General features: G+C 39.9%; 3 protein-coding genes, 1 non-coding gene and 1 pseudogene across 4 annotated transcripts; 4 read left to right on the top strand and 1 right to left on the bottom strand.

Moving 5' to 3' along the window:
* The first annotated feature begins 984 nt into the window (after positions 1-984).
* On the top strand, positions 985-42607 carry SCYL3 (SCY1 like pseudokinase 3). Its single transcript, XM_068985650.1, has 14 exons — positions 985-1099; positions 5570-5787; positions 13218-13403; positions 15228-15341; positions 17446-17502; positions 18590-18692; positions 19893-20004; positions 22064-22141; positions 24351-24490; positions 25139-25323; positions 37407-37578; positions 39893-40051; positions 40842-41515; positions 41964-42607. The coding sequence occupies exons 2-14, from the start codon at positions 5623-5625 to the stop codon at positions 42021-42023; spliced, it is 2205 nt and encodes a 734-aa protein (XP_068841751.1). The 5' UTR covers positions 985-1099; positions 5570-5622; the 3' UTR covers positions 42024-42607.
* Positions 36923-37040, top strand: LOC138090921 (5S ribosomal RNA; annotated as a pseudogene).
* FIRRM (FIGNL1 interacting regulator of recombination and mitosis) lies at positions 41655-91993 on the bottom strand. Its single transcript, XM_068985649.1, has 25 exons — positions 91883-91993; positions 86340-86379; positions 85060-85148; positions 83569-83673; positions 82931-83071; positions 82003-82168; positions 79088-79172; positions 76599-76737; positions 70959-71039; positions 66112-66176; positions 63056-63204; positions 62688-62817; positions 61441-61627; positions 59223-59305; positions 58823-58874; positions 57264-57353; positions 52638-52823; positions 50718-50840; positions 49538-49633; positions 48073-48186; positions 46367-46471; positions 45676-45756; positions 44717-44836; positions 42817-42996; positions 41655-42332 (listed from the first exon to the last, which is right to left on the bottom strand). Exons 1-25 carry the CDS (start codon positions 91991-91993, stop codon positions 42309-42311), a joined length of 2742 nt encoding a protein of 913 aa, XP_068841750.1. The 3' UTR covers positions 41655-42308.
* On the top strand, positions 78093-78199 carry LOC138090925 (U6 spliceosomal RNA). The gene has a single exon (XR_011145897.1). It is a non-coding gene; the product is annotated as a U6 spliceosomal RNA (small nuclear RNA).
* A 224-nt stretch (positions 91994-92217) lies between the features above and the next one.
* METTL18 (methyltransferase 18, RPL3 N3(tau)-histidine) lies at positions 92218-97145 on the top strand. The gene is made up of 2 exons (XM_068986500.1): positions 92218-92306; positions 95815-97145. The coding sequence occupies exon 2, from the start codon at positions 96027-96029 to the stop codon at positions 97143-97145; it is 1119 nt and encodes a 372-aa protein (XP_068842601.1). The 5' UTR covers positions 92218-92306; positions 95815-96026.
* Positions 97146-104125: the final 6980 nt, after the last annotated feature.

The raw sequence follows: 104125 nt of genomic DNA, 5'->3' as shown, positions 1-104125 counted from the left end.
GCTTTCACTCACTTAATCTGGTGAAGTAACTGTAGGGTCCTTATCCAAACTGTAATAAGCCAGAAAGAATTTAAAACTTTTAGGTGATTGAATGATTTATGTCAACTGTGAGGTTGTAAAAGTATTACATAGAAGCGATGACTAAGATCATGTGTAAGATAATAGAGAAAATATACTGGGTTTGAGTCAACTAGTTCCAAAAATATTACGTTTACTCACTTTATTTTCACAAGATCCTATTAAGTAGAAACTATCAGTATTAATAATGTGTGTATGCGCGCAAGCCCAGTAGTGTCCGATTCCATCTGATCCCATTGGCCACGGATTTTCCAAGCAAGAATACTGGAGTGGGTTGCTGTTTCCTTCTCCTAGGGATCTTCCTGACCCAGGGACCCACAAACACTATTAATAATCCCAATTTCACTCCCCGCTGATTTAAGCGTAACTTCAGATTCTCTATCTGAAAGGGCTTCAACTAGAACCACTTCCACCTCTGCCAGCTTTAACCAGGGATTGTTAGGACTTCGGCCCACGCAGCACAGCCAATCAGAGCTGCGGGGTTAGCCACGTCACTCTCCTAAAAGTCCTCACCAATTTCCAGAGTATGCCTCTTCTCCGTCCCGCCCCTTTTCTAATTGTTAGAGGCCACCAGCGGCCATTTTTGATTCGGGCGGAAATCCAGTTAAGACGTGCAGATAAAAGGCTGAAAATTAAAATCAAGGCTGACTTTCACGTTTAAGTCAGAGTACAAGAGAAGAGACATCGTCACAGACCAGCTAGGAGACTAGGGGCAGAGAGTGAGCCGTGGGCCCGCACTGGCGCCCACACTCAAGATGGCACTGGCCTGAGAAACACCTGCGCGGCCGCTCTATCTCGGTTCCGGGTACTCTCGCCCTCGTGGTGGCGTTGGAGGCTGAAGGCCGGCATTCTTTCCGGCTTCCGGACCCGTCTCTATGGTGCCGGAGAGACCAGACTCAGAAGATTGTGGGTGTAGTGGCCAGAGCGTCACGGGGGAGGCGAGGGTGGTTGGTGTCAACACGGGGCGAAGAGGGGACTGGAGCTAAGACCCTTGGCCGCCTCCCCCACCGCCCATCCGCAGGTAACAGGGAGCCGCCGGCTGCGTCCTGCGTCAGTGCGGGCCTGGGCCGCCGGAGAGGGGGCCGGCCCGGGCCGGGAGCGAGGCGGGGGGCGCGCGCCCCGCTCGCGGGTCCGCGCTTGGGGCCCGCGCGGGGGCGAGCTCGGCGCGGCACCGCTGTCGGTTGATCGCTGCTTGCCGCCTCCGCGCAGCCTCTCTGTGCTCAATGCCGGGGCCCCTGCCAATCTGGGCGTCGCGGACGACCCCCGCCTGGTGGGGCGCTGGAAGGGAGCCGCTGAGCCTGGCCTCGCGGGCGGGTGTGGAAGGTGAGCGGCCAGCGAAGCGGAATCGCCGCCCCGGCCTCTAAGCGACCCCGAGGAGTCGCGGTCAGATCCCCGCCGACCTCCAGCCTCCGCTCCCAGGCTGGCCCCCGGAAGGGCGAATGTGCACGGCGGGGCGGGAAGGTGCCGGGCGCTTGGGGCTGAGCCGCGGGAGCCTGGGTTCGCGCCCGCCCTGGGATGCTGCCTTCATTCTCGATCGGAAACCGGTGCGGGGCCCCAGAGGCCCCGCTGGCTCCTGTCTCTGGGTAGTGCATTTTGTTTAGAATAAAGATGAAACATACATAGGAAACCGTACGAATACTCAGTTGGGTCCTGAATTTTGGAATCCCTGTTACTGTTGTTTTTAAGGACCTGTGCGCATACCCCCAAAACATCCCGTGCCTTAGCTGAAATCACACTTAGTTCTTGAGGTACGCAAAGGCTTCATTATATATTGCTGGACTGAGTTCGTTATAGGGAATGTATACGTGAAACAGATCAAAGCGAAGGGCCTCAAGTAATATTATCACCTGATAACAAAATACCCTTCAATACCGGATGTCCTTTGAACTCTTAGTGTAAAACCTTATCGTTGGAACTTCCAATCTGAGGGAGCTAAGATCACGATCATCCCAATTACCTGAGAAGGAGAGCGAGTTCCCTAAAGAACACTCATTTCTTAGTTTAGTGTATGAGTTGCCCAGTAACATAGACAAGGACTTTTAATCCCACAGGTGGCCTAGAAACCTGATGTGCTGCCCAAGGAAGTAAAAGGATGAAGGAAGATAGGTGAACAGCATTTTAAAGAGAAGACGATGATACCTATACAAGTCAGAAACTACCCAATATTTTATTTTAGTGTCTGTGTGCGCGCGCAGGAGATCAAACGTGTCCAAGTCTGCGACCCCATCGACTAGCCCACCAGGCTCCTTTGACCATGGAATTTTCCAGAGAAGAATACTGGAGCTTGGAAATGGGTTGACATCTCCTTCTCCAGGGGATCTTGCCGACCCAGAGATGGAGTCTGTGTCTCTTGGTCTCCTGCTTTGGCAAGCGAGTTCTTTACCAGCGGAGCCACCAGGTGGTAAATTCTGAAAAATACCTATGCTAATAGAATATCTTTTTCTGCCTTTTTGTGACTTTATCATTTCAAAGTTAAATGATTTGGTGCTTTCCCCTTTACTCTTCAAAACAAAAAAGAGCATTTTGGAAGTCCAGGTGTTCTTGTTTACCAGTATTACATTTCAGTAACTCCTTTTTAGCTGAATTGTCATTTTTAAAGCATTTTTTATAGCAAGTTTTTGTGCCTCTTAGGATACAGAATTGTGAAGCTACAAATTAAGAATTACTGCTTATAAGACATATACAAATTGCAGTCAACAGCACATCTTTTTATTTCCCTCCTGATATTTATTTCTCAATAGGGCCTACCTGGTAGCTCAGACCGTATTGAATCTTCCTGCAATGCAGGAGACCGGGTTCTATTCCTGTGTTGGGAAGATCCCCTGGAGAAGGAAATGGCAACCCACTCCAGTATTCTGCCTGGAGAATTCTATGGACAAAGGAACTTGGTGGGCTAAGTCCATGGGCTGGCAAAGAGACACCACTGAGCGATCAACACTAACTAACTTATGAAGTTTTTATTGAAAGTAGGCTGTAATCCAGCTACTGTAAGCACTGCAGAGTGGTATCAGTAGACTGCTGTCAACATTAATCATGCTTTCAAACTAAGAAAATGTCATCCTTTTGAGTTCTCACAAGGAAGGGGTTCATTCCTTTAAATTTTCAGGTGGTTTTTCTTTAGGTCATGGACCCAAATAAAACCCAGTTTTAACATCTTCCTAGAGCGGTACTTCATGACCTGTGGTTGGTTGGGTCCCCTTTGTTTGTTGAATGCACAGATGTGTGACTGCAGATACGGAGGGTCAGCTGTAAAGTTATTCTCAGGTTTTTGACCAAGAGGGTATGGGTACCCCTAATTTCCTGTTATTTTAAAGGGTCAGCTCTTGTTGAGATACTTTTTAATACTATTTCTTGTTGTCATTTGGGGTATTTGTTTGTTTGTTTGGGGTTTGTTTTTTTTTTGCCTCTATCGTTCTTCAGTTCAGTTCAGTTGCTCAGTCGTGTCTGACTCTTTGCGACCCCATGAATCACAGCACGCCAGGCCTCCCTGTCCATCACCAACTCCCGGAGTTCACTCAAACTCATGTCCATCAAGTCGGTGATGCCATCCAGCCATCTCATCCTCTGTCATCCCCTTCTCCTCCTGCCCCTAGTCCCTCCCAGCATCAGGGTCTTTTCCAATGAGTCAACTCTTCACATGAGGTGGCCAAAGTATTGGAGTTTCATTGGTAGGTAGGAGCTCAGTGGATTTGTTACAAAGCCAGCTTAGTTCTTATCCTCAGAAACATTCTTGAGTTTTAAAAAAACATCAATTTTAGATAACTTTAGCCCTTATACATGTTATAATCCTTATTCAGGTTTATATGTAGGTCTGTAGCCCTTTGAAATTCTTTGGTTTTAAACAGTATTACATACTCTGATAACCTAGTAAGTGTTGAATGGAACTTTACCAAAGTGGGGAAAAAAAATCCCAAGTAGAGGGTCTATGTATAATGATTATTGGGTTTATATTTACCCAAAGGATGACGATTTTAAAGTAAATTTTTTAAAGATCCACCTAGAATTTTTGGCTGTTACTTAGAGCTCACAACTTGCTTCCCACGCTGCCAGAGTTAGTAAGAACTCTTTTTATCTTGTATTTTTCAAGTTATGGTAAAGCCAGAACTAAAAACTGACTGCTGTAAACTTTTCAGACATGTGTTGTTTGGCCTATACAGGTTTAAAAATGTTGGAACCAATGTTGAAAAAATATGGAAATTTCCACATAAATATTCAGGCTTTGGGCTCTTTATTGGTAAATCTTGTGACCTGGCAGTTCTGAAGTGGCAGTTCTGGTTGGAACCTTCTGATGGTGGCTCCCTTCATAGTGTAAACCCAGTCACAGTAGGTGCCTGTGTGCACAGTAAGCCCTTTGCTACTCCACCAATACTACTGAACCTCTGTGTATTGCCTGTTGTAACCATATGAGTGGTTATAACATTTGTATCCTGGAAAGATATGCTCTTATTGTGGAACAATTGGGAGGTGCAGGCAAATGTATGTCTGTGTTTGTGACATAGAATGTGAATTCACATACACTCACATTCATGTATGTGAATCATCCATGATCTGACATCCACAACAAACCTGTTAATACTTAACACATCTTTCAAGTGTGTGTGTGTGTGTGTGTGTGTGTGTGTGTGTGTGTGTAGCTATAGCAGTAGAGCACTCATCGCTATAATCATAATCAAGGTATACTGAATAGATCCATTCCCCCCTAAGTTTCCTTGTACCCTGTCGTATTCCTGTCCTCTCCCATGGTTCCTCTAACTCATCTCACCCCAGGCAACCACTTACCTGTTTTCTGTCCTTAAAGAAAAGTTTGCATTTCCTAGAATCTCACGTCTTTTTAATGTCTGGGATTATACAGTTTTGCTTTTCCCCCCTTTTTAGCATACTTTGGAGAGCAGTCATGGGATTGTATTTTTTCTTTTATTTGTTGTCATTTGTGTTCAGTGAGTTATCTGTTTCTCTTCCCATTATTCTGCTGGTGTTGTATGTTTTCTTCATTTATACAAGCTTTCCATTTGTTAACATGTTTTTCAACATTTTTAGAAACATTTTCCAGTTTGTAGTGTTCTCCATATAATTGTGAGTTGTTTTAGACATCCAGAAGTTTATCATTTTTGAATGATCAAGTTTTGCAGCACTGTATTCTGTGAGACTGGATCTAAGTGGGTTAGGGAGCCAGAGAGCCCTTGTTCTATATTGGATCGCTCTTCCTCTGTGGAAGTTGTGTGTGTGCATTGGGGGTTGGGAACGACAGTAACTGCATGTGTCTGTTTGGTAAAGTGCGTTTTTTTCTAGAGCTATTACTTGTTTTTTTTGTCAAGCCTTGCAGGTAACTTGCTGAACTTTGACTGTTATTGTTGTCAAATGGCCTAGTTGATGAGGATTGTAGGCCGTGGTAGGAGTTTCTACAGCGGAGTGCCTGGGTCTGGTTACTTGGCTGTCTCTGGCTCACAGCTCAGATACTCAGCGTTTGGAAATGTTCTCTGTTTGCTTTCAGGTCTGCTTGGCTTTGAGAAGGAGCTGCAACACCCCTGTCTCACCAAATAAGGGATGGGCTCAGAGAATAGCGCTTTGAAGAGCTATGCCCTGAAGGAGCCGCCGTTCGCCTTACCCTCCGGACTTGCTGTTTACCCCGCTGTATTGCAAGATGGCAAACTCGCGTCAGTTTTTGTGTATAAGAGAGAAAACGAAGATAAGGTTAATAAAGCTGCCAAGGTACCTTCATAGGTGACAACCTAATAGCTAGTACTTTTTACTGTCTTCTTGTTTTCTATTTAAAAAAATCATGAAATTAATAAAGTTCCAAGGAGGTAGGTCATAGTAATATTTTCATTCATGGCCTTTGAAAATACAGTTGTCCTTACTTCATGGGAACGTCACCATCTTGCATCACGAGGTCAAATACCATAGATAAGCCAAAAGCTTTATGCAACTCAGCGTAATACCTCTTCTCATCATATTGTATTTTTTTAGTGAGAGAGTTTGGGAGGGGATTTTACATGGCTCACAGAAGATAAAGGGACTTAATTCTAGCTCAGCAAAAATGCTGTAAGTACGGACATTTTAATTGATGTGTTGATGATGGGATGGACCTGGAAATTATATATTTTAGGAACTGTAACTGCTGTTTTTTCCTTTCCTGAGGCATTGTGGTGCTCCCGGAAAGAATGTGAAACTGGAATGTGGGATGGGATGCCCCAGAAAGACTGACCTGGGCCCTACTTCTTGCTGAGGGACGCTAGAGCATTAACCTCTAGCAGCTTCAGTTTTATTATTATGAAGAAGTTCCTCCCACTTCAGGCCTCCTACCTAACTGCTGCTCCTGTGAAGGGCGCCAGTGAGCTAGCGAGCTGGCTGACCTGCTGTCAGGGGATCCTGGGCTGTCATTAGAAAAAATGACTATCTGGGAATATAATTCAAGAAAATAGCCCTAAGTATCTTTTCAGATTAGAGAAAAGGAAAGTATTAGCTGATATTTCTTTGGCTAGTTAGCCATTTCCTTGGGTGTTCAGGCATTGAGATTATCTTCAGGAAGATTCTAAAAAGGAAAGCCCTTTCAGGTTGATTCATTATTTTGTTAGACGTTATGATCTGTATTACCTTGAGTCTCTTTGTACTAACAATAAGAATGAAACATTGATATATATTTCATTAGTGTTAGTTGCTCAGTGTTTGACTCTTTGTGACCCGATGGACTGTAGCCCATCAGGTTCCTCTGTCCATGGAATTATTCTGGCAAGAATACTGGAGTGGGTTGCCATTTCTCCAGGGGATCTTCCTGACTCAGGGATCAAACGTGGGTGTCCAGAACTGCAGGGAGATTCTTTATTGTCTGAGCCACAAGGGAAGCCCTGTATTTCATGCTGCTGCTGCTAAGTTGCTTCAGTCGTGTCCGACTCTGTGCGACCCCATAGATGGCAGCCCACCAGGCTCCCCCATCCCTAGGATTCTCCAGGCAAGAACACTGGAGTGGGTTGCCATTTCCTTCTCCAATGCATGAAAGTGAAAAGTCAAAGTGAAGTCGCTCAGTCGTGTCCGACTCTTCACGACCCCATGGACTGGCACCTACCAGGCTCCTCTGCCCATGGGATTTTCCAGGCAAGAGTACTAGAGTGGGGTGCCGTTGCCTTCTCCCCTGCAGTGGCAACCCACTCCTGTATTTCATAGATCTGTTTAAATGGTTTATACTTTGATCATGATTATAAAGGGCTATATTATAATACGTAGTGTTAGGAATATAATTTAGGCATTTTGTCTGTCAAACCAGTTCATTATTTGATGTCCCTGATCAGCCTTGAGATGAACAGTTGTAAGATGGTTCCTAAGGAAAATGTTTTACTCAGAATGCATTTTCCATTAATGTGCTCTGATAAAGAGTGTGGCTGGCTGTTGTATCACTAAGTAATTGTGCTTTTTGGTAAGACCACACATTTGTCTCTTCTCCAGCCCACCTGGGAATTGATAATAATTTTTTATTGTGATTTTACAAAAGATACAATGCCTTGCCTCCCTGTCTTTTGCTTAGGTGCAGTTAATATCTGACATACTTCCTGCTATTTTCATCTAATAAGATTGCACATTTTTAAAAAATAACAATTGACTATTACTAGTGAAGTACTAGAAATTTATAATCATTTGTAAGACCATAAGATTTTTTAAATTATGTTAATCTTTATGGTGTATGTAGCATGGAAGTTGAACAACCCAAGTCATAAAAGTTTTAAAGGAAAGAAGCAAAGCTCATGCAGTGTTTGACGACTTCCACACTGTAGGAATTGCAAAACTTGAGAAGGAAGATTTTTTTCTGCCCTTGGTATCTACACATACTCTCCTGAGCCATGACTCTTCTCAAGTAGCTCATACTTGTCCCTTAGGTTCCTCGGGCTATCATGTGGCTTTGAATACCTGAACCATGAATCTGAGAAATTTGAAATGGCAGAAAAATGATAAAGGAGTTTAGATGAAGGTCACAGTACTTGAGAAACGAATGGCATTGCAATGGGTTTTAGAAACTTGGTTTCCTAGATACCTGAAATATTGAAGTAGCATCGTTAGCTTGCTTCCTTTCTCTAGAGATCAGGTTCCTAATCCTACCACTGACATTTCTAATAGCTGTCAATGGTAGGATTATTACCATTTCAAGCAGATATACAGTGTTTCTTTAGCCAAACATTGTTAGGTAATGATTATACTCTTCTAACCATGTTGTAAATAAAAAACAGCAGTCTCAGCACACTGTTTAACCTCTGAAGCAAGATGAAATGCAGGTATAACCTTTGGCCACAAAACAGTATCAGAAATACTTCAAGTCCATCATAGCTTCTCATTTTATCCTGAACTCATTAGCTGTTGATACAGCAGTATAATTTTCTCACTGGGATTATGATTCATTTCTAACCAGTAGTCTGCAAGGGGTGGTAAATCCTAAGTCCTAACTAAGTAACTTGGTTACTCTATGGTTTGCTATAATATGATGTAAGTGCTTAGTTAGGGCCTCATGGTGAGTGCAGGCTCAAAGAATGGTTCCTGAGTGTCTTTCTGTCAAGCAGCCACATCAGAATAGGTATTTAGATGCTGTGTAGGTGCTCTGTGTAGTGCCTTAGGAGACATGCTCTAATTCCAGGGTAGGTTCACGCTGCTGTTGGTCAACATACTTGAGAACCCACATTGTGTGGGCATGAGAAAGAAATAGAAGGGCTGATTGCTGTGCTTAAAGGAGCTTGAATTCTGTTGGGGAAATGCTTTATTGCTCTTCCTCATACTTTTTCTTTTTGTTCCACTCCCTCTCAGCCTTTTTTATGCTATTTACAACCCCCATTCTGGTAAATCAACTTCCCTGTATCTTTTCAGTTTTGAAAAAAAAATGATTTCCTTCCCCTCATGATCAAAGTCTGGTTCTCTCACAAGGCTCCCAAGCACCACCCGCTCAGAAGAACTTGGGAAGTGTTACCGCTCCCTCAGGTGTTAGGGTCAGCAGGGGGCACTGGCCCTTGGCCAGTTCACATTCTCACCCTTTTGTCTCTAAATAGCTGTCAAAACCTCTTGTCTGAGCTCCAGATCTATTATTTCCCCCTGCCTATTCAGTATCTCCTGAACCCAAAAGCATGCTTTCCAGCATAGAATTCTTTATCCCTTTACCTTCCTACATTTTATTCTTGGTTTATGATCCTGCCTCCAGGCAGTGAACATTTAAAGAGAACGCTCTTCTGCCTTTTTCTCCAATTTGCATTTTAGGGGTAGGAGGAAGAATCTGTCTCCCTGAAGATTCTTGCTCACTGGTTTAGGCATCTTGTTATATTGTTGTATTTAGCAGAGTGACAGTAAAGCTTTCTCCCTGTCTAAAAACTTAACAAGTGAATTTAAGCTACAGTTGAGAACTACTTTGTGTTGTTTTCAAAGTGAAGTAGCAAGTTCAAGGTAGAATGATAAGGAAAAGTCAAGCCCCTGAGGCTTGAATTAATTCTCTGAATGGCTGAGTCATAACTGATTGCTGAATAGTAGGAATACCACACACTTAACATCTGTGTGTGGGCATAGATCGGCAAAATATCTTCTACTACTGAAATTTAATAATATAAAGGTCCTTACTCAGAATTCTCTTACCTAGTGGAGTGAATGAGACGTGATCGATACTTGGTAACTTTGCAACAGATGGTTTCAAATCACTCTCATTGGACAGCAGTCACTTTTCTCCACCAGAACAAAACCATTTTTCTCTGTAATTGATGTTCATTGAGAAAATATCCTAGTTACACTTAGCAAGTACATCTTGTCATTCCGTCTGTTCTTTGGAACAGCAAAAGTTTAAATCAAGAAGTATTTCTATTTCGTTCTTAACTGCTAACCTTTCCTGTGAATTTATGCATAATTTTATGCATAACTACATATGCCAAAGAGGAGTGACAAGGTTTTTGCTAAGTTAAGTGCCTTATTCAGAATCATGCAAGATTTATTCCATTCTTTCTTCCTTCATTTAAACAAATAAGAAGCCACTTGGGACACCTAATTAGTTAATGAAAAGAGAAAAGTTTTAAAGATGGTTGAATAATGCGCTGGATCATAAAACAGTTTTGAATGGATTAGTACTCTGATCCACGATAAACTGTTTAATTTTGTTGATCTTGCTTCCTTATTTTTTGCCTTTTTACTTATCAAACATTTAATCCCCTTAATCATATTCAGTTTAGTTGCTCAGTCGTGTCCGACTCTGCGACCCCATGAATCGCAGCACTCTACCTTTAAAGCTTTTCTCTTTTCATTAACTCGAAAACTGATCATCAAATAAAGAATTTGTATTCTGCAATTGGATAAAGTGTTTTCTAAATCTCAGTTTGATTCAGGTAGTTGACATTATTCAGGTTTTCTAAGTTTTTATTTATTTAGTTTATTTTCTGCTAGTTCTATTGATTTTTTTTTCTGTCGATGGTTGAGACAGAAGCTTTAAAATCTCCAACTCTGATACTATGATTTTGAAATTGTCTGTTTTTCCCTTTCACTTTCCCAGTTTTTACTTCATGTGTATCGAGTTTCTGCTCTTATACATATATATATTTATAATTAGTTATGTCTTTTTAATGAATTATCCCTTTTATTCTTTAAGTAATTGTCCCATTTTATCTCTGGCCATACTCTTTGTCTTGAAGTATATTTTGTCTGATAGGAATATATCCATGTCAGCCTTCTTTTGCTTATTGATATCCTTTTCCATCAAATTCATTTATTTTCTGTTCATTTACCTATCTCTGTCTTTTGTCTAAAGTATGTCTTCTATAGGCAGCATATAGTTGGATCTTCCTTTTTTATCCACTCTTAATTGGAGTGTTTAGTTTTTTAACATTTAATGTAATTATCATTTGTTTTCTTTTCATCCCCTGCTGATTTTTGTTCTTCTGTTCCCCCTTCTTGTGAATTATTTTAATATTTTTAGTATTCTGTTTTAATGTATTTTGAATGGGGGCTATATATTTCTTTATTTTTTAAAAATAGTTACACTGAGGACTTCAGTATACATGACTAACTTTTAATTAGTTCTGGTTATTAACTGTGGTTAGTTAGTACTGACCACTCATTGTGGTTAGCATTATACCACAGTCACATAAAATGTGGAAGCCTTGGAATCACATAGATGTCTGCAGCCTCCAACCCTGCTGTCCGTTTGTTACATGTATATTAACTGTGTGCACACAGGCACACAGGCATGCATGTACATCGCACACATGGAAAACCTTACCAGGCAAGTGTTACAGTGGTTACTCTGCATAGTCATACATATTTTAAATAAGAGGGAAAAAATGTAACCTTCAGCTTTAACCTGATATTTACTATTTCGGATGCTCTTCTTGCAATCCTAAGATCCAGGTTTCCCTTTGATGTTTCCTTTTCAGCTTGAACTTTCTTTAGCATTTTTGTAGAGCAGATCATCTAGCAACAACTTTTCCATTTTCTTGATCAAAAATGCTTTTAATTTGCCTTCTTTCCTGAAGGGTACTTTTGCTAGGTACAGAATTCAGGTTTGATGATTTTTTTTGTTTCATTGCTTTAAACATAGTTTCCCTTTATCTTTCGGATTTTGTTTTCTTATGAGAAATTAGTATCATTTAGTTTCTTATCTCTCCATCTGTGTTGTTTTTCTTTAGCTACTTCTAAGATTTTTAAATTGATGTTTGATTTTCAGCAGTTTGATCATAATGTGTTTAGGTGTAGTTTTCTCTGGTTTATCTTATTTAGTGTTCACTGACATTCTTAAATCTGTAAACTTAAGTATTTGGCCAAATTTGGGGAGTTTTCAACCATTATATTTTTTTATGTCCCAATTTTCTCTTTTTTTTTTTAGAACTCCAGTTATGTGCATTAAACTTTTTGTTTTTGTTACCCAGGTTTCTGAAGCCCTGACCTTTTCTTTTATATTGTCTTCTTTGTTCTTTAAATCGGTTAACAACTTTAAGTTCACTGAGTCTTGTCTCTGTCATTATCATTCTGTTATTAAGTTCATCCATTGTATTTTTTTATTTGTAGTATTTTTAATTTATAAAATTTCCATTTAGTTCTTTTATGTAACATTCATTTCTCTTCCAAGAGCTTCTGTTTTTCTACTTATTTTATAACTCTTTTCCTTCTCTCTCCAGGCGGGAATGGTGGTGATAGCTGCTTCAGATTCCTTCTGATAATTTCTAGTATCTGGTGTCTGCTCAGTCTTGGGGTTGGTATTTGTTGGCTGCTTTTTCACATTTCATGATTCTTTGTCTTCTGAGTGATTCTGGATCGCATCCTGGACATTTTGAATGCCCTGTTGCATAGATTCTCGGTTCTGTTATAATTCTCTGAAGAATGTTGATGTTTTTCGTTTGCAGATGGTCAATTCCCTTGGGTTCAAGCTTCCCCCCGCCTTTTTTTTTTTTAACTACTCTCCTCTCACCCTTCCTGTGCATGGTAGTTCAAACCGTAGTTCATTTTCAAAACTTCGCTGTGCTGATTTGGGTCTGTCCTGTGCGTGTTTGGTTCTGGGGTTGGTCTGAGACCTGTGTAGGTATACAGATAACTGGGGCCTCTTCTTCTCCCTGCCTTGGCTCTTTCTCCTCTGGGACAGCTTTCTCATACTCAAACCTGCTTTGGTTATCCTGGCCACAAAGATGGCAGAGTTTCCATTTGAGTTTCAGCCACCTTTGCTGCACTGCTCTGCACCTGGGGCCTCCCCTCAGTGCACAGCTGTGAGAAGGGACATCCCCCGAACCAGGAAACTCACCCCCTGGGTGACTGCCGTCCATAGTCTGCATGCTCTTGTTTACTTTTCAGAGTTCTCAGGTGGTGTTTTTGGTGCTTTGTTCAGAGTTTATAGCAATAATCATTGGAAATCTGGGCTCTTGGGGGCTTACACTCATGGAAATGAAAGTCTCTATAGAGTAATATAAATGCTGGTAAAATAAACACTGTCAGAACAAGTCATGGATTTTTCTTTGCCTTCTTTGAAACTTGGGAGTTAGGTGGGGGAGGTAAGAAACTGGAGAAGACCTTGAATTTAAGTATACATTTTCTGAATTGATTACAATATATTTGAGACTATAATTAATCTTGGGCTTCCCTGGTGGCTCAGACGGTAAAGCGTGGAGTCATTAACTTTACCGACTTTTCTGTTTGCGTTTTTAAAGCACCTGAAGACTCTCCGTCACCCGTGCTTGCTGAGGTTTTTATCTTGCACTGTGGAAACAGACGGCATTCATCTCGTCACTGAGCGAGTGCAGCCTCTGGAAGTGGTTTTGGAAACATTGTCTTCTGCAGAGGTCTGTGCTGGGATCTATGACATATTGCTGGCTCTTATCTTCCTTCATGACCGAGTAAGTAACCTGGACAGTCTGCCTCACAGCCGTTCATTTAGACCAGGAGTGGGAGATGGAGGCTGATGTATGGGGTAGTGCTTGTGAATTTTGGTATCTATAGAAATCATAAGTTACTATTCTCATCAGAAAGCTTCCTGAGGGAAAAGAGCACATGAGATGCTATAGACAGACAAGTGGTTTGTGGAGCAGGCAACAAGTTCTTTGTCCCTGGGTAGTTATTTATAGAACTTTATTTCAGTTTACTATATAGTCTGTCTCTAGTTTTGGATAAGTCTTTACCTAAAAATATCTACAGCTGCTATTTGTTATTAGGATGAGATAAAAGTTTAATAACATTAGTGCTGGTGTGGACCATGTTTCTATTTGTTTTCAGGAATTTTTTTTTTTTAATGAAAGAAATGATCATTTCTTAGAAAGAGGCAGAGTTTTACACACCCTTTCTCATTCAAGTAGGTGGTGCCAAAGATAGGCAGCCCCTTAATACCACGGCAGTATTTACTATTATGGGGATAAAGTGGTATTGTTTACTTGTGGTCTGTTTCTTAACAGTATTATTGAACTACTAGTTTCTTAATGGGATTTACATTCTGAAGTATAAAGGCCTATGGCAGCCTCCCAAGATTAAGAAACACCAGTTACAGGTTAGAAGCCCTTGCATTTGACTCATCTTAATGTGTTTTTAAAAAATTTTTGCTATTAATGGGAGATAGACTCTCCAAATATCACTTTGAATTTATTGTCTCTTAAAAGTATTTCTAAGATACACATAAGTAGAATTATTAATGCTGCACTGTGGTGGAATATTTTCTCTGTTGGAAAAATGTTTGAATGCAGTAAAAAGTTTGAATAGTATGAGAGTGCAGACAAGGAAACCAGTCCCTGTCCTTGAAGCCGGGGCCCTGCTTCTTGCCATAGACAACCTCAGCGATCAGTGTGTTAGGCCACAGGTGCTCTTTGTGTGTCTTAAGCAAATATCTAAGTGTTTATTCGCCTTTATTTTTCTCAAGCGGAAACACACCCTGATACTATTCTAAGCTTTCCTTTAAAAATATGTATATATACGTTGGAGTGTTTTATATAAAAAATGTGTACGTATTGGATCTGATTGGTAGAGTATTTAAAGTGCACTTATCTACTGGAATAATTTCTGGTTTGAGAAAACAACATACTTCATCCCCCTTCTTGTTTTCTTCTTCCCTCATTTATTTGACTGTTCTATTTTTTTACATAGTTTTAAATTTGGCGCTTCTGTGGTCTGTGGGATATTTCTGGTAGTCCTTATCATTCCATTTTCCTCTTCTTCAGACAGAATTTTTTTAATGCCTACTGACAAGATTTTAGGTGAAGTGGATCTGGGTTCGTGATAGAATGTAGGTGAGAAAGAATTTAGAAGAGAAAATTAATCCAGTAACCTTATGGGAGCAAAGATAAATTTTTCCTTTAAAGGCGTTTGAAGCACACGATGTAGGCTGAAGAGACTTGTAAATTTACCTATAAGGACACCTGTATCTCCCAACTCCGATGGAGATGGGGATGTACAGTGTCTGTGCGGTGGCTTTCATGTCTTTACTAACCTGCCACACTGGGCAGGGGGAGATAAGCCTTTCCACTGTGTTTTTCATTTTTTCCTAACCTCATAATGCTTAAGCTGGATCATTGAATTTGTCATTTCTTAAAGTTGTAGTTCTGTTTATTATGCCACAAGTAGAAAGACTTGCCTTTTTTTTTTTTTTTTTTTTTTGGGTGATGAGTTCTTAGTTTTATAAAACTTCTACTTAGAAAATGGGAATGGCAATCTTCTTCCTGTTCTTTTTTTCCCAGGGACACCTCACACACAACAATGTCTGCGTATCGTCTGTGTTTGTGAGCGAGGATGGGCACTGGAAGCTGGGAGGAATGGAAACAGTCTGCAAAGTTGCTCAGGCCACGCCAGAGGTAAGCCAGGTGCTAGGCCCTATGTGTCACTCAGAGTCTGATAGCATTTTGGTGTGTGGTTCTCCCGTAGAGACTTTGCTCCAGCAATAGTGTGAGCTGAGGTTTGGAGACTTGGCTTTTTTGTCAATACTCACATTCACGGGGTTGTTGGCTTTTACTGTCCAGAGGGGCTAGGCATCATCTATTCTTTTCTCATTTTAGAGCGAAGGTATCTTGAGACTGGAAGAGGCTTGATCAATTTTCCATTAAATACCTACCCTCTGTGCTCCTGTAGTAACCTGCACTTAGTTTTACCACTGAGTGTTTAATGTTGAATTGCCTCCATGTGTCTACCTTCTTTACCAGTGGCTGAGCTTCTTGAGGGTGATAGTGTTGTATACGTATCTTTATCCATGCACCTGGAATAGGGCCTGGCACATGTTAGGCACATTAGACATGCTCATTGAGCACTTGTTCGTGTTTTCCAGAGTCATACATTACGTCCTAAGAGCTGGCGTCAGGGACTGTGCATCCTAACTCCTCGTGGGCCACGGTACTGCTGCCTGTGCTCCGTCTTATAATTTTGTCTGACAGAGGTCTACAAATTCCCCTCCGGAGTTGAGCAGTCTTACTGTTCTCTGTTTTGTTTCTTATTTCCATAATTTTGCATGTTGCCACTAGACTTAGCCTTTTAAAACACACACGCACACACACACACATCATGATTTCCTTACTGACGAGGGGGCTCCCTGACTTCTGGCTCCGCCTCACTCCCCCTGTTCCCCTGTATGCAGGTTTCACAGGGGCCTTGTTGCGTGTGTACCTCCAGGGGCTCTGGCTCAGCACAAGTGCTCCGTCCACCATGAAGACGTTCCTCTGTTATTTCTGTCCCCATTGATCCCTTTCTTCTCAGAAGTCAGCTTCCAGCTACTCAGTATAACAGTGTAATTCCCTCTGTGGGGTGTATCCCAGATTCTGGACCACGGGGTCCCAGGCCCTTCTCCAGCTCCTCCCCAGCCTGCCGTCAGCTCCAGGTGCCACTTGGTTATTGAGCTCCACTCTGGTTGCATCCTGTTCCGTGCAGTCCAGCAGGGCTCTCCTCCTTCACCCCCATTTTCCCTTGTGTGCCGTTCTGTCGCCTTTCTTCCCCTGGACTCTGCAGGATGTAAGATGAGGCTGACATCTCGCTGAAGTCTAGATCAGGCTAAGTCTCGTCTTTGTGAAGCCCTCCCCGAGGTGTCCCCTGCCCAACAAGAGTAGTCTTCCTCCTGGGCTTCCCAGGGGCTCAACCAGCGCAGGTTGTCAAAGTGCTTAGTTTACATTTTAGGTCGTGAGCTCCTGGCCGGGGACAGGGATTTCTTGCATTCAATATGTATTCCTGGTGCCCTAGATGGCGTTTGGAACATACAAGCTCTTGAGAAATGATCTTTCATGAATCAGTAGATGAATGTTGTTCTGTGGATGCTGGCTCTGTCTCTCTAGTTTATAAGGTCCTCACATAAAAATGTGGCAACCAACTTATGACTGACTTGATTCAGAGAGCAGATTAATGATAGATTTGTCCTATGCTAAAGAAGTTTTTTATTTGTTAATATCTCCAAAGGATGAGGGTCTTCCCTGGTGGCTCAGCTGGTAAAGAATCTACCTGCAATGTGGAAGACCTGAATTCGATTCCTGGGTTGGGAAGATCCCCTGAAGAAGGGAACAGCTACCCATTCCAGTATTCTGGCCTGGAGAATTCCATGGACTATATGGTCCATGGGGTCACAACAGTTGGACATGACTGAGCGACTTTCACTTTCATGTAGGATGAGAAAGAAGTATTTCTAATTGCCTTATAAATTAATCAGATAGAGATGCATCTGAACACCAGAGGGTGTCTGTTAAACCAGCTGAAAGGAAAAGGAAAGGGAACTGATATTTATTTTCCACTAAGTCTTGTGCCATACCAGGCACTATATCTCCATTTTTCAGTGATGAAGATTTTTAATTTATGTATTTAGCCTGTAACATTGGTTTGAAGGTTTCATTGGTGTTGATTGTTCTTTGCTTTTGTAACTTGATGTAAGAGATTGGTTCACCAAACATATGCTTGAATTTACTTTCCTTAATTTATTTCTCTTAGTTTCTGAGGAGTATTCGGTCAGTAAGAGACCCGGCATCTATCCCTCCTGAAGAGATGGTAAGATGATACACTTCAGATGTCACGAAGACTTCTTTCTGTAACTGAGTACGAAACTTGAAACAAACAAACAAACAAACCTTTCCTCTGCCCACCTCTTTGCTAAGTCATAGACACTTCCTAATTCCTCTGGCCTTGAAGGCTTCTGAGACTGATCATGTCATCACAGCAGAGAGCCTTTTTTCTTGAAACTCAACTTACATTTTGGTCATGTAGACCCCAGTGATGGTACTGAAAGAGAAGAGGCACCTCGGTGTGAGCAGAGTGGGGCACCATACCATTCCATGGTGAGCCTTTGTGGAAGCCATGAGAGTTGAGGAAACAAGAGCCCAGCCCTTTCCTGTGCTTCACCCAAGCTGGTCGTCTGCCTATCTGCCGTTAGTTGGGATTCCAAGATGTGAGGAAGAGTGATTATTAATATTATGGTGCTGGTAAAGAAAGATAATATTTAACAATAAATTCAAAAGCACTTGTTCTTTCTAAGTTTGTCCTTAACCACTATAGACTTTGATCCCAAAAGACGTATTTAGTGTGCTTTGCAAGAAACACAAACTCAACAATAAACTTAAGTATAAACCTAGGACTTGAAATAACTCAGGTTTATTCAAAGCAGTGCTATGTATATATACTAGTGTCTTTCAAACCAATGATTTGTAGGTTTGAATCAAGTTAGGGGTCCTGACTGGCATTTTAAGGGAGAAAAATAAGGGAGTAAATAGAAAGTATCACAGGACATCTTGAGGAGCAAGACTAAGAACTATTTTTTGAAACTTCTGTTTTTGTTATGTACTTACACATATATGTGCATATAATGCTGCTGATAATTTTTTTTACTCCAGTTTGTAGTCAGAAATATTTCTGAAAGCCACAAACATATATTATGGCCTTTCCCCCCTCCTTATTTAATATTAATATCTTTGATAAATTCTATTCACTAATCATTTTAAGAGCTTAGAAATTTGTGTGTGATACTGCGTAGTTAACTTTGGATACACTAAACACAAAAATGGGAGAAAGTGCTTCAGAGAAGATCAGGAATGGTTTCTGAAGCAGATCCTCTGGTTGTAATGGTCTTTACTGCTTTTAGTCTCCAGAATTCACGACTCTGCCAGCGTCCCACGGACACGCCCGGGATGCCTATTCTTTTGGGACACTGGTGGAAAGTTTGCTCACAGTCTTAAGTGAACAGGGTGAGTTGGACTTGTGCTATCTGCATCCGCAGAATTAGTGGGACAGCCATCCACGGTGGATGCTGTGGCGTTTGATTGTAGTATGGAACTGTTGCTTACCAAGAAACTTTGTGCAGGGCAGATCGTAATAGCAGTGAGGGCAGAAGCTTTGGGCTTCTTCACTTTGAACAGTTAAAAGAGTTTTAAGTAGGAAGCACTTGGAACTATGGCTTTGGGTATCTTATATTATGATCTTATTGATTGGTACTGTATTTATGGTCTAAAGACTATTCCTTATCAAACCAGCCTTTAAATAAATGAATGGTACTGTTGATGTGTATGTAATGATCTGAGGATAAGATTCAGAGTGTTTTACAATTAATTTCTAAATTAAGATGAACATTTCTTTATCTTGATTCTTTCAAAGTCCTTTTGATTCTTTTTTTTTTTTTTGGCCATGATTTCATGTACTCATTACTGTTTTCTTTGGTTGGCCCTTAAAGGCCAGGCTACTGAGCACACAGTTCTCCTCTGCGTTCTCTGGTGGCATGCTTGACAGCCCTCTTCCTCTCCACCTGCTGCGGGCCTTCAGATATCCATCCTTTACATGTACTGGGGTCTGTACACATTAAGCCCCTTTACCAGCCTGTATCTCATTTGCTGCAGCTTTGTGCAGTTCCAACGCAGTTTCTTCTGCCTGGTTCATTCCATCCTCTGAAGTTACAAGCACCATTCAGCCATCAGCTCTGACCTGTCCCAGCCTAAACATTTGAGAATTAAGCTCTAGGACATCCTTTGTGGGTGATGAACTCACTGCTCTTCACTGTTTCTAGCATGGTGGCAATTATGTACCATCCTTGAGAGGAAATACAGTCCTTCAAATAACTTCCTGTGTTTTGAGGGTTAGGAGACTTGATCGAAAAGGCCCTCAAACCTGCCATTTACTCAGCTTCCTCCTCTAGGCCTGAGCTGAGTTAAGCTGACAGTCAGGAAAGGTGGGGGCCTCCAAGGGGAGCAGGGGGGTAGATGTGTTGGCAGGATGGTTTTCTCCACCTGCCCAGGAGTTTGACTTCAGGCAGGCAGGGAGCTGTTGAGCACCAGCCAGGGCTCTCTTTGTTTGGGCTTTTTCCAGGTTGGTTTTTGCTCCCGTCAGCCTGCAGCTGTAGAGGTCCTAACAGGAGGGAGGAGACAGTGGGAACTAACTGTCGCTCTGGGTTTCAGTTGCAGCGGATATTCTCTCCAGCTTTCAACAGACCTTGCACTCAGCCCTGCTGAGTCCCAGCCCGCAGTGCCGGCCAGCGCTCTGCAGCCTCCTGTGCCACGACTTATTCAGGTGAGGCGCCCGGTGCGGCGCGCTGCCTGCCCCCGCCGGCCCTCCTGCGGGCCGCACTCCCGCGGTGGGGTTCGGAGGACCGGGCGGTGCGGGCCCTCGTGCTGCTGCTGCTGTTGCCCCTCAGTGTTAGGGGGGAGTGAGTCATGTCCACGTGGGAAGTAGAGGGAGACGTGGTCATTGCCTCTCACGTTCCTCTCACAGATAGGAAGTTCTAGAACCCCTTCACCGTGGACACCTGGGTCTAGACATTATAGCTGGATTCCTTAGGACTTCTGTGAACGTAGAGAAGCTAGGCTGTGTCCAGTGGTGTAGAGTTGGAGAAGTTAGTTGAGGAACTTAATGTTAACACAGCCTCTCTGTTTTGCTGACGTTGTATTATTTATACGAGTTTGTTATTGTTGAATTTTACTTGTTGGTGGGGGATGGGCATGGAAATGAGCTTATTTTTCTTCAGGCAGGCAGAAGATTGTTTTCTTTGTTTAGTAATTCGTGATGGAACAGCAAAGAAGTCAATTTAGAGGGAGGGCACAGTATAGCTGTCAGTACTGTCGCTGGATTCAGAGAGATTTTTGAACCTCTCTCTTCAAGGTTAGTTTTAATTATGTGTCCTTCATTTTTTAAATTTCCGTGTCTGCAGAACTTCTGCACAGGTTAACTCCTCATTCATAACTTTTATTAGCAAAATCAAACTCATGTCAGTTGTGAAACTAAAAATCCTTATGGGTTTGCAGTCAGAAAGCCTGAGAGAAATCAGAGTGAAGGGAGAGTTGATATTATCCCTGGAGGGGGTTCTAAGGTAGGATGAGGTATATCATTAAACACAGCAGAGCGGGTATTTTCCTTGTGGTCACATGGGCTTTGTTACTTATGTTCCAAAAGAGCTATTCAAACATTTCCCATTATGAGTCCTTTAACCAAGGTATCTCCATGTGTTTTTGAGGGGGATGTTTCAGACTCTCTGCGGAGAAGAATCCTTTACAGTAAATAGAGTCTCTCATCACTGTGTGTGGTAGGAGTTCTTTAGTATGACTTGTGGATGAAACAAGGGAGAGGAAGGGGGCGTAGGTATACCTCTGGCTGATTCATGGTGATGTTTGGCAGAAGCCAACACAACATTGTAAAGCTGAATTGAATTATCCTTCAGTAAAAACAGGAGAGGGAAGGCAGAACCACACACCGGCCCCCTCTTTCATAAACTGTTACATGTGAGGGGATTGTTGCCCATGGGGGGATTGTTGCCCGTGAGGGGAAAGCCCAGCCAGGGGCAGCGGGAGGAGGCAGGGCCGAAGCTCCTACCAAGGCAGCTGAGCCATCTGATTTTCCTCTCTGGTCAAGGCATTTGCACTCTTTCTGCCATGCCATAGGGAAACAGGTGCAAAGGTGAGGTGTGGAGACCCAGGAGAGGAGGTCAGCCCTGCTGGTGGGGGCTGCTGGCTGCTGCTAAAGCCTCCCTCCCAGGGGCCGCGTTTGCTTGGAGCTGAGCTGGCTTTGGGACTGTCTGCAGGCCCTGCAGGAAACCACCCACTCTTGTCACCCTCTTCCCTGCCTGGCTGGAAAAGTGACCAGACAAAACAGGCGACATGGGAAGATCCCTGTGACTTGTACCAGAAATCCCTCTTTCTGCAACCCTCTTTAATAGTTATTACTTCCCCAGAGGAGACTTGAGAATGAGCAACTGTTCTGTAACGGTAAAAGCATTTCTCTGAGGACATTTCATGTAACCACATCCTATTACAACAAAATGTTTGGATGACTATGATGATTTTATTAAAACCACAGCATTTGTTTGCGTGTGTATATGCACACATGTGTGTGGTTAAGCATGTATCCTCTTCACAGATCTCTTTGATATTAATATTAAATTCCCTATGGGCTTGTCCTATAGCACTTGTCTTCTAAACTACTTAGTTACAGTAGAATCTTCCACGTGGTCAGGGAGATGTGTCTTTGTTGAGTAGTATTATCGTGTGGTCTGCGATTATGGCTTTGATATTTAATGTGCCTTCTTTAATCTGTTGTCCTGCATGTTTGTTTGTTTTTTTTTCTTTTTGGCATTTAGGAATGATTTTCTAGAAGTTGTAAATTTCTTGAAAAGTTTAACATTGAAGAGCGAAGAGGAAAAAACTGAATTTTTCAAGTAAGTTCAGAAAATTCAGGCCTTAAAATTTAGTAACTTGGATTAAGTCCATGTAATCACGTCAGGTGTCCTAGAGAAGATGAGTCTGTCATTGGGTTTCTTAGAGTTCAGTGACATTTCCTCTATGTCAGGCTCTCTGCTAGACCCTGGGAAGTATAGTTCTGAGAAGGAAACAGATACAGACTGATAATCCGTAGACAGTAGTGGAGCTTGAGGGGGATGTCCTGAGAACACAGAGGACGGGGCAGGGAGGAGGTTAGAGAAAAGCTATCCTAGAGAGGCAGTGTGAACCAGTGCACAAAGGTGAAACACAGTAGGTCTTGTGTGTGGAGGGATGACCGCTTGAGTCCTGCTGGAGGGGTTAGGGCAGGCACCCTCGGATCTAGCCGAGAGGGCGCTATTGGTAAGCAGTGGGCTTCAGGCCTTGAAACTGTCAAAGGAGTGAAAACAGGCTGTGAGACAGATGCCTCTCACCTTGGGTGGATTACTCTGTTTTCTACGGAGGGGCCACAGCTTTACTTCATGTAAGATTTGGGTTGGTTGGCAGACCATGGCAGGCCAGCAATAGATGGGATGCCTCATGTAACGGCAGCGATGGTAGGGTGAAGACACAGATAAGAAATATGAAAACATAAAAACTGGCAAGCCTTAGTGATTATCACTAAACGAGCTGGAAAATACTGGAGGGAAGACGTAGGATCTGGTGTCCGTGTTGGTTGGAAGTGGCTGTGGGCCTCCAGGTAGAGATGGACATGGGCCTTTGGGCAGATGGGTCTGCATCTCAGGAGAGGAGTCTGATGAGGATGAGCTGGAGGTGAATATTAAGGTTCATTAGCCTGTAGTCACTGACATTTTCCCGGAGAAAGTGGGTAGCATGAAAAGGACTTGGGGCACCCAGCTTGTCAGGGGGCTGGTGGGGAGGGAGTGGCTGACAAGTGAGGCTGAAGCAGTGGTTAGGGGAGATTCAGAAACAGGAGGGCTGGTATTCCCAACGGCAGAGAATTCCAGAAAGATAGTAATGACTTTGCCATCAAGAGAGCTTTTGTAACTCTTAGAAAAACCCATTTCAGCAGAGAGAATTAAACTGCTGTGAATTGAAATGTGAGCAGAAGGTGAGAACACGGACTTTGGGTAAAACCTCCTGAAAAGCTTGGAGGAGAGGAACATGGAATTGCTACTGAATTGCTAAGCGAGTCAAGTAAGGCTGTTTTTAAGGCTGGAAAAGATGGGAGCATGTCTTTGGACTCACAGAATGGAGCTGGTGGGAGTGAGGGAGGAACTGAAGCCCCCCTTGTGCTGGGGGGCTGTTGGCCTGTGGCCCTGGGGTAGAAGGGCATGTTGGAGCGATGGCCCTGTGGCGATGGCCTTAAATAAGAGGAATCCCTCACATCCTTGGTACCTGGAAAAGAGGTGGGAATTTTTCTGGCCCGTGGACCTGTTTGTGGATAGTGGCTGAGGGGTTTGAAGGAGGTAATGCTTGGTGTGGTCCATTTCCTCATTAGGTAGGAGGCAAGATACTTGCTCAGGATGATTGTATGGTGGCATGTTATTACTGTTAATACCTGATGTCTGTGTATTTCTTAACAAAGTGCTTGTACTTAGCTTCTTCTAACAAAAGCCAGTATTTTGTTTACCATAGAAACTTTAAGTAATGTAATATCCTATGTGTTTTAAAATGGGCTTCCCTGGTGGCTCAGACTGTAAAGAATCTGCCTGCAATGCTGGAGATCCAGGTTCGATCCCTGGGTCAGGAAGATCCCCTGGAGAAGGAAATGGCAACCCACTCCAGTATTCTTGCCTGGAGAATTCCATGAACTGAGGAGCCTGGTGGGCTTCAGTCCATGGGGGTCACAAAGAGTCGGACGCAACTGAGCGACTAAGCACACGTGTGTTTTATATTTGAGAAAGTACCTTTTATTGACTAAAAAGACTGGGTTATTAGGGGGGAAAGAGGACACTCTTGCTATTATTAATGAAGGGCAATTTGTTGAAAAAAATTTCCTAGCTTGGATTGGAGGTTGTATATGTACTGACTAGCTGGCATTGTCTCACACCTTCTGTGTTTTTCTTTAATATCTGGGGACCCACCTGTTTAGTTTCCCTAGCCACATTTCAGATGCATCACTTCGATGATGTGGGCTAAGGCTCCATGTGTCTCAACTGCAAGTAAGCTGCTGCAGTGTCCCAGGCTTTCCTTCTTTGCCCCCAGATTCCTGCTGGACAGAGTCAGCTGCCTGTCAGAGGAATTAATAGCCTCACGGTTGGTGCCTCTTCTGCTTAACCAGCTGGTGTTTGCAGAGCCAGTAGCTGTTAAGAGTTTTCTTCCTTACCTCCTCGGCCCTAAAAAAGGTGAATTTTTTTCCAAAATATTCTTGGTAATTATGGAGTTTGGGAATTATTCGTCCCCATTTAGACAGTGCACGCTTACTGTGTGGTGATCTGAATGACCTGGGGAGCTTTTTCTAAATTTGCCTGTGCCTGGCCCCCTAGGTCTGGAACAGAAGGAAGACAGGTGAATACATATTTTCAAAGGTCCCCAAATGGTTCTGATGCCTGTTTCTGTTGAAGGACCTTCCTTAACTGCTCGGAAGAGAGGACCAGCTCCTGTTGTAGCATTTAACACTTCCTGGCTTTGCAGGAACAATTGCAACAATAATATCAGTTGAATCTAGTATATGAAATTTCTCCTTGATTAGACATGAATGTATTAATACAGAGAGCTATCCACTCAGAATTATGTTAAAACATAAGGTTTCTTTGCAGTACGTTAAGTATGATAAGAGTGTATCAGAAATGCTCCTACAAGGTGGAGTGTTCTTAAGACAGTTAAGCCTTGAGTAATATGGGGTCAGTGAAGAGCGTGCCTTTGGTTTGGGACACAAGAATTTGGAAGAGTACTTAGGATTGTGTGTGAAGTTCTGGGCTCAGTTTATGCACTAGGCTTCGTGCTCCTTTCGCTGAAGTGATGATTTTTTTCCCCGTCTGATCCGGGGGAAGACAACACGCAGGGAGAAGCCCCCCGCCTCCTCTCACCAGCCCTGTTCCAGGCGCGGGTGATCCCTGAGCTGCTGCGGCTGTTCGAGGTGCACGAGGAGCATGTGCGCATGGTGCTGCTGTCCCACCTGGAGGCCTACGTGGAGCACTTCACGCAGGAGCAGCTGAAGAAGGTCATCCTGCCCCAGGTAGGGGTGCTCGGGTCAGCGGCGGGCGCTCCCTGAGTCACCCGGGGAGTGGGCTGGAAGGAAAAGGGGGCTTGGGGGCATTTGGATAAGAGCTGAGAAGGCCTGAGACAGCTTTTCAGTGTGGAAGCCTCCTGGAACCCGAAGGGTGGACACGAAAACTGCACTTCCAGGCCAGTCACCCAGGCGAAGCAGTTAAACCACCATAGTCAGTCTTCGCTTCTTTATAACCGGAAACCTGTAATTCTGCTTGCTAATTCTTTGGAGGAAAACTAACAAGATTCGTTTGTGGGATGCTTTGTGAAGAGAAGCTGCACGTGTCATAATTAACTCACTATAAAATAATTAGGCTGTAGCTGAGAGGAGAGGAGATGGTCCCTGTCCGTGGGTTTAGCCATTGATCAGCATCGGTCCAGCTCTGGTTGCCTTTGTCCACCCTGGGCCTCTGGGTTTGTACTGGTTTCCTGTGACTGATGGAACAAATTACCACAAACTGCGTGGCTTAAACAATAGAAATCTATTCTCTTATGATTCTGGAGGCCAGAAATCCGCAGTCAGGGTGTCCGCCAGGCCCCCTCTGAAGGCGCTGGGGGAGAGTCCTTCCGTGCCTCCTCCCAGCTTCTGGTAGCCCTTTGGCGTTTCTTGGCTTGTCACTGTGTTGTCTCAGTTTCTGCTTTTGTTGGCACATGGCCTTTTTATAAGGACACTGGTCACTGGATTTAAGGTCCACTCTAACCCAGTATGACCTCATTTAAGGTCACATTCTGGGTGGGCATGAATTTTGGGGAGACACTGTTCAACTCAGTATGAGATTTGGAAAGATTTTGTCTGTTCTGCTATGAGATTAATTTATTTAAAGATGATAAGGCCTGGTTTTAGGCCAGTTCTTATGCCTAAGTACTGGGGCCATAGAGGTGTGTAACATACTCCCTGCTTTCAAGAAGTGAGAAGATGGGAGATAATGAATATTTGTTATCTGTGTAGCAAACCGCCCCAAAACTACTTAGTAAGCAACAGTCATTTTATTTATTTACCTTTTGATTTATTTGGCTGCGTTGGGTCTCAGTTGCAGCATCAGGGCTCTGTAGCTGTGGTGCACACTCTTGGTTGCCCCACGGCATGTGGGATCTTAGTTTTCTAACCAGAGATCAAACCTGTGCCCCCACCTTGCAAAGTGGATTCTTAATCACTGGACCACCGGGGAAGTCCCACAATACTTTATTAATTCTCATAATTCTTTGGATTGCTTGAGCTCAGCTTGTGGGTTCTGTTGTTCCACATGATGTCAGTGGAGGCAGCAGTCATCTGGGGCCCACATCCACACAGCTCCTTGGCCCCTCAGAGGGGAGGGCGGAAAAGCCAGGCTTCTCTGGGGCTCTCTCTCCACAGTCTCTGGACATCTCAGGGCCCTTGTTCCCCCATGTGACATCTCCACATGCTTTCCCTAGCAAGGTTGGTGGACTTCTTACATGGCTGCCCAAGGTGACCACAAGAGCCCAAGCAGCCTTCCTAAGGCATAGATTGGGAACTGACCACATCATTTCAGTGACATTCTCTTGATTGAAGTGAGTCACAGAAGTCAGGCCAGGTTCACTGTGGGGTGGGTTTATTCAAGGCTGTGGGTACTGGGGTGTGGCTCACTGGGGGCTGGCTTTACAGCCTCGTCACTCTAGCATAGCACTTTGTTTACGTCTGCAGCAGTAGCTGTCACTCTACCTGTAGTTGTTTTGTGTCTGAGAATGTAGAAGGGGAACCAGGCACTCTAACTCTGAAACAGAGGTCCCGTCATAGGTCCTGAGCTGAGATCAGTATTAGGTTTTTGAAAAAGTAATGGTGATTTCAGACTCTGAATTTTAAATCATTATAACTAGCCTCAAACACATGTATATTAATAAAAAACAGGAACCATTACAGTCAACACATTTTTACCAGTAAGAAATAAGTTTGTTAATTCCTGTAGCAAAAAAATCTGTGCTTCAGGATTCAATGAACGCTTGGAAAGCGATTTTTGTGTCCTGATGGTTGAAACATTTTCTGTGCAAAAAAGTTGCCAAGGTGCTTGAAGAAGTGGTAGTTGGTTGGTGAGAGGTCAGGTAAGGCAAAACTTTGTGGCTCAATTCATTCAGCTTTTGAAGCGTTGATTGTGTGCTGTGTGGTTGAGCGTTGTTACAGAGAATTGGGCCCAGTCTATTGACCAGTGCCAGCTGCAGGTATTGAAGTTTTCATTGCATCTCATCAGTTTGCTGAGTATACTTCTTAGATATAATGATTTTGCTGGGATTCAGAAAGCTGTAGTGGGTCAGACTAGCAGCAGACCACCAAACAGTAACCATGACCCCTTTCTGGTGTAAGTTTGACTTTAGGAAGTATTTTGGCGCTTCTGCTCAGTCCAGCCACTGAGCTGGTCTTCGCTGGTTGTCATATAAAATCCACTTTATGTTGTACATCACAGTCCAATTGAGAAATGAGTCATTATTGTTGGATAGGATAAGAGAAGACGACACTTCAAAATGACAGTTTTTTTGATGTTCGGTCAGCTCATGAGGCACCCACTTATCAAGCTCTTTCACCTTTCCACTTTGTTTCAAATGCTGAAGGACTGTAGAATGATTGACATTGAGTTTTGGGGCAACTTCTTGTGTAGTTATAAGAGGATCAGTCAGTGGTGCTCTCAGTTCATTGTTGTCAGCTTCCTATGGCTGGCCACCATGCTCCTCATCGTCAAGACTCGTCTCCTGTGCACAACTTCTTGAACCACCACTGCACTGGACATTCGTTAGCAGTTCCTGGGCCAAATGCATTTGTTGATGTTGCGAGTTGTCTCTTGCTTCTTGACCCATTTTGAACTTGAATAAGAAAATCGCTCAAATTTGCTTTTGGGTCTAACATCATTTCCATAGTCTAAAATACATATAAACAACAAGTAATAACAATTAGTAAAAAACATAAAGCAATAAATGTGCATCAAAATGATGTGTGACATAACCACATTTAAGAATATATTCCAGTATCAAATGGAAAAGTTCAACAGTGCAAACCAGTGATTACTTCTGCAACAACCTATTAACAAGTAGATATTCAGCACATGAAAAGCAATGAAAATTCTCAGTGGAGTTACTTCCCCTGCAGAGGAATAACTTAGCTGATTTCTAATGTTCACTTGGGTGGCAGTGTAGAAGATGGACTATAGCAAGGAGGTTCAGTGAGGACAGTATAGAATGGTCCTGCTAAGAGATGGCAAGGACTGGGGGAACATGGTGGCAGTGGTTAAGGTAGAAGCGGGAGGACTCCGTTTTCCACTAGATGGGCGAGTTTTGAGGATGACTGTTGGGTTTTTGGCTTGGGTGGTTTCTTATGATTACCATAATTAGCTGACAGAATTCTAACCATGATTTAGTTTACTTGTATGGCTGTGTTTTGAGACAGTGCCTGGTTTGTTAGCACTGGAACTGATACTTCTTTATTGAGTCCTGTTGGAAACCTTTATCTTAGGTAAATGAGGAAATTGGATCAGAAAAATGAAACTATTAATTGGCTAAGTCATATTGCGAATTCCCAGCAAAGATTGGACCAGAACCCAGGATTCCTGAACCCGTGATGCCCCCTCCACCAGGCAGTCCAGTCATCCTGGCCTTGTGTCTGACTGGTGCAGACGCTTTGCCTCTGTCTTTCTTCTATACATGCTTGCCAATTCAGAACAAAACCTCTCCTGATAGCTCCTTGAAATGTCTTAATCAAGGTTCTTCTGGTTGCAAGTAACTGAAACCCACTTAAATGGGCTAAAGCCCAAAAGAGAGACTTTAATCAAAGGATGTCAGTCTACCTAAGAGGGAAATCAAGAGCAGCTGGGACTCAGCCATATGGTCTTTATTCCTTTTCTTTCTCTTTACATCTATTCACATTTGACTTTTGAAGACCAGCTTTTGTTATTTGGTATACACATGGCCAAGCGTAGTTGACCATAGTAGAGGTGGCAAGAATACATGGAAGAACTGTACAAAAAAGATCTTCACGACCCAGATAATCATGATGATGTGATCACTAATCTAGAGCCAGACATCTTGGAATGTGAAGTCAAGTGGGCCTTAGAAAGCATCACTACGAACAAAGCTAGTGGAGGTGATGGAATTCCAGTTGAGCCGTTTCAAATCCTGAAAGGTGATGCTGTGAAAGTGCTGCACTCAATATGCCAGCACATTTGGAAAACTCAGCAGTGGCCACAGGACTGGAAAAGGGCAGTTTTTATTCCAATTCCAAAGAAAGGCAGTGCCAAAGAATGCTCAAACTACCGCACAATTGCACTTATCTCACATGCTAGTAAAGTAATGCTCAAAATTCTCCAAGCCAGGCTTCAGCAATACGTGAACTGTGAACTCCCTGATGTTCAAGCTGGTTTTAGAAAAGGCAGAGGAACCAGAGATCAAATTGCCAACATCTGCTGGATCATGGAAAAAGCAAGAGTTCCAGAAAAACATCTATTTCTGCTTTATTGACTTGACTGTGTGGATCACAATAAACTGTGGAAAATTCTTGAAGAGATAGATGGAAATACCAGACCACCTAACCTGCCTCTTGAGAAATCTGTATGCAGGTCAGGAAGCAACAGTTAGAACTGGACATGGAACAACAGACTGGTTGCAAATAGGAAAAGGAGTGTGTCAAGGCTGTATATTGTCACCCTGCTTATTTAACCTATATGCAGAGTACATCATGAGAAATGCTGGACTGGAAGAAACACAAGCTGGAATCAAGATTGCCAGGAGAAATACCAAGAACCTCAGATATGCAGATGACACCACCCTTATGGCAGAAAGTGAAGAGGAGCTAAAAAGCCTCTTGATGAAAGTGAAAGAGGAGAGTGAAAAAGTTGGCTTAAAGCTCAACATTCAGAAAACGAAGATCATGGCATCCGGTCCCATCACTTCATGGGAAATAGATGGGGAAACAGTGGAAACAGTGTCAGACTTTATTTTTGGGGGGCTCCAAAATCACTGCAGATGGTGACTGCAGCCATGAAATTAAAAGACGCTTACTCCTTGGAAGAAAAGTTATGACCAACCTAGATAGCATATTCAAAAGCAGAGACATTACTTTGCCGACTAAGGTCCATCTAGTCAAGGCTATGGTTTTTCCTGTGGTCATGTATGGATGTGAGAGTTGGACTGTGAAGAAGGCTGAGCGCTGAAGAATTGATGCTTTTGAACTGTGGTGTTGGAGAAGACTCTTGAGAGTCCGTTGGACTGCAAGGAGATCCAACCAGTCCATTCTGAAGGAGATCAACCCTGGGATTTCTTTGGAAGGAATGATGCTAAAGCTGAAACTCCAGTACTTTGGCCACCTCATGCGAAGAGTTGACTCATTGGAAAAGACTTTGATGCTGGGAGGGATTGAGGGCAGGAGGAGAAGGGGACGACCGAGGATGAGGTGGCTGGATGGCATCACGGACTTGATGGACGTGAGTCTGAGTGAACTCCAGGAGATGGTGATGGACAGGGAGACCTGGCGTGCTGCGATTCATGGGGTCGCAAAGAGTCAGACACGACGGATGACTGAACTGAACTGAACTGAAGCGTAGTTGCCCCATAGTTTCTGAGTTTACTGTCCTGCCTTTAAGCAAACCAGAGATAACTAGTTTCTCTAAATTCCAGTTTTTATTACTGGAAAAGAGATCATAATTGGCTCAGTTAGGGACAGGTATTATATGCATCAGATATCAAAAAAGTTTTCACAGTCCTGTTCTTGTGTGTTAAGCTACAAGGTGAAGGACACAGCTCTTAGTGACCTAGATGAGTGTTTCAAGTGTGCTCTGCAGAACATTGCCTGTCCATGAACTGTTTGTTATGGTCCTGCTACATTGAGCTGAGTACAGATATGGAAAATTAACATTTAAAATCTTTTTTTTTAATTGAGGTATATTATGGACATGTAGTTTCAGGTACACAGAATGATTTGATATGTGTATATATTGCAGATGATCACAATAAGCTTAGTTACCATGTGTCACCATAGTTATGAAATTTCTCATGAAACTTCAAAAAATATTCTTTGTGACTTTGAAATATGCAATACAGTATTATAACCTATAGTCACTATGCTGTACATTATATCTGCATGACCTTTTTATTTTATAATGTAGTATATGCCTCTTGACCCATTTTATTTCCTCTCTACCTCCTCACTTCTGCCTGGCAGCCACTAATATGTTCTCTGTATGTGTTGTTTTTTTTTGCTTGTCCTCTACCCCACCTCCCCCACCACACACACACATGTAAGTGAGCGTTTGTCTTTCTGTGTCTGAGTTATTTCCCTTAGCAGAGCATAATGCCCTCCAGGTCCGTCCATGTTGTTGCAAATGGCAAGATTCCATGCTTTTTGTATGGCTGAATAATCTTCCTGTGTGCATACTGCATTTTCTTTATCCGTTCATCAATAGATACTTTGATGTAAATAATCCTGCAGTGAATATGGGAGGCATGTCCCTTTTTGAGTTAGTAAGGTTTTTCCTTAAATAAACACCCAGAAGTAGAGTCCCTGGATGGTATGGTCATCCCATTGTTAATTTCTTGATGAACATCTATACTGTTTTCCATAGTGGCTGTACCCATTATGAAAATTCCCACCAGCAGCACACAAGGGTTCCCTTTGCTCCACATCCTCACCATCCCTTGATTCTTGTCTTCTTGATAATAGCCATTCTAACAGGTATGCAGTGCTATCTCCTTGTGGTTTTGATTTGTATTTCCCTGATGTTTAGTGATCTTGAGCATCTTTTCGTGTACCTCATGACCAGCTTTATGTCATCTTTGGGAAAACATCTCTTCGTATCTTCAACTTAGTTTTTAGTCAAATTGTCTTTCCCTTTGAGCTGTATGAGCTTTTTGTATATTTTGAACGTTAGCCCCTTATTAGATATATTATTTGCACATAGTTTCTCCCATTCAGTAGATTACCTTTTTACTTTCTGATGGTTTTCTTTGCCTTGCAGAAGCTATTTAGTTTGATGTAATCCCATTTCTTAGTTTTGGATTTTGTAACCTTTGCTTTTGGTGTCAGATCCAAAAATTCATCACCAAGGCTGTTGTCAAAAAGCTTACTGCCTGTGTTTTTTTCTAGAAGTTCTATCATTTCAGGTCTTATGTTTACATCCTTAATCCGTTTTAAGTTAATGTGTTATAAGACAGTTGTCCAATTTTCTCAACACTTTACTGAATAGACTGTCCTTTCTGCATTGTGTATTCTTGGCTATTTCTGTCATAAATTAATCGACCATATATGTATAGGTTTATTTCCTGGCTATTTTGTTCCATTGACCTATGTGTCTGTTTTATGCCAATACTATACTATTTTGCTGTAGCTTTGTAATATGGTTTGAAATCAAGGAGTGTGAGATTTCCAGCTTTGTTCTTCTTTCTGAAAGTTGCTTTGGCTATTCAGAGTCTTTTGTGGTTTCATACAAATTTTAGGATTGTTTATGGGACATAGATGGGGAAACAGAGGAAACAGTGTCAAACTTTATTTTTGGGGACTCCAAAATCACTGCAGATGGTGACTGCAGCCATGAAATTAAAAGATGCTTGTTCCTTGCAAAAAAAAACTATGACCAACCTAGACAGCATATTCAAAAGCAGAGACATTACTTTGCCGACTAAGGTCCGTCTAGTCAAGGCTATGGATTTTCCAGTAGTCATGTATGGATGTGAAAGTTGGACTGTAAGAAGGCTGAGCGCTGAAGAACTGATGCTTTTGAACTGTGGTGTTGGAGAAGACTCTTTGAGAGTCCCTTGGACTGCAAGGAGATCCAACCAGTCCATTCTGAAGGAGATCAACCCTGGGATTTCTTTGGAAGGAATGATGCTAAAGCTGAAACTCCAGTACTTTGGCCACCTCATGCGAAGAGTTGACTCATTGGAAAAGACTTTGATGCTGGGAGGGATTGGGGGCAGGAGGGGAAGGGGACGACAGAGGATGAGATGGCTGGATGGCATCACTGATTCGATGGACATGAGTCCGAGTGAACTCCAGGAGATGGTGATGGACAGGGAGGCCTGGTGTGCTGCGATTCATGGGGTCACAAAGAGTCGGACACGACTGAGCGACTGAACTGAACTGATTCTAGTTCTGTGAATAATGTCATTGGAATTTTGATAGGGATTGCACTGGGTCTGTAGATTGCTTAGGGAACTATGGGCAGTTTATTAACAATATTAATTCTTCCAATCCATGACACAGAATATCTTTCCACTTATTTGTTTTCTTCTGTTTCTTTCATCAGTGTCCTATAGTTTTCAGTGTAGAGGTCTTCCACTTCTTTGGGTAAATTTATTTCTGTGTATTTTATTCTTTGATGCAATTACAAATGGGGTTATTTTTTCTTTTTCTGACAATCCATTATTAGTGTATAGAAATGCTACAAATTTCTGTATATTGTGTAGTTTTACAGTACTTCTTATTTTCTGATTTAAATGTCTTTGCCCTCCCTCCCTCCCTCCTTGCTTAATTGCTATGGCTAGGGTTTCCAACACTGTGTTGGCAACAGTGGGCATCCTTGGCTTGTTCCTCATCTCAGAGAGAAGGCTTTCGGCTTTTCGATGTAATGTTAAGTGTAGGCTTGTTGTATATGGCCTTTATTATATTGAGGTATGCTTCTTCTGTATCCAGTTTGTTGAGAGTTTTTATCATAAATAGATGTTGAATTTTGTCAGATACTTTTTCTGTGTTCATTGAGATGATCATATGATTTTTACCCTTTGTTTTGTTAATGTAGTGTATTACATTGATTTGTGGATGTTCCACCATCCTGGCATCACTAGAAAAAAATTCCACTTGATCATGGTATATGATCCTTTTAATATATTGTTGAATTTGTTTTCTAATTTTGTTGAGGAATTTGGCATCTTACATTCCTCAGTGCAGTTCAGTCGCTCAGTCATGTCCGACTCTTTGTGACCCCATGGATTGCGGCACGCCAGGCTTCCTTTCCTATCACCAACTCCCAGAGCTTGCTCAAACTCATGTCCATCAAGTTGGTGATGCCATCCAGCTATCTCATCCTCTGTCTTCCCCTTCTCCCACCTTCAATCTTTCCTAGCGTCAGTCCTTCCAATATTCAGGATTGATTTTCCTTATGGACTGGTTGGATCTCCTTGCAGTCCAAGGGACTCTCAAGAGTCTTCTCCAACACCACAGTTCAAAAGCATCAATTCTTTGGTGCTCAGCTTTCTTTATAGTCCAACACTCACATCCATACATGACCACTGGAAAAACCATAGCTTTGACTAGACAGACCTTTGTTGGTAAAGTAATGTCTCTGGTTTTGAATATGATGTCTAGGTTGGTCATAGCTTTTCTTCCAAGGAGCAAGCACCTTTTAATTTCATGGCTGTAGTCACCATCTGCAGTGATTCTGGAGCCCTAAAAAATAAAGTCTGTCACTGTTTCCATTGTTTGCCCATCTATTTGCCATGAAGTGATGGGACTGGATGCCATGAAATTCGTTTTCTGAATGTTTAGTTTTAAGCCAACTTTTTCACTCTCCTCTTTCATTTTCATCAAGAATTTCTTTAGTTCTTCACTTCTGCCATAAGGGTGGTGTCATCTGCATATTTGAGGTTATTGATATTTCTCCCAGCAATCTTGATTCCATCTTGTGCTTCATCCAGCCCGGCATTTCGCATGAAGTACTCTGTATATAAGTTAAATAAGCAGGGTGACAATACACAACCTTGACTGTAGTCCTTTCCCGATTTGGAACCAGTCTGTTGTTCCATGTGCAGTTCTAACTGTTGCTTCCTGACCTGTATACAGATTTCTCAAGAGGCAGGTCAGGTGGTTTGGTATTCCCAATTCTTGAAGAATTTTCCACAGTTTGTTGTGATCCATATAGTCAAAGGCTTTGGCATGGTCAATAAAGCAGAAATAGATGTTTTTTCTGAAACTCTTGCTTTTTCTATCATCCAACAGATGTTGGCAATTTGATATCCGGTTCCTCTGCCTTTTCTAAATACAGCTCGAACATCTGGAAGTTCACGGTTCACGTACTGTCGAAACCTGGCTTGCAGAATTTTGAGCATTACTTTGCTAGTGTGTGAGATGAGTGCAATTGTGCGGTAGTTTGAGCATTCTTTGGCATTGCCTTTCTTTGGGATTGGCATGAAAACTGACCAGTCCTGTGGCCACTGCTGAGTTTCCCAAATTTGCTGGCATATTGAGTGCAGCACTTTCACAGCATCATCTTTTAGGATTTGAAATAGCTCAACTGGAATTCCATCACCTCCACTAGTTTTGTTCATAGTTATGCTTCCTAAGGCCTACTTGACTTTGCATTCCAAAATGTCTGGCTCTAGGTGAGTGATCACACCATCATGGTTATTTGGGTCATGAAGATCTATTTTGTATGGTTCTTCTGTGTATTCTTGTCACCTCTTCTTAATATCTTCAGCTTCTGTTAGGTCCATAACTTTCAGTCCTTTATTGTGCCCATCTTTGCATGAAATGTTCCCTTGGTTTCTCTAATTTTCTTAAAGGGATTTTGGCCTGTAATTTTTTTGTGGTGTCCTTCTCTGGTTTTGTGTCAGGGTGATGTCAACCTTTTAAAAGGAGTTTTAAAGAAGAAGAAATTTCCCTTCTCTTCTGTTTTTTTGGAAGAATTTTAGAAGTTGGTATTCATTCTTCAGATGTTTGGTAGAATTCACCAGAGCAGCTGTCTGTCCTAGACTTCTGTTTGTTGGTAGGTTTTTGGTTACTGATTCAGTCTCCTTACTTGACTGTCCAGATTTTCTACTTTTTTATGACTCAGTCTTAATAGGTTGTATGTTTCTAGGACTTATCCATTTCTTCTAGTTTGTCAAATTTATTGGTACATTAATTGTTCATAGTGGGGCTTCCCAGGTGGCCGGCTCAGTGGTAGGTAATCCGCCTGACAATGTACAAGACGTGGGTTTGATCCCTAGATTTGGAAGATCCCCTGGAGAAGGAAATGGCAACCCACTCCAGTATTGACTGGAGAATCCCATCGACAGCGGAGCTTGCCTGGCTACAGTCAGACACAACTGAGTGACTACCAGTGTTTGCTTTAATTTAGCTGCTCCTATGTTTGGTGCATGTGAAGTCGTTCAGTCATGTCTGACTCTTTGTGACCCCATGGACTGTAGCCTACCAGGCTCCTCCCTCCATGGGATTCTCCAGGCAAGAATACTGGAGTGGGTTGCCATTTCCTTCTCCTGGGGATCTTCCCGACCCAGGGATCAAACTCAGGTCTCCAGCATTCTAGGCAGACGCTTTAACCTCTGAGCCACCAGGGAGGCCATAAAGTATGTATAAATGTTATAAATGTTGGATTTATGTATCATTATGTCATGCCTTCTTTTATTACTCTTTGTTTTAAAGTTTGTCTTGTCTGATTTAAGTATAGCTTCCCTAGATTTCTTTTGGTTTTCATTTGCATGGAACATCTTTTTCTGTTCCTTCACTTTTGATCTATATATGTCCTTATATGAGAAGCCTCTTGTGGTGTCATACAGATGAGTCTTTTTTTTTTTTTAATCCATACAGCAACTCTGTCTTTTGGATGGGGTATTCACATTCGCCAACAATTTGGGGAACTGCTTACAGCCTTACCACTCTGAATGCATCCATCTCATCTGAGCTCAGATGCTAAGCAGGGTCAGGCCTAGTTAGTACCTGAATGGAAGACCACCTGGGAATACTTGGTGCTGTAGACTTAAAAGGGTTGAGCCCTTGGGAGGACTCTGTGGCGGTGGCTTGGAGGCAAGAGCTGACAGGCATCATAATCTAAAAACTTTTATAGCAACTTAACAGAGTAGTCTTATTTCTAATATATTTCTCATGCACTTATTTGACTTCATTTTTATTGTCTTCAAAAAAGTATCAGGGTGTGCTGGATTGGGAAGGGAAAACATGGTCCTTGACCACAAATAGAGAGCCACTGACCTAGAACACATCTAAGAAATGAAGTTCACTTGAACAAACACAGTCTGATTGCAGCCCAACTACTCGTTGGGGTTGGGGGAAAGGGAGAAGAGACAGGCAATATGGTTGTGTACATTTACTACCCAATTTACTCCTAGGTTTTACTGGGCCTGCGTGATACCAGCAACTCCATCGTGGCCATTACTCTTCACAGCCTAGCAGTGTTGGTCTCGCTACTTGGACCAGAGGTGGTTGTGGGAGGAGAGAGAACCAAGATCTTCAAACGCACTGCCCCAAGCTTTACTAAAACTGTGGACCTTTCCCCAGAAGGTAAGTGATTAAAAGGTCCAGTGTTATTGTCTTATTAGATTTTAAACATTGTACAAGTAACACAGATAGATTATATTCAAATGATAGAGAATTAAAAGGAAAAAGTTCATTTCCCTTTTTTACCTCCTTCTGGGGCATCTAAGGTAACCAATAAAATTGGTTTAATGGAAATTCTTTCATCCTTTTTGTAAGCCCACAAAGACACAAATGTATTTTAACACACACACAGTATTTTTTTAAGAAAATACTACGCAGTTCCACAACTTTTTTCATGTAACAGCTTATCAGGGACCTGTCTCCAGGTCAATACATAACTACCTAATAATGTTTTATTGATAGCTGCCTAATATTTCATTGACTATAATTCATTCAATTACCTCCCTCCCTGTTGATGGCTGTTGCACTCCTTTCTAAATTTCTTACTGAGTCAAAGAATATACAGAATATTTACATCTTAATAGTGTCAGTTTCCAAAAAAGCTGTAGCAGCTCTTAGTGACACCTTAGTGTTTTACGTTCTTTTGATTTTGATGGCCTGTTAGGTGACAAGCTATTGATTTTTATGTACTTAAATCAAGAGAAAAAAATCCTTAATTCTGATGTTCCCATTGAAATATTACCTGGGAAGCAGCAGTAATTTCTGGTCTTTATAGGCTATGAAAGAATAATTTTGTATTGACAGCGCCATTGCTTTTTTGCTCCTTTGTACCCTGAAGGATGATGGCCATGTTATGAAGCTCTGAATCTCTGATTCAGTTCTCAATGATAGTGAGTAGACAGCATGGAAGCAGTTATTAGCAAAAAAGAACTGCCAGACTTTTCTCTAATTTTGCTGCCAAGAGAATTTTTAAAGTAACACTGACTTCCTCAAATTTTGAGGAGTCAGTGCTTCCTTGGTGCTACGGAGTCAGTGTTAGTGCGACTCTGAGGAGCTTCAAGAGGGTGATGTAGAAACTGTCACCGCCTCTTCAGCCATGAAACATCACACCAAACTGAGTGAGGTCTATTGTTACCAGTTTTTCTTTTAGCAGAGCACACAAAGAGCCGATGAAGGGTTTATATTTCATACTAGAAGAATTTCTGGCCAGAGGAGAGGATATGCATAGTTTTGCGATAAGGTTTAGGGGTCAGTCTCTAGGGACAGCTTTACATATTGAATTAACAAAAGTCCCCACTCCCAACAACTTTGTTTATTGGATGGGGTTTTCTGGTTCTAGATATTTTACATACTCTCTATCTGGATCACTCTGTAATCTGAATAGGAAACGGAAAAGGGCACCAAAGCATCAACAGTGGATAAGTTTTTATTGAAATAGATTTTCCTGAAAACTTGAATCCCACTGACTTGCCATGTTAGACTCTTCATCCAGGATGGCTGAGACCCTGGTGGCAGCTTGTATTCCAGATTTATGGTAAAGAGAGGCCCTTGTCCTATAGGGCAGAGGGGCTGCTGGGAGAGGGGCGTGTGTAAAGGAGGTACTCTAAGATTTTTTTTCCTTCTGTTCTTATAGTTTACCTGCATGATCAGACTTAAGAATGAAGGCTGATACTAAGGTTTATGAAAAATGTACGTGAGGGAAATAAGTCTGCATGAACAAGAGTTAGGGAAGACAATGTAGAGAAGGGGACAATTTGTAAGAAAAATTAGTAGGGTTTCAGCAGGGAGGATGGTGGTAGAAATATGCAAGAGGGTGGTGGGCTTGCAAAGATCAGACTGGGGTGAGGAGGGGAGGTGCGGCCTGTGATGACTTGACTCAGCCCAGGCCACCCCCTCATTTTCCTAAGGCAGATGAAGTAGTCAAAAATTTTGCCAGGATCCTTTTGACCAGTACTCATTCTTAAAAGTATCAACTTTCTAAAAGGTGCTAAAGACTACATTTTCTTAAAACATTTTTCTTTTTCCAGTTGGGAGTTAAATGTCCATAACATAAAATGTACTGTCTTCAACATTTTAAAGTGTACAGTTTTGTGGCATGTGCTTGTACTCTTTATTCTTAAAAGGAAAGTAGAATCAAGTACAGTTTTAAGTCACCACTGAGATGTTTTTAAAGGCTGTTAACTTTTATAACTAGGTATCCTAAAGGTTTTATCTATTCCAAATGCTTACCTAATGCTTGAATCCTTTGTTTACCACCATGTGGACACTTCCGTAGTAGGTATGATTCTCCAAATATTTGGAGATGTCCTCTCCCAGCAGGTTATTTTTTATCTGTGTTAAATATACCCCTCCTCTTAACTGTTGCTCACCTAACATGTGATAGGAAAAGAAGCAATTTACTACTCTTTCATTTTTTGGAGTTTTTATTTATCTTCAGATTCTCCTGTGCATGTCACCTGCAGCGAGCACAGTCAGAGCTTGCCAATCATGAAGAACCCCTCCCCTGGCATATTCCCTAAATGTTTTTCTGGCAACATGCCCATCAACAGCAAGAAGCACATACCACGAGATTACTACAGTACTTTTCTACAGACAGGTAGATTTATTAAATTTATACAGCTGTTCCACTGCTTGGTGAATGTTTTGCTGAGTAACTAAAATTCTGAAACTAAAGGGCACTTTGGGACTATTGAGATTTAATTCTCTTTTTACAGTTATGTAGTCAGCTTGGGTGCATCTTTTTTCCCTGGACTACAGGGTAAATACTTTTCTTCGTAACTGGTGGAGACATTGCTTGCATTCTTTTTTGCACCAGATACTTCACTTTGGGGACTTTCCCCAAATTATATCAAAGTATGATAATTCTGGAAGATGTTATCAGGTATACCATGAAAGAGGAGTTCAGAGGAGTTCTGTGGTTAAGTAAGTTTGTGGGATTAAGCACACAGTCAGACCATACTAAAAAGGACTTCATGACTTGACTATGCTAATGAAAATATATTTAAAATGAGGATATGTTAAAGTGAGGCAGCCTACTTGAGCTTACAACACTTCCTCAAGGTGTATACATAATTAACGTCTTAAGGTATATCAGTGCCTGGCTAGAACATTTTTGTATTTGTTATATAGTATGCTTGAGTATTTAGTAAAGGATTAGGTGCTCCAGTTAATTGTTGCTTGGTATGTGCCCATCAAATCACATTTGTTTAACTTGTGTCTTTGTTGGTTTATGTTCTACTGGGCTATATCACAGTTCAGTGCACATGGGTTATTTCCAAGGAATTGGGTCTATACATTTCTTCAGTGTTAACTTTCTCCTAAATATATTGCATGTCTTAACCAACATTTTATGAGAATAACTCTTGTACATATATATCCCCCCACAGATGATCAATTTTCTCAGCCTATCAAATTTCCCATCAATGGCATCTCTGAAGTGAAAATTACCTCAGGAGACAGTGAAAATTTCCCATCAAGTTCTAAAAAGTCTGAGGAGTGGCCTGACTGGAGTGAGCCTGAGGAGCCCGAGAACAAAACTGTCAACATAGAGGTTTGTCCTGCAGATCCCCACGCAGTGGCCCAGTCCCCGCTCACTAACCTGAATGCAGAGGAGGAGCCTTGGGATGACTTTGAGCCTGGCAGCTTAGATACTGAAGTAAACCTGGACGGTGGAATGATGGCCACAAGACCTGTTACCTCAGGGGAGCAAAAGGCCACTCCTGCTTTGCCTTCGAAATCGAGCCTACCCCAAAAGACCAGTCTTGCACAAAGCAGGGATGACCCAGGCCAAACCAAGCCACCAAAAGTGTTGTCACAAGAAAGGCGCCTTAAAGTTCCATCAGAACTGGGTTTAGGAGAGGAGTTTACCATTCAGGTAAAAAAGAAGCCAGTGAAAGACCCAGAGTTGGACTGGTTTGCTGATATGATCCCAGAAATTAAGCCTTCAGCTGCTATTCTTATTTTGCCTGAACTGAGGACAGAAACAGTGGTTCCCAACAAGGATAATGTCTCATCAGTGATGCACTTTTCCTCAAAATTTGCTGCAGCAGAAATTACTGAGGTGAGGATCATTAAATTCTTATTAGTTTACATTATTTCCCTCTCACAGGCAGCAGTTACATTGTCCCATTTATAAAGAAAAAAAAATACACTCTTTCCCAGTGAGAGAAGACTGATGTCCACAACTGGTTTATTAACGTGATCAGAAAATGAACAAAATCAATTCCTGTCAATGGCATCTTTTTTTCTTCCCCAGGAAAATGTATTAATAGAAGTGCTTGGGCTAAGTGTTAAATAGTCCTTGTGAAAGTTTTTTTTTAATGCTGTGATTTTGTAATAGCGGAACCAAAGTGACCCTACTTTTCACGTTTCTGTTACAGTAAATTATGTATGAAGAAATGTATTCTGGCATCGAAAGACGTGTTGGGCCCGTTTTAAATTCCCAATCTTTCAAATCTGAATGTGACTTGTTTCAGCAGGTTGCCCCTGTTTGCTCTCTTTCGTTGCAGGGAGAGTCTGCAGGCTGGGGGGAAGATGGCGATCTGAACTGGGACGATAACAGCTGGTGACAGTGGCTGCAAGTCACTTTTCAGGAAAAAGGATTTCTTTAAAACAAAGAAAAAATATCAAACTAATACCTCAGGAGCAGGCACTGCAGATGAGAAAGCCCCAGCATCCTGTTTTTCTCATGTCAGGAGCTCTTTATCCAGTCTGCCAATGGAAGTGAGAGACCTGGCTTGCTGGCGGAGGGCCCTGGGCAGTGCAGAGGTTCACAGCCCTTCTCAGAGGAAGAGCCTGTGTGTCTGACGGAGGCCAGTTTCTGTGAAGAGCAAGTGGCTGTGGAAAGGTGGAACTTACTGCTTTCTTCCAGAGCAATTCTGGAAGTAAAGAAAATAAATACAAAAATTCAAGCTGATTAGCTTAATTCTGTGCCATTTCTTTGTCAGAAGAGTAAACTCTATTATGGAATACAACTTACTGAAAAACTTTTAGCTATAAAATATATAAATGATTTTAAATTGCTAAGGTTTCCTTAGGCAGCTTATTTATTTGTTTACAGAGGTACTATCTGAGTGAGTGGCCCTGTGGAGACCTGGGCAGTTACCGACTGTTCCACTTGTTACCTTGTACCAAAGTCCTTAATGAGAAATATCCCTCACAATCCTGCTCTTTAAATGTCCATAAATAAAGACTTATTTTCACTAGATTCAACTTCAGAAAAGTTTTATGTGTTAGACCATGTACAGATATGTCAATATTTTCATTTATAAAATGTACTATAGGGTAACAAAAAAATCATATTCAACTCATTTACCTAGTTGACAAAATGGTCTAGTCCACTAACTCTTCACCTTAGAGTACCTGCCGTTTTAGCTTATCAATCCTTTCCTGAAGTGTCTCCATTTCCATCAGGAGCCAGTCTGGAGGAGGAGACTTCTGGAGTAGTAACTCGATCGCCTCCAAGGCTGCTATTGCTGCTTGCAGTGTTGACCTGTACTCATCTTCTGAGGGGAGCTCGTGACGGGCTCTTTTCACACAAGGCTGATAAATGAGAACAACATGTAATGCCATGATCCCCATTTCAAATAGGACTTTCCTTTTGGACTAAAGCTTACAAGGACAAATTCTAAAATTATAAAGTTTTATACGGAGATTTTATTCTAGTCTTTGGCTCACAGGGGCAGGAGACCCCTACCCCCACCTTCATCTGGAGAAAGACATGAAGGCAGTGTCGATTTGCGACAGAGATTCAGGGTGCTACCACAACTGATGCTCAGGGTCCGAGGAAACGAAGAGGTACTGCCTTGTCCAGTGACTCCAGGTGAGTGTTCTTTAGCCATATAATCTGTCCTTACAAAAAAGCCCCAAGTATGAATTTTTTTTAATGTCCTTTTCTTTTTAATGCTAAGTTTATAATGATGCTTTCACTGCACCAGAAGGAGGACAAAGGGTTAGAGCCATACAGTTTTTAAAATCATTGTCTTCCTAAAGATGGTCGTAATATATAAATTCTTTAGGGCTTATTTACACTACTGATATATTTAACTTCGTAGATTTAAGGCATAAAAGTTGACATGTCTTCAGTCCAGTTCAGTTGCTCAGTCGTGTCTGACTCTTTGGGACCCCATGAATCGCATCACGCCAGGCCTCCCTGTCTATCACCAACTCCCGGAGTTCACTAAAACTCACATTCATCAAGTCAGTGATGCCATCCAGCCATCTCAACTTCTGTTGTCCCCTTCTCCTCCTGCCCCCAACCCCTCCCAGCATCAGAGTCTTTTCCAATGAGTCAGCTCTTGCATGAGGTGGCCAAAGTACTGGAGTTTCAGCTTTAGCATCAGTCCTTCCAAAGAACATCCAGGACTGATCTCCTTTAGAATGGACTGGCTGGATCTCCTTACAGTCCAAGGGACTCTCAAGAGTCTTCTCCAACACCACAGTTCAAAACCATCAATTCTTCGGCACTCAGCTTTCTTCACAGTCCAACTCTCACATCCATACATGACCACTAGAAAAACCATAGCCTGGACTAGACAGACCTTTGCTGGCAAAGTAATGTTTCTGATTTTTAATATGCTATCTAGGTTAGTCATAACTTTCCTTCCAAGGAGTAAGCGTCTTTTAATTTCATGGCTGCAGTCACCATCTGCAATCATTTTGGAACCCTCAAAAACAAAGTCTGACACTGTTTCCACTGTTTCCCCATCTATTTCCCATTAAGTGATATGTCTTGAAAACCAATTATTAGGTTTTTAAGAGTTGTAACATATTTACCATTATGGACTGCCATTCTAAATATACTATTAGTCCTCAAACAATTTTGAATATCCTTAGAAATGTCAGATTTCTGCCTTTTGATAGATGTAATTTCTGGTGTGATGAATGCGGCCAAGGAGCAAACTAAACATTTAAGAAGGTATGTGAATCAGTTTTCTTCGGTGGTTCAAAAACTACTGCATTTCTAGCATCACTGGTACAAAGACATAACTTTTCCAAAGGTTACTGCAAATAATTTAAAGTTATATTAAAAGTATATTCAGTATGATGTTTAAAACTTTTTTTGGAGTCCAACCTCTGTTCTCTGTGCTGTTAGCCTTCCAGAAAGAAGAAATGTGATCTTTAAGAGAGCAGCTACCATAAAACAATTTCCCATGTCTATTCTGTGTGAGGCAAAGAACCACGCTAGTTCCTGTTTTACTTTTGTAAGTGATGAAGCAAATTTTTTATTAAAGCTTGATCCACAGTGAAGAGCAGTCCATACCTGTAAAGATGACATCTTTGTTTCTTCTTGAATAACTTTAGCAAAAGGCTCCCAGAAAGTACCTTTTTCCTGTTTGATACGTTCCACTCTTGCAGCTGTAGTTTCATCTACAAACCCTGTCTGCCAGAGATATGAAGAACCAAGTAAATACCAACATTAGCACTCTCAACTTGTTATCAAAATGGTGTGATACGCAGTGAAAAGACCTGTGTGTATTAAATGCTGAATGTTTAACTACAAGGCTCAGCTTGTGAACTAGGCAAATTCTGGAAGTAAGTTGGACTCATCTGTAAAAATTATCCTCAGTGTGATTTGGGTAAAAATATTTTAGAGTGTACGTCTTCCCTACAGAAAAAAAAAAAAAAAGATCATCTGCCAGCCTTTACTGAATAGGGTGAGAAATTTTTAAAAGAACCATGTACACACACACACTTATATCCAGCTTATATGTAATATATGCATATATACAAAAAAGAGACATAGTCCACTTCAATGAGATATTCTTAAAATTAAGTACTTAAGCATAATTCACTTTATCCTAGTATTCTAAATCTGTGGTTTAACTGTTCTATTAGTGTTTCAGTTAAGCTTTAACTTACATCCTACCATTGTCCCCAAGTAAGTTTCAAAGCTCACACAAAATATGGGAGCCACTATTTGGAAAAGCCCTGATTGGATTATGGTGGTGAATATGACCCTCTTGGGCCTACAGTTCCACGTGTGAGTCTAATGATGGTGAGTTACTGGTTAGGGATCTGCTTTCTTTTTCTCTGGGCCTGGATGATCAAAGCTGCAGTATCCCAGACTACAGCCAGAGTGACCCAAGTATTTCACTTCTGACCTGCAGTGAGGTCCCAACTGTTTAATAAGCTAACAGGATATTCAACCTGGCAATAATTTTTTAAAAAGTAACATAACAAAATATGTTCTGCTACTTGGATGCTATACAAATAAAATACCTTCTCCAAAAAGGATACAACTTTTTCCTTTGTTTCTTCAGAACTGAGACATTGTGGAACTATCTCTTCCTGAGTTGTTCCCTATTAAAAGATTGATAAAACTTATTTCAGTTCATTTTAAAAACCTGCAAAAAGAAGTACACAAGTTTTAAGAGCTACTTTAATTAAAAATGCAACTTTAAAAGAAAAATCGCTCAAAAGGTAATAAGCTCATAGTTATTTGAGGGTGCACAAATATAAAGTTGTGAGCTGTAACGATTTCTGCCCAATCATCCCAACATTTTTGGGTCCCATTATGGGCAGGACTGTACAACGGCGGCTAAGAGTAAAAGCAGCCCAGGGCAGGGTCGCCCTCTCTACAGAGCTGAGCTAACAGGTCTGTGTTCATCAACTTAGCTCCTATGAAAGGTGGAGATTAAATATATTATCATTCAACCCCAAACAGCATCTGAATTAGGACACCTAGTCTGAATGCTTGTTCTGATCATTACTACTGAGGACCTTAGGAAAATCACTTCCCTTCTCTGGCCTTCATTTTTAGATCCTATAAAACAGAAGGCTAGTAATATCTCTTCCAGAAATTTTATGGCTAAGATACAAAAAGCAGCTCTATACATGTTTTTGGAATATTCTGCAATATCAGAAAATGTTTTAGACATCATTGTGACAGACTGGCCTTCTAATTAATTACCTCAGCAAACTGAGTAAATGCCTCCAAGGAATGTTGTTCTAATAGCCAGTTCCTGTCAGCTAGCAGTGAAGCAAAAACAGAAGACAGGCTGGGCAGAATTCTGTCCTACAAAGAAAACCAAACCTTATTAGAGGAGAACCTCAGCAGAGTACATTCGTTATCAGTTTTCCATAATTCTGTCCCAGGGAACACAATAAAACGTGTTACATTGTGTCCCTCCTTTGCTCTAAGCCCCACTGCCTTTGTGTTAGCTCTCCTATCAAATGTGCTTCCAGCTGGGGGGTGTTCGCTTCCCATTTCCCCTGTTCTGGAGATGCCTCCTCAGGTACCTGCGTGGTTTGCTCCCTCAGCGTCAGGTGTTACCCACATCACTACGGTGAGGACTCCAGTGACCAAGTCTGATTTCAGACTCTACTCCCACGTATTTCTTCCCCTTCTCTTGCTTTATTTCTCTCCATAGCACTCACCACCAATTTAGTCCTTTTCCTATATCCCCACTTTAGTAGTCTGTTGCTTCTCAACAGGCTGAGGGTATTTATTAGTTTGATTTACTGAATACTGAATCCCCAGTATTAAAATAGGGATTAAAATAGCACCTGACATATAGCAAGAACTTAACTTTTTCTTGAATGAATAAATGAATCAATATCACATGGGTTAAATGCCTCTCATGCTGATGAATTCCCCCAAATTTCTTTAGATCTTAACTTCACTCTGGGAATATGTAAGGTAATTTCTGCTTTTATTAAACATTTGTTCCGTAGGTTCTGGGCCCATCAGGGTCACGGCTATGGCACTGATGAAGTAGAATTTCAGAATATATTTATATTCACTTTATGCTAAAAAGATAGCTCAAATGCAAGTATCTTTGAATACTTCTATCCAGAGAGTTGAAAAGAAGCTGTCAAGTCTACACTTACCTCAAGACACACAACTTTACATGATGAAAACCGAGAGTATGGGATTGTCTCCCTTTGAACAAGAGAGTCCTTTACAAACTAACCAGTTCAAGTTTTGGTTTCAAGGTTTTAATTATTTAACATGTACTGAGAAAACATTCATCATATTTTTGCCCCACTTACATAAAAAGTTCTCAGCACTGAAATCTTCATAGTATGATCTAGAAGTAGAGGGAAAATGTCAAGTGTCTAGAATTGTCTTACCCACAGTAATAAGGAAGGAAAAACTCTACTTAGGAGGAAGACTTCTTTTTGCTGTGAAGTGTGTCTTAAGATTCAGTAGAAGTGTATCACCAGGCCTTTACAGTTTTATAAATAGTTATTTGTCAACTATATATACTTCGCAAAATTTTCAAAAATATCTTCTAAAAAAACAAATAGGCTCCCTTTAGTGGATATAGAAACCAAGAGAATAACTGATAAATCACCCAATACATTGTTCCCTCTCACTATACATTGTTGCCTAGAAGACATATTTTCCTTCCTTAGGAACTTTGTATGCTAGAACCCAACTATCATAAATCTTATTGTAGCCAGTTCTATAAATTATTTGTATGTCAACATATATTTTTCTAAAAGTAAATGACTCGAGTTCTACTAAGACAGTCACCCTCTCTTCACAAGAGTTTTTCTCCAATTTTCATTTGTCAGCAATCCACAGAATTGCAGAAATTAAAGCCTGAAAATCCCTCAGTAATTATTAGAGATTTTGTTAACATGGGAACAACAGGATTAAGAGAGTATTACCTGGATAGTTTGAGGTATAAAAAGTTTTCCCAGAGAAGAGAGAAAATCCAGAAATGCCAATCGAACATGGTCAGGAGGCTCTAATTTAAGCAGTGAGGTCTGCAAAGTTATGACCTGAAGGTGCAAAGACCAAAGAATAGTTACAAGCAGTTATAAAACAAGTGCTTTGTAGAGACACAACTAAGATTTTGATGGGTATGCAGGACGGGAAACAAAACCAAACCCAGGACAGTCAAAGATTCTACAAAGCCTATACTTCACAGGTGGAATCTGAATAAAACAATAAAATCACTCATTCAGTTACTACCACAATATTAGTCTTACCAACCACTGAAATAAAAAGTTAAAAATTCATGTGTTTCTGAAAAACAATACACCAGCATTCTTCCTTTAAATATTATTTTTTATTTTAATTTCTAGAGGGAGAAGTTCATTCTTTAAACATGGATTGGCAAACTTTCTGTAAAGGGCCAGATGGTAAATATTCTGGGCTTGTTCTTTGTTGCATGCATATATATATATATATATATATTTTTTTTAATAAACCTTTAAAAATGTAAAAAATTTTCCTTAGCTATGCTGAAAACAGAAGAACAGAACCTAGTCAGGAGGCCACAGTTTGCCTGGTGTAAAGCACACTGAGATAGTCTCTATGGCAGCAATGTCTCAATGAATAATTTACTTATGTTGAAATTTTAAAATGTTAGTTATTTACGATTTTTTTTTTAAAAGTAGGTACAATTACATCAGAACTATCAGTATTTTTCAAAAAAGATTAGAATCTTCAGAATCAACATATTTGAGTCAATTATTTTACTATATTCTCTGTAAATACATATATACTAACTAAAAATATACCTCATTAGTAAACAATTTTTTTAAATTGAAATTTATTTATTTTAATTGGAGGCTAGTTACTTTACAATATTGGACTGGTTTTGCCGTCCATCAATGCTAAGTTCTTCATGTACACAACCAAAACCAGAGCTACTAAATACAAGGTGTTGCTAGTCTCACTCTCTGCAATATGCTGTAACTTCCTAAATAGGAAAGACTAGCTTTACCTCGGAATAGTTTTTTTCTTAAGTGACAGTAAGCTTAAACCAACTGAATTAGGGGATCAGGTCTGTCTATTATGAACTCATTCCAAATCCTTAAATCACTTCAGGTAAGATGAAGGCCTTCTCCCCTTTTCCCTCTTTCCATCACTTAGAACCACCCAAAGCGAGGCATACCTGAGGCCTACAGTCCATGGGGTCCCAAAGAATTGGACAGGACTGAGCGACTAACATAACTTCAACAACAGCTTCTGGCATACCTTTGAAAATGCTATGAAGGCAGGGTTCCCAGGTGAACTGACTCCTAACCTCAGGGTTTCCTAAGCAGTTACCAGCAACAGCAAAACAGGTCTGACTATTCAGTATCAAAGAGATAAGAGAGTAGATAGCTTGCCCACTATTCTTACCTGACTTATCAGCTGAGGATCTAAAGCTTGAATGAAAAATCCCAGCAGTGGAAGTAAAAGGCTGAGTGTCTGCTGAACATAAGGTTGACCTATTACCTTAAATAAGCAGCACAAAATAATTTTGGTGAAAATTTTCCATTACATAAGACTAGCCACATTCACATTTATTATATTCCAGGAAATATGCTAAGCACTTTATATTACTTCACTTATTCCTTATAACTCTATGAAGCAGGTATTATTACCCTCACTTTACTACTAAGAAAAAGGGGTAGAGAGGTTAAATAATTTCCTCTAGACACAGTTAGGAAAAAGTATAGCCATGTTCTAAACCCAGATTTAATTCAGATCGGCATCTCATTATTTTTATCTGTCTCAGAAAAAGCTTGCTTATTCCTTAGTCGTCTTAAAATTCTCCTCTCCAGAACTCTTGCTTCTATTATAAGCTTTATCACCAGGAAAGATCCTCAGTGAATATTTATTCAATGATTTAATGAGGATCAGGGGAAATAACTTGTTGAAGCTAAAATGCTACAACAGTGAAATCTAACCATATACATAAACTTTAATGATAAAATATCATCTGCAAAACCATTTCTGTTATTTCACAAATGTGAATGGTGCTTTCAACTTCCACTGACTGGGACACCCAGAGGCCAGTATTTCAACTTATCAATAGTTAGATATTTAACTAAATATGATTTTTAAATTACAATGATCTGTGGGACATATATCATTCTACTTCTAGCCTGATTTTGGCTTTTCTGGAGAAGAGGAATACAAGTTAGCCACATCCATTTACTTGCCCCTTCTACTATTAAGCCAGACCACTCTCGCACTGCTCAAAAGATTTTATAAAAGAACTCCAGAATCACAGAAACAGGCCATAGCAAACAAAGAAGAAAAAACAGTAGGAGAAGAAATTTTTAAAAAAAGAGGGTCCAACTGGTCTTGAAAATAGTAGCTAGACTGTCACTGTCACTTCACTAGTTTCTAGTTTTATTAATATAATTCTATCACACTTAAATAGAACTGGCTGAAAGAGTAAAAGTAGGCGTTTTCACAAGTGCTACCAAGAACCTAAAGTAATTACATACATTTTACTCTGTATGGAAATTTCATTCTCTTTTTCAATATTTTATTTGTTCTTCAGCAAAATTATTACAGTTGCTTTCCTTACCAGTTTAACATTTAAAAGAATTGAAAGCTGACTTCCAACTTCCTTAATTGCCATTTGCTGCCCCATATCCAGAGCGTCACCAGAAGAACTACATACAGCAAGCAGAGCAGAGAGCACTGTGTTCTAAAGGTGAGAGACAGGGAAAGGACCTGAGTGTAGACATCAGTCTAAAGGAGCTGGAACCCAATCACCTGCAGGTTTTGAGTTACCTCTAACTCTTAATAAAAATACTAGAAGTGTATCTATCTCTAAGACCCAAAGCCATCTTTTCAGCGATGTCTTAATACATGTATTATGTTGGCCAAATAAGATGTAAGATGTTATAGAAACACTCAAATTTTTGGCCAACCAATATATTTTGTTAAAACAACTTTTCCTTATACACAGAAACATTTGCTTCATTTTCCTAAAAAATTTTTTTTTCCTTTTAGGTTGAAAATTTAACAAAATGGAAACTGTATCATATTTTAATAAATAGATTTGATACAAATGACCAATATGGTCAAGCTAATTCATACTATTTATCAACTAAATTTTTTTCACATTATGTACTTAGCAACCTTTTAAAGTTTACTAAATTATTGTTGTTGTTGTTGTATAATTAATCTTCAAAAATTTTAGCAACATTGCATTCAATAAACAAATATAGTACCTAAGTACACTATTTAGAATTTGAAACAAAAGACAATTTTTCCTGGATTCACTCTTAATGATATATCAAATGTCTGTCTCTCTGACTGGCCAGGAATGGGGTTGGTTGGCGTGTGGTAATAATCAGTAATTTTGCCCTTCATCCATTATACTTCAACAACCACACTTAATTTTATGTAATCACCACACAGCTTTTAACTTATTATTTACTTATTTCCTTTTACAATAAACATTAAATAACTTGCTGATCTAGTTTTGGTCATACAGTAAAGATCTGTTGAATTTTAGAAAATAGGTGCTTTTATTTTATCTAATACAGAAGTTTTTGTCTTTACAAAATTTGTGTATGAATACAAAACCTGAACAATCTCACCATCTCCTAACTAGGTATTTAATAGGTTTCTTAAAGGCACATAGAAATATTTCCTTTCAATATATGTAAATGCTTTAAATTATCTTGATGATTACAGTCAAATGTAATAGAGTATCAGAACATTTACACTCAGTTTAGAAATGTAAGTCTCAAGAAAACCCTGAACTCAATTTAAAATTGCAAATAAGCCCTCACCCCTTCAAATGCTCTGTGCCCAACCTTGCTTGATTTGTCTCTTATCACAAACTGATATATAGTATGTATCTAAGTTTTACATATATATATATATATATATATATATATGTGTGTGTGTGTTACTTCTTTGTCTACAGCTAAAGAATGTAAGTCCATGAGAGCAGGAATTTTTGTTGGTTTTGTTCTTTGATATATTTTTTATCTCCAATGCCTAAAACAGAGCTTGGCACATATAAGCATTCAAAATATGCTGAATGAATGAATGAATCAAAGAATGTGCAAATAAACACCAAACAACATGTACTATATCCAGTTTTTAAAATTGTATTTTGACTTACAGATCAACTTCTTTTTTATTCCGTTATTTTAAGAGGGAGCATTCTAAATAGAAAGGTATATAAAGACTCAGAAGAGATTTGCATAAAATGAGGGTTGTACAAAAAGAATCTTCTCTACCAAATCTAGAAATATGTCAGCAAATATACTACAAATAAGTATTTCACAATGTGTTCCACCCTCCCCTCTCATATTTACATCAATCAAAATAACAGCACATTTCTCACAGACTCTTACAGTGTAAAAATATGAAACTCTTGCTAGATTCTGAGGGCACAAACTGTGTCTTTTTAACACATCCCCAGTAACTAAAGCAGCTTCATAAACAGCTACAGAATGAATCAAGGCCATCATAATGCACTTACCAGAGATTCAAGTTCTTCCAGCGTGCGGTTACTGCCTAGCCACTTCATACACCATGCAATACCTGCTCTGCTGACCTCAAGTGCAGTTTGTTTCCTAAGCTCAGCAGGTAATGCCTGAAAGGAAATATACTGCCACAGAAGCAGATTTTCTGTTTCTTTTGGGGGAAATTTCTGGATAAATTCCACCTGAAATTAATTGTTAAAAAAACAAAAGTAACATAAGACAGTCTAGTGAACTGATACACCAAAGTGAAGTATTAGCTTCGATATTTAATATTTTTTTTAAAGTTCTTGGGATTTCCCCCAGTGGTCCAATGGTTAAGTCTCGGATTCTGCACTTCCAGTGCAAGGGGAGCAGGTTGGATCCCTGGTAGGAGAACCAAGATCCCACATGTTGTGTGGGTGGTATGACAAAAAATAATAGTTCTTAACTGCGTAACAGTATCACAAGGTACCAGATCAATGTAGCCTAAATGAACAAGCATTTTAGTTATTTTTTGTTTTTGCATTTGTTTCCAAATTGAAAAACACAGGTTAAGTGGAACACTATATAAATGCATTAGTGAGTGAGTGAGTGAAGTCGCTCAGTTGTGTCCGACTCTTTGCGACCCTGTGGACTGTAGCCCACCAGGCTCCTCAGTCCATGGGATTCTCCAGGCAAGAGTACTGGAGTGGGTTGCCATTTCCTTCTCCAAGGGATCTTCCCGACCCAGGGATCGAACCCAGGTCTCCTGCATTCCAGGCAGACGTTTTAACCTCTGAGCCACCAGGGAAGCCCTAATAAATGCATTAAGAAATGTTAAATTATTAGTCACATCAGCTATTTTAAATGCTTCTACCCAATAAGTCTATTTTTTTCCTAAGAATCGGTGTACTCAACAACTTGTACAGTAATATTACAAAATACACCAACAAGATTGATTTAGCCAACCTTTGTGGCTTACTACTTAGCTATCAGAGAGAAGCAAAGGTCACAGGTTCAGTTTTCCAATGGGCTAGCCAGCTCTGCTCTACTTTAGACAACATATGAAACTCATTCGCAAGTGTTCATAACAGTATGGCTGGCAAAACAATTCTACCACTGAAATAATTCAAAGGGTTTGCCAGGTTAACAGAAAAACAGTACTGTTCTAAAATGCCATGTTAATGGGCTAGATAAAAATGGCAAACAAAAGTTATTTTAAGAAAGCACTAAACTGTTTAAATCAGTTTCTGGTAGAAAAACTGCAAAAGCAATAGTGTACTTAATTACCAATTAAGGTATACTCTAGGAATATTGATGTAATTTTTAAGAAGAATAATTCAATTTACAAATATCCAAAGTCTACTTAATGAAAGAAAAAAAAATTTTCTTACATCAAAAATGAGAAAAGAAAAAACACACTACTATATTCAATCTGACAGAGAAACTCTTCTACATTATATATCATATTTATATTTGAATTTTATTTGTTTGGAGAAAATACTTAGCTGTCAAAACAAGGGAGAAATTACATGGCTATTTTCTGGGACAGCTGATAAAGCCAGAAAAATGGATCCCTTCATGAGCTATACATCAATTACAACAGGCAGCTTTATTCATGAAACCAAACTGCATCAGGAAAGCCAAGAGAATTGTGCCAACTAACATCAATTCAAACAAGACCTTTCTTTATAATAAAGTCCAGCGAGTGAATGAGTTCCCTTTCCAAAACAGAACTATAAATAATAACACCCTGGACAACATAGGTAGTTGTTGCCAAGATCTGTTACATATAAAGACTGATTTATTTATTTACTATTCTGGGCTTGAAAACCTTGGCCTCAACACAGTTTTCAAGATTTAAAACTGCTTGTGCTGACAGTTCACAAGGAATGAAACATAAGGGGATCTAATGTGCAGAGCTCATGACTTCCCTCCTTAACACTGAGAAAAATACACCAGTGGGCTTAAAATGCAAATATATAATCTTTCCTTTACATGAAAATGGTAGCACAGCTGCCAATGTGCTTCAACCAGACCATACTAATATCCTTTCCCCCCAGGTAACCTCAGGAAATAAAAAAGCATATTTCCTAGGGTAAAAGAGAGTAAGGAGGCAGAGGCAACATCCCAGAGGAGGCCCCTGAAGCAGCTGCATGAAAACCAGCTAAAAACAATACGGGAGCCATGGAAAGAGGACAGACTTGGGAGCAAAACAGATCTTATCTGAATCCTAGCTCAGTCATTTATTATGTGTGAGCTTGGAGAAGGTCTTTAATTATCCTGAGTTACTGAATCTTCATCTGTAAAATGGACATGATAACATATCATCTATCCCACAAGGCTGAGGTAAGGATTAAAAGAATTAAAGTGCCTATTACAAAACCTGGTCCATAGTATAGTCTGAAAAAATACAGGTTTCCCTGCTGCTTCCTTTAAGATGGTGGATCATGTCTTAAGAGAAAAGGAAAAAGCTGACATGACATGACATGACATGACAGAACAACTAACACTTGTTAAATGCTCACCTGATGCATATATACACTATCTCCTTGAGTCTCACAACTGCCATCTAAGTAATAATATTTCAATTTTAGGATTAACTAACTCTCCCAAGGACTCTCAGAACAGGAATTCAAATTCAGGTTTCTCCCTTACTGTTAAGTGTTATACAGTAACTTGAACACAGCAGGAAAAATCAGTATTTGATAAATGAAGTAAATGAAGGAAAATATTACAAGTAACCCCTCATTTATCTATAACTTCATATCTGATAGTTGCAATTATTTGGAAATCTCAAAATAAACTGAGAAGTATGTAAGAGATCTCTAAAACATACACTAGAGTTTGTTATAACAAACCTTCTAGAACTCACTTGGGGCTAATTCATTCTGAGTTGTATTATCCTAAAAGTTAAAATTTCTCAACTCTGGGAAAAGAATTTTATTCCTATAAAGTGAGAAAATGGAGGATCTCTTCCAAATCCCACTTCTTCAGGAAGGGCCTGCCAGTGAAACAGGGCTTCTAGGAAGAACCATATACCAGGAACCAAGAGTATGACCTTTAAAGACAGGGGAGTGGAAGGTCGTAAAATTGCATTAGGAGCAGACAACTCTTCAGGAGTTTGAGAGGCATGAACAGCAACCCTAATATGTTTTCTAGAGGGCGATGAGGTGGGCCTGCTGTGCTTTTCTGCCTTGGAGACACCTAAGGAAGAGGGCCAGAAGGTCAGTGTGGCTCCTCACTGCCCTGCCATCCTCTCTTGGCAGGAAAGCAGGCATGGACTTGGGGTAAACACTCTGGTCAGAAATAACTCAGCCTTTACTGAGTACCCTCTAAACTCGGCACTATGCTAAGTATTTCATATATATTATCTCTAAATCCTTATGAAATTTTTCAAAACAGTTACACATTTCTGTCACTTTGTAGGCAGGGAAACAGTTTCAGAAACAATGACTTGCCCAAGGTCATATTAAGCCAGGATTCACACCAAGGCCTTTAACCCACTTCACTAACCTACTGTTTCCTCAGCTTGTATCCATGTCAGAATCATGTAGGAATTTAATAATAACAAAAACAAGTTACTGAGACTCACCCAACAGCCACCACTCCATACCCATTCTATTCACAGGCTTAGGTCCTGGAACCTGTATTTTATAAAAAGCTCATAAGAGCTCCAAAGTGACTAATCCAAGGGACTACACCAGGCTACCAAGGTTCCTGTAACTGGAGAATCTCCTCTGTCACACAGAGCTTGTCTTCCTCACAATGGCAAACAACTAGGGCTCATCATACTTACAATTTTCCCCAGAAAGTTCAACTCGTTTACTTTGAAAAAGATAAAGATATCATTTTCATTTACAGCATAAGCAATATTCTAGCTCTTCAAAATAAGTTAAAGGGACAGGGGATACAGAACCATTTCATTCCAAGTATCTTAAATGTATGAGAAAGAAGAAGAAAGAAGACAGAGTTAGATGTACTCAACGTCCACCCACTCCTCCACCATCTTGTTCTCTCTGAAGACAGAGTTAGAATGATTCTCTGTAACTTGCAGTAAAGATACTGACAAGGACTCTCTCTGACCAATCTTGAGTCAAGCTCTTCTTAGCTCTCTTCTTGAGAAGCCTTTGACCCTGGGCTTGTATCCATCTTTTCTGGGTCTTGCATTATCCAGTTTTAGCAAGAATCATAACTAAATTTAGAAAGAATCCCTTACCCTTAGTATCTGATCATCCTGGTCTGTGTTCAGCAAGAATCTGGTCAAGCCAGAATGACCCCCTTACCTCTGATGTTTCCTTTTAGGAATTTTTATCCACAAGACTCCTACCCTGCTTCTTGACCCTAGATTCACACTAGTCTATGCTGTATTCAGAACTGAGCCCAGTTCTATACGGAAATCTCTTCTCTCCTATTGCGACAGCTCTGAATAAGATCTATTTTTATCACTTTAACTTAATGTTAAAGTATAGCTCTGGCTTTTCTTTAACATCAAAATCTAAATCCACCTAAAACCAATAAGCAAAGCAATCAATATATTAAAAATTTACATTCAGATGTTAACATTTACATGTAGAATAGATGGGGGTGAAAAAGCCCTCAAAAGTATCTGAATCCAATTCTCAGCAGCTGCTCAAAGACAGTGACAAAGATGATATCCTTGCCTGTTGGGGTGGGGCCATGAAGAAGAAGAGACGCCTCAATAGTATTGATAGGTTGGTGAGCTGATAACATTCTCCAGGGCAGGATTTTATCTGAGAAAAGACAGGAGAGAAAGCAGAGATCAAGACTTAAAATCATAGCTTTTACAAGCTTTTATATGCCAAAATATTAACAACAGCTCTTTCTGGGAAATAACATGGAATTTTAATTTCTGATTTGGCACTTTGCTCTAATTTTTTCTCTTCTGTGAACCTACTTTTGTAATATGGAAACAATTTTGATATATTTAAAAACAACACTTTGGAATTTCTATTTCTAATTACCATTTTGATTATAACTTGATATGTTAATCCCCCTACTGAAAGATAACTTGTGACATTTTTTTAAGTCTAAGCACAAAAGTGCAGGTGAATATAAACTGTAAGATGGAAGCGTCATTAAAAGAATTTAAAATTCCCATCATAATGTGCTAGGAGAGCTTTTATTTAAAGTAGTTATGAGATAAATAACATAAAAGTCACTGTTTTGTGTAAGATGTGATGAGGATTTAGATAATAATTGGGTAAGCACTCCAGACCATTGGCCATGGAGACACAGATGTCAGCTGCCTGGTTATCATGCATCTCTGAATTTAGTCCACAATATCCTTTCAGGGTAAACCAAGAAATACATGAAACAAAAAACAAAAGACACATGGCCCACATAAAATCTTATCAAAATCCAGAGACTAAAAATAAAACAAACCAGTCATACCCATCTTATAGATCTTGAGATTTAAAAGCAAAAGATCAACACTGAAAAGATTAACATAAGTCATCATTAACTTTCTCTTTGTATTCACATTACTTCTTTACCCAAAAGGCATCAATTACTATCACATTTAGTCCCTCTCAGAAAGAGATACATCAAAATCAAGAGTCAGGATGTCTAACTCATATTAGAGAGGGGCCTGGGGCAGGAGAGAGGGGCCCGGGAAAGGGAGGAAGGAGGCGAGAGTAAGAACTCTGGGTCATCCACATTAAGGCTAACTCCTATTCTCTACTTTGTATTCAATATTAAATTTATCCTAAAACAACCTAATTTTTCTTCCCCAGATCAATGAAACTTCAAAAAATTTTGAAAAAATGAGACAATTTCCCCAGTGTTACAATCTTTCTAATATATCTTTCTCAATAGCATCAACACTGAAAGTGAAAGTGTTAAGTCACTCGGTCGTCTCCGACTCTTTACAACCCCATGGACTGAACCCTGCCAGGTTCCTCTGTCCATGAATTCTCCAAGCAAGAATACTGGAGTGGGTCGCCATTCTCTTCTCCAGAAGATCTTCCCAACCCAGGGACTGAAACTGGGTCTCCTGCATTGCAGGCAGATTCTCTACCGTCTGAGCTACCACGGAAGCTCAGCATCAGCACTAATGCAGAGCAAAAAAACTAATTTACTGTCAAAATCATGTAGCTAACATGCTATTTCTCCTTTTGATATTCACATTCTTTAAGATTATCAGATCCCCAAAGGAAATGCATGGGAAGTTGAATGTTTTAGGCTTTACAATTCTACTTACCAGATGGGCCATTATGGTCACATGATGAGCACAGAGTTCAGCAGTCCCGTATCTGTGATAGAAAGAGAAGCCAATCTTCATACAATTATTTATACAATTATTCAGAAAAGCAAGATGAACTACCATAAAGCACTAAATATTCAAAACTGCAGTTATTTCCATGGCAAAGGAATATCACAACATACAAAACGACCTAAGCTATAGGTTCTGTTGATCTGAGCCAAAGAAAGGAAGAGGGAACTCAGTCCCTAATTCAGTGCTGTGATGTGAAATCAAACCATTTTGGGGGGCTGTTAAAGGATTATCAAGATTTAATTTTCTATAAACTTACAACTATAAAGTCATTTACTATCAATCACTACAGTAAATCAACCCCCAGATTTTAAAAAGTATGTTGTACCGAGCAAGGAAGCACCATGCGTCCATAGCCAGCAAAGAGGTGATCATATTAGCACTAAGAACAGCATTCAACAGAGCAGCGTCCTAATGAAAAACAAATGGTTATGATAAATTATCATTAACATAACATTTCTCAAAACAACAAAATACTATCACAATCCAAAAAAACCCAACATATCCTCAATAGGAAAGCTCTACTTTCTAGTGTCTGAAAGAAAATATGTTGCCATCCCCTCAACATTTATTATGTTCAGCACTGGACTGGGCTATAGAGATGCAAAGTGATTGTCAATGTGGTAACTCAGTCACTAGGCTCCACAAAAATCCTCTATGTAGGCTGAAGTCTCTAGAACAATATATATAATACACATGCCTATACTTCTGTTTCTGTCTTAACCTATTCAAAGACAATATTTAATATGTGTTGAATATTACCCATTTATAATATCATAAATGATACTCATTTTTAAATAAATTTTAAGAATTTTTTCCCTAGAATTTTATCAGAATCTTTTCTAATCTAATTTCAGTAAAAAGGGACTTCCCTGGTGGTCCAGTGGTTAAAAATCCATGCTTCCACTGCAGGGGTTACAGGTTCGATCTCTGGTTGGGGAATTAAGGTCCTGTGTGCTGCACGGTACAGCCAAAAATTTTTAAAAAACCAAAACAAACAATTCCAGTTTAAAAAAAAGAACAAACACATTAAGCCTAGGATCTGTAGGAGACTTGGTACTACATTCTGCTATTCTGTTTCTTTTTAAGAAACTGAATTAGGTGAAATCATAGACCCATTTTTCTTCTTCTCACACTGTCTTTCCATACCTTTCCACCCCAAATGTTTTCTGAAGTATTTTAGCTAAATATTACATCTGAATACTACAGGACTCTTAAAATTACCATTTCCTAAGACCCAACTGAATTAAAGCATAAAATGTGCAAGCTGAGAGAAGGACAGTTAAAAATAAATACACATTTCTGAGTCATATGGTAGTTCTATTTTTAGTTTTTAAGGAACCTCTATAGTGGCTATATCAATTTACATCTCCATCAACAGTGCAAGAGAGTTCCCTTTCCTCCACACCCTCTGCAGCATTTATTGTTTGTAGATTTTTTTGATTACTGCCATTCTGACTGGTGTGAGGTGATACCTCACTGTAGTTTTGATCTGCATTTCTCTAATAATTAGTGATGCTGAGCATGTTTGTTGCCCGTGTGTGTGTCTTCTTTGGAGAATTGTCTCTTTAGGTCTTCTATCTATTTTCTGAAGACACATGCACCCCAACATTTATTACAGCACTATTTACAACAGCAAGGACAATGGAAGCAACCTAAATATCCATCAACAGATGAATGGACAAAGATGACAAGGATATAGATACATATGGATAAGATAATACGAGTCATCTGTGGAGACATGGGTGGGCCTAGAGTCTGCCATATAGAGTGAAGTAAGTCAGAAAAAATATATATATCACATAAATGTGGAATCTAGAAAAATAGTAAGATGAATCTATTTGCAGGGAAGGAACAGAGATGCAGATGTACAGAACTATACTCAAGGAGGGCAGTCGGGGTGGAGGTGGGTGGATGAATTGGGAGACTGGGATTAGCGTATGTGCACTGCCATGTAAAACTGCTAGTGGGAACCTGTTGTATAGTGATGGGAACTCAGTTCAGTGATCTGTGGTGACCTAGAAGGGTAGGATGGGGTGGCGGCAGAGTTAATAGAGGGAGGGGATATATGCATACATATAGCTGATTCACTTCACTGTACAGCAGAAACTAACCAAATGTTGTAAAGCAAGTATTAGTGCTCAGTCATGTTCAGCTCTTTGCGATCCCATGGACAGTAGCCCACCAGGCTCCTCTGTCCACAGAATTTTCCAGGCAAGAATACTGGAGCGGGTTGCCATTTCTGTCTCCAGGGGATCTTCCTGACCCAGAGATTGAACCTGCATCTCTTGCATCTCCTGCAGTGGCAGGCAGATTCTTTACCGCTGCACCACCCGGGAAGCCTGTAAACAACTATGTGCAGTCATGTCCGATTCTATATGACCCTACGGACTACAGCCTGCCAGGCTTCTAAAGCAACAATACCCCAATGTAAATAAATGCATACACATTTATTATCCCCACACTTTCTTCTATATCTGATTCACAGTTTCAGTGAAAAGAAAGCAAAAGTAATCTCAGCTTAGCCCTGAAAGTGACAAACTTACCAGTTCAGGGAACAGTGAGGGATGAAGGGAAGCAATAAATGTACACAGATGAATGCAAACATGCTGATACAAGGTGATGGCAACCTCGGCTTGCCCTTTACTCTTTACTCCCTGTAAATGAACAGGTAGAGAGAGTTCACCAGAACACTGCTCAAAACTGGAGAAAATGGCTTTGAGTAGAGACACCCTGCAGGGAAATTGAGAACATTGAACCAAACGTTATTAACATTTAATAATTAGTGGGTGTAACAACACTACAGAGGGTTATTTTACCAAAGCCAAATGTCTCAAGATGTATATATCAGTAAGAGTTTCCAATATATGTGACTATGTATCCATGTATCCATAAAAATAAAATACATTTCCTATATATCTTTTATCATTTACTAAGTGATTAACAAAATACAGAACTATACAAAGTCTGAGACAAAATTCATCAAGAACCTGAAACTTAAATAGCTAAACTAGGTATCATATTAAATAAAAAATAGGCCCTATTATACAGACAGAGAGGGGTCATTTTAAGATTGAAATGGTTTAAGAATTCTTCATAGAGGATTTAAAAATAAATTAAAAATAAGCAAAATATAATAGGTAAAGATGACAAAGTCTGAGTAAAAGGCAGACAGGAATCACCAGTCTGACAGAAGCAAGTTATATGTGTAGAAAAAGAGGGTAAGGAACAAAAGTTAATGATGACAATAGCAGGTTTTAAATGCAAAGCTGAGGACATGGGACATTATGCTTCAGTTACTGAGCAGGAGAACTGCAAGCTCAAAAAGCTGGGGTTTAGGAAGACTAACCTGACAGTGGTACATAGGATGCCACTAAAGGAAAGGATAAAAAACTAGAACACAGCAATAGCCAAGGTGTAGGAACTAGAGCCTGATATTGGCAAGAAGAATGAATACAAGGGAGATTTCCCAGAGGATACCTTATAGTGTCTAAGCATTCTATTTATCAGAGCTCATCTTTAAATGTTATCAACTACATCTCTACTCAATGTTTATAACACTATTAGGCAATATCTTTAAAAAGAGTGAACAAAATTAAAATATTTTCAGCACCTGTCATAGATTTGTGTATTTTATATTTTTATTAAGTAGCAATATGTATGAGGTCTACATAGTAACTATTAATTAGAATATGTGATATAACAAAGAATTTAATTTCAGGGTCACTGCAAACAACAGTGCATTCTAAACCATTGTAATGTGATCGGAGATAAACAACATCGTGTCTGTTACCTGGCCGTAGCTTCTGAGACTTGGTTCTCTGTGCACCACAGGGCCTGCACATCCTCAGACCGAGAGGACAGCTCATCCATAATGACAACCAGCAGTAGACACTGGGGAAACTGTAGTTCACAAGGCAGCTCTTCACGTGGTAAAAACACATTAAGTTATAGCAAATTGGTAAAAACATACTCTATTTTTATATAACTCTGATTGCTATATTAAAAAATTATAATTTTTTTAAGTTAGAAATATACTCCAAGAAAAGCAAGTAGAAGAAACTTTAAAGAAAATTTTTAAAACTGAAAAAAAAGATTACTATGTAAGGGAAAATTACCATGTGTCTAACACACTGTAATTAAATGTGTTTTGAAGCTTACCTAATTTACTGTCCAAAACCACATCCGCAAAAGGCTGGAATGTGAGAAGCTGACTGATGAGTGGACTCAGTGTAACCAGGAAAGTACCAGCTATTTCCTCCTGCTGTGCTTTAGAAATCCCAGCAGCATACAGGCTTGGAGGAAACTTACTGGAAAGAAAGGGAAAAAACTCATTCACTTAATAGCTACCTTCTAATTTTGGCCAGAGGCTAAGTACTGCAAAATGATGTTCTCCTAGAAGTCAAAATATATTTAAAAATTAAGTAGCATGTGTTTTATAAAACAAAACTCAAAGTACTGAATTGATACCAAAATTGTACGAAGAACCTCTGAACTACATGGCTATAATTCTACAACTAAAATTTTATAATCTTAAAGAAAATGTTAGTATTATTTTAATGCATTTTAATACATTGTTGACAATGATACTCTCAAAAAAAGTTATAAAAATATGAACCAAATAATTAGTAAAAATATATATAAGAAAGATACTTCTGATAAATTCTGGATTAATTACTTATATTGAAAGTTGTTTTCAAATAGGTAGAAGGCTAAACTGACAATGAATTAATGCCTGGAAGCAAGAGCTTTACAAGAACAAACTATACTAACACTGTAGGAAGATTCAAAGACTTTCAGAGAAAATGTCTCAGGAACTGCAGTTTAAACTAAACTTCATCAAAACTTATGTGAAATGAGATACATATTCAGTATATTTTGCAGTGTTAATTTTAACTATGGCAAATTTGACAGAAAATGAGAATATCCTAGGGATGACAGCATTTAAAAGGAAGTCCTTAAGATAAATACTTGATATTTGGAGAAGGAAATGGCAACCCACTCCAGTACTCTTGCCTGGAAAATCCTATGGATGGAGGAGCCTGGTAGGCTACAGTCCATGGGGTCGCAAAGAGTCAGACATGACTGAGCAACTTCACTTTCATGTATTTTATTGAAGTACAGTCAACTTATAATGTTTCAGGTACACAGCAAGGTGTTTCAGTTATACACATATATATACACATATATTATTTTTCAGGCTATTTTCCATTATAGGTTATTACAAGATATTGACTATAGTTCCCTGTGCTATACAGTAAGCCTTTGTTACTTGTTGCATATCCATTTTTTAAAATTAGAAATCTAGCATTCTATTCATACTAAATCAAACAAGTGGAATCAAAATGTTATAAATTTTTTAGCTAGGCAAAACTTCATAAGTTTTCTAAAATATATATATTATATAAACTATTTATATATATGTTTTACAAAAATTTTTTTACTACACTTGATAAAGGCTTGAATAAGAACATCAAAAAAGAAAAATGGAGACAGAGAAATTGGAAAATATAAACTAAATGGGAACACTAACTATGATACAGAAAACCCTAGTTTGATTCACTTTATCTATATACTGCATATATACATATTTATTCTGAAGGTTATACGGACAGAATTTGCTAATGGACTAGATGAGGCATAAGAGAGCAGAGAAACATCAAAGATGACAGCAAGGTTTTTTGGCCTGGTCAATTTGCAAATCCAAGTTACTTACTTAAACTGAAATGAGCAAGCTTGGTGGGGGGTGGTGAGGAGGGTCAGAAGACAGGGATTGGAATTAGTCCTGACCGATGGTTAGACATGAAAGGGAAGAGATATACATTTAAAGTCTTGAGACTAAATGACTACAGAGAAGAGAGAAGAGCCTGAAGACTGAGTGCTGGGGCACATCCAACTTGAAGTAGCTGGAGAGACGAGGAGGAACCTGCTGAGAAGGGGGGTGGCATGGGAGCCAACAGAGTAGAGTCTGAACGACAGTGTTACACACTGCTGACAGATTACATAAGATGAGGCCTAAAACTGTCCATTAGACGTAGCAACGGGGAGGTCACTGATGACCTGGACAAGAGCTGTTCTGGTGAAGAGTTAGAATGGAAAGTGACTGGAATAGCTTCAAAAAAGACAGTGGTATAGACAACTGTTTTTAGGAGTCTTATCGTAACAAATGTAGAATAAGGGGAAGGTGCTTATTTGCAGGAGGATGCAGAGCTGAGACTGCTTTATGTTATTCTTAAGATGGGAAGAACAGCATGCTGTATACTCGTGAGAATGATCCAGAAGGCAGGGAGGACTGGTGATCCAAGAAGGAAAAGGAGCAACTGTGATAGTGAGGTCCCTGAGCATGTGAGAGGGTGAAATCCAATGCAGAAATAGTGGCTGGCCTCAGATAGGCGCACAGTCAGTTCACTCCTGGGAACAAGGAAATATGTGGGCCGAGACACAGGCAGAATAGATATGTCAGAAGAAGAATGTGGAAGTTCTCTTTATATTGCTTCCATCTTTCTAAGTGACACAGAGGGAGGACACTGACAACCAGACATGGGGAGGTGGTACTGGACATTTAAGATGTTTGAAGAAGAGATTATGAAAAGCTGTCTAGGAGACTAAATGGATTAAGGAAATATAAGAGGATTGCTGATGAATGAGCTGAGAGTCCTTTAGTGTCAAATCAAGGGTTCTTCTGAGGTTACCATCCATTTTAGATGTCATTCAGCCCTTATCTAAACTATGATACACTTTCTGTAACTCATCATTTTTTTCTAAGGTGGAGTCAAGTACTACTTGACTTAAATCTCACAGAAGTAAAATAAAAATTAAGATAAAAACAGTATGCTGATACAAAATATATACATGTAAACATAACCTCTTTTTTTGCCTCTGGTTATTTATCATCAGACCAATTATTCATCACTTGGGTATAAAATTACTAGTTAGAATATAAACATAACTCGTATGAAATCTATTTTTGAAAAGCTTCCATCTCCATTAATTACTTTAAGCAAGCATATAAAAATACACTGAAACTTGCTTTTAATCAGTAAGAAAAATTACTGATACTTGCTTTTAATTTTAATTGAAGGCTAATTACTTTACAACATTGTAGTGGTTTTTGCCATACATTGACATGTGATACTTGATTTCTAAATGACATACACTAAAGGGCTGCATTGCTCAAATGGCTCTATTACATGTTAATGATCATATAGCATTCTTACCTGTATATCTGAAGATAAAGCTGGTGCAACGTACAGCAAGAATCAGAGAGCAAAGGAAGAAACTCCTGAAAATAAAGCAACTCTCTTCACTTCCTTGTACACAATATGCTTTGCTAATATATATATTTTTTCATCAAAGGCATGCAAAATAAAATAAAATCCTACATGTGCCACATAGGGAAAACAAGTTTTCTTACATGAAAATAAAAAGGAGAATGAGGGTAAGCACCTAAAATTCTTTACTGTTAACTATCAACACAACCACAATTAGTAACTCTCATTTAATGAACATGTCCAAGTGCTCAGTAGACATGAAATGACTTTACAAACATTACTTTAGTTCTCTAAGACAGTAAAGAATCTGCCTGCAATAAAAGAGACCCAAATTCAATTCCTAGGTCAGGAAGATCCCCTAGAAAAGGGAATGGCTACCCACTCCAGTATTTTTGCCTGGAGAATTCCATGGACAGAGGAGCCTGGTGGGCTATAGTCCCTGGGGCACAAACTGTCGGACATGACTGAGCGACTAACACTTTGGAGGTTCTCTGGTGGCACAGACAATAAAGAATCTGCCTGCAATGTAGGAGACCTGGGTTCAATCCCTGGGTCAGGAAGATGCCCTGGAGAGGAAAATGGCAACCCACTCCAGTACTCTTGCTTGGGAAATTCCATGGATAGAGGAGCCTGGTGGGTTACAGCCCATGGGGTCACAAAGAGTCAGACACAACTGAGCAACTTTCACTTTTCAAAAACTATAACGACATATTATTGTCCCAATTTTATAGACTAGAAAGGCTGAGGCTAACGTATCAAATAAGCTGAGTCACATGGCAAAAAACCAGTAAGGTTGGGATTCAAGTACAGTTGTGACAGCTTTATCCACTATGGCTATGCTATACCTTAGAATGTCAAAGAAATAAATTGTTATCATAGGGTATAGAAAATAAACTGATAATTATTTTAAAAATTCCCCTGTAAGAAAAGAACTAATTTTAAAAGGGTATGTTGTTATTGTTCAGTTCCCAAGTCATGTCCAACTCTTCGTGACCCCATCAACTGCAGCACACCAGGCTTCCCTATCCCACACCACTTCCCAAAGTTTACCAAAGATCATGTCCATTGAATTGGTGATGCCACCAATCTCATCCTCTGTTGCCCTCTTCTTCTGCCTTTAATCCTTCCCAGCATCAATGTCTTTTCCAATGAGTCAGCTGTTCTCATCAGGTGGCCAAAGTATTGGAGCCCAGCTTTACCATCAGTACTTCCAATGAATATTCAGGGTTGATTTTCTTTAAGACTGGCAAGTTTGGTCTCCTTGCTTTCCAAGGATCTTCTCCAGCACCACAATTCGAAAGCATCAATTCTTTGGCATTCTGCCTTCTTTATTGTCCAGCTCTCACATCTGTACATGACTACTGGAAAGACCATCAGTTCAGTTCAGTTTAGTCGCTCAGTCATGTCCAACTCTTTGCGACCCCAGGGACTGCAGCACGCCAGGCCTCCCTGTCTATCACCAACTCCCAGAGTTTACCCAAACTCATGTTCATTGAGTCAGTGATGCCATCCAACCAATCTCATCCTCTGTCATCCCCTTCTTCTCTCACCTTCAATCTTTCCCAGCATCAGGGTGTTTTCAAATGAGTCAGCTCTTCGCATCAGGTGGCCAAAGAATTGGAGTTTCAGCTTTAGCATCAGTCCTTCCAATGAACACTCAGGACTGATTTCCTTTAGGATGGACTGGTTGGATCTCCTTGAAGTCCAAGGGACTCTCAAGAGTCTTCTCCAACACCACAGTTCAAAAGCATCCATTCTTTGGCACTCAGCTTTCTTTATAGTCCAACTCTCACATCCATACAAGACTACTGGAAAAACCATAGCCTTGACTAGATGGACCTTTGTTGGCAAAGTAACTGGGTGTCATTTTTGGTTTAGCTCTCTTTGGAAAGACCATAGGTCTGACTATATGGACCTTTGTCAGCAAAATGTTATCTTTGCTTTTAACACACAAAAAAGTTTGTCATAGCTTTTCTGCCAAGAAGCCATCTTCTAATTTCATGCCTGCAGTCACCATCCACAGTGATTTTAGAGCCCAAGAAGAGGAAATATGTCACTGCTTCCACCTTTTCCCCTTCTATTTGCCATGAAGTGATGGGGCCAGATGACATATTAGTTTTTTTACTATTCAGTTTTAAGCTGGCTTTTTCACTCTCCTCCTTCACCAGCATCAAGAGGCTCTAGTTCCTCTTCGCTTTCTGCCATTAAAATGATACCATCTGCAAAGCTGAGGATGTTGATATCTCTACCGGCAAGCTTGATCCCAGCTTGTAACTCATCTCACTCAGCATTTCACATGATCTGCTCTGCACATAAGTTAAACAAACAGGGTGACAATAAACAGAACTGTCGTACTCCTTTCTCAATACTGAACCAGTCAGTTGTTCCATACAAGGTTCTAACTGTTGCTTTTTTGACCCACATACAGGTTTCTCAGGAGACAGGTAAAATGGTCTGGTATTCCCATTTCTTTAAGAGTTTTCCAGTTTGTTATGATCCACAGTTAATGTAGTCAATGAAACAGAGGTAGATGTTTCTCTGGAATTCCCCTGCTTTCTCTATGATCCAGCAAATGTTAGCAATTTGATCTCTGGTTCCTCTGCCTTTTCTAAACCCAGCTTGAACATCTGGAAGTTCTCGGTTCACATAATATTGAAGCCTAGCTTGGAGGATTTTGGGCATAACCTTACTAGCATGGGAGATGAGTGCAATTGTCCAGTGGTTTGAACATTCTTTACTTCTGCCCTTCTTGGGAATTGGGATGAGAACTGACCTTTTCCAGTCCTGTAGCCACTGCTGGGTTTTTCAAATCTGCTGACATACTGAGTGCAGCACTTTAATAGCATCATCTTTAAGGATTTTAAATAGCTCTGCTGGAATTCCATCTTTCCACTAGCTTTAATGGCAGCAGTGCTTCCTAAGGCCCACTTGACTTCACACTCCAGAATGTCTGGCTCTGAGTAAGAGACTACACCATCATGGTTATCCAGGTGATTAAGATCTTTTTTGTACAGCTCTACTGTGTATTATTTCAATCTCTTGTTGATTTCTTCTGCTTCTAATAGGTCTTTACTGTTTCTGTCCTTTATTGTGCCCATCTTTGGACAACATGTTCCTTTGATATTTCGAGTTTTCTTGAAGAGATCTCCAGTCTTACCCTTTCTGCTGTTTTCCTCTACTTCTTTGCCTTGTCCATTGACCGGAAGGCCTTCAGGTCTCCCCTTGCTACTGTCCAGAATTCTACAGTTAGTTGGGTGTGCCTTTCCCTTTCACCTTTGCTTTTTGCTTCTCTTCTTTCCTCAGCTATTTGTAAAGCATCCTTAGACAAACATATTGCCTTCTTACATTGCTTTTTCTTTGGGATGGTTTTGTTTGCTATCTCCTATATAATATTATGGATCTCTGTCCATAGTTCTTCAGGCACTCTGTTTACCAGATCTGATCCCCTGAATCTATTTGTCACCTCCACTGTATATTTATAGGGGATTTAAGTCATACCTGACTGGCCTAGTGATTTCCCCCACTTTCTTTAGTTTAAGCCTGAATTTTGCTTGAGGAGCTGGTTATCTGAGCCACAGGCAGCTCCAGGTCTTGTTTTTGCTGACTGTACACAGCTTCTCCATCTTTGGCTACAAAGAATGTTATCAATCGGATTTTGGTATTGGTCATTTGGTGATATCCGTGTGTAAAGTTGCCTCTTGTGTTATTGAAAAAGAGTGTTTGCTATGACCAGTGCATTCTCTTGGCAGAATTCTGTTAGCCTTTGCCCTGCTTCATTTGCACTCCAAGGCCAAACGTGCCTGTTACCCCAAGTACCTCTTAACTTCATACTTTAGCATTCCAATCCCTTACAATGAAGAGGACATCTTTTTTTCGTGTTAGTTCTAGGACGTCTTCTAGGTCTTCATAGAACTGATCAACTTTTAGTCTCTTCAGTATAATTAGGCACATTTTACCTCCTACATATCAGTAAATATCAGATGGGTAACTACCCAAAAGTACCACTGGAGCTAGGACCTCCCCATCATGTACCTCTGCCACTGAAATACATACCCTGCAAACTGCAGGGAACCCAGTGTCAGAGCAGCCAATTACGGTAAGTGGTTGTGGCCCAGAGGACAAACTCAGCACACTAACCAGGATGGCAAGTGTGTCAGAAGTCAGTGTACCTGTCATGGAATTTTGACTAATAAACAGTCACTGAAGATCCTTCTCTTTTTGTCAAAAAAGGAAGAAGACAAGGGCAAAACCAAATTCAACATGAACAATAGTTTTTTAATTACTAACATTTATTATTAATGCTATTTCTTTCACTGGCTGCTAAGTATCCCCTGCTCTTCTCTCTAAATAATCTTCCTTTACAACTTACCTATTCTGTTCATATATCTTCAACTGTCACTATGCTACCCTGATGACTCCCAAATACACAGGTCTTAAAATTATTATAAGCTTGAACATTTAAACTTTAACAACCTACTTTAGAAATAATTTATCAACAGTAAAGATAAACTGAATTATCTTTTTAAAAAACTGATCTGTGCTTCTAGAAATAATTTATACTTACAAAATAAATTTTTCAGAAAATTGAATAAAACTAGTAACAATATGATGGTAGCAACCTAAACAATATAACAGATGCTCAATAAATAACAATATTAAACCAAAAACCCTACAAAATATACTCTTGGTAAAATAACTTCAAGAGATTGTTTCTGGCAGGAATTAAAAAACAGGATAACTTACAATGTATTGTAGATTTCACATTCATGCATTATTAAAAAAATAAGCTTTACCTTAGTATAGTGCAAAAGGGAGTTGGCAAAGAAACGACACAATTTGAGTGTTTTCTGAAATAATCTGTAGTCTGCATTATCCTGTTTCAAAAAAAAGAAAGTAAGAAAGCATAATATGAAAAGAACATGAAATTAGCTAAAACTGTAAATGAGACAGGATTTTCTAAAAATATCTCTTAATAAACAGAGAGGAAACATTTTCCATGAGAAAATAATTGTTCTCTGAATTACTGTTAGAAGCAATACCAAACACACCCAATGATGATAAAGATATTTCAAAAAATTAGTCTGTATTACTGAAAATTATCTAAAACAGCAAAAGAGGTGATATTTGATTGACCTGACAGTGAAACTAACTTTAATATCTTAATTGTCTCTTGCTATATGGGGATCAGTAAATGGTCGAAAGAAAAAGGTCTCTGTTGTTGTTCAGTCACTAAGTCATGTCTGACTTTTTGTGACTCCATGGACTGCAAGAAAAAGATCTTACAAACCCATAAAAGAATGAGATATAAAAGAAAACAGATAAAAGACATAAGAAGGCAGTTTGTAGAAAAGAAACTACAAAATTTCCAATAAATATTGAAAACCTCCAAATTACAACCTAATTACATATCTTTTGAAGCTGGAGGAAAGGTGACTATTTGATTAGCAAAGATTTAAAAGACTGATAATATTCCAGTGTTGATATGGAAGTGTAGTAATAAGCACTTTAACATTTATGGGAGCATAAAATAACACCCTCTTTGCATTACTATTATTATTATTAAAAGCTTGAGCATTGAAACTCCTTGACCCAGTAGCAATTCCACTTCTGGAAATATATTCTACTGAAATACCAGCATAGATATGCAATGTAACCTTTCTTATGTTGGGAAAATTGAAATTCTCCAGTTAATGGAGAATGGTTAGTAAATCCAAGGTAAATTCATAAATGGTAGTGGCATAGAGCTATTAAAAGGAATTGGGTAGATATACCCTCAGGGATACAGAAAGCCTCAAGAGAGATTCAGTAAAAAATCAAGCTGCAAAACAATTTGTATATTATTATTTTTAAATGTGTGCTATGTGTTTAATCTTTCAAAATATTGAGCCATTCTTCCTTTCTTTAAAGTACTGATAAAAGAAAAATACTGATAAAGTCTAAATGTAGTGAGCAATAAATCCAACTATAGGCAACAGATTTAAAATGAGTTTTTCTGAATATAACTTTCTATAAGCACTACATTAGAAAAAGTAGGAATTATAGTACAAATTTATATCTAAGAGCCTTACAAATAAATTTTCCCTGTCTAAATTACTGGTGATGAAAAGCTTGTTACAAAGTCTATATATAATAGTTCATTTTGAAACCATGTTCAAGACTTAGGAGAGAAAACATCCCTTATAGGAGCTGTCATGGGTTGAACTGTGTCTCCTAAAAAGACAGGTTGAAGTCCTAATGCCCAAAACCCCAGGATGTGACTTTATTTGGAAGTAGGGACGTTGCAGATGTAATCAGTTAAGATGAGGTCATACTGGAGTAGGATGTGCATTCAATCTAACATGACTGGTGTCCTTACTATAAAGATAATGTGAAGAGACTAGGAGAGAATACCTTGTGATGACAGCAGCAGAGACTGAAGCTGTACAGACGCAAATCCAGGAATGCCAGTGACGCCAGAAAAAGAGAGAGGATGCAGCGGACTCTTTCAGAGTCTGCAAGTGAACAAGGTCCTGCTGATATGTTTCAGAGATGTATCCTCTAGAACTGCGAGTGAATAAATCTGCCACCTGATTTGCAGTCAGTTGTGATCATTTGTTATATAGCAGCCTCAACTACATAATTCAGGGACTCATACATCTATATGCTTCCATAAACAGCATATTACCTATGAAATCCAGTGGTTTCTTTCTGATATTTTTAAAAACAAGGTGAAAAAACTGCTTGGAAGAGTTTAATGAACAGTTTGATTCCTCAATAAATATCAATAGTAAACAGCAGAGGGCATTGCTATTTAAAATTTAGACTTAAGAATGGAGAAACTACAGAGATTTTTTTCAAAGCTCCATTTCAGGCAATGGACAGCAGTAAGTAGAGCTAGTTACTCTTATGAATCCTAAATAAATAAAGAAAAACAAGTAAGGAAAAACATGAAAATCTACTTGGACAGTTAGGAAAGTTTACAATTCTCTGATTTTCATATACAAGGAGTTTATACGCACTGAACTTATATACTTTATGTACAAACAGCCATCCTGATCAGGTACCCTCAGGACTTCTCTTTCCTCTTCCACTATAGACTGTACAGTGGCTTCAGTTTTCTCCATTTCACTCCTCTCCAAGGAATCTGTCTAATCTTACTCTCTGAATAAGTACTAACTGGGGGATCTGTGGTGTCAAGATAAGCAAGATAGAAACTAGGAAAAGAGGAGGCTGCGGTGGAGGATATAAATGTACAAGATAAAGGAGGAAAAGGGAGCATCCTTTCTGCCACTGACACAGGTTAAGGAAATACCTTCTCCTTTCAGCAAGGTAAGGGGAATCAGAAAGGATAAATGAAGGAAGTAGGGACAGAAAAGGAAAAAAGGGATGGAAGGGGAGGATAGATAAAAAGAAGAGAAGCAAGAAGGAAAGGGTTTGCTTCTTCCTAAAGCTACTCCTCACGCCTCACCAATTTCAGAAGCCATTTTCAAACTTCCCATCCTCCTCTAGGTCTCTCTTTCCAGATCATCCCGGCCCTAGAAGCTGTGACCAATTTTAGGAACTGAATAAATCCTCACATGCCCACCCCCACAGTTGCTGGGCAAAGAACAATGGACAAAGGAATTTCCTGTATCCATTCACAGGTCTACGACAGGAAGAGATGTTACTGTTATCCTATGGAAAAATATTTAACTCATTTACCAATGAAAATTTAACTTCTATGCAGAGTACATCATGTGAAATTCCAAACTGGATGAATCACAAGTTGGAGTCAAGATTGCCAGGAGAGATATCAACCTCATAGAACTCTAATGGCAGAAGGCAAAGAGGAACTAAAGAGCCTCGTGATGAAAGTGAAAAAGGAAAGTGAAAAAGCAGGCTTAAAACTCAACATTCAAAAAACTAAGATAATGGCATCTAGTCCCATCAGTTCAATTGCTCAGTTGTGTCCAACTCTTTGCGACCCCATGAACTGCAGCACACCAGGCCTCCCTGTCCATCACCAACTCCCAGAGTTTACCCAAACTCATGTTCACTGAGTCGGTGATGCCATCCAACTATCTCATCCTCTGTCGGCCCCTTCTCCTCCTGCCCTCAATCTTTCCCAGCATCAGGGTCTTTTCAAAGTCAGCTCTTCGCATCAGGTGGCCAAAGTATTAGAGTTTCAGTTTCAACATCAGTCCTTCCAATGAACACCCAGGACTGATCTCCTTTAGGATGGACTGGATGGATCTCCTTACAGTCCAAGGGACTCTCAAGAGTCTTCTCCAACACCACAGTTCAAAAGCATCAATTCTTTGGTGCTCAGCTTTCTTTACAGTCCAACTCTCACATCCATACATGACTACTGGAAAAACCATAGCCTTGACTGGACAGACCTTTGTTGACAAAGTAATGTCCCTGCTTTTCAATATGCTGTCTAGGTTGGTCATAACTTTCCTTCCAAGGAGTAAGTGTCTTTTAGTTTCATGGCTGCAATCACCATCTGCAGTGATTTTGGAGCCCCCCAAAATAAAGTCTGACACTGTTTCCACTGTTTCCCCATCTATTTCCCACGAAGTGATGGGACCGGATGCCATGATCGTTTTCTCAACGTTGAGCTTTAAGCCAACGTTTTCACTCTCCTTTCACCTTCATCAGAAGGCTCTTTAGTTCCTCTTCACTTTCTGCCATAAGGGTGGTGTTATCTGCATATCTGAGGTTATTGATATTTCTCCTGGCAACCTTGATTCTAGCTTGTGCTTCTTCCAGCCCAGCATTTCTCATATACTCTGCATATAAGTTAAATAAGTAGGGTGACAGTATACAGCCTTGACGTACTCCTTTTCTTATTTGGAACCAGTCTGTTGTTCCATGTCCAGTTTTAACTGTTGCCTCCTGACCTGCATATAGGTTTCTCAAGAGCCAGGTCAGGTGCTCTGGTATTCCCATCTCTTTCAGAATTTTCCAGTTGATTGTGATCCACGTAGTCAAAGGCTTTGGCACAGTCAATAAAGCAGAAATAGATGTTTTTCTGGAACTCTCTTGCTTTTGCAATGATCCACTGCATGTTGGCAATTTGATCTCTGGTTCCTCTGCCTTTTCTAAAACCAGCTTGAACATCTGGAAGTTCACAGTTCACGTATTGCTGAAGCCTGGCTAGTTCCATCACTTCATGGCAAATAGATAGGGAAACAGTGATAGATTTTATTTTATTATGCTCCTAAATCACTGTGGACGGTGACTGCAGCCATGAAACTAAAAGATGCTTGCTCTCTGGAAGGAAAGCTATGACAAACCTAGACAGTATATCAAAAAACAAAGACATCACTTTGCTGACAAAGGTCCATATGGTCAAAGCTATGGTTTCTCCTGTAGTTATGTATGGATGTGAGAGTAGGACAATAAAGAAGCATGAGGACTGAAGAAGTGATGCTTTTGAACTGTGGTGTTGGAGAAGACACTTGAGAATCCATTGGACAACAAGGAGATCAAACTAGTCAACCCTAAAGGAAATCAACCCTGAATATTCATTGGAAGGACTGATGCTGAAGCTCCAATACTTTGGCCACATGATACAAAGAGTCAGTTCTTTGGACAAGACCCTGATACTGGGAAAGATTGAGGGCAGGAGGAAAAGAGGACGACAGAGGATGAGATGGTTGAATGGCATCACCGACTCAGTGGACATGAAGTTGAGCAAACTCCAGGAGACAGTGAAGGACAGGGGAGCCCGGCGCGCTACAGTCCATGATATCACAAAGCGTTGGATATGACTTAGCAACTTAAAAATAACAACACATTGAAATTATTAGTTATAACTGTTAAGTCATGAGTACGCTTAGTCCTTTAATTTAGGACTATTATGAGTTAAACTTTAAAGAGCTAGTCTGAGAACAGACTATGCATAACAGTTATAGAAAAATAAACTGTAATTCCCAATAAGCATATTACAAATTTTTAGAATACAATCTGTTTTATAAAACTGATGTGAATTCAACACTGTAATTTTTTGAAATCAATATAAATATATATAAGTATAAACCAAGTTTAGAAGACTGACAGATACACACACATACACACATGTGTATACTGCTTCTCCACAAGTTGCAATGGATTGGTGAAGAAAAGGTTCACTGTGGCTATTTCAAGACAACCTTAAATAAAAATAGCACTAAGGAATTAGACTTCTGCATAAGAGTAGAAAAGACTGAAAGGATTCTGAGGAGAATGCCTTGACCAACCAGCGAGTATTTAAAAGGCAGGGACAGACTGACTGTAGAGAGAAAGTAGAGGAGTTACAGGAGTCTAATGTAACGTCTGGGTGAAAAGTAATATTGGGCTACAAATAATCTCACAGGTTGAAAACAAAAAAGAAATTAAAACCCATTTTGGTAAACTGACCCATAGATTTAGTAATAACTGTCAAAGGAAAAGGAGCTACTGCTCACAGTGCTGTCAGCCCACATTTTTACCTGCGCATCTGACTGTATCATCTGCTCAGCCAACCGTAAACAAGAATGGAAGGAGAAAAGAATGTCTTCACACAAGCTAGTAATTATATCTTTGTGTTTCAGCTGACTCTTTATAACCGACTGGTGCTTAAGGCTCTGCCTAAATGAAAAAAAAGAAAATATAATCACCACAAGTAACACATTAAATAACTTTAAGACCATAAAAATGATTTGATAGAACACATAAAAAAATCAAAATGCATCATTTATAATAGACATGGCATAATTAAGACATGCTGACTTTACCTCTGAAGTTGTCATATTAGCTTGAGTTGCTAATTTTTTATTTCTCCTTATAAAATATTAATTGAACTCTTACTATATACTGGAGTCTGTGAGGGCCTGGAGTTAGAGGAGTGAATGAAAAGACACAATCCCTGTCCTGTCTGTATGGAATTTCTGGTCCAACACAAGACTGATTGCAGCTGTGACAAATGCTAAGGTGGAGAAGTTCAGGGTGCTACAACAGAGATATCTATTCTAACTTGGATGGACTTTAAACAGTAGAGTGACATGATTTGATTGAACTTTTTAGAAGCAAATCAGTCTGAATGCAGAATAGAAAATGAATCAGAAGTGTGCAAGAGTAGATGATATTTGATGGTGATGGCATGTGTGCTCAGTTGCTCAATTGTGTCTGACTCTTCGCGACTCTATGGACTGTAGCCCACCAGACTCTATGGACTGTAGCCCACCAGCTTCCTCTATCCATGGGATTCTCCAAGCAAGAATACTTAGGTGGGTTGCCATTTCCTTCTCCAGGGGATCTTCCTGGACCAGGGATCAAACCTGCATCTCGTGCATTGGCAGGCAGATTCTTTACTACTGTACCACCTGGGAAGCCCTGATGGTGATGGTAGTATGACTAACTCACTGAGTACTTCACTGGCCTTGCAGAGTTCTAAGCACTTCACACTGATAAACTCAATTAATTCTCACTCAGTTCAGTCCCTCAGTTGTGTCCAACTCTTTGTGACCCCATGAATCGCAGCACGCCAGGCCTCCCTGTCCATCACCAACTCCCGGAGTTCACTCAGACTCACGTCCATCGAGTCCATCACATCAATATACAGCCTTGACGTACTCCTTTTCCTATTTGGAATCAGTCTGTTGTTCCATGTCCAGTTCTAACTGTTGCTTCCTGACCTGCATACAGATTTCTCAAGAGGCAGGTTAGGTGGTCTGGTATTCCCATCTCTTTGAGAATTTTCCACAGTTTATTGTGATCCACACAGTATACCCCCATAAAGAAGGTACTTTTGTTATAACTTCCATTTTCAGATGAGCAAACTAAGGCTCAGAGAAGTTAACTAACTTGCCTAGGACTTCCAAAGGATAAGTGCTTTCAGAAAGGATTCAAGTATATGCAGCATGGCTGTGAGTTGACACTTTTAACCACTGCACTATTTATTACTTATCGGCAATGTAATGACCTGGTGCCAGAAAAGCACCCAAGTGCTCGCTTCGGCAGCACATATACTAAAATTGGAACGAAACAGAGAAGATTAGCATGGCCCCTGCGCAAGGATGACATGCAAATTCGTGAAGCGTTCCATATTTTTCAATGTATGGCAAAACCAATACAGTATTGTAAAGTAAAATAAAAAAAAGAAAAGAAAAGCACTCAAGACCTGAAAGTATTACACTGATCTTTAATGTTTTATGCATATGTAAGTAGAGGTTCTTAACCATTTTTACATCTCAAATATACTCCCTCCACCCTCAAGAATCTGATGAATGCTATGGACATTCTCCCTAGTAATCTCACACAATATTCTAGTTAAAATTATAAATGGAATTAAACTCAACTCAAAAGCATATAATGAGGGGACTGTATTCAGCTCTAATTATTAACTTTCCTAAGCCTGGAAAAAGGATAGTTGATAGTTAAACACTAGTAGCAGTAGGCATGGAGAAGGCAATGGCACCCCACTCCAGTATTCTTGCCTGGAAAATCCCACGGACGGAGGAGCCTGGTAGGCTTAAGTCCATGGGGCTGCTGAGGGTCGGACACGACTGAGCGACTTCAGTTTCACTTTTCACTTTCATGCATTGGAGAAGGAAATGGCAACCCACTCCAGTGTTCTTGCCTGGAGAATCCCAGCCTGGTGGGCTGCAGTCTATGGGGTTGCACAGAGTCTGACACGACTGAAGTGACTTAGCAGCAGCAGCAGCAGTAGGCAAGTGGTTAAGACCCATGCCCTATTATTTCAGATGTACTAGCTAACTGAGTAGAACTTTTTTTTAATTTTAGAGATGGCAGGATAAAGAAGTAACATTTAGTTTGGGAGTTACATGTACAATATCTGGATTATCAGAGAGTAGTGTCAGTAAATATTACACAAACCCATACAAAATGTTTTAAATGCAATCTAAGAAAACTTACAAATAATTAAGACTTTGGATATGGAAAATATATTACAAAAAGTAAAAACAAAACAAAAACTTACTTAATTATAAATTTCCAAGTATTGGCATGAAATGCATGGTCCATACTGGAAATAACAGAGCAAATATCCAACAATGAATGAATAACTACAAGGAAAGAGAAAAGAACTCTTAGGACATTGAAATATTATATGGAGTTTAAAAATATCTAATGAATGATCTTAACATTTGTTAAAGTAAGTAATACAGTTTTAAAAAATTACATCAAAATAATTAGTGAAAGTGTCACACTTTTGATTTAGAGTTTTTATAAAATATGGAAAATTAAGTTTGATGCTTATAGCTACTCTATGACCTAAATAAAATGAAAAATGTTCAGTGGAATAAAATTTGTGCCCTATTATAACTGAAATATTCTGCAGATATTCTAATAAAAAATGATATATTACTAAGCAAAGAAAACCTAACAAAGAATCAAAACAAATTTGTACAGTACTTATTAAGGTTTCTACTCTGCCTGTAGTAAATAATTTGTAAAAGTAAGCACAATAAACCCCCTTTCTATGTCCATGAGCTTAGGCAGTTCCCTTCCACAGACCCCAGACATGGCCACATAACTTACTTTGGTCAAAAGGACAAAAATAAACGTTTAAGGCAAGCAAAGACTTTAAAGTGCCTGACTACAGGGGCCTACCCTCTCTTGCTGCTCTGACAACACCTGAGGCTATCAGCAGGTAGCTGATCCCAGGCTAACCTGCTGGATGATGGGGTACACATGGCTGACTCAGCACATTATTCCTCCCTCTACTCACAACCACTCATGAGTAAAGTCAATGGCCACAAACACGCAGGTGAGCCAGTTACACCCTGTGAAGCAGAGAAATCTTGTCCCACCTCAGCCCAGCCTAAAAATACTAACTCAGAAAAGTGAATAAATGAAACAGTAATTGCTTTATTTTTTTCATTTTTTGGGGGCTGTGCCACTCAGCTTGCAGGATTTTCAGTCCCTCACCAGGGACTGAACACAGGCCCTGACAATGAGAACCCCAAGTCCTAACCACTGGACCCTCAAGGAACTCCCTAGTAGTTGCTTCAATACAATGGATTTTGGGTGGTTTTTCAGAGCAAGAGGTACCTTATAATACTGCACAAAACCAACTTACTCTCCTTATGCTGAAGTTATGAATGCAACCTTTGCCCTTATGGAGTATTGTTTCTTAAACTCTGGGACACGATGTATTTGGCAAGTGGTGAAATTAATGAAGGAGCAATCAGCACTTTCTAAAAATGAAATAGACTATAACAGAGTATATTATTTCATGTACAATAAATAAATGTAGTATATACATACACATGCACAAACATACATATACATGTGTATTTATGTGTGTTTCAGCAAGGAATGAAAACTTTCTTACTATGAATTTATGGCTTAAAAATTCTGAAAGCTACTGCTTTAGAAGGTACAAGGTTGCACAGCTTTCTTTGCTAATCATTGTGGAGAAACAACCTACTCTGAACATTGACTAAATGTATCAGTTCAGTTGAGTTGCTCAGCTGTCTCTGACTCTTTGCGACCCCATGGACTGCAGCACAGTCCATCACCAACTCCTGGAGCTTACTCAAACTCACGTCCATCGAGTCGGTGATGCCATCCAGCCATCTCATCCTCTGTCGTCATCCTCTGTCTTCTCCTCCCGCCTTCAATCTTTCCCAGCATCAGGGTCTTTTCAGATGAGTCAGCTCTTTGCATCAGGTGGAGTTTCAGCTTCAGCATCAGTCCTTCCAATGAATATTCAGGACTGATTTCCTTTAGGATGGACTGCTTGGACCTCCTTGAAGTCCAAGAGACTCTCAAAAGTCTTCTCCAACACCACAGTTCAAAAGCATAAATTCTTCAGTGCTCAGCTTTCTTTACAGTCCAACTCTCACATCCATACATGACTACTGGAAAAACCATAGCTTTCACTAGACGGACCTTTGTTGGGAAAGTAATGTCTCTGCTTTTTAATATGCTGTCTAGGTTGATCATAGCTTTCTTTCCAAGGAGTAAGCGTCTTTTAATTTCATGGCTGCAATCACCTTCTGCAGTGATTTTGGAGCCCAAGAAAATAAAGTCTCTCACTGTTTCCACTGTTTCCCCATCTATTTGCCATAAAGTGATGGGACCAGATGCCATGATCTTCGTTTTCTGAATGTTGAGCTTTAAGCCAAGTTTCATAAAGAGGCTCTTTAGTTCTTCTTCACTTTCTGCCATAAGGGTGGTGTCATCTGCATGTCTGAGGTTATTGATATTTCTCCCAGCAATCTTGATTCCAGCTTGTGCTTCATCCAGCCCAGCATTTCATATGATGTACTCTGCATATAAGTTAAATAAGTAGGGTAACAACATACAGCCTTGATGTACTCCTTTTCCTATCTGGAACGAGTCTGTTATTCCATGTCCATTTCTAACTGTTGCTTCTTGACCTGCATACAGATTTCTCAGGAGGCAGGTAAGGTTGTCTGGTATTCCCATCTCTTGAAGAATTTTCCAGTTTGTTGTGATCCACACAGTCAAAGGCTTTGGTGTAGTCGAATAAAGCAGTGGACATCACCAGATGGTCAATACCAAAATCAGATTGATTATATTCTTTGCAACCAAAGATGGAAAACCTCTATACAATCAGCAAAAACAAGACCAGGAGCTGACTGTGGCCCAGATCATGAACTCCTTATTGCCAAATTCAGACTTAATTGAAGAAAGTAGGGAAAATCACTAGCCTAAATATATAAATCTGTGAATGCATCAAACATCAACACTACAAAATCTAAAAACTGAAAAGATTAGAAGTTTATTGGGTAGGATTTAAATTTTTTATACATTTAATATCATGAATCATTAATTAGAAACAATGATTGGGTTCAATAATTTAGTTGATGCATGATTTATAGTCAATATACATCACATACTAAGTAGTAAGTTTTCCTCACTCACCTACTACCATATTCAAAATATCATCATGCTCATCTATTAAAGGGTTCATGCACACCATATCCAGCAGTTCCATGAGCTGCTTCTGAAGAGAATAGGCTTCCTTAAAAAGAGCCTGCAGAAGGTCTGCGACTAGGTGTAGACGCCCAGAATAGACAGATTCACTATTCTGATCACAAAAAAATAACGAGAGGAAAAAAGCAAATCAGAGAATTCTCAGGAGCCAAATTTATTTTAACTCATTCTATCAGAGCTTATAAATTTAATATTTTTACTGAATGACATATTCATTAAAGAAATGCTTAATGAAATTTCATCGTATATAGTATACTTTGAGAGATGCAAGCATGTATAAAATACAATCTCTGACTTCTAAGATCTTACAAATATAGAACAAAAAAGGAGATTAATAACATTAGGTCCATGGCATGACATTTTAGTACTCTATCACCAAAGAGAAGGATTAGGTAACTAGAGAGGTACATTCACCCAACAAATAGCATTATCAAAATTGCCTGTGACCCACAAATCTTAAGCCAGCTTTTCTGCTTTAAAGCTGCCACAGGACTAAATAAAGGTCAAGGTCCATTTATAGGCACCTAATTGTTAAGGAATTCACCTGAGTCACCAGTGCCACAACAGAACTATTTCAGGATCCCTGTGACTCAACATGAATCCATATCACTTCTTTCCTTACCAAGAGGAAACAGAATAAGACAAAAACAAGGAAACTGCAAGAGCCCCCTTTGTAAGATTTCTCTATAACTACTTATTTCGAAACATTTACATACATGCTGTTCGCTCTGTGGAAAAATCCATTGCAATAATACAGGATAAATGTAAGCTTATGAACAAACATAAACACTACCAACTCAGGCCCTTTGCTCATGGATTCTAGGCCATTTAAAGTGTACTTAGACCCATTACTCACCTTACAATGTACAAATGTACTTTTGATTACATGTAGGATAGAGGAGGGAAGACTATGAATATTTTCTAGAATGACGGATTCCTGAGTGGCACAGACATGCTGAACACATCCAGTAAGAGCTCCTAATAGCTGTACCATTGTCTGGAAATAAGGAAAGAAGTTTCACTCAGAACATATTTTCTGTGCATCTGAACAGTATACTAGGGATATAGCAATGAACAAAATGGACCCTCTGTTCTTCCTTACACATAACTTTAGTCTATCAGAATTACAAATATTAAAACTGGCTAGACATTTGGTTAAAAAAGGAAGTTGGCATACTAACCCACACATCAAAGTATACAGCAGGTGTTGTACACATATGCCTTGGAATTATAGATAGGGCATGATATCTTGATATTTGTCTTATACTAGTTTATTACTTGTCTAAACTTATACAAGTTTATTAAGATGTTTATTAAGCACAAAATTGTATAAAAATTCATTTATGCCTTCTGCAGTATCTTCATATCTTCAATTCTATAAATTTAATTCTAGCATTGGGCTATTGTATAAAGAGTATACAGCTAATATTAGTATAAAAATTCTCACACTCTTGAAGTTCTGCCCCACCCCCCTTCCTAATATATTTGACATACTTGTAAAATATTTCTTAGAGTGCTCTGGATTTCTAAATTTTGGCTTGACAGTTCTCTGGCTTGACTGGTTAACTCATACATCATGTCATCAAATAATCTCACAGTCTGTGAAAACAAAGCAGGTCATAAACAGCAGTAATAGAAGTCACTAGAAAAGGAAAGACACACCATTCAAAAAAAAATTGACTTGATTTTGCATTATTAATAGCCACAGGATATTGTCCAGTATAACAACTGTACCTAATAAAGTTAATAATGTGTGTGAGTGTGTATAGTATTTTTTGTATAGTGTTTCCACAATATAATCTCTTTGAAAAATACAAAGTCTTCAACAAAAATTGATGTCTTCTATTTCTGTAATAACATCCATAAAGAGATCACTCAAAGTTCACTTTTTGGTATTGTAACAAAAGTGCTACTGTTACACTTATATAAATAAAAGATGATGATCTTAACCAATCAACATCCATGTGAACATTAATCAGATATTTTCTGGTCATGGTAATGAATCTGTGTTGAATTACCTATTTACTTGTTTTCTATCCAGTTTCCATTTTTGACCAACTCAAAACACCATTCCTAGATTAGAGACAGTACGTGACCTCAGAACTAAGTGTTTTTGTCTGAAAAGTTAGCCAAATTAAGATCTAAACAAGTTAAGTGGCCTAAACACTGCACTACAAGAACAATCATAGTTGACAACACACTGTAATTAAAGAGGGTACTCTTTCCCTTAGGCCTGTTAACATTCAATATCTCCTTTTCATCCACAGATTAGCTAGACTTTTTTTGGTATCAAGAACAAATTTTAAGAGTCTTTTTAGAGAACTGAGTGAATGAGTAAAAGGAGTTTTGATAACTATTTGCTTCAAAACTACACAAAGTCCATTCTAATAAGAGAGAAGTTATTACAAAAAAAGTCTCATTTTGTCAGCAGAGTACCTTTAGTTCTCATAATAAAAAAAAAAGTAATGACACTGCTTTTCAGAGAAAAGGTATACCACATATATCTAAAAGGTAGCTATGCAGTGGTGAATTTGATGCTTCCTCTTAATCTACCTGACTTTACCAATATTCTAGACATTTTTATTCAAAACCTGCTTTGATAAATTCTGGCTTCATTTTTCCAGACAATGAAATTTAACAATTATTAATAAACTGTACAGAGAAGATAAAAAAAGAGACTTAAATAACTTCATCATCCATCCTAATTTTCAATGAATAGCTTTAAAAATTATGAGTATTTAAAATTAACTACAAATAATAAAAATGCAATTAGTAAAAAATCCATACTCTCTGAAAACATAAGTTGCTTATTCACATAACAGTCACACTAACACCATTATATTCTCACATGAAATCATTTTTAACTGTTTTATTTGTATTTCAAGCATGTGATACATTAAGAAATTAAGAATAAATGGCCTAAAACTGAGGCTAGATTTTACTAGCCTTGAAAACATGTATATTAAGATAATAATAGTACTATACCTTTGGCAGCACTTGTGAAAAGAAAGTCTGTTCCAATGTCAGATGGTTCATATGAGGTAAAAACATTTCCACAATAATTTTCAGAATCTCTATAAAAGAAAACAGTAATATATTTTGTAACAATATTAAGTCACATCAGCCAACAAAGATTACTATCCGTTCCCAATGCAATCATATGTAAGTACTACCAACCAAAAGCTTTGAACAGTTTCAAAATGCCATAGTCTATGTAGAGAAACTATTAACAATTAAATAACCTGAAATAATACCAAAATTAGAAAAAAAAAACACCAACGTATATCTCCAGTAATTGAGGATCAGTTAATGGATGAGGTCCATCTACTGAATAGGATCTACGATCATTAAAACATTTGTTAGAGATTATGTAAAACCATGATAAAATGTCCACAATACTTTAAGCTAAAATGAAAAGAGTTTCAAATGGTATAATTCTGATTTTAATATATATATAAACATGTATATACAAAAAATAATACACAGATAAGCTAGCAGGAATATACAGAATCAAGATGAGGATGTCTTATGCCAAAATTGAAATAATTCAGATTCATAATTGTTTTATTATTCTGTTTTTCTGCATGTTAACAAATTTTCTATACTGAATGTGCATAACTCTTAACCTCAGGATAAAAAAATAACTGTGACTTAAAAAAAATTAGACTCCATATGCCCATACACAGCACATAGGTTCAAGATGGTAAGCAAATATTCCACAATCAAGTGAAACGTAAATAGAAAAGACCTCAAAATATATTGGTAAACTAGAAAGGATAGTCTTAATTCTCTACTTCTAAGTAAATAAGTAAATTACATCAAGTAAGAATAATGAAGACAGATGAAGATAAAGTCAACTTTTCCAAATAACAAATTAGTCATGCCCAAACAATCAGCTTTTTGTAACTTAGAAAGTTATTTTCTAACTGACACTACACGAACAAACAGGTTGAGGGTTATTCAGTAGACTGCAAATTATGTTTTTTATAGGTCTAAGCGGCTTAACAACTAATATTTAAAATGTACATTGTGCTTATCACACGTTATCAAATAGAATACTTTTGGTATCTATACAGACTGAAATTTAAAACTTTTTAAGTACTATAATTTGAGGTAATTGGTCATTTTAACTAACTGAAGATTACAAAGTTGTAACCCTACAATAGGAAGAATAAATTTAAAAGGAATATGAAACTGTATTGAGACGTGGGACTCAAGTTTTAATGACATCAAAGCTATCATACAATTAAGACAATTTTACTTACGAATATGCTCGATCCAACTGTCAGAATGCTGATACATAGAGTAAAAAAATTAAGGGAGATACTAGTATTATAGTATTAAGATGTTAAATATCATGGTAATCCAACTCTACGCCTCGACCAGTAACGCTGAAGAAGCTGAAGTTGAACGGTTCTATGAGGACGTCTACAAGACCTTCCAGAATTAACACTCAAAAAAGATGTCCTTTTCATTACAGGGGACTGGAATGCAAAAGTAGGAAGTCAAGAAACACCTGGAGTAACAGGGAAATTTGGCCTTGGAGTACAGAATGAAGCAGGGCAAAGGCTATTAGAGTTCTGCCGAGAGAATGCACTGGTCATAGCAAACACCCTCTTCAACAAAACAAGAGAAGCCTCTACACATGGACATCACCAGATGGTCAACACCAAAATCAGACTGAATATATTCTTTGCAGCCAAAGATGGAGAAGCTCTATACAGTTAGCAAAAACAAGACCGGGAGCTGATTGTGGCTCAGATCATGAACTCCTTATTGCCAAATTCAGACTGAAATTGAAGAAAGTATGGAAAACCACTAGACCATTCAGGTGACCTAATCAAATCCCTAACGATTATACAGTGGAAGTGAGAAATAGATTTAAGGGACTAGATTTGATAGACAGAGTGCCTGATGAACTATGGACGGAGGTTCACGATACTGCACAGGAGACAGGGGTCAAGACCATCACCAAGAAAAAGAAATGCAAAAAAGCAAAATGGCTGTCTGAGGAGGCCTTACAAATAGCTATGAAGAGAAGAGAAGAGAAGCAAAAAGCAAAGGAAAAAAGGAAAGGTATATCCATTTGAATGCGGCATTCCAAACAGCAAGGAGCAATAAGATAACCTTCCCCAGTGATCAGTGTAAAGAAATATAGGAAAACAATAGAATGGGAAAGACTAGAGATCTCAAGAAAATTAAAGATACCAAGGGAACATCTCATGCAAAGATAGGCTCAATAAAGGACAGAAATGGTAATGGACCTAACAGAAGCAGAAGATATTAAGAAGAGGTGGCAAGAATACACAGAAGAACTGTACAAAAAAGATCTTCACGACCCAGATGATCGCGATGGTGTGATCACTCACCTAGAGCCAGACATCCTGGAATGGGAAGTCAAGTGGGCCTTAGGAAGCATCACTACGAACAAAGCTAGTGGAGGTGATAGCATTCCAGTTGAGCTATTTCAAATCCTAAAAGATGATGCTGTGAAAGTGCTGCACTCAATATGCCAGCACATTTGGAAAACTCAGCAATGGCCACAGGACTAGAAAAGGTTAGTTTTTATCCCAATCCCAAAGAAAGGCAAAGTCAAAGAATGCTCAAACTACTGCACAATTGCACTCATCTCACATGCCAATAAAGTAATGCTCAAAATTCTCCAAGCCAGGCTTCAACAATATGTGAACCGTGAACTTCCAGATGTTCAAGCTGGTTTTAGAAAAGGAACCAGAGATCAAATTGCCAACATCCGCTGGATCATTGAAAATGCAAGAGAGTTCCAGAAAACCAACTATTTCTGCTTTATTGACTATGCCAAAGCCTTTGACTGTGTGGATCACAATAAACTGTGGAAAATTCTCCAAGAGATGGGAATACCAGACCACCTGACCTGCCTCTTGAGAAATCTGTATGCAGGTGAGGAAGCAACAGTTAGAACTGGACATGGAACAACAGACTGATTCCAAATGGGAAAAGGAGTAAGTCAAGGCTGTAGATTGTCACCCTGCTTATTTACCTTTTATGCAGAGTACATCATGAGAAATGCTGGGCTGGAAGAAGCACAAGCTGGAATCAAGATTGCCGGGAGAAATATCAATAACCTCAGATGTGCAGATGACACCACCCTTATGGCAGAAAGTGAAGAACTAAAGAGCCTCTTGATGAAAGTGAAAGAGGAGAATGAAAAAGCTGGCTTAACTCAACATTAAGAAAACTAAGATCATGGCATCTGGTCCCATCACTTCACGGCAAACAGATGGAGAAACAGTATAAATGGTGACAGACTTTATTTTGGGGGGCTCCAAAATCACTGCAGATGGTGACTGCAGCCATGAATTTAAAAGACGCTTACTCCTTGAAAGGAAAAGTAATGACCAACCTAGATAGCACATTAAAAAGCAGAGACATTATTTTCCAACAAGGTCTGTCTAGTCAAGGCTATGGTTTTTCCAGCAGTCATGTATGGATGTGAAAGCTGGACTATAAAGAGAGCTGAACACCAAAGAATTGATGTTTTTGAACTGTGGTGTTGGAGAAGACTCTTGAGAGTCCCTTGGACTGCAAGGAGATCCAACCAGTCCCTCCTAAAGGAAATCAGTCCAATGAATGTTCATTGGAAGGACAGATGTTGAAGCTGAAACTCCAAAGTCTGGCCACCTGATGTGAAGAGCTAACTCATTTGAAAAGACCCTGATGCTGGGAAAGATTCAAGGCAGGAGGAGAAGGGGACGACAGAGAATGAGATGGTTAGATAGCATCACTGACTCAATGGATATGAGTTTGAGTAAACTCCAGTTGTTGTTGATGGACAGGGAGGCCTGGCATACTGCAGTCCATGGGGTCACAGAGTTGGACACGACTGAGTGAGTGACTGAACTGAACTGAACTGAGTAAGATATTCACTACTGGGAACAGATTTTCAAAGACCTTTCTTGAAGTTTAAGCAATGATAGTAAGAGACTAAAATTAGACTCAAATTACTGGCTTAATTTTGCTTTTAAAAAAGTAATGCTAATTAGGCTAACAAACAATAGGATGAAAATACTTTAAGTATTTTCAAAACACTCAAGGATAAACTTATCTCTTCGAACTATATGTAATTATGACATATTTCTGACAGATGAGAAAACAATCCATAACAATCCATGGTTTCTGCAACAAATTTATTTCTCCTTAGCACTTCTATAGTACTGTATCTACATCTGTCACCGATCATTTTCTACTTTCTTTTCATGTTATTAGCATATCTATCTTACCACCTTATCAGACTGAAACTCTTCTGCACATAGGAGCTTACAAATACGTGATAATAAACTATCCTATGTACACTGTAAAAGTTAACAGTAATCACATTATTAACTACACACTTTCAAACCATTAAGAATAACTGTTAGAAAGTTTTTACTGTAAAAATAATATAAGAATTATTAAAGCATGTGTCAATCAGAAAAATTTAAAAAACACAACCCCATCACAGTAATATAAGAAGTCATTCTTCTTCTGAAATTTTACTTTGCAACTACATATCTTACAGCAGCAATCAAAATGAGGCATGGTCATTAACTCATTTTAGTTCAGTAGAACTAATTTAGTTCAGGGCGGAATCTGCCTCATGTATAAATTTCAGAAAAGGTAACAAAAAAAAAAATTTTACCTCTTCCAAAATTTAAACTTCGTTAAAGAGTATGCAGACATGCAGGCAAAGACTGAAAAATAACATGTAAAATGCAAGAGATAAAAATAATGTTTGGGTGACAGAACTGTGGATTTATAGAAAATTTCTTTCATTTGTTGAAAAGTGCTGTAGTAAAATCAAAAGCTGAAAAACTAAATTATATAATGAGACTTCAGGCCATTTTAAAACATGACAAAATTTTTTAGCCCTTCACTGAATGCTTACTATGAGCCAGGAACTATTCTAAGTGCTGGAGACAATGCAGTGAAAACAAAATTCCTGCCTTTATGAACTTCACAGTATAGTGAGGAAAAGCAAAAAGGAAACGAAGTCAACAACATAATTTCTATTAACGATCTGACTGCTCTTTAGAAAACTGAACAGAGCAATGCGTTAAGTATTACTGACTGGGTTTGGGGAAACCACCTAAAACTGAAGACTCTGAAAAGGGCTTACCTGAGCAGGTGACATTTGAGCTGAAACCTGAATAATGAGACCTACCAAAGGCTGGGAGAAGAGCTACATGGAACATCAACAAACATGAAGACCCTAAGGTAGGTGAGCTTCATGTATCTCTGGTTAGAATGTAGTGCGCTAAGTAGAAGAGGACAAGGCTTAGAACATGAGGAGACTTGAAAGTAAAAGTTTAGATTTTATTCCTAATTTGTTAAGAAGCCCTTGTGGTAAGGGGTGCCTTAAAAAGGAAATGACATGTTTTTCAATATGAACTGTTTTCGGAGAGATTGTAAAAGGACATGAGTAGAAGCAAGAGAACTATTAACTACAGCCCAGATGAGAGGTTATGGGGGTTTGGAGCAGTAACAGGAAACGGGGATGATGGATTCAAAATATAGTCTAAGGGCAGAAATGAAAGAACTTGATTAAAGGTTTTGGCTTGTGAAACCGTTTAAGAAGCCTAGGGGTTTCGGTTCTTTCGAATTTTGAGATGAAACTTAAAATTTCATCAAAAGAACAGGATTTGGTTCTTTTGAATTTTGAGATGAAAACCAGGAGGGAATGTTGACTTTTTGGGGGGGGGGGGGGCAGGAATAAAAATTTTTGCTTTCAATTAATGAAATCCCCTATAAGCTTGAGGGGGGAAAGAGGAACCATGTTCTTTGTTCCCCCTAAGCCTAACACCCTGCCTGCTATGAAGTTTTTGAGAAAGATGGCTATTTGCTGCAGAAATCAAAAATCTTTTAGGACAGAAATTCCATATCTGCACAACAATTAAGAAAGGGTTTTGGCACTGAAGTGGGATTTTGCACGCAGTGTCCAGGTGAATGATTTCTTTGTGACAGTAATATCTACATTTGGCTTTATCTGTAAAAAATTATTTGTGCAGTGCTCAGAATTTCTCAAGTGAAGGTCTTGTTTTTGAGTGCAGTTTTATGTTTAAGTTTTCTGTGCTCAAAGCTGTTTAAAAACAAAAAAAAGTTACCCTTTAACATGAAGGGCTAGGCCTCCACATACATTTACAACCAAAAAGGGATTCAACTACTAAACGGCCTGCACCTGAACAAAGGAGTCATTAAGTACCTCAAACGCAGCACATGAAACCCAATTAGTAAACGAAGCAACTCCTCACCAGCAATAAAACAAGAGGTTTGAAAACCGGACGAGAATAACATTTGAATTTGCTTAACATCTTTTACACACAAGGCACCATGGCAGAACTACGTCCTTTAATTCGATTCTACCACCCATTTTAGAGATGAGCGCTCGGAGTATCTCGGTCTCCACTTCTTCACCCAGAGTTGGCTCACCTTACAGCTCAAGGCTAAGTTCCTGTCTCCCCCGCTCTCCACCAGGCAAAAGTCACCACACTTAACTGCACGTACAGAGCAACTTGAAGGCCCAGAGGAGTGGAAGAAAACGGCATATCCACTGCCGAAAACCATTGTAAGAACACCCGAGAGCCCTCCCAATGCCAAAGCCAAGCGTGACTTTGGCCTCAGCACCCACGGCTCTCGCTCGCCCTTCATTTCCTCGCTTACTCATCTCACTGTCAACAAAGAGAGAAGGTTGAAGTCGCATGGACCCAACAAGGCCCGAAACGCGTTAGATGAGACAGAAGGTTGGAGACCGGCCCCACAGCCCTCTCCAGGTGGAAATGACAATAAAGGATATAAGGAGCCGAGGCAGGACAGACGGCAATTCCCGGCGGCATAGCTCCTCTGGCCAGCTACTTATTTCTTCCAGTGGAACCGCGCTCGCCGGGACAGCGCGTTCCTGAGACATGCTTCCGTCCAGCAACAAGGCTTCAAAACACTCCCGCCAGAGCCAAGACCGGAAACCCCCAACGTCCCGGCAGGCCTTGCGAACAAAGACCATAGAGAGGAAGGACGCCGCTTTCCTTGGTGAGCCCGGGCCCACACGACTGGGAAGAAAGCCGGGCTTGTCTGGCCTGCGGAGGACTCGATTCACTGGTGCACGTTTCCGGTCTGGCGAATCTGGCCAGAGTTCTCCGCGAGGTGAATTGGGAGTCCGCCGGGCGACGAGCATCTCCAAGTTTGGATCGCTGTCAACGTTGCTTTGAGACGCTGTGGGGAAGGTGAGGGCCGAGAGTCCCCAGATTTACAACCTTCCATCCCATGGGGCTTTTTGGTTGCACATTTGGGGTTGGGTTTGACCTGGGCACGCGGCCAGGAATGACTGCAAGTCCCGCGGTGAAGTGGGATAGAAACAGACGCCTTCCTACCCACTGAATGTGTTGACCCTACTCTGTACATCTTGTGTAATGGGGCTAGAGACCCACCTGTCAGAGTTGGTGTGCAGATTGAACTCATGGTATATATTAAGTGTCTAACACAGTAGATATAGAGAAGACCCTCTTGATTAAGTTGCTTCCGTTTTCTACGGGCCTCTCCACACGGTTCAGTACCGTTATTTTGTGTCAAGCTAATCTTTACTAATTACTCCAGAGTTACCTCACTCCCAGTACACTTAGGGCTGCTGATCTCGGCTAAATGTTTGTAGTTAGGTCATTTGGATGCATTTACACACATCAGCATACCTGTGCATGTTTTTAAAGGGATGCTCATTCAGCAAAATACAGTCCTGAAGTCCTGTTACTTGAAATGGTAACAGACGTGAAAGGTTGTTGCTGAATCACAATGCCGGATTCTTGGCCCCCGGAGGAGAAGAATTCAATCCGGGGCCAGAGACAGGCTTGATTGCTCAGAGCTTTGTGTAATAAAGTTTTATTAAAGCATAAAGGAGATAGAGAAAGCTTCTGACATGGGCATCAGAAGGCGGCAGAAAGAGTACCCCCCTGCTAGTCTTCAGCTGGATGTTATATAGTCACTGAAAGTGAAGTCGCTCAGTTGTGTCTGACTCTGCGACCCCGTGGACTGTAACCTACCAGGCTCCTCCATCCATGGGATTCTCCAGGCAAGAATACTGGAGTGGGTTGCTATTTCCTTCTCCAGGGGATCTTCCTGACCCAGGGATTGAACCCGGGTCTCCCACCTTGCAGGCAGACGCTTTAACCTCTGAGCCACCAGGGAAAAGAAATATCTCAAAACTCAGAATGGCACCAGGCTCCTCACCCATAAGATGCATTTTGGGATAAGCTTAGCACCAAATGGTTTATCTTGGGCCATAAAATGATTAACTTGAATCTTGAACGGCAGATCATCATACAAATAATTTCATTTACATAGATTAGAGGAACAATATCTGAGTATAACATACTGGTTTATCAAGTAGGTTCTGAGCCAAAAGGCAGAACTGACTTGAAGACAGAGTTTGGGATAAATGCATAGTACATTAGCATAGTTTAAGATAAACATTTCCATAAGAAAAAGGCATTGGTTATCTCTAGGTTTGAGAGTAGTTAATTTCAGGTGAAACCAGGTGTCATGGCAACACAGAATTTTAAGAGAAACCTCCATTTAAATTTGTATAGAGAAGGAAAAACTATTCCTAGTTTGTTTCCTCCTGCCGCTTAAGAGAGAGAAAAATGTCTGACACTTGCAAACTATTTCCTCTGTTTGGAGACCCCTGGCCTTCCTGCCTCTTACCCTCTCAGACTGAAGAGATTCTCGCAGTTTAAGAGTTTAAATATTATATGTTTGGGCAGGGCTGTGACAATCGCTAAGCTGAATCATTTTCTGCCCAAGAATTTTGGACTGTATTGTTTTTAATTGTTGCTGCTGCTGCTGTTCTTTTATTTGTTTTTAGAGTTTATTATCTTCAGCTTTTGAACCCTGAAGGCTGTGTGTGTTTCCAAATCTGTCTCCCTCTCTCTCCACAGCTTTCATAGAAAAGCTGTTGGTGGGGGAGGGTGGAATGTTTCAGTTCAGTTTAGTTCAGTCGCTCAGTCGTGTCCGACTCTTTGCAACCCCATGAATTGCAGCACGCCAGGCCTCTCTGTCCATCACCAATTCCCGGAGTTCACTCAAACTCACGTCCATCGAGTCCGTGATGCCATCCAGCCATCTCATCCTCTGTCGTCCCCTTCTCCTCCTGCCCCCAATCCCTCCCAGCATCAGAGTCTTTTCCAATGAGTAAACTCTTCACGTGAGGTGGCCGGAGTACTGGAGTTTCAGCTTTAGCATCTTTCCTTCCAAAGAACACCCAGGACTGATCTCCTTTAGAATGGACTGGATGGATCTTCTTGCAGTCCCAGGGACTCTCAAGAGTCTTCTCTGACATCACAGTTCAAAAGCATCAATTCTTCGGCACTCAGCTTTCTTCACAGTCCAACTCTCACATCCATACATGACCACTGGAAGAACCATAGCCTTGACTAGATGGACCTTTGTTGGCAAAGTAATGTCTCTGCTTTTCAATATGCTATCTAGGTTGATCATAACTTTCCTTTCCAACGAGTAAGCATCTTTTAATTTCATGGCTGCAATCACCATCTGCAGTGATTTTGGAGCCCAAAAAAATAAAGTCTGACACTGTTTTCCACTGTTTCCCCATCTATTTCCCATGAAGTGATGGGACCAGATGCCATGATCTTTGTTTTCTGAATGTTGAGCTTTAAGCCAACTTTTTCACTCTCCTCTTTCACTTTCATCAAGAGGCTTTTTAGTTCCTCTTCACTTTCTGCCATAAGGGTGGTGTCATCTGCATATCTGAGGTTATTGATATTTCTCCCGGCAATCTTGATTCCAGCTTGTGCTTCTTCCAGCCCAGCGTTTCTCATGATTTGCATAGAAGTTAAATAAGCAGGGTGACAATATACAGCCTTGACGTACTTCTCTTCCTATTTGGAATCAGTCTGTTGTTCCATGTCCAGTTTTAACTGTTGCTTCCTGACCTGCATACAAGTTTCTCAAGAGGCAGGTCAGGTGCTCTGGTATTCCCATCTCTCAGAATTTTCCACAGTTAATTGTGATCCACACAGTCAAAGGTGTTGGCATAGTCAATAAAGCAGAAATAGATGTTTTTCTGGAACTCTTGCTTTTGTGATGATCCACTGCATGTTGGCAATTTGATCTCTGGTTCCTCTGCCTTTTCTAAAACCAGCTTGAACATCTTTAAGTTCATGGTTCACATATTGCTGAAGCCTGGCTTGCAGAATTTTGAGCATTACTTTACTAGTGTGTGAGATGAGTGCAATTGTGCAGTAATTTGAACATTCTTTGGCATTGCTTTTCTTTGGGATTGGAATGAAAACTGACATTTTGAAAACTAGTCAATCTAATCACATGGACCACAGCCTTGTCTAACTCAATGAAACTAAACCATGCCGTGTGAGGCCACCCAAGATGGACAGGTCATGGTGGAGAGGTCTGACAGACTGTGGTCCACCGGAGCAGGGAATGGCAAACCACTTCAGTATTCTTGCCTTGAAAACCCCATGTACAGTATGAAAAGGGAAAATGATAGGACACTGAAAGAGGAACTCCCCAGGTCGATAGGTGCCCAATATGCTACTGGAGATCAGTGGAGAAATAACTCCAGAAAGAATGAAGGGATGGAGCCAAAGCAAAAACAATACCCAGTTGTGGATGTGACTAGTGATAGAAGCAAGGTCCGATGCTGTAAAGAACAATTTAAATGAAATGTGTCACTTTACTTCTTAATAACATTTTTTTTTTCTCTAGAGCTGCACTGAAAGAAGAGCAAAGACCTCTTAAAAGTCATTTGGAAATAGCTCTGAATATTTGTAACTGTATAAGCAGCTAAAGAGAAATAGACCTTCAGCAGAACTAACAGAATAATTAATTGAGGCAGGTTTACATGTGAGTCATCAGTTCTCTCCAGAAGTTCAAGAAGCTTCCTTAGAGTTTAACGGTTGTGTGCATTTTATGAGAGAATGACTTTTCAATTTAATTTCACTATAGAAGACCATCTGGAAGATGAATTAACATCTCTTGGAGATGGAGCTCTGGTCCTACATTCCTCACAAGAGTCTTCAGTCTCAGAAAGACAAAAAGGTACACACAGAGACAAAAAATGTTCCACAGAACAATCTGACTTGCAGGACCATTTGTGGGAACATAAGTCAGAGAGAAATGAGGCTCCCTCTCAAGACCCAGACAGCTCATTCGGTGCAGCTAACAGTTCAAGTAACTTGGAACCACACAAGGAAAAGCCCTGCTTGAGAGTTGCCAAAGAGCATGCTATGCCTAAAGATTTAAAGAAAGTGTTAGAAAATAAAGTCACAGAAACATTACCAGGTCTCCAACACGTTAACATATCAATAATGAAAACCACCTTGTTGAAAGAGAACTTCCCTGGAGAAAACATCATTTCAAAAAGCTTTCCTTCTCACTCTGACCTGATTTCAGGTGTTTATGAAGGAGGCTTGAAAATCTGGGAGTGTACCTTTGACCTCCTGGCATACTTGACAAAGACCAAAGTGAAATTTGCTGGGAAAAAAGTGTTGGATCTTGGTTGTGGATCAGGGTTGCTGGGTATAATGGCACTCAAGGGAGGTGCCAAAGAAATTCATTTTCAAGATTATAACAGTGTGGTGATTGATGAAGTAACCTTACCTAATGTAGTGGCCAACTCCACTTTGGAAGATGAAGAAAATGATGTAAATAAACCAGATGTGAAAAGACTCAGGAGATCAACAGTAGCACAAGAGCTATGTAAATGCCGCTTCTTTTCAGGGGAGTGGTCTGAGTTTTGTAAGCTTGTACTGAGCAGTGAAAAACTCTTTGAAAAATATGATCTCATTCTTACCTCAGAAACTATTTACAATCCCGATTATTATGGTCCTTTGCACCAGACTTTCCTTAGATTGTTAGATAAAAATGGACGGGTGCTTTTGGCCAGCAAAGTACATTATTTTGGTGTGGGTGGAGGTACTCATCTCTTTCAGAAGTTTGTAGAAGAAAGGAATGTATTTGAGGCTAGAACACTTGAAATAATCGATGAAGGACTAAAGAGGTGCCTAATTGAAATGACTTTTAAGTACCCCAGTTAATGTCCACTGAGTGTCCTAAGTGAAATAAACAGAATAACCAAAACCTTAATTTGAATTATTTCTGATTTCTATTATTTTATTTCTGAAATTATTATGTTTGTTTAATTTTGTTTAGCCAAATAAGAGACCAGCTATATACAACACTTTACTTGCTAGGTGAGACAGAGAGTGTTTCTGAAGAGATTTGAAGAGATTTCCTAGGAAGTCATTTTGTGAGAAAGTTTTATATTCTCCACTTTCATTCTATTTAACCTCTCTACCACCTTTGGCATATAAATTTGCCATTTCTTACTTCACATTTGAATTAGTATTTCTGAGCATTTGAAGAGATTTCCTAGGAAGTCATTTTGTGAGAAAGTTTTCTATTCTCCACTTTCATTCTATTTAACCTTTCTACCACCTTTGGCATATAAATTTGCCATTTCTTACTTCATGTTTGAATTTCTTCCTAGTCTTTGTCTGTTTCTTTTCCCATGGAGTGCCTGATCAATCACCATGCTGTTCACTTTAAAGGCATGCATGCGTGTGTGCATGCATGCTAAGTTGCTTCAGTCATGTCCAACTCTTTGTGACCCCATGAACTGTAGCCTGCAAGACTCCTCTGTCCATGAGGTTCTCCAGGCAAGAATCCCGGAGTGCGTTGCCATGCCCTCCTTCAGGGGATCTTCCTGACCCAGGGATCGAACTCCCATCTCTTACCTTTCCTGCGTTGGCAGGTGAGTTCTTTACAACTAGAGCCATCTGGGAAGCCCAAAGGTGTACATATGCATTAATAAATGGTTCTGAACCTAAATATTAGATCGGAGGTGTTAAGTAACTAGGAAGAGGTTTTGGGCTTTTAAAATATTGATTTATCTTATATAACAATCAGAATGCTGAGCAGTTGAATTCACACTGAAATGGAAGAAATAAAGGGGAATCGTGATAGTATAAAAGTGATACATAAAGCTTACAGTGCTTGTAGCCCTTTTGTAGCCAAGTAAGTAGGAGATCCTAGGGTCTTGGTAGGAAAAAGAATAGAAGAAAAGAATTTTGAAAACAAAATTTCAGACTCTAAGAAATAAACATTTTTCATTCTTTAAGTAATAGGGAAGAGAAGAAGAGATAAAGTATTTTTTATTTTAATGCAAAATTTTTTACACTTAACGTACCTGAAATTGGAATTTACCTTACTGTTTATAACTGCAATGCTAGAGATCCAGGTTCAATCTCTGGGTTGGGAAGATCCCCCGGAAAAGGGAATGGCAATCCACTTCAATGTTCTTACCTGGAGAATTCGGTGGGTAGAGGAGCCTGGCAGGCTACACTCCTTGGGGTAACAAAGGGTCATACATGACTCAGCGACTAACATTTCATTTTTCAACCTTACTATCTATTGTGCAACTGGCAGCATTTTTTGTCTTTCTTGGAGGTAACTAAAATAATGGTACAACCCGGATTCAATGAAATGTGATAAATTAGGCAGCTTGTCTACTTCTTGCTGAATATTTATAATCTTACAAGGTATATATCATCCGTATTTTAATGATCATAATAGCTAACAGTTTTCAGCATTTACTATATGCAGGGTAGAAGGGATTTACATACACTGACGTTTAATATTCATAACAGCCCTGAATTACAATTACTGTCTCCATTTTATAGATAAGTTGAGACTCAAGAAGGTAATTTGATCCTTATCACAGTCCTCATATTCAGAACCTGAATCTGAACTAAAGTCTTTTTTAAAAGGTGGTGAAGATTTACTCTTCACCACCCCAGTGCTCTTAACAGTGGCTTACAATGCCAAATATTTTAGGACCCTTTTACTATTCTGAAATGAAAGCTACATTACATGCATGTTTAGTCACTTCAGTCATGTCCAACTCTTTGCAACCCCCTGGACTGTAGCCTACTAGGGTCCTCTGTCCATGTGATTTGCGAGAACACACATGGGCTGTGTTTTTATTTTATTCTCCAGAAGATCTTCCCAACCCAGGGATAGAATCTGCATCTCTTAATGTCTTTACCACTAGTGCCACCTGGGAAGCCCCAACTTATTTACATACATCACTAGAAGAATTTTTTTGTAGTCATAATTTTTCCAGTAGTCACGTATGGATGTGAGAGTTGGACTATAAAGAAAGCGGAGCGCCAAAGAATTGATGCTTTTGAACTGTGGTGGTGGAGAAGACTCTTGAGGGTCCCTTGGACTGCAAGGAGATATAACCAGTCCATCCTAAAGGAGATCAGTCCTGAATATTCACTGGAAGGACTGATGCTGAAGCTGAAGCTCCCATACTTCAGCCACCTGATGCAAAGAACTGACTCATTGGTAAACACCCTGATGCTGGGAAAGACTGAAGGCAGGAGGAGAGGGGACAACAGAGGATGAGATGGTTGGATGGCATCACTGACTCAATGGACATGAATCTGAGGAAGCTCCAGGAGTTGGTGATGGACAGGGTAGCCTGGTGTGCTGCAGTCCATGGGGTCGCAAAGAGTCAGAGACAACTGAGCAACTCAACTGAACTGAAACATAAACCCTTAATGCATTTATCATATGTATATATATGTGTGCATATATACATGTATAAACCTACAGTATGAAGAAAGTCATTTATAAACACATAATTTGTGTTCCTGCAGGTAAATGCACAGGTGCTGCTGCTGCTAAGTCACATCAGTCGTGTCCGACTCTGTGCAACCCCATAGACAGCAGCCCATCAGGCTCCGCCGCCCCTGGGCTTCTCCAGGCAAGGACACTGGAGTGGGCTGCCATTTCCTTCTCCAATGCATGAAAGTGAAAAGTGAAACTGAAGTCACTCAGTCGTGTCCGACCCTCAGCGACCCCATGGACTGCAGCCTTCCAGGCTCCTCCTTCCATGGGATTTTCCAGGCAAGAGTGCTGGAGTGGGGTGCCATTGTCTTCTCCAAATGCACAGGTAGAGCTGCTGAGAAAATATGTAGTAGTAAGATGGTTGTATTTAAGATATGATTACTGTCAGTGTCACAGCTACAATTCCAGACCCACCTACTGGATAAGGCAGGATAGCCCTGACAGCAGGTTTGGCTATTTGAGGAGGTACAAAACATTAGATAGAGTCCCATGACAATGGTCAGCATCAGTGATTTTGAGACAAACAGATATCTCTCAGTTCTGTGTGATGAATTAGACACCCAAAGAGGTGTCATCCAGGAGGCTTCTCCAGAAGTAGAAGAGACACAGCCCTGAACAGGGGCTCAGGGAACAATTTCAGCCCCAAGGGAGGCAGACCTAGTGAAAAAACAGCAGGAGTCAAAACAGAAGCCCAATCCTGGGAACTAGATAATCCTGGGCATTAAAGATAATTCTGGAGGTGACCGCTGATCAGGAGCACATCTACCTAAGATAGCTAGCAGCAAAAGAGACTGGAGATAAAATTATGGATATAAATCCAAGAGAAGGATGCATAGCATAGTACACTTTGTCATGTAAATAGTTGAATCATTTAAAGAAGCATCTATTAATATGTCAAGACAATGAGCTTTGGAGTTCAATACTTGGGTTAAAATTCAGTTTCCCCAACTAGAGAGCAGGGTTTGTAGTAGTATCTCTCTAAGAGAAATCTTTTTAAAAATCATAGTGAATATTGGGAAACTTTCAGGGAGTTTGGAGTTTTAGAGCATGAACCACCCATTCTTGTATTGGTGCCTTACAATAAATGCTGCACTTAACCACATGCACACAAATCAACATGATTACTATGGATAAATGGAAATTATTATGGTCATGAATTCTCATAGTATTTAGTCACCCTGTTTCCTCAATCAAGTAGGAAGCCTTATTCACTTTTGTTAAAAATTGGGTTTGAGACTTTACAGTTTACAAATCCCAGTTCAGAACCTGGAGAAATGAATAGCTTTAAGAACTTTCACTGTCCAAGGCCAACCCTCATTCTCTCCCTCCACAACCCTGCCCCCTACTTTACCTTCAGTTTCTAAGTTGTCTTTTTATTTTGAATGCTTTGGCATTACAGAGCATTAAGGATAAAGAAGAATGGATCTTGGAAATCTGTTTCTAAAAACTCAGTCACATGCAAGTTGTGTTCCGGCTTCAGTTCAGTTCAGTGGCTCAGTCATGTCAGACTCTTTGCGACCCCATGAACTGCAGCACCCCAGGCCTCCCTGTCCATCACCAACTCCCAGAGTCCACCCAAACCCATGTCCATTGAGTCAGTGATGCCATCCAACCATCTCATCCTCTGTCATCCCCTTCTCTAGCTGCCCTCAATCTTTCCCAGCATCAGGGTCTTTTCAAATGAGTCAACTCTTTGCATCAGGTGGCCAAAGTATTGGAGTTTCAGCTTCAACATCAGTCCTGCCAATGAACACCCAGGACTAATCTCCTTTAGGATGGATTGGTTGGATGTCCTTGCAGTCCAAGGGACTCTCAAGAGTCTTCTCCAACACCACAGTTCAAAAGCATCAGTTCTTCGGCACTCAGCTTTCTTTATAGTCCAACTCTCACATCCATACATGACCACTGAAAAAACCATAGCCTTGACTAGAAGGACCTTTGTTGACAAAGTAAATTTCCCATTTGTCAGATTGCCTGTGCCCTTAGCTCCCTTTCTACTGCCCCACAGAGGCTCCCTGCCAGTAGCTCAGAAATTGGGGAGGGTTGTGGAGGAGGCTGTCTCCCTGCAGACCCGGAGCTGACACACTGCCTTTGTCAAATGCAGTCGCCAATGACATGTGTGCTGTTCTGTCCTCAGGGGAGGTGGGTCAGATAGGGTCAGCCGCTCAGCTAGCGGGTACTTCTTAGTACCATCCATAGTGTTTTATTCAGGTTTTATTAGAGCTTCAGTTCAATTCAGTCGCTCAGTCGTGTCTGACTATGCGACCCCATGAATTGCAACATGCCAGGCCTCCCTGTCTATCACCAACTCCCAGAGTGCACTCAAACTCACATCCATCAAGTCGGTGATGCCATCCAGCCACCTCATCCTCTGTCGTCCTCTTCTCCTCCTGCCCCCAATCCCTCCCAGCATCAGAGTCTTTTCCAATGGGTCAACTCTTCACATGAGGTGGCCAAAATATTGAGGTTTCAGCTTCAGCATCATTCCTTCCAATGAACACCCAGGACTGATCTCCTTTAGAATGGACTGGTTGGATCTCCTTGCAATCCAAGAGACTCTCAAGAGTCTTCTCCAACAAGACAGTTCAAAAATATCAATTCTTCGGTGCTCAGCTTTCTTCACAGTCCAACTCTCACATCCATACATGACTACTGGAAAAACCATAGCCTTGACTAGACGGACCTTCGTTGTCAAAGTAATGTCTCTGCTTTTCAATATGCTATCTAGGTTGGTCATAACTTTCCTTCCAAGGAGGAAGTGTCTTTTAATTTCATGGCTGCAGTCACCATCTGCAGTGATTTTGGAGCCCCCCAAAATAAAGTCTGACACTGTTTCCACTGTTTCCCCATCTATTTCCCATGAAGTGATGGGACCAGATGCCATGATCTTCATTTTCTGAATGTTGAGCTTTAAGCCAACATTTTCACTCTCCTCTTTCACTTTCATCAAGAGGCTTTTTAGTTCCTCTTCACTTTCTGCCATGAGTGGTGCCATCTGCATATCTGAGGTTACTGATATTTCTCCTGGCAATCTTGATTCCAGCTTGTGCTTCTTCCAGCCCAGCATTTCTCATGATGTACTCTGCATATAAGTTACATAGGAGTTTAATGAATAGCTATTTGAATAAAAAGAAATAACAAGAAACCTGTGTGACAACATAACCTTGATTCTTTGCTTACACCCTAGCCAGAATTTCCTGAACTTCTCATCCTATGTTATGGTTGCACTGAATTTGCTGATATTAAATTTTTTCTTTGGTTAAGTGCAATTCAAAATTACCATCATAACTTGTGTGCAGCCCAGCAGAGAAAGTTCTCTGTACTATAAAAGACTCCATTTTTGCAGGTCTGGGATGTAGCTTCTAGTCATCCAGGATGTTTGGGGGAAGCCACAGTACGGTTTATCACAATTAGATAGTCTCTCACAATTCCCTTTGCTGTTTTCTTAAGGGATTAAAAGTAAACTCAGATAACCTTTAAAAGTAACTTCATCCTCTATACAGGAAGTTGTCAAAGTGCTTTTTCAGGAGAAGGAGTAATACTTGATTTGAAAGAAACATTAAAAGTTACAATAATAACAAACAGCTTAGTAACCTAAACATTTTTAAAGGCAGTGTGTCAGTTCCGGGTCTGCATGGAGACACCCCCACCCCACCCTCCTCAGTTTCAGAGCTACTGGCAGGGAGCTTCTGTGGAGCAATGGAGAGGGAGCTAAGGGCACAGGCAATCTGAAAAACAGGAAGTTTGAAGGCAGAACATAGCCGGCATGTGACTGAGTTTTTAGCAACAGATTTCCAAGATGCATTCTTCTTCAACCTTCATGCTCCACAATGTCAAAGCATCCAAAAAGGACAACTCTTATCCCTTATAGAACAAGGTAAGTGGCCAGGAGGGTTATTATGATCTTTAAAAATGCAATGAAGGGGATGCTGCCTCTTTTTCCATGGTATATACTGATGGGATGGAAAAAGTCAATGTGAAGCCTTGCCTTTGGCAGTGTGTAGCATAAGCCTTTGCAGTAGAATCGGATGTACTGGGTGTCTTGGAACCCAAAGTGCTTTGGGCCATGCTGCTGCTAGACTGTGGTGCCTTTGTGTAAACAAAAAGACACTCTACCCTCCAGGCAGGCTTCCCAGATAGTGCGAGTATTAAAGAACCTGGGTGCCAACGCAGGAGACATAACAGGCACAGGTTTGACCCCTGGGTCGGAAAGACCCTCTAGAGGAGGGCATGGCGACTCACTCCAGTATTCTTGGCTGGAAAATCCCATGGACTGAGGAGCCTGGCAGGCTACAGTCCATAGGGTCACAAGGAGTTGGACAAAACTGAAGCGACTTTGCATGCCCTCCAGGCAGATTCAGCCTCAGGTTGAGAACAGAAC

This window comes from Capricornis sumatraensis, chromosome 14 (assembly GCF_032405125.1).
Source record: "Capricornis sumatraensis isolate serow.1 chromosome 14, serow.2, whole genome shotgun sequence".
In the NCBI taxonomy this organism is placed as follows: domain Eukaryota; kingdom Metazoa; phylum Chordata; class Mammalia; order Artiodactyla; family Bovidae; genus Capricornis; species Capricornis sumatraensis.
The sequence above is the reverse complement of the archived record's forward strand: the minus strand, read 5'-3'. Positions and strand labels throughout refer to the sequence as shown.

Bases quoted from the DNA above. Each gene is read 5' to 3' on its own strand.
- SCYL3 (XM_068985650.1), top strand. From the start codon at position 5,623: ATGGGCTCAGAGAATAGCGCTTTGAAGAGCTATGCCCTGAAGGAGCCG. The intron at 20,005-22,063 runs GTGAGGCGCCCG...TTTGGCATTTAG, and splicing joins CTGTGCCACGACTTATTCAG to GAATGATTTTCTAGAAGTTG. The intron at 24,491-25,138 runs GTGAATTTTTTT...ATCCGGGGGAAG, and splicing joins CCTCCTCGGCCCTAAAAAAG to ACAACACGCAGGGAGAAGCC.
- FIRRM (XM_068985649.1), bottom strand. From the start codon at position 91,993: ATGTCTCAGGAACGCGCTGTCCCGGCGAGCGCGGTTCCACTGGAAGAA. The intron at 83,072-83,568 runs GTATGTCAAATA...CCTTATTTCCAG, and splicing joins CTCTAAGAAATATTTTACAA to ACAATGGTACAGCTATTAGG. The intron at 44,837-45,675 runs GTATTTTATTTG...TATCTCTGGCAG, and splicing joins TTGTATCCTTTTTGGAGAAG to ACAGGGTTTGTAGATGAAAC.
- METTL18 (XM_068986500.1), top strand. From the start codon at position 96,027: ATGACTTTTCAATTTAATTTCACTATAGAAGACCATCTGGAAGATGAA.